Source organism: Cupressus sempervirens, chromosome 1 (genome assembly GCF_028749045.1).
Source record: "Cupressus sempervirens isolate cs-2001-9-10 chromosome 1, ASM2874904v1, whole genome shotgun sequence".
In the NCBI taxonomy this organism is placed as follows: Eukaryota; Viridiplantae; Streptophyta; class Pinopsida; order Cupressales; family Cupressaceae; genus Cupressus; species Cupressus sempervirens.
Genome location: NC_143118.1, coordinates 622,622,381 through 622,766,559, shown reverse-complemented (window position 1 = coordinate 622,766,559; position 144,179 = coordinate 622,622,381). Strand labels below are relative to the sequence as shown.

Sequence of the window (144,179 nt, the reverse complement as noted above, 5' to 3'; positions counted from 1 at the left end):
AATTACTTTATTTAACTTTCCACTTTACTTTACTTTAAATTAATTTATTAACTTTAATCTCATGCACACTGTAATAAAATATCCTTATTAAGTTCACATATTTATCTTTTAATTAATTCTTATATTTAAAACTCATTCATGCGAACTTAAATCTTTTCCATAAATTAATATCTTTTAACTTCTTAATTTATTTTTGAACGTTTTAAATTTGATAAATATTTATTAACTTAAATAACAATAATATTTAGCATTTATTTAAAAATGAACTCTGAATATATTATTCTTAAATTAAATAAATATTATCTCATTCTAAATTTATTCTTAAAACTTTTATCTTCAATTTAATTCTTTATATTTAATTAATTTCTCAATTAATTAAATATAATTAAATATTCAAAATATCATAATAATTTTCCATTAAATTAAATCATTAATTTAATCTTTTAATTAGACTTAATTAACAGAAAATACATCAAACACTCACAAAACAACATACGCACAAAATACTCACGGGTTTAAAAAGGGTAGACAGTCTGTTATGAGTTCTCCTTGCAAGACAAGTATTATAGGCTATGGCTAGGATTGGACCTGATCATTATCTTCTCATTCTCACCATTTGAGTATTTGTAATAGGGCACGCTCATCCTGGCAATTCAAGGAAGTCAATGCCCGGTACCTACATCCTGCATAAAAGACAAGCATGTACATGTATATAATCTATCTAAACTAAACAGACAATGGCAGGGAGTGGTTCATCGTGTAGATCCCGACTAGCAGGTGACTACGACTCCCTCCCTTAACCACATCAAACACGTCAGACAAAAAGATAAAATAAACACTCGCACCATACACATGCAAGTATGGGGTAAGTATAAAATCACAAATCTAAGATCAAATGCGTACATATAATAATGCATCTCTATCAATACAACCTAATCATCATTAAAGACATCATGTTAACATTTTTATGAAAGAAACCACATTTACTAATTAGGAATCATTAAGATATCATTAACAACACATGAATGAAATGAAATCAACAAGTATATATGTAATCCAAAACATGAAATAATATCATAATATTGTAAATCCAGTATCTCTAAAACTAATCAATGCATAAAATCAGCCTAAGGAAATTGACAATGATAACAGAAATGCGATCTAGGGGCAGGCACCACAAAAATATAGAAAGATTATTTTCATATCAATTACAATTTTTAATGATATACATGCAAAAGTTCATTAAATAAAATAGAAATATTTCTTACATTTTTAGAAAAAATATAAAAGTTTACATTTAAGTCTAGATTTTAGTTTTTTAGTTTTCAGTTTATGTTGATTCATTTTGAAAAATTAGAAATACAATTTTGTATGATTTTAAAATTTGAAATAATTCACAAGGAAAAAGAAAAATACATATTTATTTCTATTTTTTAATTTTATTTCTATTTTTTAAATTTAGTAATTATTAAGATAAAAATGAAATGCATACAAAAAAACTAATTGTTTACATGTCTTTAATAAATATAGAAATAATTTATTTGTATCTAGATTTTAGTTTTAAAATTATAGTTTAATTTTAAAATTTGATTTTTTTTACATAAAAAATATTTAAAATTTAGAAATGTTTGTCATATATGTAAATTAATTTCTACCTTTTTTATTTTCATAATTATAACAGTTGTTTATTCATTTAAAATAAATTAATTTATTCTAATGCCAACATAATACATAATATAAGCATTTATTTACCTATATTATAATAATGTCTTCTAGGACCATTATATTCTCACAACTCTTAGAGCTATCCATCTTGTAAATCCTAACTATAACCATAATCTCAATTCTAACCTTAATATCATTTTTTCGGACCCTTAACCCTAGGCTAAACCCTAATCCAAACTTTAATCATGATGTAACTACAATGTGACCTTAATTATGACTTAAGCATAATGTGAAACCTAACTTAATTCAATTTTATGTTTGGATTGAAAATTATATTCACCTACTAAAAATATGAATCCATCTATCTTAATAAATTAACCATTAACCTAACAGTAAGCTTTATTAAATCATAAGTAGAAATTGAGCCCTTATCCTAAAACAATTGAGTTTTCAATACCTTCCAAAATCTTCTCAAAAAGTTAAACTTTGAACCTAACTCTAATACTTACACAAAACCAAAATGAAGCCTAATCTATTTAAAATATAAATAAGTTAACCCTAATCCCACACAATATAATTTAATTTAAGAAATTTTTGTGTATCATAGCCTTAATCGTAAATGATATTAAAAATTTAAGATATATTTGAATCATAATCATAAAACCAATCTTATCCAGTTCTTGAAACCTAACCTCAAACTTAAGTCTAACCTTGGTTAACCATAATGTTAAATTGAAAACATAATTCAATTATAATTCTTAAATTAACCATAATACTTCTTCTTTGTCTTTCATTCAATTACACAAATTATTCCTATTGGCTAATTGTTGCACATACATAAACGTACAACTGCTAGTAGGTTGTTTCATTGTTGTCACTAGGCGAATGTGAAATCAGTTCGAGTTTTTACCATTGCGGACGCCTCGCACCCATAGTGTATTTCAACATTTCTTTTACTACATTGGATTTCATTGCATGTAGTATGATTATCATGCATCTATGTTTCTAATATCTTGAACAACATGACTACAAATTTTCATTGTTTATACACTATGTATCATTGTTCATCATCTTTATTTGTTGACACAATAGCTTGCAATTTTATGATTCTCATAGTTGAATTGCTTGTTGCGTAATGATCTTCTTATAAACACCTTTTCTAAACATATGTCGTTGATTGCTTTCAATCCAACTAAGCATCTCAAAATATGATATTTCTATTAGCCTCTTACATGCATCTTTTCTTTTAATGACATTTGAGCTAGAGTAGTATAGGGATGGATAACCTCTCGAGAAGTCCCAATACTTCACTTCTATGAGTGTCACTTAGATGCAATGAGCGTTAGGTGTTCCATTCATCGTCATGATATTTGGGTTCTTGTGCGCTGGTGCTCAGGAAACATGGGTGAATGAGTTTGACTAAAAAACTACAAATTTGAATCCTTGTAGCAATATCACAATTTGACTTGGTGTGGAAAATATATAATCATTCCTTTTACTAAACCAATGTATTCCTATATTAGAAATGATGTATAATTCCTTAAACATCCAACTTAATTTAACATATATTACTAATTCGTAATTATTTTTTAAATTTTTTATTACTTTATAAAATATATTAATTTAAGAAGTTGTGAATTAGATTTTCACAAATTTATATTATATTGATAAAATATTTCCATTTTAGAAATTTGTGAATTAGATTTTCACATATTTAAATCATATTTATAAAATATTTCTATTAATAAAATATATGAATTTAGAAACTTTTAAATTAGTTTTTTTGACATATTTATATTATATTAGTAAAATATTTAAATTTAAAAGAATTATCAAATTAATTTACAAATTAAGAAAATATGACACCTAATATTTATCATAAAATGTAAAACGAAAAGACTAGACCGTCATAAAGAAAATCCATAAATAGACCATCATCATAAGGAATCTCGTATAGAAAATCCATAAATAGACCATCATAAGAAATCTCATATGACAGGCAGGGGTGACCGTCAAATTCCGCGCCAAACGGAGGGTGTATAATTGCTGCAACAGAAACCTGATAATACTTTTTTGAAATGTGAGGACTTGGCATAATCCGCACCACAAATTGATCTGATAACATTCTGCAGAAGCGAGTGGGGACACACCTTCCCATAAATGATATCTTCTCACCCGGCTCTGGTTTCTAGCAATCCAATCCAGTGGCCAGAAAACGGTATTCCAGGTGATCTCCTCACCACCATTACAAAGATCACAACATTTTCAGGAGAAGTAAGAACAAGTAGAAAATGGGCGAAGAGCGTCCTCATCTGGTTCTCCTACCATCACTGGGATTCGGGCATCTGATGCCCCTTCTAGGCCTCGCCCACACACTGGCCGCAAAAGGCTTCACAATCTCCCTAGTCCTCTCATCACACCAATCCCCCATTGCCCAAAACAGATTACATTCCTCCCCCAAAAACATCCGAATCCATGAACTCCACACCAAATTGGAGCCCATCCCCAACAGCAACAGCAATCCAAACGTCCTGTCCCCTTCCGTCGCGCAGAGCCAGAGTCTTCTACGACTCCCCTTAGAGAATCTCCTCCAACGGATGTTCATTCATGGCGGCCTGGACGGATTACCCCCTCCTCTCTGCATGATCACCGACTTTTTCCTCCCCTGGACGGTCGAAACCGCTGCCAAATTTGGCATACCCAGAATCAACATCGAATGTTCTCCCCCATTCGCCATGAATCTCGTCGAATCCCTCTGGAAAATCCTCCCCCGCAATTTGGCCCGCTCTGGTTCAGGCCGATACATTGTGCCAGAACAGGGGAAAAATCCCACACTTCTCTCTGCCTCTGAAATGACTCCGGGGCTTCCCGATGCGGGCGCCTCGCACCCAAAGTACATCTTTTTCAAAAATTTGTTCCCCATAAACCAGAAGGGCAGCTGGGCGACAATCTTGAACACATTCGAGGAGCTCGAATCAGATCATATACATCAATTTCAGAGCCGCTACGCCGGGCCCGTTAGGGCACTGGGGCCATTGATCCCTCTTTCCGGCTGGGGCCGTTCTTCCAATTGTCCCGAATTGGATTGGCTGGACGGCCGGCCGATGGGCTCGGTAGTTTATGTGTCCTTCGGCTCTGAGAATTCCATCACCTGTGAAGAAATGAATGAGCTCGCCTTGGGGTTGGAGTGGAGCATGAAGCCCTTTTTGTGGGTTCTTCGTCCTCCGGTCGATGTGGGTTTTGATGGTGAGTATTTGCCCCATGGATTTAGGGCCAGAACAGAGAATCAGGGACGGATTGTAATGGGTTGGACGGATCAATTCGGCATCCTTTCTCATCCTGCAATTGGGGCTTTTCTCACTCATTGCGGATGGAATTCGCTGCTGGAGGGCATTTCCTGCGGGGTGCCCTTCATCTGCTGGCCGATCTGTGCTGAGCAGCCGTTTAATGCTAAATTTATAGAGGAAGAGGCGAAATGTGGGCTGAGGATTTGGAAGGGGGTGGGCAGAGATGAAATTCGGAGAGTTGTTTGTAGCGTTTTGGATGGCGAGGGAGAAATTGGGAGGGAAATCAAGAGAAATGCAGTGAAATGGAAAGAATTGGCTGTGCAGGCCGTGTCTGAGGGAGGATCTTCGGCAAAGAATTTGGATTGTTTGGTTGAGGATATTTTGGCTCTGCAACAACACAGGGAGAAACCAATTCTCTCTGGTCAAGAGTGTACTAGTTAGCTTGCGCCAGGGGTACTTTTATCATATAATTTGTAGGATTGCTGCTGTATCTAGAATTTTTTTTTAACTGCCTGTTGTTAATTCGAGGTTTTGAACTTGTCCAGTAGTCCCACATATGTTGATTCAGATTAAATGGTGCGGTAAAGGATATTAATAGAATCTTATTTGAAGTTTCTATATTTAATAATAATAATAATCTCTGGAGAATCCAGAAAAAATTTCAAGCGCATGTGCTACCGTGAATAATAGATTTCAGTTTCATATGTGAATTTAAGAAGATTTTTCAACAATTTCATAGTGCTTACAATTTATTAGGCTTCAATTGTTGTGTTGAGCATATGCTGTGCATACATGAGATTATTGGCAGAGGCTAGCCAAAATATGAAATCCAACTTCTGAAAAATTCAATTTTTCATAACTATCACAGCCACCGCTGCCATCTGTTTCTTTGAAACTCTTCCCATATATGCATGTATGAAAAATGTCCAACAACAGAGGATACACTAGCGTCTTTGTGCATTCTATGGTGACAAACAACTGATGACGGTCTCTTGTATTGCCAAATTAGGAGCTAGCAAGTGCGTCAAATGAAATAATCAAATATTTAATCTTTAATAAGCAATTTAAAGAATAAGAATACACTAAATGTTTAATAAGCAATTTCAAGAATAAGAATATTGTGATATGATCAATATTGAGAACAAGCACCTTGAATTTGATGAGACGTAAAGGTGTCGTTCGGTTGTAAGAATTGGGTGGGAATAGGAAAATCTAAATAACTGCATTCGTCTGGAATTAGAATTTGTCTATCTTAATTTGACCATAAAATGAGTATAGTGGAATTTCTAAAAAAATGTGGAATACAAATACCTTATTCTTATTCTTGTTTTTAATAAACTCAATTTGATTGATTGTCACGTTCGTGACTATTTTGCCACTCAAACGCACTTTTGGACTATTTTCTCAGTTCATCATAAGATATAAACTAGGTCAACATTATTTAACGTTTAATAAAATTTTTTTTAAATGACAAAAATGACTAATATCAGATTTGATATCTTTTCTAAACTTTCATAAAATTATCTTTACAAATAAATCTTGTGTTTAGTCTTATAATTAAAACTATGTTGAAAGACCATTTAAATATCATATTAATGATCTTGACTTATTTATATTTTTTATTTTCTTTACTATATTTAAAAATAAAATAATTTTAGTTTTGATCTTATACTCATTAAAATAATTTGATTTAATTTAGAATTAAATTTATAATATACAAATATAATATGTCCTTTGAATTTCGATGAATTTCAAAGGTTGTGGTATATTTTTCACTTATAAAGTCAATTTGAAAAATAAAATAAAGGTTAATTAAAATAATTTGGCTTTTAAATAATTAATAAAAAATCAGTTTTTATAAATAAAAAATCTTACTTATTTAAAATATTACCAAATTAAAAAATAATTTAATTATTAAATTTTAAAACAAAACTTATTCCAATTCCTATTTCAATTGTTACAACTAAACAGAATATGCATCTTTTGACTCCTCTTCCAAGTCAACCAAACAAGTCCAAATGATATTCCAAAACTTATTTTAAGAATGCGCATACCAGAAAAAAGCTTATTCCAACATAGATAAATGTCGCATTCGACAATTTTTACAGCCAAACAGGCCCAAAAAAGCTCAAATTGATGGCTTAATATAATTGTAAAATAATAAATATTTAAAGGGTATATTTTATCTCTCAATATGTCTACATGATATTTTTTGAACTTTTATAAATTTAATATTTTATATATAATAAAATTTAATGGCATAATTTTTAAATTATAATTTCAATAAAACGTAAGTTTATATAGATATTAGGTCTCTAATTTATTTTAAATAAAATTGATAAATTTAATTCTTAATTTTTTTGGTATTTGATATAATTAGTTCATAAATATCTTAGACGTGATAAATTTTCTTTATGATATTCTCTATTCTTATTAAATATTACGTATTCCTTATAAATATACTCAATAGTTTTATATTTTCATATAATATTATTAAGTATAATTTAGTATACTAATTAGATTATCAATTTTGATTCAAAAGAGTACTATAATGTTTTATACATTCTTTAAAAACTTTCACTTATATACTATGATACATTTATATTTGGCTTCTGACTGTAACTCGGCTCTTGAATGCAACTCGGCATCCATTGTACGTGACTCGACAGTCACCGATTCTTGTTGATTAGCAACTTGGTTCTTTGAATCATCACCATTAATAGACATGCCTTCATAGTAGTACATAAGGGTTTTGTAATCTTCAGGTTCCTTCTTTTCTTCATCTTCATGTATTTCTTTCTTTATTTGTACTTGGTTCAAGATATAGACAACTATATTGATAGCTTCTCTTCAGTATTGCAAAGCAACATTCTTCTCCATCATTAGTGTTCTTGCACAATCCATCACATATCTGTTTCTCCTTTCAACTATCCCATTTTGTGGAGGTGTCCTTAGTGAAGATGTTTGTCTTTTGATTCCTGTGTCAATGCAAAAATTGTAAATTTCATTTGATATTAATTCTCTACCTCTGTATACCAATTTAAAATATTAGTATACACTATATAAACTAATAAACTTACTTAATTTAACATATATTACTAATTCATAATTACTTTTTAAAATTGTATATTACTTTATAAACTCTATGAATTTAAAAACTTATGAATTTAATCTTCACATATTTATCTTATATTCATAGAATATTTCAATTTAAAAGAATTATTAAATTATTTATAAATTAAAAAAAACGGCTACTACTATTTATCTTAAAATGTAAAATGAAAGGCATTAAAATGACTAGACCAATCCAATGATAGAAGGGGTGACCATCAAATTCTGACAATGTCTACAAAGCAACCTATTTGCACCTTAGTAAAAAACATATTGCCTAATTGTATTAATATGTCTTAGTAATTTGCAAACACTTACAATTAACTAACATACAATATGTGTTAGTAATTTGCAAACACTTGCAATTAACTAACATACAATATGTTTTTAATTAAGGTGCAAATAATTTAGAGAATGCACTGAACTAAAGGAGTAAAGGAACACAACAATTCAAGATTATAACAGTTTTTACTGCTAAATCATTGGCACAACTAAGACATGTTTGCGAAAAATATGAAATTATTAATGTTAGATACGTGAGGTGCCCATTGGTCAATTAGGTTAAGAGTACATTAATCTTCATTACAAGAGTATACTAGTCACCAATCACTCCATAAATTTAAACATGAGGATATTCTTTTGAAGTATTTCTTAATGAGCAAAAAGTAAAATTAAGGTACAATACTAATCAAAGAGTTAAAACTAAGTAATTTGTTCTCTCAGTTTAAACTAAGTTCTAGAGTTTCTCTTATATTCCACTCACAAGTGCCAGATTTATTATTTTCATCAAAGATTCATAAAATGAACAATAATAACTAGATTTGAAGTTTAGCAACATTCCAAAGCATGGTGGAAATATAGCAAGCATGCCAAGCTACTATCATGCATTCATCACCCCAACTTATTATTATTATTATTCCAACTTGAAGGAAAGGACAACATAACTACAATTACTTCCAAGCTTATAAGAGCACGATTTTGCTATAGAAAGCATTGCAAGCTATAGAGTTTTACACAAATATACATTAAGTTTGTTAAGTATATAAATAGAATAACAATTTACTATAGAAAAGTAGTTTCAGTTATTCCCGCATAAGAATTTTGGTGTAGTGTATGGTCTCAAGGACAGCCCCATTCCTTGGGAACATCTAAATCTAGATTATGGTTAACTTCCACAACCAAGGTATCTAAAATCAATGTTTGTATAGTGGAGACAATTGAATTAAGGTATGGGAGGAGTAATCGCTACTAATTATTTTTTGCAACTTTGTTCTCAACACCATTCAATTTATGCTCAAAACCTCATAAATGGCAAGGTGAAATAGCAATCTAGGCATTCGTAGTTTTAAACAGTAAAGTAGACCTTGTTAGTTCCTAGTTTAGCATTGGATCATAGCTTTAGTCTCAAACAACAAAAGGGACATGTTATTTTAGCTAAAAAAATTCTACTGTCCTCCCTCACAAGGAAATGTTCAACACAATATTGGATTGGGTATTCGAGAGACCATTCCTTCATGAGTGGTAAGGGTGTCGGTTCCACAACCAGCCTTTGATATGAAAAGTTAATAAGCATAGTTTCTGGAAACACTCGACACAAATTAGTTTATATAAGTTTGGATTTCCTAGTTCCTATGACATTGATTTGTCCTTATTTTCAAACAATGTCATCGTTTGCAAGGATAAATATCAGTTTCTCTCAATTCATTTGAACATTAACACCTACTATGGATACTTTTTCATATTGATTCCATAGAATAACATAAGTGGTGCACTACAGAGGGTACTCTCAATGCCATAAAAATATGATGAAGGGTGCTTCCCTTAATACCATAAACTCATAACAAAAGCAAAGAAACAACAACACATGTGAGGACAAAATATGGACTTCTTATTTGTTCTGCAAATGCGGTGTTACATAATTGACAAGTACAATATGCTAACCCACATGGGTGCCTTCATTATAATAAATATGCAAGACAAGCTACAAACTATCACCCATAGCTATCCTAGACAATGTTCAAGCCTTTCTTAAATAGGCAATTTTATGCCACCCAAGAAGGTTCTAGATGCTCAAACTTAATACCTAGGGCCGACAAACCCTAACAATACATATAAAGTCGGCTAAATACATCTTTGACAAATCATTTTAGAAATTTCAGTAGCCCAACTTCGAAAGGCCATAACTCTTTAATTATTGCTCTGATTGGCTATTATAACCACTTTTCAAAAATGCCAGTTGTTGATCTATAGGCTTGGAATCGCACTAGTGCCCTTCTGTCACATTTTCAGACCTCATTTGGGCACTCTAAGGCCTCCAATGATGAGCTTGAAGATTTTTTTACAAATGTTTCCATCAAAAATCCGCAATAACTTCTCTGATACTTAAGCTAGAGCAATGAGATTTTTATGGTAAGCTTATAATTCCAAAATGAACCTTCATGTAGAAAATGATTAACATTCTGAGCTCATATGACAAACTTACTAAAAATAGAAAATTCTCATAAATAGTAACCACCGTGTCTACTAGTCCTTATTAAAATAGAAAAGACTAAAAATAAAATATGTTTGGGTAATGCAAGATTGCTCTTACACCTAGGATGCTCCTGCATCAAAATATATACAGAAAGGAATAAAGGCACTTCCAAGGCTATTCATGTCTTCATTAAGGATACATCAACACACACACACACACACACACACACACACACACACACACACACACACAAAATAAATAAAAATCCTAAAAGTAATGTTGGATCCCATCTGGTAATGAGTATAACAAGGATAATCATGCACTCCTTATAGGCATCAAGTTGACACAACATTTACTACCAATTTCCACATTCAACTAAGATCGTGTTTGTCCTTTCTTTGTAGACAATTACCATATTAACAGGGAGACGTAATAGCATACACATTATAGATTTAGAGGGAAATAAATGATTTTCTTTAGATGTTAACTCATTGAGATTTGTTTATTGAAAAGCCTTCAATGAAAAGGAAAAAAAAAAGATGCTCCGACCATAAGTACTATCATTTACAAAGGTTTGGTTTACATTCAAAGTAACTCTGACATTCTAGATAGAGCAATCAAAATTGCATAAACAAAAAAAGAACAAAAGAACCTGATGCCTATCACTTAATTCTTTTGCTAGAGCTCCAATCCTAAGCTCCCCTTTTTCCTTTATTGCCTCCTCCTAGTTGTCTCCAGTTCTTTCATTGTAAAAGACTGATTGAATACCAAACAAACAAAGTCCTCCTTCCTTCATAGAGCTCAAATGGAGTAGATCAGAGCCTAAGAACGCATCTCTACTTAAAACAATTTACCTACAAAGGGATGCCTCTGCTTCTTTAGCAACTTGTGTTTGAGTTCATTCAAATATATGCAAAATCCAATTATGTCGCACTTAGTTAAGGCCATGTGTACTCTGTTCTTCATGTGGAGTGGCTTTAATGTTGAAGCATCAAAGTCTTCTATATAAGACAATACAAAACTTTTCTATGAGATGCATGTGCTATTTTTAGAAGGTGGAGATAGAAAACTGGAGATTGATGTCATGTTTCTAGAACAAACCAGTAATTGACACATATTTTTTTTAATCTCATAAATAAATATAACTGACCCAATATCCTCCTTTATAGCCGATCAAACTAAAGTAATAGTTGATCTTAACTAACTATTTTACTAATGAAAGCAATAAAGTTATTAACTTAATCAATTTCCCCAATGATATCTACATGGTAGTAAGTTTTTTCACTTTACTCGGGTTATGCAAATACGAGTTGTGACATCCTTCCCCCCTTAGAAAATGCATTGTTCCGATGCATTGATATATATATAAGAATTGAAGTCATTTCTAAAGGTAGATAAGAAAATCATAAGACATATGCTACATTCATTTCTTTAAAGAATAGATTTTTAATTGAATGCATTCTAATATAATATACATCAATTGTACATACACTACTAAGTTAAGGAAATGAAATTTATCAATCACCATATATCACAATACATAAAATAAAGTGATTTAGTATGTACCATTTTATGTTTCCATCAAAAGAGCTTTAAGTAGAAACAAAACTCAAAGTTGACTTGAGATAAAGAAGAAACAAAGGTTAGTAAACCAAAAACAATAATAACTATGTGGTGTGTGTAGGCTACTAGACAATCCAACCATCTCCTTCCGAGGAGTTATCCTTCTCTACCTCAACCACACTCTCACCTTCACCCTGCAACCCACTCAAATACACTCAAAACCACATCGATAGATCAGTGCACATAGAAACATGATCAAATATACCCGTCCATCATGTATCATAAATCAAATCAAACACTTCCTTGTCTCAAGGATTCTCAAAGGTAAGTAACATATTACCTTGAAATTGCATGATATCAAAACACATACCTATGTTTACTTGCCATACCTTGGCATTACATGGATTTGACCCTACTAGTAGATACTTCATATCCACTTCCTATCATACTCATACATACAGACTCACAATACCTTTAGTTCATTTACAATGTCAATAGCTCAATGATAAGTATTCAACTATAAATATCAAGAGTCAATGTTTCCTTTAAACTCCTCTTGAATCACACCTTGATCACAAGTAACAAAAATAATAAATTATACATACCATCCAACATATCGTGCTCGGTAGTGAGTAAGCATCTACAACATTACGTCAATATCCATGAAACAAAATCAAGTAATATAATCACATTACATCTAAATATAATGACATCTACATATACCATCATTTAAATCATCATAAAATATAATGACATCCGCATATAACATCATCAATGTACTCATTAACATTAATCATCATTATGCATCTAAATGTTTGCAAAAGCTGACATCAAAATTCATCATTTTAGCTCAAAATTAGTAGTATATATTACCAATATAATAAGAAGATGAATGATAGAAAACCACACAGTCAAATGTATCAAGCAACATTGACCCAGAGTTCTACATCCAATAGAAAATTAAACCAAATCCCAACCACGCCCATTGATCAATTGTCTAAGTCGAATACATAATGACAAAGCCTATGTTGAACAACATATCGGCTAGGAGTCTAAAATAGACAACTCAACATGACCAACTCATTCGCCAATGTTCATTGACTGAGTTGACTAAGTCAATGGTGCCAAAAACTTCCTATAAACTAGGAGTCACAATATCAACTTCTCTTGAGAGTATAACTATGGCAAAAACCATATTTCCATACACATGCCACCTAGGCCAAAAGTCAAGTCAAGTCAAATCTTGACTACAAATAGTCAACTCGACTAGTAGTTAAAATATCTTCCAATTAAATATGTATCTTTATACTAATTTTTGACCTACATGTCAAAATTATAAATACCACAATGATTACGTTTCATATGTTGAGTATTGACCAAACTATCGAACATAACATGTCATCTCAAGACTATGACAAATGAATACACTTAAGAAGTTGACCTACATGTCAAACTTCATTCCATCATATGCTTACATCAAGTAAAATCTTAAAGTGTCATACCTTAATGAGCATCATATAAAATGTCAACCTAAACGTCAAACATGGAACCATAAGTACATCATACAAGTACAATATGTAATGTGATTTTCTCAAATTTAGTAAATCATCTAGGTATGCGCACCAATCATGAGTAAATATTAGTAGAACCACTTTCTTATTTGTGTGACCTTGGCCCTCAAACCCGTCTCGTCACCACAATATTCCAAGGAAATTCTAAGTCAAAATGTTACAAATTAACATTAATATTCATTGTTTCATTAAGTATGCTTAACCAACATATAAGCACATGTTGTGATGTATGACCTACTCGCCATGCAATCATCACATGAAGTATGATTGAGGTACTTTCCTACCCAACCATGAAGCCTTACACTTCCTTGAGATTCTACCTAACACATAGAATTCCCAATCCTACAATGCCCAAATAATACAAAATGTACTTCCTTGGGATCCTACCTTAACACGTAGAATTCCTAACCTGGCAATGCCCACATAGTTCAAAAAGTCCTTTCATTGGGATCCTACCTAGCATGTAGAATTCCCAACCTAGCAATGCCCACATAATGCAAATAGTAGGAGGTATCTGGTGCAACCATGAAACATACTACTTCCCACATATGTCCAAGTAGCCCTAATCATAGATGTGACAAGGAGATGAAACATGGGCAAGCAAATCAAATAAACATATGCACATAGATTTGACCAAAACATTTTTTAGTACCAGTGTTACATTGGTAGGTAGAGTGAAAAAGGAAAGCATCACTTCTACCCCTCCCTTTCTATCCACATTCGACACCCACACTAGAAGGTAAGCTTTCCAAATCTCATATGTAAAATGATAAAATTTTAATATAAAAAGAAGAATGGCATGTTCTTCACAATCTACTCCCTTAAACATCCTATCAATGTTTCATACTAAACATGATAGATGACATCACCTCAAAACATAGGACTAGCATCATAAAACACACACACCCTAGCCATCTCAAGATCAAAGAAACCTTAAATAAATTTTGACAATTCTCAAATCAAAGTCCAAAAAGGAGAAAAAAAATTAATTAATTTAAAGAGAATAGGAGTCAGAGAAGACAAATCATCGAGAAAATAAGTGGCTATGTGGTCACAAGAAAGATTTTAAACTTTTATTTTTCAAGCTAGCCCTTCATTACTTTAAAATTCATAAAAACTAAAAGATCACATGATCAAACAAAAACCAATTCACATAAAGCACAATGACTCTCACCAGTCACCATAGGGAGTAGAATTGTCATGACATCTTGCGTCCAAGGAGCGCTAATAATATGACCAAACTTCAAAACATGCAATATCTTTACAAACAAAATCCCTTATTTCTCCTCCATGTCATACTAGATTACCCCAATTATTTCATGAGTCTAATATCATATTTCTTGCACTACCTCTGCAAAATGTGTCACTTACACCATGTAAGACATATTTCCTTGCTATCACAAACTGAGTTTATAGAAATTCATAACCATCAATTATCTACCTCAATGGATATTGGGAATTTACATCCTTCTTGCTTCTCACATGTAAGAATCAAGTACATTATTTTTAAATCTACAATTAAGTAAGCACCTTGTCAGAGGATTTCAATACAGCTTGTTAGGACTACTATGTTAAGAGATTTAACTGATTCACCAGTTAGAATGTCTCAACAATGATTCTACGGTTAGCACTTTGTTGCTTGATGATAGATCACCTCTAAACTGATGTATACTTGATCCTTCTTGATCAGATGTCTCTCTGTTGTTCACTTTTTCCTTCCTTTGTTCTCCTTTAACTGATTTTGCAATGCAATTCAGATCATAATACCTTGGTCACCATGAATGTCCTAGTTTATGCATGCAAAAAATCTCCTTGATCCTTCATTCATTCCCTTTCATGCTCTTAGAAATTTTAGGGTTTGTTCTCCTTAAGAAAACCTAGGTGACTTAGGGTTAGGTATGAATCAACGATTATGATTCACCCATTTTGCCACTTAAACTTTCCATTCATCTGATTGGGTGCATGTAATGCATACGGATTCCAATTTAAGATTCGTCCTTATCACCAAATATCACAATTCAATCTTTAAGTCGGCTCAAAATAGTTTACATAGTATTTTGTGCCAATACAAACAACAATGACAAAACGGTTTTACACAGCAATTGAAGTCCTTAGTGTTTGACATTTGAATGACTCGGCATGCACTACTTGCTTGGTTCCCAAATCACTTAGCATATACTATTTTCTCAGTACTTGAGTGACTCAACATATGAATGACTCAAGACTCATTGTTTACTTAGCATACTCTAACTTATATGTTGTGCTCGACATATGTTACCTGTTCGATATGAACAAAGTAAATGACTTAAGTGTATAGACGCTCACTGGTCAAAAGAAATCTGAGATTGTAACAATCTCCCCTTTCACATGAGTGTCAAAAACACTTGGTCATACATTAATACTCTTATTATTATGAGCATAACATAACTGACTATTCAACTTCTATACAAATTTTCAAATTTTCAAAACTTTGCAACAACTTATACCTCAAAATCTTATAACTCCCCTTAGTTGTTTGATCTATTCTATAATCAAAATCTTACTCCTACTAAGTAGATTTGCTTCAACTGATACTCTTTCACTTGCTTGTTGTTCTTAATCCCCCTTTACTCTTGCTCTCCCATGCTCTCCCATGCTTTCTCCCCCATGCTCTTACTCCCCCTTTTTGACATTGAAGTCAAAGGGTCATACACTGATAGTGTATTTGTCCAAAAAGGATTTATGGACCTCAAGAATAATTTTAAGAGCGACATCCCAATTGTCACAAGCTACCTTCAAAGACTTAATTTGGATGGCCAGTTTGGCAACAATGTGTACTAGACCATCTAATGTAGAAATATTGGGGTCTTTCTTCATAAGAGTTTCTACATAGCCCAAATCCTTCTGTAGAATGTCCATATGAGGAGTCAATGTAGTCTAGATGCTTATCAGTTTAGCCTTTATGTTGGCTTCTTCTGCAGATAGTGTTGCTAATTGACTTTGGGTTTGCAATAGTGTCTTGAAATGTTTCTCACTTTGAACTGGATTCATGGGCAATCTTGCACCAAATGAGTTCATTTGACTTTCCAAGCTCAGGATGTGATTCCTTATCTCTTGTGTGAAGAGTATAGGATTACACAATTTGGTATACAGAGAGAAAATATTCTTTAGTATCTTCTTCACATTGTCTATCTTAGTTGCCAATGCAACTTGTGTAAGTGCTATTTCACTAGATATCTTCTCATTTACTTTACTTTGAAATTTCTTCGTAGACCATTCTAATAATTTGGCATTACTATCCAGGTTTGTATCACTTACTCTTTCCACTATGTTGGTCAATTGTTCAATAATTGGCTTTGTTTCATCTGGAGTAGGCAAACTGAATGCATTTAAGAAGATGTCTTTGATATCAAGCAAAGCTTGCTTTTGCCTATGCTCCCTTCTGAGAAGTTCTTGATTTTTATTTCTTGCTAGGGCTTCTTGAAGTATACCCATTTGCTCAATTGTTATTGATGCATAATCATACTTAGGCAAAACATTTTCTTCATCTAGGCTAACATCTCCATAGGTTATTACCTCTTCTACCTTTGATGAACTAGGACTCGGTACTAAGTATTGTAAAAGTGTTGCATCTGTGCCTAGCCTATGAAGAGTTTGAATGGAAGGAGTTCCAAATACTAGTAATGTTACCAATGCTTGAATTACCACTAGTTCCTTTGGCTTGGTTATCAAATGTGTCTCTTCAGGCTTGTCCTTTTCTACCTTGTTTATTTGAATTGCACCTTGTTCTTTTACTGTAGGTGCAAGTACATTTACCTAACCTATTTGACTCTGTGTCACATTAGTGACTAGTGTTTCCACCTTATCTTCTCCAATTGTCTCAACCTTATCTTTTGCAACTTCTAGTACATTTTCTGAGATTGGAGTGCCATATGTGTGTGCACTAGCAGTGCATTTTATTGTCTCCTTCCTTTGATATAGAATTGAGGGTTGTGAAGGTTGTACACTAGTGACTTGAGGAGTGATTATAGGTAGTTCTTATGTTTTCACCTCCTCCCTTGCAGTTATAGTCACTGATTTCTGAATTTCATCTACACTTACCAATACAAGGCTATCACATAATTTTTCTTGTAGTGTAGATTGGTCAAGTATCTTTTTCAAGTCTTCCTTTGTTAGGGGATTGATGTTTTGATCAGTAGGATCAGAAACATCCTTTACTGTAACAATCTCAGTACTTACACTTATTATTTGTGGAGGGTTGGCACTCAACATTTGTGTATCTTATACACTTTGTTCTTGTTGCTGCTCTACCTTAGTTGTTGCTTGATCATCTATATTCATATCAATGCCTCCTTCAACTATGCCTTCTTCATTGTCATCATCTTCATCATCTTTGACCTCAATAGGTTCCTATTCTCCTTCTTTGACTATGGTTAGTCTGTATGTGATCTTCCATATTTTTTTAGACTTTATTACAACATCCTCTATGTTGTTTTTTAGTATGCTAAATACCCTATATTTAGGAACAAATCTAAGAACATATTTCTTTATGGCTTTGGATATTTGTACCTTGCCGAGTTCTGGCATAACTTGGGCGAGGGATGTCTCCCTTATTTGTCTTTCTAAGTTCAAACAATAATGCCATTTTTGCTCAACTCTTTCATATAGACTTTTAGGTATGGAGTTGGTAATCTCTAGAGGAGCCTTCTTGAAAGTAGCCATCATGGCATATATTGCCTCCTCCACTTGATGCTTTTCAACTTTTCCAAGATTTTCAAAGTCAATGTGAGAGAAACTTGATAAATCAACATTGTTTCTAACATTATCACATATGTTATCTAGATCTAAGGATGGATTATGACTCACCACTTGGAATTGGTTGTTGTCATCAGATTCAGTCCTTTCCTCATCAGTTTCAACTTGAGCAACATATTTTCTTCTAGGCATTTTCTGTGCTTTTACCTTCCTACTCTGTAGAATTGGCTACCTCTTTAGCCTTTTATGCAATTACTCGTGTTCTGGCCCTTCTGGTAGGTGTTGTTGGTTTGGGTTGGCTTGGTTTAGCAACCTTTTTAGGTCATGTCACTACTTGTGCCTTGGCCTTTCTCTTCTTTTGATTAGTAGGAATTGGTGCTTCCTCCGCACCTTCTATAGTCTCTATTTCTTCCTCTTGTTGATCCTCACCCTGACCTTGTGTCAATGCCAGAGGTACTTGAATCTGAGTGTCTTCTTCCTCTTCATCCTCTTCCTCTTCTTCTTCCTCCTTGTCACCTTCACCAAATTTTTCTTTTAGTTTCTTCACCAATTTATCCTTCTTCTTAATCACTGAGGTAATCTTCAACTCCATAGTAATCTTTGATTTGGCCAACTCATAGTTACCAAAAGCTTTGATATTCTTGTCCACTTCTTCTACAAGTAATGTTATAATTGTTGCAAAGGCCTCATCAATGTTAATCTCATAACCTAATGGCCTTAGCCATCTCACTCTAGGAATTGTTTCTTTTACAAATGTGTGATCAACATCAACTAGGAAACAAACATCATCATAATATTTTTCCCCTAATGATACTAGAATCCTTAATCTCTTCTTCATGGATTGTTTGAAATCCTAAAAATAGCTAGTCATTACTGACTCAAAGTTATCACCTAATTGTTCAATGAACTCTCCTATTTGAACTACAATAGACCTATTTGTCTTCCATGCAACATTGCCAAATGTAGGAAATGTGTTTTGTACATAAAAGAAGATACATGGCAAAATAGATCCAAATTTACATTGAGCACTCTTTGATTTCCTTATTGCTCCCAAATTTTCAATCAATTGTTGTAGCTACAACTCATAAAGATCATATGTATGATCCTTCTTCACAATCTTGTAGCCCATATCCACTGCAATGCAGGGTACACTATTCAATCTACTTGATTGATAAAACTTATGTGTGATTACCCTTACTACAAAAGCTACTAGAGGATTGGTGATTGTGTCTATGGTCATTCCCCTCTTGTTCCACACAACCGCTATATTCTTTTCAATAAATTCTTTGGAATCACTTCTCATAGACTTTGGCCAATCTAGGGTTGGATACCCTGTTACCCTATGAATTATCCTCTTTGTGATTTTGATTGGCCCATTATTTAACCACACTAAGCTATCATGAATTCTACCCAAAATAATCTTGATCCACTCAGTTTTGAAAATGTTAGGGAAATCTAGGGCACGAGTTAGCCCTTTCTTTTCTACAATCTTGAATTCTTCCCTAAACACACTATTTCCACATAATCTTCCATACTCCTCTCTTATTTCCATGTCACCAATACTCCCAATCTTACAATTATAACAGTTTTTGACATCTTGAATCATTAAAACTTGCAGTGGTATCATAGATAACACACCAGAGGGATATTGTTTGTATGCTATCTCTAGAATGGCCTTGAAAATAGGTGGTTTTATCTCATTTCTAACTAACTGAACATTTAAAACCTCTTTTCCTTCTACACCTTTTTCTTTTGAAGAACTAGATGAAATTATATAAATCTAGGGTTTACAAAATTTAAAATAGCATATCTTGGCACACGATAAATACCTTGTAAATCTTGATAAAATGATGTCGAACAATTGCTCAAATCTCTTGCAAACACTTTGGATGAAATTTCCAGATCATCTTTAGACTTTCTTGCTCTCTTTCGAATTCAAATGATGTTGAATGAGCAGAAATTGATCAAATATCTTTTTAAAATATTGCAATTAATGCTAATTGCTTACACAGCTGTAAGCTCAACATCAACTAATTTCTAACTCACTCAGCATCCACTTTTCTTCTCATTTGCTCAGCAACCATTACGAGCTCAACATCAACTAGCCAATCTATTAGCTTGGCATCCACTAGTATTTCACTCGGCAACCATAGGAAACTTTTCATGTTTGCAATAACATGAAAAACTTAAAGATTTTTTTTATCGTTGATTCCTAATAACACTTTTGCATCTTTATTCATGCTTATATAATCTTTTCAGGACTAAATCCTTGGAACTATTGTATGATGCATCCTTTTTAAATATCAGTCCCACATACCTCTTGATTGCTTAGTTTGATGAGGTGTGATTACTTGACCCATTGGGTGAAGTGATCCCTTCTCCACTTGATGTGCTACAATCCTCCTTTCCCTTACATGTCTTATTCGTCTCATCTCTAACATTTTCAATATCTACCTTGCCTTTGCCTTTGTTGAACTCACAACTTGGTGCCTTTGACCTAGTTGGACAATATCGACTAATGTGATGAGTCTTCAAATAGCTAAAACATGTGGTTTGACTCAACCATCTTTTGTAGTCACTCCTGAAGTGTGTTCTAATATAGTTCTTAGTACACATGTCCATACTATTGATAGTAATGACAACTATAACTTGTATTATAATCCCAATTATAAAAGTTACCATTGTTCTTTACCTTTGTTTGCTTGTTTGACGACCACATTGGGTTGGATTTGCACTCAAAAGCTCTATGTCCATACTTTTGATAGTTATAACAGTATCCTTCAAATCTTTGAGTGTACATGGTCTTAGTTCTACATTCATGTGCTTGATGACCCTATGTGTTGCACTTAAGATAGTGACCCATGCTCTTCTGCTTAATATTATGATTTACAGTCTTGCTCCTACACACATTAGAAGTATGTCCTTTCTTACCACAATTATGAAAAGTAGGTTTAGAATTCTTACCTTTTACTCCTTTCTTCAGCACTTTTGGATGATTCTCCTTCTTCAGTACTTGTGTATCCTAGTCCAAATGTATCATTGTTAGATCTAGGGGATCTCATCAATGGTTCAAAGTACTTGATAGTTTCATTTGGTTTATTGAAACTTTTAGAAAATTCCTTTTCCCTTTTTAGGTCATTGCTCAACTATTCATTTTGCAACTTCAGTGTTGTTATCTCAATGTCCTTGGCATTCAATTCATGGTTGGCATTCATCATTTGACCCAAAGTTTCCAATTGCATGTTAGCAATCCTAGTTACCTCTAATGATTTCTCTTCCACTCTGCTAGTCAAAACTCTTTTGTCATCTTCGATCATGAATTTGTCTTCCATAGCTTTCTTTTTCAGTTCAATCACCTCACATAGTAGTATGGCTTGTGATTCTTGCTCTAACTTAAGATTTCTGATTTCTTTAGCTTGGATTCTATTCTTTTTCATTAGATCTACAACTGCCATATCAAATTCACTTGAGTTTCTATTTGCAAAAACCTTAGTAGTGTCTATCTCTTTGTATTGAGTATCATTCTCTTCAATAGCAATTTCCTTCCTTCTCTTTAAAGATTTCTTTAGATCTTCTCTTGCTTCATTCAACTGATGTAGAATAAGATGTATTTCAATCTCCTAGTTCTTAATAATCTTTTCCAACTTGTAGACTTTGATTTCCAAGATCTTTCCTCAAAGATGCAAAGCTCCTCTTTTAGAGAATAAGGCTATGATACCAATTGTTGGAATTACAATAGGAAAGGTAAACTTCTGGGGGGGAGGGGGGGTGTGTGAATCAGTGCTTTAAACTTCAACCCATAAAACATTCACCACACATCCATCTCATACATTCAAAAAATAAACTGAAATACCATATGAAGCATATACATCTAAAATATGTAAACAAGTAAGCATTCACACAGATATGACACTAGATATGATTACCCAAAAACCCTCCAATGAGAAGGTAAAAATGGGGTGGGGATGACACCCACAAATATTCACCATTGCAGTAATAAAGTGTATCTAATGAAAGTTACAATGTTTGATCATGAACCATGATCTACCCTTAAAAGGTTTGCTCTATTAAAGGCTTACAAAGACTATTAGGTTTCACCCTATTAAAGGATTTGAACACCCTGTTAGAAGTGTGCCTTTTAATAGGACTTTAACTCATAATTAAGTAAGCACCTTGTTAGAGGATTTCAATATAGCCTATTAGGACTACTTTGTTAAGAGATTTAACTGATTCACCTGTTAGAATGTCTCAGCAATGATCCTGCGGTTAGCACTTTGTTGCTTGATAAAAAATCACCTCTAAACTGATGTATAGTTGACCCTTCTTGATCTGATGTCTCTCTACTATTCACTATTCCCTTCCTCTATTCTCCTTTAACTGATTTTGCAATACAATTTAGGTCATAATACCTTGGTCACCATGATGTTTTGGTTTATGCATGCAAAACTCTCCTTGATCCTTCATTCATTCCCTTTCATGCTATTAGAAAGTTTAGGGTTTGTCCTCCTTAAGAAGATCTAGGTGACTTAGGGTTAGGTATGAATCAATGGCTATGATTCACCCATATTGGTGCTTAAACCTTCCCTTTATCTGATTGGGTGCATGTAATGCATAGGGATTCCAATTTAAGATTTGTCCTTATCACCAAAATATCATAATTCAATCTTTAAGTCAGCTCAAAACAATTTACTTAGTAGTTTGTGCCAATACAAACAACTATGAAAAAACTATTTTACTCTACAATTGATGACCCTGGTGCTCGGCATATACTGACTTCAATACTATCACTCGACATTTGAATGACTCAACATGCACTGCTTGCTTGGTTCTTGAATCACTCAACATATATTGTTTGCTCGGTACTTGAGTGACTTGGAACTCACTGTTTACTTGGCATACTCTAACTTATATGTTGTGCTCGGCATATGTTACCTATTTGGTATGAAGTATGTAAATGACTTAAGTGTATAGACACTTACTGGTCAAAACCAATCTAAGATTGTAACATCAAACATGTGTCCATCGGTGTGATCAAGTCTCCAAAGCCATCAGATGTTGTTCATCCACTATCTGAGACTAGAGTGTGGCCCAGGTACTTTTACCACACCAACCATAGAGTGTTTAGCTCCCCCGGGGTTCTTCATGACATGAAGAAGGCCCCAACCTTGGCATGAAAATCCTAGCAACTCAGAACAAGAGGATCAGATGGGTCTAGTACAACTGTGAAACCTACTACTTTCCACATATGTCTAGTTAGCATATTCACAAAGTGTTATAGGAAATATAAAACAACATATGTACTCAATATGCAGTGAAATAAATGAAAGCATATCTACTCATAATATCTACATATGAATTAAAATGAAATGGCTTGGTTAAACACTTAAAGAGCCATAATTAGTTGATAGAAGAAATGAAACATACCAAATCCATTCTAAAAATACTACCAGGTAGAGAGAAACAAAGCATAATGTATCCATCTCTAACCCTCCAATCTAGCCACATTTTTCTCATCTCGTAAAGGAGTAAAAAAATGCTCAATATGGTAACATGCAATCACATCTCAAAATCTCAAAATATGAACTCATCTACCTTTGCATATACAAATAATTTAGAGAATGCATGCACTCAACTAAACGAGTAAAGAAACACAACCATTCGGGATTATAATAGTTTTTACTACTAAATCATTGGCACAACTAAGACATGTTTGCTAAAAATATGAAATTATTAATGTTAGATACATGAGGTACCCATTTGTCAATTAGGTTAAGAGTACATTAATCTTTATTAAAGGAGTATTCTAGTCACCAATGACTCCATAAGTTTAAACATGAGAATATTCTTTTCAAGTAATTCTTAATGAGTGAAAAGTAAAATTAAGGTACAGTACTAATCAGAGAGTTAGAAACTAAGCAATTAATTCTCTCAGTTTAAACTAAGTTTCAAAATTTTGACTCTTTTATTCCACTCACAAGTGCTAGATTTATTATTTTCATCAAACATTCATAAAATGAACAATAATAACTAGATTTGAAGTTTAACAACATTGCAAGGCATGGTGGAAATACAACAAGCATGCCCAACTACTATCATGCATTCATCGCCCCAACTTATTATTATTATTATTCCAACTTGAAGGAAAGGACAACATAACTACGATTACTTCCAAGCTTATAAGAGCATGGATTTACTATAGCAAGAATTGCAAGCCGTAGAGTTTCACACAAATGTACATTTTGTTTGCTGAGTATATAAATGGAATAATAGTTTACTATGGAAAAGTGGTTTCAGTTATTCTCGCATAAGAATTTTGGTGTAGTGTATGGTCTCAAGGACAGTCCCATTCCTTGGGAACATCTAAATCTAGATTTCAATGGTTAACTTCTACAACCAAGGTATCCAAAATCAATGTTTGTATATTGGAGACAATTGAATTAAGGTATGGGAGGAGTAATCGCTACTAGTTATTTTTGCAGCTTTGTTCTCACCACCATTCAATTTATGCTCAAACCCTCAAAAATGGCAAGGTAAAATGGTAATCCAGGAAACAGTAGTTTTAAACAATAAAGTAGACCTTGTCTGTTCCCAGTTTAGTATTGGATCATATCTTTAGTCTCAAACAACAAAAGGGACATGCTATTTTAGCCGAATGAATTCTGCAGTCCTCCCTCACAAGGACATGTTCAACACAATATTGGATTGGGTATTTTCGTGTGTGGTAAGGGTGTTGGTTCCACAACCAGTACTCTTTGATATGAAAAGTTAATAAGCATAGTTTCTAGAAACACTCAACACAAATTAGTTTATATAAGTTCAGATTTCCTAGTTCCTATGACATTGATTTGTCCTTATGTTTAGACAATGTCATAGATTGGAGGGATAAATATTAGTTTTTGTCAATTCATTCGACCATTAACACCTACTATGGATACTAGGCCATATTGATTCCATAGAATAACATAAGTATTGCACTACAAAGGGTACTCTCAATGCCATAAAAATATATAGACAAAGGAATAAAGGCACTTCCAAGGCTATTCATGCCTTCGTTAAGGATACATCAACACACACACAAAAAAACAATCCTAAAAGCAATGTTAGATCCCATCTGGAAACATGTATAATAGGGATAATCATGCACTCCTTATAGGCATCAAGCTGCCATGTTATTTACTACCAATTTCCACATTCAACTAAGATCTTGTTTTTCCTTTCTTTGTAGACGGTTACCATATTAACAGGGAGACGTAATAACATACACATTATAGATTTAGAGGTAAAGAAAATGATTTTCTTTAGATGTCAACTCATTGAGATTTGTTTACTAACAAGCCTTCAATGAAAAGGAAAAAAAAGATGCTTAAACTACAAGTACTATCATTTACAAAGATTTGGTTCAAATTCAAAGGAAATCTGACATTCTAGACAGAGCAATCAAAATTTGCATAAACAACAAAAGAACAAAAGAACCTGATGCTTATCGCTTATTTTTTTTTGCTAGAACTCCAATCCTAAGCTCCCCCTTTTCCTTTCTTTCCTCCTCCTAGCTGTCTCCAGTTCTTTCATTGTAATGGACTGATTGAATTCCAAAGAAACAAAGTCCTCCTTCCTTCATAGAGCTTAAATAAAGCATATAAGAGCCTAAGAATGCATATCTGCTTAAAACAATTTACCTGCAAAGGGATGCATCTGCTTCTTTAGCAACTTGTGTTTGAATCCATTCAAATATATGTGAACTCCAATTATGTCACACTTAGTTAAGACCGTGTGTACTCTATTCTTCATGTGGAGCAGCTTTAATGTTGAAGCATCAAAGTCTTCCATTTAAGACAAAACAAAAGTTTTCTATGAGATGCATGTGCTATTTTTAGAAGGTGGAGATAAAAAATTGAAGATTGATGTCACATTTCCAGAACAAACCACAGGTTCATATGGGAAGCTTCCATCGTAATTGACACATTTTTTTTTAAATCTCAAAAATAAATGTTACTGACCCAATATCCTCCTTTCTAGCAGATCAAATTGAAGTAATAGTTGATCTTAACTAACTATGTTATTAATGAAAGCAATAAAGTTATTAACTTAATCAATTTCCTCAATGATATCTACATGGCAGGAAGTTTGTCCACTTTACTCAGGCTATGCAAATATGGGTTTTGACACTCAAAATTAACATCCAATGTTCTTCCCCCATCCTCCATGGGATAGGCCAATCTCTAGAAAAATTGCACTAAAGACAAAATAAAGTCAAACTTCTTTTTTTTTCCAGATTCACGAAAATATAGTAAGTTGTTTCCATTTTTTTTTGTTTTTGATTACAAACTATGCAGATCATGAAGATCAAATGCTAATTTTTTTGAAAAAATCAATGATGTTTTTTATTTTTGGAAAGTTGGCCAACAGTACAAGTTGTAGGGAGGATAGCCACGTCCATTTTCCATGAATCGTGTGGAATCCCTCCGAAAAATCCTCCCCCACAATTTGATTCAAGTTGATACATTGTCCCAGAATAGGGGAAAATCACACATTTCTCTCTACCTTTGAAATGACTCCCGAGCTTATTGATGCAAATGCCTCACACCCAAAGCACCTCTTTTTGAAAAATGTGCTCCCCATAAACCAAAAGGGAAGCTAGGGGACAATCTTGAACACATATGAGGAGATTGAATCATATCATATACACCAATTCCAAAGTTGTTGCACCGAGCCCGTTAGCAGAAAGTGTCATTCTTCTGATTGTCTTGAATTAGAATGGTTGGACTGCCAACTGATGGGTTTGGTAGTTTATGTGTCCTTCGGCTCTGATAATTCCATCACCTATGAAGAAATGAATGAGCTCACCTTGGGGTTGGAGTGGAGCATTAAGCCCTTTTTGTGGGTCCTTCATCCTCTAGTCAATGTGGGTTTTGATGGTGAGCAATTGCCCCATGGATTCAGGGCCAGAATAGAGCAATGGGGACAAATTGTAACGGGTTGGACGGATCAATTCGACCTGCTTTCTCATCCTGCAATTGGGGATTTTCTCAGACATTATGCATGTAATTCATTGCTAGAGGGCATTTCCTATAGAGAGCCCTTCATTTGCTGGCCGATCAGTGTTGAGCAGCTATTTAATGCTAAATTTATAGAGGAAGAGGTGAAATGTTGGCTAAGGATTTGGAAGGTGGTGGGCAGGGATGAAATTCAGAGAGTTCTCTATAGTGTTTTGGATGGTGAGGAAGAATTTGGTAGGGAAATCAAGAGAAACGCAATGAAGTGAAAAGAAATGGTAGTGTAGGCCGTGTCTAAAGGAGGATCTTCTGCAAAGAATTTGGATTGTTTGGTTGAGGATATTTTGTCTTTGCAACAACACAGGGAGAAACTAATTCTCTTTGGTCGAGATTGTACTAGTTAGCTTGCCTCAAGGAAACTTTTATCATAGAATTTGTAGGATTCCCATTGTATTCATAATTATTTTAATTGTTTGTTGATTCTATGGTTCTGAACTTGTCTAGTTTGAGTCCCACATATGTTAATTCAGATTAAATGGTGCTCACTTACAAGTTAACTTCCTTGTCCAAATTATGGTATCAAAAACCTACAACAATGGACTGACTATTTAGGATTGGACACTGTAATTGGTTTTTAAATGAATTATTCAATCTTATTTAATTATCGATCAGGGACGTAAACTTGGAATGGCATTCACAAAGTATATGCTTTAAACCCTCTCAATCTTAAGACTAACTTGTGGAATTCAAATGCTTGAGCTTTAGGAAAACTAAACTAAAACTAGCAAATGAAATTACTCTAACAAAGCATGTAATCACGAGTAGGAGTTACTCTAACTGCTTATGCTACATGAATAGTCTACCAATTCTGTTATTAGTGGTTATAGGAGCAATAAAGTTCTACCTTACTTAGAAATGAATAGGAAAATGAATTTTACTCTAAGAGAACAATTCACTCACCAAGTAGGACCCCTTGGATGAGTGAACATAAAATACAATGAAGATAAGAGATATAAACTTGATATGTGCATTCTATTCATTCATGGAGAAAGATTATGCTTGATTAAAAAACAATATCACAATAGTTCTGTTATGAAAAACCAACTCATTTGACTCTTTCAACTTCACTTTTAAAAAGTTACAACAATCATTTATTTGAAGGAAAACTTACAACTACCTCCTAAATCTAAGATCACTCCATAAATGAGGATTAGTTTCAAACTCATAAAGTTTCATAATAGAAACAACATTAAACATGAATAAATCCTCTAGAAATATATCATGTTGAGGGAACTACATCTGTATGCTACATGCAATAGAAATTGATTTGCCTTGCTTACGAAGGTCTTGCAATCCATGGTTGGCTTTAACTATTCCAATACTGCAATGTTGGTCCTTGAATGTCTGTGGAAATCACCTGCAAAATAATCAATGCGCACACAACCTTCCATATACATATATATTCTTATCATCATATTATGAAAAAGGTGTAAAGATCCAATTAACACTCTTGTAAGTCCTATGGCTACAGGAGGAAAACTATCCAAAACATAGCATAGATAGGGAAACATTTATCAACATGTATAGCTACTGCATTATACCATTCCTATTCATGAATTCAATAAAATATCATGTCTTTAAACTATCGATATTTCTACTTCATGTCTTCAAAGGTGTAAAGCTCCAATTAACACTCTTGTAAGTCCTATGGCTATAGTAGGAAAACTATCCAAAACATAACATAGGTAAGGAAACATTTATCAACATGTATAGCTACTGCATTATACCATTCATGTTCATGAATTCAATAAAATATCATGTTTTTAAACTATCGATATTTCTACTTCATATATATATATATATATATATATATATATATATATATATATATATATATATATATATATATATATATATATATATATATATATATATATAAACCATAAGTTCATAAGCTTGAAAACCATAAATTCATGTCTTCTTGCAAAATAATTATTTGAAAGTAGGATAAAAAGAACTAAGAAAGATGGCCTTTTGGAGGCCCATCATTCCTCTCAATTGAACTATTACTGGTCACCAACAACCATGAAATTCTAGATTCTGGCATGAAGTCTCCAATCACTAGTTGTCTTTTCCCCAGGCTCATCCTTAACATAATCAAAATACCCATGATTTTCTCTTAGCCTTTTCCATCGTCGGACTTCTGTAGACATATCACGATCTTCTGCATTGTCATTCATTACCAGCAATGGCTCAAGGAGTATAGGAGGTTGAAACCTTAATGAAAGCTAGTAATTGTTCAAACTCCTTCCCAAGTTGATGTACCATGGGACTCTTGTAGTGGCAAGAATTAGATTATGTAGAGAGTGAGGTTCCCTTGTCTTCAGATCATGTGATATTTGTATCCATATTTTTCTTGAGGCACAAATTACTTCTGCAATATCATGAGATGAATGTTGTTCCCAATTTGTAAAATCTTGCTCTCTTACTGGGTATACCTTGTTAAGTCCTCTTGGGTTTCCTGTAATAGAAATCTAGTCTAGAAATGTCCACTGGGAATGTTGAACTTCGAGCCTCATAAGGAAGGGATTTGTCATATCATTATCTTTGTATGGTGCAACTTGGTGCCCCCTGCTTATTTCATTCTGCATCTAGGACATTACTACCCTTAATTGCACATCTCCTACATAAATGAGTGAGTTCCATTCTATATCATTTGGCACTACCAAGTTATGCAAGTATATTTCACACAATAAAATTTTCAAGGTCATTGCAACGGACCAGAATGCATCATAGAATTCATGAGGAGTTGAAATAGAGGGACTAAGTCCTTTTACAACTCTTGTCAATTTAAAATTAACAAGTTGTTCCTTAAGGAAAAATGCATACACCAGAGAAGGTGATATGCATGCCATAAGCTCAGGAATAAACCTTGTGATTGTTGAATTCGTCCCTTCAAAACCTCAATTTGGTCTAATTTCTTCTCTAGTTGATGACCTTTCTCATTAATGACATGTTTCAATGTTTCTTTTTCTAATTTCCATTGTGCCCTTTCTCACAATAATTGTTTATATAAATTTATCCCTGTAGCTAGGGGTGTAGACAAATCAAGCGGTGGCAAGGGTTCTTGACTGAGAATATCTACCCAGTCAAGTGTCAGGTGAGGAGTTTTTACTATACTTTGTGGTGTGGAGGATTCTCCCTTCCATGGAGCAAGGGTTGTTACTACATTTCCCTTCTCACTAGACTCAGTTGATGCCTTAGCCAATGTCTCTAATCCATCCTAATTAGGTTTTTCTAACACTTCCTCAATAATCCCTTGTCTAAATTTTGGGTATTCTTTAGAAGGCGGGTCTTCTGAATCTCCAGAAATGTCCTGCATAACAGGTTTTTCTTCAAACTCTTGGGACTCCTTAGAATCCTCATCACTGTTAATAAGTATATAGTTAACACTAGGGTTAACTTCTATTTGTGGATTTTGGTTGTTGAATTCAGTGTCACTAGATACATTTTGTTGAAACTCGCCCTCCGAAGAGGACTTCTCCATAAATTTAGAAGATTCCAGGTTAACAATTAGAATAGAAGCCTCAACGTCCCTGTTACTTTCAAAAAGCCTTGCACTTCTTGTAATAGGGGGTATGGTCAAGCATGGAGGATTATTTCCTTTCCTGCTGCAAGTGGTCATTTCCTCCATAACTACTTCAGGAGGTTTCTCTGATGTTTCTTCCCCGTGCGATGTGAATGTAATTTTTCATCAACATTATCATTATTACTACCAGGTTACAGCTCTAATTTTTTCTCTTCTAGTTCCATATTTTTACCCTTGTCTCTCCTAGTGGTGGACTTGGTCTTTTACAAATAGTGGGGTTTTAGGGACATTAGCAATTTCTTTATTTTTCTTCCTTTTAGAAGTGGATGCACCAATTTTGCAAATTATTTTCCTAGGTGGTCTAGAATTGGAAGGAGAAGCTTTAGGAACATTTTTTATCCTTGGGTTGACTTTGTAAAATCCACTGGATGTTTTTTTCTCTATGCCCAACACCTTGGCCTCTAGGGTCAACCAATCTAGGTTCTACCTCATTCATTTGCATAAATTATTCCCATGTCCCAGTTGATTGTTTATTTAATTCTCTCTCTACAATTAACTTTATCAAACAATGATACAAAATAGACTGGTCTTTTCTTAACGAAGCTAAGGAAGCTTTCTTTTTCACAATATTGAATAGGAAGTTGGGAAGATCTACCAATCTATTTTGATATCGAAGATGACTCAGAATTTTGAAATGTAGGCCATACAAATACTTGTAGCACCCTTCATAGGTGAAAAACTAAATGATGAATGCAACTGACTGAATGAATTCCAAGGGGAAGGATACTCTGGAAGTGTCTTGCTTCTTATCTATGTCTAGTGGAGGGTCATCGTGCAAAGTGAACTGAGCCCTAGCCGAACATAAGTTGAGATCCTTCGCCCACTTTTTACCTTCCTGTGGCAAACCAATTACTTCAGCCACAATGTCCTCTATAAATTCAATTTTTAAGCCTTTGACCATTGCAAATCCATCCTTTAAAGTTCTTAGAAATTGTAGAGAAACTTCTTCATCAAACCCCTTAAGAATCAAGCTATAGTCCAACCATCCTTTTCTTCTGAATATTTCACAACTAGATGCATTGCCCAGCAAAACCTCGTAATCCACTGGCTCATGTTTGTGAAGGTCTCCTACCATTGTTGAACAGAAAAAATAATTTTTTGCAAAAACCTGGTATTTTCATGGAGCACAACAATGGTAGATCAAAAAAATTCGCATTGTTATGGCACAAGACATTGCAGACAAAAAAATGGTGTACAAAATGCTACTTGCTTCATGGAATTAAAATATTTTAGTGCACAAAATCTAATGATATCTTCACTTACATCAAACCTCATAATAGTTTGCTCATGTCAAGGCCTACCACCTCGAACATGTCACTAACATATCATTAAAAGTTAAACTTCAACTTTAATGTCTTTAATTTCCTTATAGAAATTATGATGCAATTACAGAAGGACAGATCAACAAGCACATGACAACAGTCATCTCACAAAAACAACAAACTTAATGTTTACATGTGAATTTGAAATTTTTGAAAATAGAATATTTCCCCCCCAAACTAAGTAAGAGCATGGGTTCCACCAGGCCAAGAAATGCAAGAGTAGAAAATTTAAACGACGTGAATTCCTAATAAAGAATGAATAAAATAAAATATGTATGAAGGTATGTGGCATGAACCTAGCAAGTGTTGCATGAAGAGTGCTCTAAAAAATATCACCTACGTTGATGGAGTGATGGGATGGTATGGAAGGATGGTTGAGAGAGAAGGTGAGGTGGAGTGTATTATGGAGAAATAATTTCACAATAGGTGAAATTTTTATTATGGAATCAAGAATTAGCAAAAGTTTGGGTAGGAGACCCAGACACTTTAGCAATAGGAACGAAAGTGTCTTCGTAGTGTTGGAACTCCTCACGACTAATTGGTTTATTGTAGAGTTTGATTCTATGTCTATTGAAAAGTAGCTTGAACCATATAGGATCATTGGTTGAAAGTTGAACTACACCATTATCAAATATTGATATATCTCATAGGGCCTAAGCCATCTGGTTTGAAATTTTTCTAGCATGTGCTAGTATCAAGAATCATACAACACTACCCAATCTCCCACAAAAAATTTATTTTCTCGGATGAATTTGTCATGCCATTTTTTTCTATGATGTTGGATCAATTTAGTGTTGAAGAGTGTGGATTTCCTGTATTCATCTAACCCATTCAGTTTTAATAACAAGTCTTCTTGAGTTCTAGTAAGATCAATGTCCAAGTCCCAGGCTATTCTGAGCATCTTATGTTGGAACTCAATAGACATTGATGTTGATTTGTCATACACCATCTGAAAAGGGGTAAACCCATTTGTCTTTTTCCACGTTGTACGATAAGCCCAAATGGCTTCAGGAAGATGGGTAGCCCAATCTTTTTTGTGAACAACAACTATCTTGGTTAAAATGGATTCTATCTCTCGGTTAGTTATCTCAACTTGACCATTGGCCTAAGGGTCATATGGTGAAGATTTATAATGATGCACCATGTATTCATTCATCAACTCTGAGATAAGATTTGTGATAAATTGTGCTCCTTGATCCATGACTATCTCTCGGGGTACTCCAAATATGGTGAATATACATGTTAGGATTAACCTTAGACAAAAATAATAGTTACATGCAAATATAACCAATATCAAAAAATAATAGATCGCACATAAGAGAATGCAAGACACCAAAATTTAACACGGTTCACCCAATCCCTGGGCTACGTCCACCAACATCAAGTCCACTATTATTATTATCCTAATATTCCTTTGATTAGGTCCATTTGAGGAGACTTCTAACAACTTGGAGTATTGGAAGCAAGGTCAGCAGGTAGTTGCTTTGGAAAACCACCCTATTTTATACTTAAAAAGGGTGCCTAGTTGGAGAATTTGTTTGTTGGTCCAAAACAACCTATACTAAGGTTTAGATATGTTAAAGAAGGTTGAAATTGGTATATGAAATCCTATATTATTTGAAAATTCCTTTGGATATTTTGGGATAAAACTCAACATCTTTCTCGCTGGAGACCTAGTTGGGGGCAATTAGGCCTACTAGGCAATTTTGAGGAATTTGGGTGCTTCCCCATGCTGAAAACCTTCTAACCTTCCAAAATATGCTTCCTCATGCTTAAATACCCAAGCATGGGTAGTTACAACTACCCAAACTATCATTTGCAACTTTTTGCAAAAATTGCAAAAGTTGCTCAAGCAACTTTGCAACTTTTGAGCAATTTTTGCTCTTTACATCTTTTGATCAAATGGGTTCATATATGACCATTATATGACCCTAGTTATGATTCCTAGGACCTATTAGGTAACTAATAGTTTCCCAACCCTAACAACATTTTACCTATTGAGCAACTTTTGACCAACTTAGGACCTAATGACCAATTTTGGCTCTTTTACAAACACATTGGGACTAGTTACATTTGAAGGACTCTTGGAACTTATTATACACACCCAACCTCTTAAATAACCCTTAAAAAACATCAAAAACCAAAAAGAAGGGAGGTCCCCTACACCAAAGAGTGGGAAAGTCCATTTGAAGCTACCTAGTTGTGCACTTTGTATTACAAAAAGCGAGAGAGGTCCATGTTTTTGTAATTATATTCAATATAATGAACCAACTGGATCTGCTCTACATTTTAATGTCTCAATTATTGCCTCATGGTTTGACTCGTGAACCTTCTCAAGAGTCTTATTATGTGGTTTTCCAACATATTTTATCAAGTGGACATTTGACATGACAACAAGGTTCGAATAATGAAGAATCTACCTCTCTATTTGCCAATCCTCAAATAACCACAAGTTAGGGTTCTTCATAGAATATCGTCTAAGCCATGTCTCAGTTACAACCACCACACCTATATGGTACTCTAAAGCTTCACCATCTATAACTGAGAGATTTGTGCGTGTGTGATTTATCTTCACATAAAAAGGTTTACCCATCTCAAAAACTCTTTAACTTATTCAAGTTTGAGAATACATACCAATAAATTTTGCAAAGAATTGTGTTTGAGTTGAGTCCAAATAAAGTTTTGCATGTGGATCGCAATTTTGGCTACCAATCCTCCCTCTTACAACATCTCTTTGATTAGGGGAAACACACGTGTTATTTGTCCAAAAATCTTCAATCAATGATTTCAAAGCTTTACTAATTTCTTTATCTTTTCACAATAGTCTACCACTAAATGTCCATAACTCTCTTTTTTTTTTTATCTTCCAATCTGTCACACCTTACCATAGCTCTCCTTAGAGTACCTCTGCCAATTTTCAATGTTTTGCTTGTCTTTCTCATGAGTTGAGATTTCTTCATTTGGGTACTTACTATTATCAATGTAAGTACATGTCTTCTAATATTACTATCTTTGGTACATGATTTAGAACCCACTTCATCATATGCACTCATTAGATTCTTTACAATACTTTTTTCATATGAATCATCCATCGTTCTTAGCCCAAGAATTTTCATGAAGGGCCTAAATTTCAAATTTCTCATCATTTCAACAAATAATTGGCATTGACCTATAATATTGAGTTCTTCAAAGAATAATCTCCACATACAATTAACTTTTTTTTGACAAGTATGCTTGCTAATCTTGTCAGGCTGATTTCAAAATGTTAGTATCAATATCAATCAAATATTTTGGTCTTCTAAAATGAATTCTAGAAGGTGTTATAATCTCTTTCATTCTCTCAATATTTTGAACATCAACATAAGGTTGAGTATTTTGTGTACCTTGAACTAAAGATGTTGTGTCTTGGCAATAAGATGCAAAAGATGGAATATCACCTACTTGATATGTTGATGTTGTGCCTTCAACATGACATGATGGAGTGTGTACATTGTGATATGTAGAAATTAGTGTCTCTTCAACATGAGATGATGATATGAATCCAACATTAGAAGATGGTGTAGCTTTACAATTCAATTGTCTTCTTGAGCGTAAGAGTCTCATTCGTTCTCTTTGTCTTTCCAATTCTTCCTCTTTGTTTCTTTGTATTGGTGGTTTGTTTTCCTCTTCAAAAGACAATTTTTCATTATTGCATTACAATTTTCTTTGTTCACATAGTAGTTTCATTTTATCTCTTTTAATTGCCAAATCTCTCTCCCTCTCTTCCGTTGTTTGAGTTTTTGGTTTCTTCCTTGGCATGATGATAATTTCTATATGTCAAATTATTCAAACATCTGAATTACTTACAATTTGTAAATAACAAATAATTCAAATACATATACAAATTACAATTATTTCAATGAATACACAATATATATTAAACAACCTTTCAAATTTCTAATCATTTCCAAATAACAATGAATTCAAACATACAAATTTCAATGAATTCATTATATATTAAACAACTTGTCAAATTATAATGAATTTTTTCTCTATAGTAACAAATAATATTTAAAAAGGATTGTTGTAACCTTTCCTATAGAAAGAATGTTCAAAAAGCTTTCAAATAGTGTATCCAATGATTGAATTTGATGTTTGCTAACTTCCAATAGCATGAAACCCATTTTTTTTGTCGGAATAGCAGAACAAACAATAGACAAAAAAGAGAATATGGGTCAGTAGGGACCCAAACTTTCATTATAACTATTTTTTAGTGTTTTCATATATGCACATACGTACTATAAAGCGTGCACACACTATGTGAAAAATCTCTCTCTCTCCCTATCCCACCTTCTCCCATCCCCTACTCTCTCTCTCTTTCCCTCCCATTCCCTACTCTCTCCCCCTATCCCACCCTTCTCTCTCTCTCTCTCTCTCTCTCTCTCTCTCTCTCTCTCTCTCTCCAGCCTCTCCCATCCCCTAGTCTCTCTCTCTCTCTCTCTCTCTCTCTCTCTCTCTCCAGCCTCTCCCATCCCCTAGTCTCTCTCTCTCTCTCTCTCTCTCTCTCTCTATATATATATATATATATATATCTCCCACCCTCTCACATCCCCTTCTCTCTCTCCCTCCTTCCCTCCCTCCCTCTCCCCCTCTCCCTCCCACTCTCCCACCCACCCTCTCTCTATATATCCCACCCTTTCCCATCTCTCTCTCCCTCTCTCTCTCTCTCTCTCTCTCTCTCTCCCATCCTCTCCCATACCCTACTATCTCTCTCTATTCCACCCTCTCTCACTCTCTCTATCTCATCCCTATCCCTCTCTCCCTATCCCACCCTCTCTCACTCTCTCCCTATCCCACCCTCTCCCATCTCTCTCTCTCTCTCTTTATATATATATATATATATATATATATATATATATATATATCACCCTCTCCCATCCCCCCCCCTCTCTCTCTTCCACCCTCTCTCTATATATATGCCACCCTCTCCCATCCCCTACTCTCTCTCTCTCTCTCCCTATCCCTCTCCCTATCCCACCCTCTCCCATCTCCTACTCTCTCCTCATCCTCTACTCTCTCTCTCTCTACCCTCTCTCCTTCTCTCCTTCCCTCTCTATTAAAATTCAGGCTTACAAAGTGCATGTGCACTATAGCTTGTACGCACTATGTAAGCCTAAATTTAAAAATGCTTTAAATGGCGTTTGCGCGCTATTTAAAGCTTTCGATTCTACCAATCCTAAGGCTTGGATTTTCCTTGGGGATCCAACCCAAAGGTTTGGAGCCCCTAAACTAGTTTGAGACGTGTTTTGCAGCAAGCATACAAAAAATAATTGATTTTTCTTGTGTGCTATCCTTCAAGTTTCTTCATGGTTGAGCATCGAAAAAGTCATGTTACATGACATTTTATATCTCTATGTTAGCTATATAACCATATAATTTATTTAGAATTTGAACTATTTCAAGCCTTTCAACCATAATTTCTTTTGAATGTATGTCCATTTTCTCTCAAAAACCAACATGTACTAATTGGGATGTAGATTTTAGCTCGTTCATCAAATTTTTCAACAACTTAATTTTCTAGAAACTAGACTCCATTCTACACACTTTGAGAAAAATAAGTTTTGATTTTAGATTAGTTTTCAATCATTTCTATGGGGAGCACATAAATATTTTACATTTTTGGGATGTGTCCAATTACAAAATTCATATAAAAAAATACACATTATAAAATTACCCAAAAAAATGGGATAAACTACACGGTGTTGGGTAAATTTTGACTAGAGCAATTAAAGAATTTCAAAAAACAAAGTTAAAACTTTAGAGGGGCCACACTTTGCACTATGTTATGTTTTTCTTCAAAAAATAGTACCACTTTCTATGGCCCCCTTTTTTGAGAACATAAAACTAAACCATTTTGGAAAAAAATTAGTAGTTTAGAAACTAGATTCAAAGGACTACTACTTTTGTTTTTTTCATATCTTGAAATTTTGAGCGTAATTGTCTTCAAATTCTTGTCAAAGTTCAGAAATTGTTGATTTCAGAAAGGAAAAAAAAAAGTGGCCACTTATACCCCCTTTTTGGCACCACAACTTGCTGTACTTACCCCGGGCCAAACCTTGATTTGAACTTGGATTACTTAATGGTTAACTATGGTATTATGATGTGTTAATTAGTATGATTTAATGGATAATTAATGCATTGGAAAGTCTTATTTCATCATTATCATGTTAAATTTGTTTATGTATAAAGTTAAATTATGATGATTGAACTTCATTTTAGATAATGATGTAATGTGTTAAGTTATGTAATGATGATGTAATTGTGGATTTGATGTTGTATATTACATTGTTGTTATGATGATCATGATGTTGACTCTGTTATTAAATTTGATGGTTGTTGACTTCTCTCTGGTTGTGAGTGTCTGAGTGGATGAAGGATCGACAAGACAAGAGTGTGTTTAAGGTAGAGAGGGTTAGCCTTTCGGGGGGGATGAATCGGATGACCCTTGCAGTCCACACGCCACATAGATGTTTATATGGAAATTAGGAATGCTTTGGTTGAATTTTCTAAGTAGTTCATGTAATTTGTCAAATAGAATAGAGGTTTTTTATCTGACTTAATTATATTCCAAGCTCTATTTACTATTCTTGATTTAATGAAATGACATGGAAATAAGGAGTAACGATGCACTAACTAGTCTTGGCCTTTTATGCTTAGTTAAAATTCTTGAATAAATGATGTTTTGTTTGATGAATTCACATTTAATGATTCTATTTTTTTACTATTTTTTTATGTTCGTACTCATAGTTGTTATGGGAGTAGACATGAAGGTAAGAAATAAAAATCTAGCCTTGTAAAAAATATATTTTTCTTATTTAGTTAGCATTCATGAAATGGTGTGCATGAAGTGTCAATTTTATTGCATTAAGGCAGAAAACCTTTGAATTGGGTTAGTTAGCATTCATGAAATGGTGTGCATGAAGTGTCAATTTTATTGCATTAAGGCAGAAAACCTTTGAATTGGGTTAGTTACAAGTGTGAAAACATTTTTAATGAATTCAGTTGGACAAGAAGAGCATTGAGTGGTTGGAAGAGGGAGAGAAGAAACTCAAAACCTCTAGCGAATTTTAAGAAAAACAATCTTGCTTGTTGAAAAACCACTCGTGTTGCCCCATGCTCCATCTGGAATGATATATTCCAAATTTGGTAGGAGATAGAGGAAGGGTACCATAATTCAGAGAGATCATTGGCAGTTTGAGATTCTTTGAGGGCAGTGTTGAAGTTACTGAAGAGAGCAGCAGACATAAATCGAAATCAGGTTTCTTTGTCTTTAAATACAGTTCAAGTTATTTTCAGTAATGTCACATTTTTAAAATAGCTTACTAGTAAGCCTGAATAATGATGAGGTGATAAAGTTAAATGGTGTGTTCACTATCATTTAAAATTTTATTTTTGTTTCTTTGCCTATTTTAGAAATCGACTGTACTTGGTTGTCAGTCAGGCATTTTTCTTTGTATTGAATGACGAGGCCAATATATTGATGGACTATCACGTGGGAGTCTTAGGGAATAGATTCAGGTTTTTATTTAGTTCATCCATTCAAACAAAGGCATAATGGTGTTTTCTAGTGTATTTCAAAATAGGACCAATTAAATCTAACGATAAAAGAGAGAATTATCATGGAGACTTTTCAATCTTATAGGCATAATACCGCTTGGGTTGAAATATGGTAAATCTCAAGCATTACCTTACCATCTGAGGAATGTTTTCGACGTTCATTGCTCTTCAATAACAGAGGCACTATGACTAAGGAGGTAGCGGCAGTATTGGAATTGATATCTCTTTCTTAAAGGTTCCTTAGCCTTTAGTGCCATCAAAACTAACTTAGGTTTTAGATTTATTTTGTCCTATGTCTGAGACCAACAATAGCTATGGATGAGCATTGTAATGGAGCAATTCCATATTTCTTTTGACTAGAAATAAAACTTGAATTGATACCCTCACACTAGTTATACTTTTGAACTCAACCAATACGTGTAGTAACAAGTTCTGGAAGAAGCATTATCCAGATTGAGCTTAATTAGATAAGAATTTTTTGTTGGAAGAATGTTTAAATATTTTATTGATTATGTAAACTATTGAACCTTACTTGAAAATAGCTAGTACACTTGTTGCACTAAATGTGCAATATAAAGAAAACATAGCTAGAAAAAATTTACTTCTTTGATTGAGAAAATTGATAAGTTGTATGTATATTTTGACACTGTCTGGAAACATTATAGAATTACCATGACTTAGGGGGAACTATAGGTTGTTTTAATTATTCAACTGAACTCATAAACTGTAGGAACCGCAAGGATTGTAGTATTGAAACTAATTCCAGCTAGACCTATTGTTGTATGAGAGTAGATGGATTAAGCTTATTCCAGCATTGGAACATTACCAATTTATGTTTTTAATGATTAATCCCTCCATTTCTTCACAAATATGTTCTATTCCAGCCAATACATTCAATGCCTGGGACTTACGTTGGTTCCTTTAGTTTACTCGGTATATATATATATATATATATATATATATATATATATATATATATATATATCATGATGAAATTGTTGAAACATAATTAGATTAAACTTTTATAGAAATTACTCTTGTGATATGATGAACTTTTTTTGTCTTTATGTTTCCCATGAGGGTATGGGTGTAGGTGTTTTCTTTTCTCTTATGAAAAGGTGTAATGTGGCATAAGGGAGGGTGAGGATGGATGCATTGTGATTTTCTTCTCTCAGCCTGTCAGAATCTGGAATGTAGGATTCATTATGTTTTGTATCTCTTTTCAATATTACTGACGAATTTAGTGCTTGGCCAAGCCATTATATATTTATTGCCATTTTAAGTATTTTGATCTAACATGCAGCATATGTGTGTGACTATGCTTACTTTCATTTTTGCATATGTGTGGATATGCATTTATTAAAAGAAATGTACATGTGGGTAGATATGTTACAGTTTTCTTTCACTGCATGTGGGTAGATGTGTAGTGTTCTTCTCTTTTCCTTGCCACATTTTGTGATTAGGTTGCTAGGCACATGGATGCATGTAGTATGTTTCACGGCTGCACCAGATCTATTTGATCTATCTTGTTCCCAGAAGTTAGGCTTCTTGTGCCAAGGTCAGGGCATTCTTCATGTCAAGAAAAATCCTGGGGGACTAAACACTATGTTGTTGGTGAGGTAAAAGTGCCTAGGCCACACTCCCATCTCAGATAGTAGATGGATGACGTCTGATGGCTTTGGAGACCGGATACACTTTTAGGACACCTGTCAAGTTTTAGAATCTATCTTATGATCTTGTATCTTTATCTTGACAATGATATACGGTATCAAACAATGGATATAATTTTGGTTATCATATGTTGTAAACTTAAAAGTTGGTAATGTGTTATTGCACATGCACATGATGGACATGTGATGTATATACATTGTATTTTATCCATAGTTCATATGATGTAATGTTCTTGCGATAAAATCGGAAATTTTATGTTATGTTGAATTTTTTAGTAAACTAATTGTATCATTTATTTAGTTAATGGATAATGAATGAGATTTGACTTTTCAATGGTGGTTGTGACTAGTCTCTTTTCCACATTTTTTGATCTCATGTGATGTGGCATCTTTGATTAGGACATGTTAAATACACAAGGGAAACTAATTCAAGCTCTAGCAAAGTTTTGTTTTATTTCTCAAGAAAATTCACACTAATTTGTAGTAGTTCTTAGATTCAAATTTGAAAGTCTCTTCAATGGACCCTTGGTCCATTGCTGAAGTTGAATGGTTTTCAACGACCAGAGATTAGGTTGTTGATTAGTTAGGAGATATGTTTTTCTAATGTTCAATTAAAAATGAAGTACTGTTCAACCAATTTATTTTATTTTTTTTCTTCATCCTAGCCTCATCCCTTATGATGTTAGAGCCTTGCACTCAGCAAGACTTCATCCCTAGTGATCACTTTTTGAGCCACTCAACTTCACCAACAAACCAAAGACCCCTTTGACAAAATAAATTATTTTAATTAAAATATTATTTCATATTTTAAAATATTAGCACAAGTTTTAGGCAAACACTAATTACAAATGATACTTAAAAACATTAGTCTCGAAGGGGCCTTGAACAAAAAATGATTTTAAATTAAAATTTTTTTAGGCATAACTATTGTACATAAACGTGATTAATGCACCGTTGGTGGTAAATCAAAAAAAAAAAAAAAAAAAAATTGTGTCCATTATAAAATTATGTGAAGAATATAAAATCAAAATTTAAAGTGTATGTCCATATTTGATGATGATTCATTGAAAGAAGATATAAAAGGCATTTCTTTGCCAAGTTTGAAGCTCAAAGTCACAGGTTTGAATCTCAATATAACTGAAGAATTCATGGAAGAAAAAACCAAGGTTTGAATCTCAATTTTTGTATAAACCACTTCTCAAAGGAGATGGAAAAATGGACTTCAAATAAAATTATAAAACAAAAATTAAAAATATTGTTAGAAGCTAGATAGAAAATGTTAAAAATCACTAGTTTACACCATCATCAAATTCTTTACAGTTTTTTTGTAATATGCATTTCAAAATGATTTTTTTGTTAAAATTATTTGTTTTAGTGTCAAACTTGGCCAAAAACTGGGAACCATTACCATGGCCTAACCCTAGAGTGCAAAATAGAACCCCTGAATTTGACTACATAAATAGATAACCAAACAACATCAAAATTCCAAATAACATGCACCATCATGATGAGCTCCAAAAGAGCTTTCTGACAATATAATATTTGTCAAAAAATACCTTTTTATGCCCAAGATATGACCAAAAAACCATCAATAACTTTTTATAAATAAAAAAACTCAAAAGGATGATGGTTTGAAGGCCGTCAAATTTCAGCCCCTAATTTGATGACATTAGCACCTATATGCATGTCAGTACCTTGTTGCAGCATCAATACTTGCTGACATAAGCATCCTTTGGCACTTTTTTAAACTTTTCGAAAAATACTTTTAAAACATGCCCTTTTAACAACAAAAAATGACATGCATTTTTCCTTTTAAAGTTTTTTTTAACATTGTGATTTTTTTTTTAAATTATCAAAAAGTAAATAACGTCACCTCAAAAAGCATGCTCAGATTGAGGGATAAATTATTTTTCCTTATCAGTCAACTATATCCAAATTGGAAAAAAATTTATGGAAATAGGGGTTTGGGGGTGCTATGAATCCAGTGGTGAGGTTCATTTGGGCTCAAAGTGCACCGGAAAAAACAAAAAAAAAGTAACCCCCCAGATCCAATACATAAAACCTCAGAAAAATAACATATCTAAAAACTAAAGCCAAACTTTTCATTAAGAGAATAAGGGCATGAAAGTCTAGAGCTCTGATACCATGTTGAAGTTGATGAAAATGCAACCTCACAACTCCCAAGAATTGCTACATGTAAATACCTGTTACAGAAATAAAAAAGCAAAAGCTATGGAGGCTCAAATTCAAAGATCAACAGAAGATAATACATTCTTGGTGTACAAAAAAGAATTGCAAATTGTATTGAATGAATAAATTATTACAAAGAGATCAATTCTTATAAAGGAGATCAAAACCATAAAAAGTAAAACCTAGGTTGCATGATAATAATTAATAAAAGAATTAATTATTATATGACCAAAGTTTAGCTTAAGTAAACTAGAGATAAGAAGTGACTTAACAATTAAATCAACAAGATTTAATTAGTAAGGAAATACTTTGTTACTCTAATAAGATCTATAGTTCTTGTAGTAATACAAGTTATTTAGTTCGTGTACTAAGACTAATAATAATAATAAAACATGACATACTAAGTTGGGACACATATAAAAATATGAAAATAGTGGTTGAATTGCACATATGGGGAGTAGTGTCTACCTTTTTTTAGCCCTAGGACCAAAATAGTCTCATAGAGGTCTTTTGAAATGTTGGCAATCCATACATATTTTAAATGTCAATTAGCCTTGACTCAAGGCTCATAATTTCCAAGATCAAGGGAAGTTGTCAAGTTTGGAAAGAATATAAGTTGTTCCCTTAGGATGAAGTGATCTACAATTAAAGACTAAGTATTGGACAACCTTTGGTATATCTAATCTCAAATGTGTAAACATGTTGAAAGAGAACTCACAAAAGAAATACATTAAATTCATTCTTCAAAGAAATAGTACAAGGTTATGATAAGTGATTTTGTATTATTTAGTTGTGGTATACGATTTTATTCTTCTTTGGCATAATTGTTTTGGTTTAATCTACAACAAATGAATATAGCACCCCCTATAAAATGCAAGTGCTAGGTAAATGTAACTAGTGATGTTGGCATGACAAATCCTCTCATGTCATGTTGGTTGGGGGAAGACTAGACCTTTCAACCTCGATCTCACCAATCCTTATGAGTTATCTATTATGAAGGTAACGGTGTAGTATCTTTTTTCTTGGTGATATGTATGGATATTAGTTAAGTTTTGAAACTCTTAATTTTTTAGATCTAAGGTATCTTTTGGAACATATGGAAAATTATTTTAATTGGATAAAAATGAAGAACACATAAGAGTGTTCAAATGTTTTTGGAAACTTATGAACTTCTAACAAGGTTCTTGGTCCGGAGGGAACTTTTGACCTTTAATAATTTCAATATTTCTTAGTAGATAAAATTTCAAATGAATTACAAAAAGAAGGCATCACAAATTTTTGAGGTTTTGGGAACCTTGGGAAATTTAGCAAGGTTTGTGGTTCCCAAGGAAATATTAACCTCTGATTGAAAGGAGAAGCATTAGAGAATATTGAATTAATAAGGAACCTCAAATACAAAAAGAATGTGTAAAGGGTTAATAAAGAGAAGATAATAGAAGCTTTTAGATATTTCACAAATTTTGAAAACCTTAGTAACCTTAAATGATCTTCCTTGTTGTTAAGGAAACCTTTGACAATCTAGAGAGTTAAGAGAAAAAGAGTAAAATAAAGATGAAGAGTTGATAAAGAAAGAAGTGGCTAAATATAAAGAACTATGTGAAAGAGAAGAATTTGACAAGGGGACATAAAAATGAAGCAGTGGTGAAAGAGAAAAGAAAGAAGACAATGAAGTGTTTAAGAGTTCCAATAACTTAAGCAACCTTTGATGAGGTTTTTTGTTCTCAAGGAACCCCTAGCCAATAACAAGTTCCAAGAGAATAAACCAATGATATGATAGAGATTACATTGTGCACTAACATATCAAATACAAAGTGAAGGACTTTTATATTTATAAGTTTTTGTAATCCATGAACAATCGCCAGTATGTATTGAAATTTTAAACAATCCTTTAACTATTGGAGAGGAAAAGTTGAATTCCAAAACTCTAGACCTGCAAATTCACTTCTAAAGAGTCAAGCAATGAAAGGAGGAAAGCATTGAAGGTTTTCTATTGGTCACACTGGCAAAATCAAGCCATGAGGGTAGTTACACGACAGTTAGAAATTTTTGTTAGGTGTCATTAAAGAGATTTAAGATATATTGAAGGAAGATCCATATCATATGCCTCAAGAAGACCTATTTAGTTAAAATTCATAAAAAATACCTTATGCTGTTAGTGGTAGTAGTAAGACACTTAAGAGAATTTTAGGGCCAAGAATTTTAGCAATAATTTCCAAGATCTCAGAAGAAACTAGGAGGTGAAGGTTATTAATTTTATTTTTAAGTAGCATGCAAAGGAAGTGGAGTTGAATAAGTCAAGATCATTTCCTTAAACATCTAATTAGAGCATTTGTAATAATTAAAAAAGTGTAGTCCCTAAACAAAGAACATTTCAAGGAAAGCTTCATCAATTATTAGGCACACATCACATTTTTCATCTTTTTATTATATGTGCAAGTTGGACATCTAGTAAAGGTAGATTAGATATATTATCACAGTGACAAAATATTAACTTATTGTTATGAATTATATTTAAAAAATTAACTCATTTTTTAGTAAGAAAATACTATTAAAAGACTTGCATGTATCTATAGAGTTTCTTCTTTTAGTTAGTGAAAAACTATTTTTTCCCTTCTCATAAGTTATAAGTGAGCAACATTAGTAAATGATTGACACTTTCTTATGGTACAAAATATGTATCCTTGATTTTTGCCTTATTCTCTTTGTCCTTTCAAGTCATAGCTTGTGTTCATCATATTTGTGTGAGTTTTAGCTATGAAAAACCTTCCTCTAAGTTAATGTTTATGTATCAAAACAGAAGGAGCATCACCTTAAGTTAAGTGCCTCTCCCAATTGACTTATGTAAGTCATCCTAATGGATGCTACCTTGTTGATCTCTCCTTGAGAAGGGATCATGATTGGGACCATGAGTGGTCTACACCCTTGAGGTGATTGGATTTATGTTATTATATCAGTTGCTTTGTTTATACTTATGGCTGATTTTCGAGATTATGATGTGATTTATGGTTCACTAAGGTTTGTGCCAGTGGTTACCAGGATCGATGTGGTATCATGATAATGTTCGGTAATTACCCTGAGATGTGTGCAGAGATTGCACTATGTACTATTACTGTGCTACACTGGAGTAGGTTCCTTAGCAGTGGTTAGTCATGTTTATGAGTGTGTTCACATATGTGTTTTAAGTGTCTTTTTGTTGTTGTTTAAACAACCATTATTAAATGCTTAAATAATTAGAAATGGATTGTCCATGTTGGATTCATTGGTATTGTGTTGTGGATATTTACCTTATATTTTTTATCCGAGAGATACTTGTTACTCATGTTATGTTTTACATTTGAGATGACCTGAGGGTCAAATGTTATACTTTGATTTCAATATCATAGATGTTAGATTACTATGTTGTTCAGTTTTTCATATTTGCATGATGATGCCATTTTGAGATGACAGTATGTTTTGTGATAATATTTGGTTATCTGGTATTTAGACATATCTCTGATTATGTTATGTGATGGATTTAATGCTATGGTTATTTACTTCATTCTTGCTTCATTATGTTATATGCGAACGTGAGTGATGTAAATGGATTGTTTCAATACAATTGAATAAATGGTTAAATTAGTCATTTAATACATTTATTGCTTTGGCTATGTTATTATATGCAATTGCACTTGATCGTGTTGTTTAATGTGTAGGATTTATATCTCTAGTAGTGGCACATGGAGTCAATGATTTATATTTTACCAATGTCATCCTTATATGGTCGATGTATCCTTATTTTAATTATTTAATTAATCATTTCAATGATTATTAAATCTAAACTCCTTTTCATTTTGTGATTTGACCAATGAGCATGTCTATGCATTTAGAGGTTCGCATTGTCGCGAAAGTTGTTAAGGAAATTTCTGTGATTTTGGGTTTTCGGACTTTTAATTTTATTAAATTTAATTTCTAGCAGCTTTGTCATAGATGAATTCATATTTCTAGGAATAGTTTGTTTTCATTTGGGTCAATTTGGGGTTTAACTATGTTGGCTAGTTATTTGCCCTAATTGATTAGTCACTCAAAAAGTGAATAAGCATTGAAAAAGGAATTTAATTCCTCACTTCTCACTTTTGAATTAGAAAGTTTGAGAGTAAAACCCAAAATCCTCTTCATGAGGATTTATTGTTTTGTTTGTTGTGGGAGCTCCAGGTGTGGGATCGTTGCGAGGTTGGTCTCTTTGGATCCAACTCGAGGAGACCTTGGATTGCCGCGATTTTTGGCTACTTCTGCAAGATTTTTATTTTATGGTTCAGATTCTCATTTTGTCCTTTTGGTTGTGAGGTAGGGCTCTCTCGTTTTATTGTTTATGCTATGTTTCAGCTTTTTTTTTTGGTAGCCGTTTGTTAGGAGGCTAAGAACTAGTGTTCCCCTCTGTTTCTGTTTACTAGTTCTACCCAATTGGTCGAGTATGAACATTTTCCCTATTTTTGGGATGGGGTTTTGAGGTTTCGTGCTGTTGGTTGTTTTTGCATACAATGTTCGAACACAAATTTTATTGAATTTTCGGAGTTTTGTGCCCAAAGACCAAATGGGTTTTAATTTCGAAGTTTTCTGGTTTTGGGGGTTTTCACCTCGATTTGCATACTACCCAATTTTCTCAAGTTTTCTTGGCATGATGTTGATCGTGGACATCGATCATTTGTAGGATGTTAGTCAGACCATTGTTGCACTTTTATGTTTGCATTGGGATGTGTGCCACATCCATACTCCTGACGTATTCGGTTGAGTGATTTTATATCTAGTGTTATTGTTTCTTTTGGACCTTTGCTATGGTTTTGTGGACACTAGGATTCGTGTAGAATCCATACTCCCGGATTAAGGCCAGTTGAGTGAGTTCATGATGTTTGGTCTTGTTGCATCATTGAGATTCATGTAGAATCCATACTCTCGAATTGAAGTCGGTTGAGTGAGTTCATGATGTATGGTTTTATTGATCTTGGGATTTGTATAGAATCTGTCCTCCCGAGCTTGTTTCAGTTGAGTGATATTTTGCTTGTGTTCTCATCCAATCCTTGTGTTATGATCTCCAAGATGGTAGTGCGCCACACACAAGTACGTGCCCATACACTTGTCGGATGACTTGTGAGGCCTGATCTTCCGTGGACTTGTCAGAAGTTATGATCATTTGGGGTTGGGTTGGGAATATGCATGCCTACAGGTACTCATCGTTGGATGAGCATGGCTAAGTTAGGGTAGCATATGGAGGGGGCTTCTATCTCCGCAGCCTAATGTCTATTTCCCTAGGGTTGGCGTGCCAGAGCTTTGTAATCAAGTGATAACTAAATAAAATGTATGAGTGATAGTAAAACTTAATAAAAAGGATTTGAGATGTGCTCCTTCCATTAGGAAGTGGAGAGCTGCTAGTACCAGCTTGGGCTTGTCAATGCCAAGTGACTCTCCATGATGTCAGCCCCTACTTAGTAGCCCATTGAGTGTCTGACCAAAACCTGTAGTTTATGCATCATCTATGTTCTTCGTTTTAGTCATCATACTATCTAGCTTGAGTGTTAGTGATGGACATTTGCTTTATGTGTGTGTTTCTAGTTGGATCATTATCTCCATCAGCACGGTGGAAGTGGACCTGCGAGTTCCACGTGGTTGGGAGGCATAGCTACTTATACCACTATTGGGGACCGGTGTACAAAGATGGTCTTTTGTCCTAGTGTGACCGTTGCTAGATGCTTTCACTTGATGCTTCGGGTTCCGAAGTATGCTTCCTTGTGATTTATGCTTTCATCGGAATGCTTGGATATCATGTTTAGATGATGCTAGTTTATTTGACACATTCCTATATTATGATGTTTAGCATATGACTAGATGATGTGAATTGCTTCGTTGTTGTATCTATTGCTTATTGGTTTAGCATGTTAGATTTCCTATTTGTATGATGTATAGCATATGATAGATGATGCAGTTGATTTGTAGGATTATCTTATGCTTTACTTCTAGCATGTTAGATTTCCTTATTCTTATGTTGTAGCACATTTTAGTAGTGGCGTCCTCATAAGATAGCTCTAACGATTTGGTCAGTCGTTTGGGATGTTACACGCGAGAGATGGCTAAGACCCATGATGATCTCATGACGCTATTAACGATTGGGAGGAACCGCGCACTTAGTTTGGTATTTTAGTACATTGTGATGTTGCTTCTATACACTACGATGTTGCTTTCAGTTATTTCCCTTCACTGTTATGTTAGATGGTTAGATGCAAATCCGTCTAGTAGCTATTGTTTTCGAGTGTTTATGCCTCAAAATGTGGATCGGGTACTCACCAATGTGGAGGGAATTTATTTCCTATCTTTTTACCTTTATGTTTTCTGGCTTACTGATTTGTATCCTCGCACGAAATTGTACTTTCTCATGCGAGAATGCAAATGTTCCCGTGGTGTGTTGGGTTTCCTCACGCGGCTTGTGGTGAATTCTCACGTGAAACCCCACACCAGTTTGGGTGTTTTGGTAGTTGGGCCAAGCATGTCCTCGCGCGAGATGGTGTTTCCTCGAGTGGCTCAGTATACTTTCTCGTGCGAAAAGGTACTTCCTCGCACGAGACTATCAATTGTTATTCTCTCGCATGAAAAATAGGGGGCCTCTCTGCCATTTTTCAAAGAATACAACTTGGACTTTTGAGTACCCTTTAGGAATGCTAGTGGTTCCATGATTCGACAGATCGAAGATTTTGTGTTCGGATGTCATCTGGGGTTTTCATTTTTTAGTTTGGTCATGTCAGTTAGATTGTAGTGTTTGGAGATCCGTTGGTTGCTAGGATTGCTGGTGAAGATTTCTGTTGCGATCTTTGTGATCCCTATATCATGTTGTCATGTGCATTCATACTTTTTATAAAAAAATCTTGGTTTGTATTGAATCTTTGTTCCAAGGATCTTCGGGCAAGGCACTACATTAAGGGAGACATTATCAGTGTGATGAGTGTCGTTAAAGGAAGAGTTAGTAACCAAGATAATCAAATGACATCATTTGCATCCTCCACCATGTGGCATCACCCTTACAACACTAAAGAGAATAGTTTGTGGCCAAATGACCAATATAGGAGCATTGATTACATTTGAAGGGGAGGCCATTAAAATTCGACAATTGGGTCCATGTCTTATCCCCAACCATGAGAACTACATGAACCAAAAGTAGATCAACTTGTTCCTATTGTATCCTCATCCACCTTTAAGAAAATGGCCAATAGAGTTGCTTTTGGCTTAAGGCAAACATTCTCTCAAAAATGACGAAGAAGATTAGGGAGATGAATTCATGTTGGATGCACATAGAGTTGTTTGGTAAGAAGGTTAAAAGAGATTGTCCAAGGTTTGGCTCAAAGAGTGATTCCCCCACATCCACAACTTCCTTAGTATCAAATCACATTTGTCTTCAAAAATAAGGATAGTAATAAAAAAAACCTTTTGCACAATGAAAGAGCTCATGTTACTAGATACTAACAATCTCTAAGACTCTGAAACCCAACATGCAAATCCAAAAGAGAGTGCCAAAGAAAATCTACAAACCAACCCATGCTAGTAGAAACCAACATTTTCCACCACAAGCCATTACAAGGGACGTCTTTGGCCAAGCAATGTGACAAGCTTTTGCCTTTGAAGGAGCAAATTTAGCAACCTAAGCATAGCTCTTTCCACCAACAATAGAGATGTGGGTAACCCCACTAGAAAACACAATAAGAGAATCATTACCTCAAAGATGATTGCAACGCAAAGACTTGGGTTGCAAGTTCAAATTATTGTCTAAATTAAAAATACTAACAACCTGACATGACACAACAGAGAACATGTTAGTAGTCCTAAAGCAACATTTGTTAAATGTTATTTTGAACCATAACTACAATTATATTGAGTTTGTGTATCTTATGCTTGTAAATTAAATCTTTAAACAAAGTTTGTTCAATATAAATTATTCTTAAAAATAAACATATTTCTTTACAAAATTAGAAAATTTTCTTTATTTATGTATATTAGAAACTCAAAGTAAAATTTAAAAAATAAATATTTTTCTTATTAGAAAAATAATTATTTTTAATTAATAAACTATCTCGTTCATTTCAACAATTTAGAAAGTGCAAGATTTCACTTAAAATGTGATTTAAGATTTCACTTTTATCATATTTTCCTAGTTTTATAACATTATTGTCACCTTTAGGTGAAACATCCAGTTAAATGGCATTCAATCTCAGAAGTCATTTGCTGCAATGGTCTATGTATTTCTCCATCATATATATATATAAAAGAGTGATTTATGTATTATTTATGAACAAATCTTAAAAATAAATTTAAAAATTATTTAGAAAAAAATGTTAAAGAAAATAATGTCAGTTATTTAAAAAATTATTATTACAAAAATTCATTTCAACTTATGAACATCATCAAAAAGTATAGATAGATACCAATATCTCGTATTAGTTTGTATCACTATAAATACTCTTTAAAAAATGTGAAAAAATTAAATGAATGAATGAAGATTTTAATAACCTCTAACTACAATTCCTGGTTTTAAACCAGCATCATATTCCTTTCCAGATCAGGTCTACTGTAAAATTTTAAAATTTTAAAAAATAATATAATATAATATAATTAATTACTTTAAGTAAAAAATATATCCTATTTTTTATTGTCTTTATAGTTTAAAATTTTTGGGATATAAATATTCAAACCCACTTCTTGAAAAACAAGGGAAATGGCATTGGAAGTGTAGCAGGTCATAGTTTAGGCAAGATTAATCTTAGCTTTGTCCAATGTAATGCTACTATGAATGTGACCATGCAGATTTCTTAATTATCCAAGAAAGAAGATGAGGTCAACTGGACTAAAGAAACCGTTGAGATTTTATGTTGGATATTAGGGTCCATTTGGTTCATGGAAGATGACGGGAATTGGCTTTTTCATGATCCACATTTGAAAATTTGTGCATTTGTTTCAAAATTGGCAAAATGGAATTAGAGTACCTAACTTCTAATTTTGTCTCAAACCCAGGGTATCAGACTTCCCACTACCAACTAGGAATTGAAAATCAATACCTAGTTATGCTTTTAGACGAGTGTTGAAAAATTAGATTGGACAAATGTATCTTTTCACTCATCTTCCGAGTGAAAAGAACAGTACAACTAAAATCCCAAAAATAGGAATAAAGATTTGCAAAATTTTATTTGACTATCAATTTGACTAAATCGAATTTTTTTTGAATAATTCTCACATTACTCAACTGGAATACTTTCATGAAACCGCACTGTAAATGAGTCTTTACCCTGTGAATGGGAATGTCTTCTGATTGGCCATTGAGAAATAGAACAACAATATGAGGAGAAATATATTTGCATCAACCTTCTCAAAAAGCATATCTGGATTCAAATGCCGGTCCATCAATGTTCACTGCATTTATTGAAGAACCATTCAAAGACTGCCAAACTTTTATTAACGAGCATAAGAACTGTGCCGGTGCTCATTCGACTCTGGTGATTGAGGATTTTACAACTTAATATGAATTCAAGAAGCTACTGCTTCAAAAACTTGTGAGGATGGATCCGGTCCTAATTCCTACAATGCAGGCACAAAATATAAAGACTGAATTAAAGATACTGCAGCATGACTAAAAATTCATTTGTAAGCCAACCTTACATATCTCACAGTGACCTTGCATCATCTACAGTGCATTGATTTGTCATAATAAATTCGTTATGCTTCCAAAACTTAAAAAAAGAGAATGGAAGGGCTGTCTATCTGATTTTCATTCTGTGAACCAAGATTTTTAGAGTAGATCACAACTGAATATTAAGCTTTTCCCATAACAATGTTCTCTATTTGATAGCATCAAGACTCATTCTCAAAGCAGGCATCACACTCACTCATGGGACTCATGTTTAGAACGTCTCACACATTTTAGAATTGAATATAGCAATACTGGGCATAAAAGATTGGCCCTAGCTATAAGAAACAAGCTTTATCTCATGCCCAGTTCATCATACATAACTCATGCGCATGCTCAGTAAACTCCTGGAAGGATTCTGTATGGAACTTGTTTGCAGTACATATCCCAGTATTTTCCATACCTGAAAAAAGAACCAAATTTAATCAAATCAGATGAAACTTCATCGTTTAATTTACATTTAACCCTGTCAGAAGGTTTATTACTATTCAAAAGAGTGACTTAAACATGTCATTCTGTTTTGAAGCTTACTTTGCCCGGCATCGTTGGTCATCTCTTTGGGCTCGATCAAATAGAAGGATGGTTACGAAGATAACATAGAAGTAGGGAAGAAACTGCAAAAACAGGAAATTTGTTCGTCGAACTGTTAATTTCAAGAAAACGAAGTCCCATGTTTTTAGGTCGGTTTGAAAATCAAATTCAAGCTAATTGCTTCTTGCTAAAATAAGTGCAGCAAATATTGGTCCTACATGATTAAAGAGTCCCGGCAATGTCCAGAAAAATGCTGCTAGGATTTCTGGCACATAATGAAAATGCCGAGAGATACCCCACCTACAAATTTCGAACAGAGAATTAATCAATTATCATTATAAAACAGAGCAAGTCACAGTGACTAAATATGTACGCTGGGAGTAGCTTAGATTAAATTTAGGAAAAGAAACAAAATTATTAATTGGTAAACAGATACCAATGTCAATATTACTCCATACTTTCACAAACATGAACCCAAAAAGAAAAAAAGAAAAAAAAAGTACAAGGGTTTGATTATAATCTACAACTTTGGACTTGGAACAAACCTATTGGTTTGAAATTAATAGTGATAAGGTATATACTCTCAAGAACAACTGCTAAGGATAGAGGCGAACAGACGGTAACAATTTTCCAGTAGAATACTTCCAGATTGAAAGAGAATATAATAATGACCTCTGCACTGTTGCAGTAGTAAATGACTGTGGGAAGCAGTGAAAAAATGCTTAACCCTGCAAGGTATCTATAGGGAGAGCAGATGCATACCAGCCAGTAATAGACTCAAAACTGGAGTATCTCAACTATCAACTTTGATGAAAGTCATATCATATGTTAATACCATTGTCATAGTTCCCCGACTTGGATTCGGCAAGGCTGTCTCAACTCAGGACTTCACATAAAATCTGCAAGACTTGGCAAAAACTACATTTCTGGGGAGGGGAATATTTCCCAGGCCGAGTTCCTGGAGATCAAGGGTCACTGGAACTCGGCTGGGGTGACTTGACTTGGAACTCCCCAGGACTTGGAGAGTCTTGGACAGTCTGGGAACTATGGTCAAAGTTACAGGAAAAAGGTACGAGTGTTGGCATAGGAGATGAAGAAGGTACCAGTAAGTCATTTTCAAAAAAAAATTGGAGACAAAATACTAAAAAGATGAAAATTAAGAATCAAAATAATATTTTAAGATATTGGGATAGATAGAAAACGAATTACTTAAAACCATACAAGATTTTATAATATTGAGATTGATTAATTATCTCGATATTTGATAATTGCCATCATGATAGAAAAAGAAATAAACCATAATCACCTTCCGATGGCAAAGAAACTAGGAGGGAAACACCATTAATTTTAGAAACATGGTGTGGACCCTCAGGGGCCTTGGCAATGAATATGTTTTGAATCAATCGATAAAACTTCAATTCATGTACAGATCTTAAGCTAAGTTACCATGACCTTCACAGGAACCCTCCAGGTCCCTGTCCAGTTTAAACTGGAACATTTGTACTTTATCCCTCATCAAGACCATAAAATTTTGTCCAAGCAAGTCAAAAGGTAAAGGCCTTCTTGGCAAAAAAACAAGTAATGGTATATACTCAAGCAGCAATCATAGATGAAGCAGCAACAAAAATAGCTATAGATCCACATCCTTTGTAAAAGACTTAAAAAGGATCAAAAAAGTCTCCATCAAATTCCAATCTTGAATCTATAAAGAGCCATCCATTCTTGTCTATACCTCAAGAACAAGCCATGACACAAAAGAGAGCAAAGGGACCCTTGGAAATATCATTTTGGAATGAGGGTAGATGTATCTATGCTATTGGATAGGCATCTAATGTTGTTTGCTCACCTTATTGGCACAAAATGGTGAGACCAATTAATGAGGCTCCTAAGGGGTTCAAGGACTCAATTCATGAGAAGGTGTACTTCCTTATTGGAGAAAAGATGAAACATGTAAAGGACTCCTTGAAGCCCATCAAGGATTCATGTGTCCATCGTATTTATGGATGGATCATGTAGAGATGCAAAAAAATGATCAATGTTAATGCAGTGTTCCTTAAAGGGGCAAACTTTTTGAGAGCAGTGGATTGCTAAGAGCAGGTGAAGGAAATCCATTTAGTAATAATATTATTTGTCAAGTCATTCAGGAAGTTGCCCTCAAAATGTTGTTTAAGTTGTAATAGACAATGCCAGAACTGTAGTTGGATTGTTGGTTGAGGAGTGATCTCCACTCACTCAACCTAATGCTACAAAAAATTTGCAATGAAGTGGAATGGATCAAACAAGTATTTTCTGATGTCAATCAGATCAATATGTCATAAGGCATAGTTAAGACAATTTCCAAAATTGGAGCTTCTGAAGGTAGGTTAAATAATAAATATGCTTTACTAAAAAAGTAATTTAATATTAAATTTTTATTATTTTTATTTTAAAATAGGTTGTTGAGACCCCATTTTGCTCATAAGGCACTATCTAACATGGTAATCAGTTGTATATGGCAGCAATCTAGCACTACATAGGCAACAAACATTAAAACAATGATACTAGATGACTCTTAGTGGGATTGTGCAAAGTACCTCCTCAATTCCTCTGAGCTAATATTGAGCATAATCCATTATGCTAACATGGATAGCCCTCCTTTGGGTGAGGTATACAATAGCATTGACTCAATGATTGAGAAGATGGAAATTGTTATAAACAAAAAAGAGAAAGATCTAGGTTAAATAATAAATATGTTTTACTTAAATAGTAATTTAATATTAAATTTTCATTATTTTTATTTTAAAATAGATTGTTGAGACCCCATTTGCTCCTAAGGCACTATCTAACATGGTAATCAGTTGTATATGGCAGCAATCTAGCAGTACACAGGCAACAAACATTAAAACAATGATACTAGATGACTCTTAGTGGGATTGTGCAGAGTACCTCTTGAATTCCTCTGAGCTAATATTGAGCATAATCCATTATGCTAACATGGATAGCCCTCCTTTGGGTGAGATATAGAATAACATTGACTCAATGATTGAGAAGATAGAAATTGTTATATACGAAAAAGAGAAAGATCTAGAAGAAATAATCTTCAAAAAACTACAACAAATCATTGTGGAAAGATGGTACAAAATGACCACTCCATTGCAACTCCTTGTCTTTGCATTGAGTCCCGAGTATTATAGTCGACAGTTCCTTTCTAGCAAAAGAAAGGCCTCATATAGAGATTCCGAAGTTGCTCAAGGGTACAAGTCATCCTTTCACAGATTCTTTCACCACGACATACGGCCTACACTAAGGGCTGAATTCATGAGTTTTGCAAGTACAAATTAATGTGATCTTGAAACTCTTTGCAACAAGCATTGGGTTGATACTCATCATTGGTTGTACTTCTATAAAGAATTTACCAGCACCTACAACCTCTTGCCATCAAGAATTTGTCACAAATTCTTTCTTAGTTTTATAAAAACAATCTTCTATCTCGCTTTTAAATTAACAAATCATTAATTTAATAGTTTTATATTCTAATTTTATTCATAAATCTTAACTCTAACTTTGAAATCTTGATAGGCTGCTAGTTCATCTTCATTTAAGAGGAGCTAGAGCACATACTCTATACACTCATTAAAGTGTAATAGACAACGCTTGGAAAAGGTTGGGGATTTGGTCTTTTTGGATTCGAACATGTGGCTCCTCACACACGAAGAAAATTCCTACAAATAAGGGGGGTCAAAGCAAACATACCGAGTTGGATGATTCAATTTTGCACCTTGCTATATGCTGTGAGATTTTCATACCATCGCTCCATTGCAAAGGGTGACCCCCCTCTTTTCACTTAGCAGTATGAGTAGTGATGAAACAAGTTAAAATCTTTTGAAAATCCTTGTTCTAATATCAAATTTATCTTGAAAAGTCAAGAAAATATGGGAGATAACACTCTGAAGGTGTGTCGATTCCCAAAATTTGGTTATGTCTAAATTTTTTTAGAAACTCCCAAATTCTACATTCTTTATTATAACTCCTATGAACCTGAAAGCACCCTCAAACATCCTGACAATATTATATAAAATAAAACTAAAATTTATATTTTATATTAAAAAATCAACTTGGTGAGAGTGCTTAATTAGTTTGGAACTAGGGCAAGGATGAATCAAGGTAATTACAAAGAGAGAAATCAACTCTATGTAACTATAAGTGAAATACGTGGGGCTTTGGGAGAGTTGGATGAACGTAAGACGAAGAAAAAATGAGATAATGATTGCCAAAATTGGGGAGAATTTATTCTAGGCCTTGGTGCTAAATTGAAACAGGGGAATGAGACAAGGTCAAATTCTGAACATCTCTCATTCCAGCTTGAACAAGAGCAGGTCGGATCATATTGGAGTTGAAATGAGATAACGAGTTGAAGTGAGAATTGTGAAGTTGATCATGAGTAATTCATTGATGAGTGAATGAGACAAAATCAGATTCCGATCCTCCCTCATTCTAGTGTGAAAAAGAGCAGGTCAGATTCCAACCTTCTCATGTTCCCAAAAGCAAATGAAAAGTCTAAACACCCGTCCTCACATTAAGGCAAAATCACCATTTTTGAATTTAAGGAGCAAAGAGATAAGTGAGATTAAGGAAAAAAATCAGTATCCTAAATATGATCACCTTCAAAGCAAATTAAAAAACCAATTCTTCAATGCAAAAAGAAAATCAGGCTTTAGAAGTTAACCATGAGCTAGATTGTCAAACTTAACCCACCAACTGAGTAAGTTTAGGTGCAAAAGTCAAGTGAAGCAATAGAGATGTCCAAAGTCAATGAAAGTAAGTTTACAAGGAAATGAGATGATGACAGATTTCGAACTTCCTCATTCCAGCCGGAACAAGAGGTAAGATTCCAACCCTTTCATGTTCCCATACGTGGAACATCAAACCAAAGAAAAATTCGACCCCTTTGCATTTAACTGATTTCAGACCGCTTGAGCATTTGATAATTAACAACAAGCTCTCCAAGATGAAATCAATTTCATTCTACTCCACAAAGGAAGTCTGATTTAGATTTGCAGTTGTGTAAATCTGAACGATGAAAATGGTGAATCAATGTTGCAAGTTTTTTTCTAGTGAAGGACAAAAATGAATGTGAAAGTGAAAAACTGGAAGAAAATTTATATGGGGATGAGACAAGGTCGGATTCTGACCATTGCTCATTCTAGTGGGAACAAAAGAGACTTGGATTCTGACCCTCTCATCTTCCCACTTACAAGTGATCTCCACCATGTTTGCAATGGAAAAAAAAGATGCACAATCTTACATAAGGTCGCCTCTTTAATCATGATTAATATTTTGCAGAAGTATAATTTCTTGTTAGTTTAATCACTGAAATTCAGATTCATACCCAGTTTGGCATGAATTCAGCATAAAAAATATCATTTTTTAAAATAAGGAGGATTGAATCCTCTCATTCAACCATCAAATCAAAGCAACTCACACAAAAGGAGGAGCAGAGAAGACTCCCTATAAGCAGTGATTTTAATGACAACATGGGCGGACCTTAAGAAATCTTAAGAGACAAATCTCTTTTTTATCAAATCAGAACTCAACATTTGCAAAGAAAGAGAAATCTGGCTTAAAAAAAGAAGAAAATCACAACCAAAGTGAACTAGAATAAAGAATCCTAGGTTGAAACAAGGAAAAAAATTAAAACCAGACCTTCAGAAGATCAAAATTCTCAATGGTCTAGTAAAGGAAAAAGCAAATCTAGATGCAATTTTGTATCGTGCAAGCTTTCAGTTTTCCTTAATATTTAAATTTTATACTTTGTCATTTTGTGAGCTTGATAAAATTCCTTTTAGAAATCTCAAAGCCGTTATTCGGGATTCCCCCCCAATGGATGGGAAGAGAGACGGGTCTCTAAGACCAAACGACGGTCCCGCCAGCAGTTGGACAAGAGGGAGACCCCCACTTGCTTCCTTCTTGTTAACTACTGGAATGGTGATGGCTCTTTATGATCATTACCCGGTCTTTTGCGTGATGTTGTGGGGTCTGTGATATACTTGTCATTACCGAGACTCACGAGAGTCCTACGCATCCTCTTCTCGGGTTTACAGGTTATCAGTGGTTATCTGTCTATAGAGAAGAAGTTTGTGCTTTTGGTGGGGTCTGTGGATCTGGTGGCGTGGCCTGCTTGGTTAGAGATGATATTTTCAGTCATACTTCTATTGTCCACTCTGATACATTTGTCAGGTTTCTATGGGTTCGCATTGATTGTAAGAGTCTCCGTCAAAAAGACTTCTTTATTATTGTTTGTTATTTCCCACCTGCTTCATCCCACTATGTTATACATGATACTGAGGACGGGGACCCTTTTATTGACCTTAGCGAGAGTGTTTCTCAGTGTGCCGCTTTGGGAGACATCATGATTCTCCAAGATTTCAATGCAAGGACCAGACAGCTCCAAACTCTGCTCTATGACCGTAGCTCAGATTCCACCTACTCCACAGAGATTGATCTGACTACTTTGGGGCTTCAGCGTACTTCTGATGATGCTTTTGGACCGGTTTATGGCTATAGTTGCCATCTTCTGCAGCTTTGTGAGTCATCTGAACTTGTGATCCTTAATGGTCTTCCTTGCCTTCCTAGTTCAGAGATCTTCACTTGCCGGCCTCATTGTGGTGCTGCTAGCGTGATTGATTATGCCCTCACCTCTCCCTCCTTCATCCCTCTCATCCACAACTTCACCATCTTGCGCCTTCCTCTTGTAGACCATGCTCTCCTCAGTATTCATACTCCCATCTCCTTTCCTGCTTTGCCTCGCCTCTAGTCACCTCACCCCTCTTTAGACGTTGTTTGTTCACCCATTCACTTTTGTTTCCTCAACAGTGATGGTGAGCTCTTTTCCTCTCATCTTTCGACTCCTTAATCCCGCATGCTTTTCTAGCTCTTGTGAGGCCTCCTCCATGTTTGACTTGATTCCAACAACTATTTGGAAGTCCATCATCCTTTCCATACCTCACCGCCCTCTGCTTCCCCTCCGTAGTAAACGTCGTAATACTTGCCCTATGAACCAATGGTTCAATGTTAACTGTAGAGCCTTTCATCGCTCAGTTCGTTCTGCTTTTGAGGCCCACTCCCTCGACTTTACTCACCTTCGCTCGTCCTATCTTTGTTTTCTTCGCCATAAGAAACAATCCTTTACCACTTTCCAGTGCAAATCTCTTTGCTCCACGCTGATCCTCAAACCCCAGCTTTTTTGGTGCACCCTTTTTCCCCGCTATTCCCCTCCACCCTCCACCCTTGACTTTCGCTGCCTTACCACTAATACCACGGCTCTTTATGATATCCCGAGGCAACCTTCTATTCACCCCATTCCGCCTCCTTTCGGCCAATTATTCACCCCCTCATACATTTACAAGGCCATCAGATCCATGAGATGTAGCAGAGCTGCAGATGATGAGGGGTTCCAGGCTGAACTCTTCAAGTTTGGTGCCTCAGTTCCAGTCCCCTATCTCTCTATACTATTTAATAGGGTGATGTGTACCACGTTCCCGACTTCTTGGTCCAAGAATCTGATTTACCCTATCCACAAGACCGGTCCTATCTCTGATCCTGGGAACTACATAACCATTATGATTGGGCACACGTTTGCCAAACTATATGCGACAGTTCGTAATGCTATGTTATCTAGTGAGCTTAATAGGAAACGTTGTAGAGCTAGAGGGCAAGTTGGTTTCCAAATCGACTATCAAACTATGGACCATATTTTCACTTTACAGGCTATTATTGAGGAGGCTAGACATAGATCGACGAAGGTTTACTGCTACTTTGTGGACTTCCGCAAGGCTTTTGATTTTGTTCCCAGGATGGCTCTTTTTGAGAGGCTTCAAAAGATTGGGATTTCAGAGATGCTATTTACTGCTATTATGAGACTTTATGACACTGTGGTGGGTAGATTCAAGACCCCAGAGGGTTTCTCTAATTTGATTCATAGCACCATCGAGGTCAAGCAGGGTTGTCCTCTCTCCCCTACTTTATTCGGTTTATATATTTAATGTTCCCAATTTTATTTTATTTGGGCCCAAGTTATTTAATGTTTTTATATAGGGGTTATGATTGATTTAGTATATCTTGAACCTATTTTTATTTAATTGTTCCGTAAGTGTTAGCCGTCAGCTATTTTTGTAAACCCTCAGGATGTTTATCCGAAGGGTATTTAAGCATGGCTTGTAAGTAGTCGTAGGTAGGCTTTTGGATTATTTTCTATTACTGCTCATTCCTGTTGGGATTCTCTATTGTTCGCCATTTCGGAAGTGAAAGATCTTCCCTATTTGGCTTAGTCCGATTTCGATGGGAATCAACCCTCACCCTATTCTGCCTATGTATTACTCAACTCAGATCTAGCAAATTGGAGTGCCATTATTGTTTGCAAATATTTACATCTCTATCAATCGGTAATTCTTATTCTATACGTGTACTGGTTTTATTGATATCTCTGGCAAAGGCGATCACTTGTATTTTGTTGTGTTTTGTGTATGAACAAGGGTGAATTCTATTTTGGCTTCCTGTCATTTCCGTACTACTTCTTGCCCATTGTCGTACATTGCCCTGTCACTCACCCACACCCAGTACGGCTTGCCATATAGACTCCTAGCCCCACCATACATCTACCGTACAGCATTCATACCCATCCGTACGGCCTCCAACTCTTCCTACTGTACGGCCATAACAATGATCCCTTTCTCACCGTACACCTTATATCATACAACCTTCTTAGTCTACCATACGGCCTAGGTATTTCCCACCATACGGCCTACTTTCACTTTAGTTCGTGCGGCCTCCTTGCAGTAATTCGTACGGCTCTCCACTCCAGTCTATACACCCTCTCTTGGCAAACTTATCCACACCCGTACAACTTCTGCAACTTGTTCAGTTAGTGATCAATCAGAACATTACAAAAACCATTCGGGAACATTACAGTGGTATCAGAGCAAAAACCCTTGGGAGCATCTCCGGAACCATTCGAGAAAGTGGTCGCTCGGCACAGGCAGTAGTCGCACAGCACGGGCTGTGACCGCACAACACGGGAGCATCTCTAAAACTATTCGAGAACATTACAAAAACTGTTCGAGAACATTACAGAGTATCAACATCTCCAAAACAATTCAGGAAAGTGGTTGCGCAGCACAGGCAGTAATCGCGTAGCACAGGCTGTGACCGCGCAACATGAGAGCATCTCTGAAACTATTCAAGAACATTACAAAAACTGTTCGAGAACATTACAGTGGTATCAGAGCAGAAATCGTCAAAAGCATCTACGGAACCGTTCGAGAAAGTGGTCGCGCAGCATGGGCAGTAGTCACACAACACGGCTTGTGACCGTGTAGCACGGGAGCATCTCCAAAACTGTTTAGAAATTTTCCATAACTTTCGGGAACATTACAGTGGTATCAAAGCTGGTGATTCTGCCAACCTATTGGGAGAATGGAGAACTTTGACTTGGATTACACTATGGCTCTGTTTCCATTTGATTGGAGGGCACATCTGATAGTCAAATACTCCAGGCATACTTTTGTGTGCCAACTGTTGGATGGTCAAGTGCAAGATGACAGATACAAGGTGGTTGGCGATGCCATTTACCACAAAGACAGAATCTATTTGGTACCCGAGTCGAAGATGAAGGAAATGATTATGGAAGAAGGTACTTGCACAAATAACATCAACCCAATGCTCGACGATCAACCTGATGGAACTTTGGGTTCTAGCAACAACACTCCGAATAAGCAAGCTCTATCAGTAGTTGTTCAGCCTCGTGGTGATGCGGATTCAATAGCTGATTATTTGCAAGAGCAATCTTTACAGTTGGCTAATTATGAAATCTATTCCCCAGTGACAATCATGATGGATTACAAAGATGAATTTCAACTCTGAGATCTTGGTGACTCAGGACGGAACAATATTTATATCAAAATGGCACAGCGGAGCTTGAATGGTGATCTGCTCGTGATCTACTCATCTCAATTGAATCCAATTATGCACATGTGATCCTGAAGAAGCATGGAGTTTTCAGCAATCTGCATCCGCACACAGTTTGGGATCTTGGAGTTGCGAATTGCTTGAGGACAAGCAATTTTTGGGCGGCGAGGATTTGTAATGTTCCCAATTTTAATTAATTTGGGCCCAAGTTATTTAATGTTTGTATATAGGGGTTTTGATTGATTTAGTATATCTCGGACATATTTTTATTTAATTGTTCCGTAGGTGTTGGCCGTCGACTATTTTTGTAAACCCTCAAGATGTTTATCCGAAGCGTATTTAAGCATGGCTTGTAGGTAGTCGTAGGTAGGCTTTTGGATTATTTCCTATTACTACAAATTCCTGTTGGGATTCTCTGTTGTTCGCCATTTCAAAAGTGAAAGATCTTCCTTATTTGGCTTAGTCCAATTTCGATGGGAATCAACCCTCACCCTATTTCGCCTATGTATTACTCGGCTCAGATTTAGCAAATTGGAGTGCCATTATTATTTGCAAATATTTACATCTATATCAATCGGTAATTCTTATTCTATATGTGTACTGATTTTATTGATATCTCTGGCAAAGGCAATCACTCGTATTCTGTTGTGTTTTGTGTATGAACAAGGGTGAATTAAGTTTTGGCTTCCTATCATTTCTGTACTACTTCTTGCCCATTGTCGTGCATTGCCCTGTAACTCACCCACACCCAATACGGCTTGCCATACAAACTCCTAGCCCCACCATACATCTTCCTCACTCTCCCCACCGTACTCCTACCACAACTACCGTACGACATTCATACCCATCCGTATGGCCTCCAATTCTTCCTACCGTACGGCCATAACAGTGATCCCTTTCTCACCGTACATCTTATACTGTACAACCTTCTCAGTCTACCGTATGGCCTGGGTATTTCCCATCGTATGGCCTACTTTCACTTTAGTTCGTACAGCCTCCTTGCAGCAATTCGTACAGCTCTCCACTCCAATCTGTACACCCTCTCTTGGCAAACTTATCCACACCCATATGACTTATGCAACTCGTTCAGTTAGAGATCAGTCAGAACATTACAGAAACCGTTCGGGAACATTACAGTGGTATTAGAGTAGAAACCGTCCAGAGCATTTCCAGAACCGTTCGGGAAAGTGGTCGCACAGCACGGGCAGTAGTCGCGCAGCATGGGCTGTGACCGCATAGCACGGGAGCATCTTCAAAACTATTCGAGAACATTACAGAAACCGTTCGAGAACATTACAGAGTATCAGCATCTCCGAAACCGTTCAGGAAAGTGGTCGCACAACATAGACAGTAGTCGCGTAGCATGGGTTGTGACCACGCAGCATGGGAGCATCTCCAAAACTATTCGAGAACATTACAAAAACCGTTTGGGAACATTACAGTGGTATCAAAGCAGAAACCGTCGAGAGCATCTACGAAACCGTTCGTGAAAGTGGTCACGCAACACGGGCAGTAGTCGCGCAGCACGGGCTGTGACTGCGCAGCACGGGAGCATCTTCGAAACTATTTGAGAACATTACCGAAACCGTTTGGGAACATTACAATATATTGATAAGCTTGAGGACTTCCTTTCGAAGTCATCACTCTAGATTGATGGTTGTTACTTACACTCCATTCTTCTTTTTGCGGATGATGTGGTTCTTCTCAGTTCTTCCCCAGAGAGTTTACAGAGGTTGCTAGATGGTTTAGCTTCCTTTTGTGATCAACGTCAGCTTGTGGTTAACTTGGGTAAGACTCGGATTATGATCTTTAATTGCTTAAAGACTTCTCATCTTCACTTTTTTTTTAGGGCCAAGAGATTGAGATCACTTCCTCTTAATGTATCTGGGTGTTAAGTTTTCTAAGCCTCGCTTCAATATGAGACTAGCGATTCAATCTAAAGTTAAGAAGGGTATGGGTTCTCTTGCCATGCTTGAGAAACAGTGCTTTAGACACCACTTTCAGGATAGCTCGTCCAAACTATCCCTCTTGGATTCCCTTGTTCCACCAACGATTCTTTATGGCTCTATGGTTTGGGGCCCGTCTCTTCTTGGTTTCAATTAGGCATCGATTGAATGGATTCAGACGTTGCTCTTACGGCGCATCATCAGATGCCATAAGTTCACTCCTCGTAGTATCATTCTTGTTGAGTTTGGCGCGCATCCCTTTAGTCTTGTAGCTATATTTGATCTGGTTTGGTTTCTTCATCGTCTGCGAGGTTTTGCAGATTTGGTTGGTGAGCAGGAACAATATTCCTACTTGGCATATTGTTCTTTTGTTGATATTGCGAGTTCTAATATGTGTTCTCGAGTTCATTGCTGGTATGCCCAGGCTTCTTCTTTGCTGAGATCAATTGGGATTGATATTGACCGCCTCCCCCCTTACCAGTTCTCATTGAATGCCCCTGATCACCTCCTCCCCTCTCGGCAAGAGCTGAATGAACATGTCAGACTAGATATCTACAGACAATATATCATCACTACCTGGACTAACCTACCTGGTGGGTTGCGTCCGAGGATGACTTTTTATGCAGAGCACTTTTTGGAGATTTGTGATAGGATTATTATTCGTCCTAGTGACTTATCTCGGCAGTGGTCTCATGCCCTGCGTATCTCCCTAGGATACTTCAGGGTGGGTTAGTTCTCACCATCTTCGGGCTCAAACCGACCATCATATTGACACTGAAGAGCGGATTTGTAAGTTGTGTACTTTACAGGAGGTCGAGACTGAGACTCACTTTACTTTCCATTGCCCTGTATATTATGAGATCAGAGGGAGATTTTACTACGTGTTTTGGGATTGTTCTTCTCTTTCAGATTTCTTTAGCTACTGTGATCAGAGATGTCTTGCACTTTATCTTCAAGAGGCTACCTTACTTTGTGATAGTACTTTACAATCATTACTTCCTCACCGACATTCATCTACTCAGCTCATTACTGCCTTTTTCACACCCTTATCTCCTTTACGTGGTGTGAAGAGGTCGTCTAGTTCTACCGGATCCTGTGGTCACTCCAAAGTTGTCAGATCTCGAACACAGTCTTCCACGAAATCACAGATACAAACTAGAGGTTCTATATATCCACAACTTTTCCTTCGGTGGCTGACTTCTTTTTGCCTAGAAAGGACTCCTAGTCCTTGTTGACGCGCTCTATAGCTTTCTTCTTCTTCTTGTTTTTGTTGCTTGCTTTTCTCAGACACCATTTGGTGGTCCTATTGTTGTCAAATATCTTGCTGTAATCTTTCAGTCCCATAGACCTTTTGGTGGTCTTTTGTTGGACATTGATATATTTATCTTATCTTTTGTTTTTGCAAGGAAACTATGAAGGGAAGGTTGAATTGAAGATTCGCTCATTAGATCAACTTAGAGAATCAGAGCATTGGTTGTATGCAAACCCTCAATCATCACGCCAACAAAAATCGATGCTACAAGATCAAGTTCAAAACTTCAAGCCAAAAGATTGTTCGAGGTCAATGATCAGAGGGCTGAATCAAAGGTTCACTCATTGGAGCAACTTAGAAAATTAGAGCATTATTGGTATGCAAACCTTCAATCGTCACTAAAAAAATCGATGCTACAAGATCAAAGTTCAAAACTTCAAGTGATAGTTCGAGGTCAAGGAACAAATTGAAGATGTAAATTCAAAGAACAAGATCAAGATGGAATTAAAAATACATAAGAACAAATTTGCAAGCCCATAAGTGAAATCATAGATTAAAATATCACCGTTTTATCACCGATAAGTAAACTTCTCGTGAGAAGTATCAGGGGGCAAGAAAACTCTAGTTTTTATTGGCAAATTAGGGTGCCGACATTTTCAACTTATCGCTGCAAGAAGTTGGCAAGAAGTCAGTGATATATCACCAATTTCTCACAATAACTTGGACTTTTCTCGCAGGCGGCGTCCAATATAAACCTGCGTTTACAAAAAACAACTTTTCATTGTTTCATTAGTTGTGTTTGGCGTCTTGGGTGGAGGAGAAGGGTTTTGGAGCAGCACCTAAGTGTTTGGCATTGATTTGTAGTGATTTCCAACGGATTAGGAGCAGATTCGAAGCTCTTTCCAAGCAAATCCGGATCCACTAGTAAGTTTCTCAATTTTTTGTTCTTTTGAGTTAAACTTATTTTTTTCTTCCCATACTTGCATATCTTGCATCTAACTTAATTAAGACTCTAAGAATACCATTTCTAATGTTCTCTAATACGTTTTACAGTTTTAGAGTGTAATGACAAAGACCTAACAACATCTTTTTGTAATTTTTCCAAAAATAATCAAGTTTTTCTTAATAATTTCAGAACCTAAAGGCTAATACATTTTTTTGTTTTATTCTCTGATTTTCCAACAAATATGGCTTTCTCTACATCTAGGTCAGCTACAACATCTCCCAATGGTCCCATAGCATGTCCATCTGGATTCATAGGCGCATGCCCTAAAGGGCCTAGAGACTTTGCATGAAAATATGCCTTTGAAGGAACAAAGTATAATAGTGTTATATGCATGAAATGTGAAAAACAGGCATATCTCGTTTGAAGTACCACCTTGCTGGTATAGAAAAGCATGACACAAGGATTTGTGATGCGACTACAAAAGAAATAAAAAGGGAGATGATTGCTTTGCTTAGTGCCCAAGAAGAGAAGTTGAAAAGGGAAAGGGCAAAATTAGCCATGACGGCAGCCATTTATGAATCACAAGGTATGTTTCCTTTTAAGAATCATTTATTATTTTCTAATCTCGACTAATGATTGTGCTAAAACAATTATCATGATTCATAATGAAATCATGTGGGTCGTGGCATGTGACTAGGTATCCCAACCACCCTTGATGAAGAAGCAGTTGAGGGGATAGTGGGCTCTTTTCGTAGCCAACGGATCCGCATACGGAACACACCTACCCGTGATAGGTCCTTGGGCTCAACTTCCACATCTGCTGGTTCCAGTAGACCACAAAACTCTTCTATTGATGGTTATTTTGTGCATAGAAACACACCTGGAGCACAACCATCATTGGAGGGCACTGGATGGAACCGTGATGTGCATGAGCAACCTGACATTCAATGTGCTGATTTTTAGTTTTTTAACAAGCTCTCCTTCAATGTTGCAGCAAGTCCATATTTTCTGAATTTTGTGACTGGTAACAGAAAGGGTTACAAGCCACCTACTCTTGCAGCCTTGAGTGGGAGGTACTTAATACTTTTAAAGTTTTACAGCTTTAAATTTACTTGTTTTTGTTGAAAGTAATTTTTCTTAATCAAAGTTGTGTACTTAAAGTTAATCTCATTTTTTTATTGTGTGCTTGTAGATTGTTGCAAGATGTTGTTTCTAGGGGTAAAGATGTGGTTGAAGAGCAAAGGTTAGAATGGAAACAGTATGGCTGCACCATACTTTCAGATGGATGGACAGACGGAAGAAACCATACCATCATACCATCATCAACTTTTTAATTTCTTGCAATGATCAAGTAGTCTTTCTTAAATCCTTGGATGCCTCGGACAAGATAAAGACGGCTAAGACTTTGGCTCGAATGCTAGAGAATGTAGTGATGGAGGTTGGGGCCGAAATGTGGTGCAAATCATAACCAACAATGCAGCAGCATATGTGGCAGCAAGTAGGATCTTACAAGAAAAGCATAACACACTCTTTTGGTCTCCTTGTGCAGCGCATGTTATTGACCTTCTTTTGGAGGATGGGAAATTGGATTGGGTGAAACTAGTTGTAGAGGAAGCAAAGACGATAACAAAATATATCTACAATCACTCTCCGGTCCTATGCTTGATGAGAGACTACACCAAAGACAAGGAGTTGGTTAGACCCGCGATCACAAGATTTGCAACGATTTTTTTAACTTTGCAAAGTGTTCTTCATCATATGAATCCTTTGAGGCAAATGTTTGTGTGTCCAAAATGGCTACAATCAAGTTATTCAAAGAAGGTTGATGGGCAGAGTGTTGCACGCATTGTGTTTGACATCCAATTTTTTGATCGAGCTACAAAAATTGTGAATGTAAGTTGGAAACTTCAAAATTTGATTCTTTTTGTACTTATTAATCAAATCTTTCATTATTAATTTATAACCCTACTCTCTGATTAATAATTGTTTTCTACTTTTCAATTGTAGGTGGTGAAGCCCTTGGTTAGAGTTCTCCGCTTGGTAGATAGGGCACAAACCCCAATGGGGTCCCTTTATGAGGCCATGGATAAGGTGAAAGAGGCTGTAAGAAATAAGTACAGGGGAGAGAGCCTAAAATTTCAGCCCTTATGGGATATTATTGATAGGAGATGGAGCAATCACCTCCACCAACCCATTCATGCAGCGAGGTATTTCCTCAACCCTTGTCACCACTTCTCTCCATCATATGTGGATCCCAATGGAGAGGTCGTGGAGGGCTTTAGTGAATGCATGCAGAGGATGGTACCTGACATTGCAGTGAGAGACCTCATTCTAGCCGAGACGGAAATGTATCAAAACGGGCAAACTATTCTCCTCAGCCTTGGCAAAGAGAGGCAGACACACTCAGACCCCAGGTACAATATTTGGAATTTGGAGTCTCTCAAATGCATGTTAAGTAGATAAATAAGCGACAAAAACTTGTCCTCATCTTGTTTTCTAACTCTTTAATATTTATCTTGTAGATGCTTGGTGGCGAAATTGGAGTGATAATGTCCCAAATCTGCAAAAGCTTGCTCTTCGCATCTTATGTCAGCCTTGTAGCTCATCTAGTTGTGAGCGTAATTGGAGCTTGTTCGAATCTATTCACACAAAGAAGAGGAACAAGTTGGCACAAAAACACCTAAATGACCTTGTCTTTGTGCATTATAACCTCAAATTGCGCATATGAAAGGTAATGGCAGTAGCAACTGAGCCACTTGATCTGGATGACATAGATCCTTTTGGCGATTGGACAGCACAAGAGCAGTCTTCATTGTTCATTGAGGATGAAATATATAAGTTGGAGAGGGAGGCTATGGAGGAGGGTGGTTTTGAAGTGGGACTAGACAACATTCAAGAGGAGGGCAGTGACAGTGAGCACAGTGATAATGAGGATGAGGATGATGAGGAGTCATTGCCAAGGCCAACACAAACACCACCACAGACGACTACTACGGCTAGAGCTACTAGACCCCTCCCTCTCCCATAGTTTTACTAGAACTACTGGGATGGGGAAGAGGAAGATGTAGAGTCAGACTAGTTTCATATTGAACTTGACATTTGTATTTGCTTATATTTTGACAAAGACAATTTGGTATTTACTATTTGTAGCTTGTTTCAGAGTTCAGAGTCTATGACTACATCGGCATTCCACATGAGGATGCGATATTGTTACTTATTGCATTTATATATATCTAGATCAGCTTGTTTGGTTTGTTTACTCATTTACTAACTCAATACATGCATATAATTATTGAATTTTGTGAAAAAAATGCATTTTTAATTAAAGTCATTTTTTAAATTCCCGAGAAGTTGTCGATTTCTCTCTGATATTTGCCGAGAAATATTTTTTTGCCCTCACCGAGAAGTGGTAGAGAACGAGAAGTTGAACTATGAGTGAAATCATCACCAACTTAAATTTCTTCAGGAAATCCAAGTTCACTTTGAAAGATCCAACTACATAAAGGCTTCATCACTTTAAGCCTATTGAGGTTTTCCAAGTACATACAAATTTGAAGTCAAGTGCAATGAGAAGATTTCCAAATGAAGAGGCAGGAAATTCATAAAGATAAAGCGAATTGGGAATATGCCCTCACAATTGAAGAATTAAAAAATTTGAGTATCAAGAGATGTTTTCGCTTCACCAAATAATTGATCACAAGTCTACAAGATAAGAATGCTAAGGTGGCACCTCCAACCAATCAAAAGGCTCTAGTTACACATGTTCAAGCACATCCAGCCATATTATGCCAAGTGTACAAGTGGTAGAAATCTAGTAACTCTATCTTATATATTTTCTCATTGGCTCTTAAAAGAAATGTAATTTTCTTACTGGCCCATAGGGTGGTGCCTTCATGTAACTGGATAATAACAGTGGCAACCATAATTAGAGTTTGCATAAGTAAATCTTGGCCCTTGATCTTGATTTGATCTTGGACCTTTATTGTAATTAAACATCTATAATAGGCCAAGGCCTCCTCGTTTTGTAACTCATTAAGATTAAAAGTTAGATTAGATTAGCTAAGGGAGAGACATGTTGGAATTGTTGTTATAATGCTATCAAAGTAATTGTTGATTCATTGTTGGTCTTCGTGGTTGATTACTCATGTTGATTGGTAGTAGTGTTTAGTTGAATTGAAGATATTTTGGATGAATTTTGGTGAACTCACTTAAAACAAACCACTAGCTATCTGTTAATTGTAAGTTTTCCATTGTGTGGTCGAATGGCATATTTATGAGAATAACTTTGATTACTGTTTGCACATTGATATGCGTCGATAGATGAAGTTAATGGATTGGTTATAGTTTGAACATCTTACATTAAACTTAGGAGATTGCACTAACTTGACTGATGTTGATAGCTAAACTAAGTCTAGTAAAGTCACAAAGACATCCACAGTTTCTATCATTCTAGCTGTAGATTAGCTTTCTAAACCCTTATCTCTTTGCAAGTTGTTTGGTTGAAGATGTTTAAGTCATTTGATATCCATTGAATGAACAACATAAGTCCCTTTGTGATAACCAGCTTATCACATCATAAAACTGAATGAAATCTCACGATTAAGAAGGAACCTTGGGGCTGTCTCATTTGATCACACAATCAGTATATTTTGTTTAGCATATGAGCATCCTTATTCAAGCGACAGTTCAAGATTTGGTGTTTTGTTTGGAATACTAAGCATTCAATTCTGCATGTTGTAGTGGAACAAAACTCACATCAAAACTATACTTGGAGTTGATGAACATGATCTTCCTAGTGATCATGAGGCTGAAAATGATAGTACCATATTCCATGCTAGTGGTACTATTTGTGGGTTTTCTAATTTATCATAGCATATGAAGGAGGATGGCATTTTTGATGACCTATATGATATTTGGTCTATTATGGTTGACTGTTAACACTTGACATTATTATTTTGAGATACAACATTCATATGGTGGTGTATATTGGTGTTTTTCTATGTTACTTAAGTTATGTAGCTATGAGAGAGACCAATTACCTGTTACGTCTTGTCATGAGCTTCTCAGAAATATAATTGTTCATATAATATGGATGCTTCTCTATGGTTTTGGGTTTCCGTATTGTTTGGGAGGCGCTTCTTCTGTGTATATGATTTTATCTTCTCCACTTGTTTCATCTAAGCCTCTGTGTTCAGGAGTTGTTGTTACTCACCATATTATCATGAGTTGCATGGGCAATGTGTTGGTCCATGCTAGCATCATGAGTCATCCTCTATTCTGTTCTCTCATTCATTCTATCATGTTTTGTAACTGCTGCATTTACAATGCCATGACATCATGGACTACTTGCATTCTATTGCCTGTTCCATATGATGGAGGAATCGTTGGGCCTTATGCACTATTTAACATTGATGGTTAGTATTTGTAACTGTGGACTATTCAGCTTCTACAAGCATCACTCCTGTCGATTTAGGAAAAAGAATATATGATCTCTCTTGGTGGCGGTACTATAGTGGATGTTGATTATCATTCACGGTGATGTATCAAGTGATTTTGGAGAGCTTACTATGTGTCTATGTTCTGAAAGCTGCCTGTGTAGTTGGGTATCGAGAACTGACTGTATAGTTGTGTGCCAAGTTTTCGAGATATCACTCATGAGCAAGATATATTGTATTTGTTTTAATCACTCAATAAAAGATCTATCTTTTGTGAGCTTGGGTTTTTCACCCTCAAGTGGAGGTTTTTCCTAGGATGAATAGTTATATATTATTATGCTTTCCTGAGATTCTGTTTATTGCATGCTATGCTATTCTGGTTCAAACATTAACTTGAACTAAAAATTTAATACATATCATGATAGTTGAGTTTTGACTACTATATTTTGTTGTAGTTAATGCACAACCAACACTGCACTAAGAGTTTATAAAAAAATTTAAAACAAAAAATGCAGCTTGTAAATATGGGTGCATTAAAATGGTCCTTAGCACGGAACAAATACAAGAAAGGCCATTTTACCAAAATCTAAATGGTTAATGTTGCCACTTATAGTAACAAAACCTAGATTAGAATGAAAGCAACAGTGCTAACACAGCTTTGCAGGCACAAAGCTTACAGAACACCTTACCTTCCAGCTTGTCTAGCTGAGTAAAAAAATCAATTTTTCTCCTTTCCCCTTTCTTGGATGATGTCAAGGTTAATTGATGTTGAGGATGTTGTTTCATCCTCTTTACTTCTGTCCATCCAAAATCTTTTGGATGAAAACTCTCAACTTTTAGACCAAAATTTCAAAGTCTGTCATGACAGAAATTGCCAATGGTTCTAAACAGCAAGCCGAGGTAGAATCTGTTAATATGGGTGTCTTTTGTAAGATCTGAGATTCCATAGTGGGCTTATTCTTATGGTGGACAACAGGATGAGATGGAGGACAACCCTTTGATGGGGAAGGAGAATAAGCCTTTATAACTTTAGCAGAAGCTTGAGTTTGGTTTGAAGCTTGAGAGGTAAGAAGAATGACATAATGCTTAGGTCCAACCCCAAACCACCACGAGTGTTTGCCGAGAGACACTGAATTCTCCACAAGTTTTTGACATTGGGGTGTGAGTTGATCCATTGACAACCATCTTCTGCATTTGAAGGACATTTTTTCATAGTCCACCAGTTGCCCCTATCCTCTACTACACATTTTCAATAGTATTTCAATAGGAAGACCATTGTACAGCTCCCTTTCAACACTTATTCGAGCATAGGTGGAATTATGGAAATCAATAGTTTCCTTAAAAGTGCTATTATATCTCCCCAAGCCATTCTTAATGGCTCCAAGGCAATCCAATCCCCAAAATTGTAGAGGAAGATTTGGTAGCTGCACCCAAAAATAAGTTGTAGTAAAGATTTATGTACATGGATCGAAGGCGAGGAATAATGGTTTCATACACAAGAAATTGTCTTGGAAGATCCAGGAACTGTTCTCCTGCTCCTACTTCCTATCCTCTTGAGTCGAATTCCAGTATAAATACTCTCAATCCTTAGCCAAACCATCCAAACAAACCTTAGGAATTGAGGATGAAGGGCAGATAGGAAGAGAGAGGCATGACTGAGAAACATCTCAAGAGTTTGACAAGGCCAAACCACCTTAGTTACCGGTTGAAGTTCGTTTCAAAGTTCCAATTCAAAGAAACGGTTCACTGGAACAGGAAAATTTTAGAAAGGGGTTTGGGTTTATTTGTACAAAAACATGTAAATATGAAATATATATATATATATATAATATATATATATATATATTTACGTATTTATGAAGCCTAAAAGCATAAGTTAAAATTCGAATGTCAAATAATATCAGAAAATCATATGATTTGAACAACCAAACACCATAAACTTTAAACTTGTAATCATAGCATCATGAATCGTGATCATACCATCATATATTTCAAGTTCAACATCAAAGATTCAAAACATTAAAATTAAATCATGATTCATAACAGCAAGTTCAAGTATCATCATTTCAAGTTCAACTAATGGATTTAAATTTTTAATATTTATTAATACTCATCTTCTTTGTCTTCTTCTTCTTCTCCTCCTCCTAGTTCTTCGGCATTAATTAACTCAGCAGCTGAGCTAAGGCCAATGGGATCAGCAGAAGCAGCAATAACAGAGATAAGTTCAACTCTTGCTTAACTGCCTATTTGCTATTGCTCAAGACAAAATAACCTACTTGCGCACCACAAATGAGAGTTAGAAGCCAACATAAGCCTTTCAATTATACATTTTGCAGTTAAGGATGTGAAAACATTATAAAATTTGTAAAAAAAAATACATTTTTTGGCTGTCTGCAGGACCCAATTCGACAAAGTTTGGCCTTGGTTTGATCTGGGCAAGTCAAATTTGCCCAGGTTCGAACATCAGAGACACAAGTTCGAACTACGGGGACCATTTTGGAACCCTGACTGAGCAACTGGTGAACTGTACCCGAACCAGATACAGGTTTTTGAATCCAGGCCTGGTTTGGAGGGAGTTTAGGCAAACCAGGGCAACTAAGCAAACCGCTGATATAGAGTTTTCAAAAACCACAACCCTCAGAACACAATGCAGCCTTGAAGTTCCTATTTGTTGTAGTAGCAATTGGCAGGCTTGTTGGAGGCTTTTAGGGGCAAGAGATGTACCTAGCTTCCATATTCACTAGAAAGCATTGATGCATGAACACCTCAAACTCCCCAAGCCAACACTTCCAGCAGCTACAGACAGCATTTCCTGACTGGTGGAAGAATCGGCTTTCTTGTTTCTACTACCTCCAAAAGGGATGCCCCATCTACGGTGTGAAGAAACAAAGATTTTACTGCTTCAAGAAGGATACCTAGATACTATGCAGCCCACACAGTCAATGCCTATCCATTATCTGCAACTTTTAGAGTCCCGAGTAATATCTAAAATGCACTACTACTCAATGCCTCCAAAACCAGTGCAACCAACCAACTTGGGACTTGGAAAGAAATTTGAACCCTTGGGCTTCCTCAAATCCTACAAAGAAAAACATTTACACCTATTTCTTCAAACTTAGGCTTCAAATTCAAAACTTCCTCCACTAAAACTCCATTTTACCCCAATCAAATATAACAAGCTTTGCTACTGCTCAAGGAATTTGCCAGAACCCTTGGGCTTCCTCAAACCCTACAAGGAAAAAGTTTTACAACTATTTCCTCAAACTTAGGCTTCAAATACCAAACTTCCTCTGCCAAAACTCCATTTTACCCTGATTGAATATAACATGCTTTACTTCTGCTCATGATCAAGGTCATATGTAGAATGATTCTTGCCTTCAACAACCAAACTGTAATCTTCAAATATTGTTTTTGCAGCAGCCAAGTAGGCGTGAACTTCATCAATCTCACCAGTAAAAAGCAGAAACAAAATCTCTGGAATTTTTTGTAAGTGTCAACTATAATATGGTGTAATTTGCTATATTATTTGACTATAACCATAGTGGTGTATTTTGACCTCAATTATGCCACATATATGTATATATTCTTTGTTTTTATATGCAATTGTGTGGATGAAACCAAAACGAACCCAACCACCCAAAAACAGAATGACCGGACGCACAAACCTGAACCTGAGCCCAAATTGGAAATAGCAACTTAGATCTTAAACCTTATTATTGTCTTGTTTCATATCCTTAGCTCTGTGGGGTTTAATAAGAAAAAAATTTCCAGCAAAGAAACTTGTAAATGTTTATGAAAAGAACTCAAAATTATTTCTGTTAGTGTATTTTATAATTCTTTTAATTCTGTCAACCACGAATCAGTACTTTAAAAGAAAATCCACTGTAATTGATGTGATATATCTGACAACAGCAGAAGTAACAGAACAAAACTAGAAATCTAAATCTTAAGAGCATTGTATAACAATATAAACATTACAACAAATAAAAATTTAACAGAGGCAACTACAAGGATAGAAAAACCAGTCTATCTAAAGTTGCAAATCACAAAGAAAGTCAAATATCTTCAAATAATGGAAAAAATAGCATGTTTCATAGAAACAGCCTTCAACTTGTTACTGTTAAAAAAATGCCATATTTAATTCAAACATCTAAGCCTTCTGTGATAAAATCATGAAAGACAAGGGAAAAAACTTGATTAGGAAGGGCATTGACCAGGGTTTGGTTCCTGGCAAAAGCTGTTCAACTAACCAGAACTCTCAAGTGATAATATTACTTCACCATCATCAGTGGGAGATATAGGATATGGGAAAGAAATGATAGCATTTTTAAGTATGATAAGTTCATGAATAAGAGTACAGCTACATAAAATAAAAAATTTATAAATGATCACCACGAGACAGGAGTACTTATATGGGAATGACATCCAGAGCCTTAACCAGAGTTTCACAAACAACATATCTTTTACGGAGGTCAATATCTGTTGGAGAAGTAAATGAATATAAAGTATACTTCTAATGCAACCTTGAATCAATAAACATGAATAGAATTGACTCACCAGCCAGATGTCAGGAGAAGGCTAAGCTTTTTCTCACCACTAGTAGTTTCGTATTGAGCCTCTATCTACAAAACACCAATAATAAAAATGAATCTTCCATCATCAATATGATAATAATAAAATATACGTCAGAGACAGAGAATATTTAAAATTTAAAATATTTAATGATTCAGCACAAAGAAAAAGTAACATGAAAAAATAAATTGAATCCCAGGCACTCAATATTAGAAGGATGACTTCATAATGAAGAACAATAATATATTGTGAATTTTGTTACCTTTGATGGTGGCTGACCCCAGATTAAGCAGTTACCATTTGTTTTGCGAAATAGCTGCCTTTGCCTATCACAGTCATAGTTGATGTATATGCATACAATGCCAGCAATAAGTATGGTGAGGGACAGCTGCCATATTAAAAACAAAAGAGTTAGAATATAATGGTATTTTAACAGACCATCTAGTTAAAGACTAGGATGCAAATTTGTCATTATACTAATTCAAAAAGTTGAATCATTTCATGTGATTACCTCTTGTTTTATAGTTCAACTATGCAGGTCATGTAAAGATGAAAACAATTAAACTTCTAAAAGAAGTGTTTGTATTCACTGATATTGTAGATTACCTGAAGACCCAAATTGATGGGATGACGTACAAGATACATTGCTGGAGATGTATAAACAGATGGAACCCAAACCAGACAACCCCAACAAATGTAAAAGCCAGCTGTCAATTCAGACCAGAAGGTCATAAAGATGAGTTTCTTTGAACGTTCAACCATTTTACCATTTGACACAGTAGTTAATGTAGAACAAGCTTGAAAAAAATCATCAAATACAGCAAACTGAACTTTTTTGCCACATAAAAAAAACTTAAATGAATGTTGTCGAAAAGTAAAATTCTGTAAAAGAATATGAAATGAATAAAGAGCTGGCCAACAGCATAATTTTTGAAATGGTGACTGGATAAAAACTTCTAACCATATAACAAACAATTCAAAAGAGAAAATGGTAAATAGTGGTGTCTCATATGAGATTTCGTGATGGCCAGTCTAAAAAACTGGATGAACTTACAAGCATGTGAACCAAGAATCACTGGATCCAAATTTTAAAAAACCAGCACAAAACTATAGTCATAGATATACATATCCACCTTCAAGTAATATAATATTATACAGTAAACCATGATTATTTGATGCTAAAAAGCCAAAAAGCCCCAAAAAAATACTCAAAATATTTTTACAAAGTAAAAAGATGTCCCCTTTTTCTGGAACATTCTAATTTTGCGTTGCGGCTCACTTCGCCTAGGTTTCGGGGCCAAAAAAGTTCTCTACAGGGTTCAGTTCGAGATTCGGCCTAGACATTTTTAGTTTCAGACCCATCAGAGTAATTTTGGCAGGTTGTCCAGATGCTTACTATTTTTAGTAAGTAAACAGAGCTCAAAATTCTTAGTATCTCAGTGTTGGTTTGGAAGCATCTCGCCGAGAGCTTTCCAACAAGCTATTGCACGTGCTTATCCGAGTTCATTTGGTCAATTATTTTGATGCCTAATAATTATATGGTTTACTGACTAAGTGACTTTTAAAGTTCATTTAACTTGTCACTTTATTTAAAAAGGTACTATGTTCACTCAAGTGACTAAGGAACAAAAAAAGGTAATTTATCCCACATTGCCTAAAAGGGCATGCATCACATTGGGAAAAGTGATAAAGGTACAACAGGCTCCACATGGGGAGGAATGAAGATTGTAATATTTAAAAACAAATATTAATTTGAAAGCTGGAAACAGTGACCGGTTATCTCTTTGAGGACGCAAACCCTTGAAGAACATTTGGAGGTTAGACGCAAACCTAGCCTTCTTACAGATTTTATCTACATTTGTCAATCTGACTGTTATTATTGTTTATAAGATTAGATTTATTGGATTGTTGTGTTATTGTATTGCTATTGTATAATACAGTAACGTATTTGGCGGCTATTTGTGTTAACTACTAGTTTAAATATGTACTTCTGAATATTGGAGTAATCAAACAAACTTTTCTGAGTTTTCTTGGATGCATATCTGTTGGTTACAAATCGATTAAAGTTCTGGAATTTATATCAAATATTGGTTTATTGTTTGGTTTTAAATTTGTAAGTTTTATATCAAAGGTTTTTAGTAAATATCCGGAAAGGGATATTACAATGGTATCAGAGCCATGCATCCTGTCAGACTGTGAAATTATATCAGCAATTAAATTGCAGAAGGAATTGACACAACGAATATATGCATCTTTAAAAATATTAAATTGGTTGCTTTAATGTGACTGGACATTGTTTCCAAAGGACGAGACCCCTGAGGAAAGTGGTGAGACTGGACAAAAACCTAGTTTCTCACATTGTAATTACAGAGCTAAGGATTCAAAGTTAATGGACTGGGAGATTGATATGAAAGTTTATGATAACATACAAATATAAAGTGACTGGCCGCCCAGAATATCAGTTGGCTTAGCAGTGGATGGTAAGCAAAAAATACACTTTAAGGGCAATCAAACCATTCTTATCCAAATGTAAGTACTGTTCTTAAATTCAGTATATAGCAATCGTGTTTATTGGCGTCAGGATCACATTCTCTGCAATGCAATTTTGACTTATATACCCGTCGTGGTAGCAAGGAGTTGGAAGGGAGTCTAGACGCGGAAGGGCAGTGAATACCACAAGCGGTGGTCTGTGAGCAATGCATTCCATACACAGCATTCTCCTCGACTCCAAATGACATTTAGTGGGGGTAGCAGTCAACCGTAAAGACATTGTTCAAAGTATTGGTGACTACGTAAGTTCAAAATCGGGTGGGAAAGGACTTGAGTATAGTTGGGTATCACTGCTGACAATTTCTGCCATTCTTGGGCGCTAACGTTGGCATCATAAACAAAACCAAGGCAGAATAACTCACAACAAACCAACACTGCCGCTAGCTCTGCAATAACAATCAGAAGAAAGAAGAGAGTATAAGTTATGCCACATAACCAACCAAGCTTCTTTTTGCACTTGCGGACTGTGATATAACAACAAGCATGGCCAGTTAAGAGTATTAGCTATTCAAGCATCTACAGCAACTTCACCAAAAAACCACGAGTTGCAAAGAGGCACGAATTTATGCAATGAACCGATACAGATTAGACTCTCCTCACACCAACTGTTGTAGCTGCAAACAGATAACACCAGTCATTACAATCTCGAGTTACCAGAGTTTAGCACACGATTAATGTATGCCGCAGAGGAAGGCCATTATCATCTAACGACCTTGGGGTATATGAAGTTCTGAGCATTTGAGGATTAAGGCTACACGTCTATATCAGTTTACTTGCTGATATTGAATAAGTAGAACGTCTGGACGCTAACGAGTAGAACTGAAGGTCATTGAGAGCAATCTCAAATAACCGACTATCTGCGTTTCATTGCTAGCAAGGAAACCAGTCGGGTGGGTAGCAGAGTGTCTGGTATTAGCGACCTCCAGCAAAATCAGTACTGACAATGGAGTTTTGAAGCTGATGTTTCTAAAGGAACAAGGGAAGGGAGGGTACTCACAGTCAAATACTATTGACGTGAACTTCTGCAAAATCAGGTTCCACGTCTTCTGGAATACTACAGTGATTGGCATTGAGTTGGAAGCAGATTCAGGAAGTGGGATAGTGCCATCTATATTTCTCAGGGTCTTATATCAATGCAAGTTATCCGCAAATGATAGTTCAGTAGCTATTTAATACATAGCAGTGCATAAACATTGTGCTGGCAGAACGCATATGCAATGGTGTAACTCAGAGAGTTAGTGTGAACCAACAGATTATAGAGAATCTTTCAAGTGGACCTCCAACTAACAATGCAAAATTGAGCCTAATGATAGAAATAGCTGAGAAAGCAGGGTTTCATTGGGAGCGTTTAAATTTCAAGGATGGTTTTGAAAGGCCTTTTCAAAGAATGAATCCAAAACCATCTACGTCCTCATGAAGAAATGTGCAAAATGCTACTAACTATGGAAGGACTTCATACAAGCAGCAACACAAAGCAGATCTTTATCAGTTTTTCAATACAAGTATAGAAAGAGGGGAAGTTGTTGAAGACACAAAACGTGGCTACAACAGACCTCCAAAAAATAAGAATTCAAGGTACACTCGTGATGGGCAAATCAAAGATCCCTATGAATGTAAAACTAAAGTAAGGAGACTGTACGATGATTATAACAAATTTTCGTCAAAGCTTCGAAAAGAATTTTCTTTCATTGATTATGTGGACTTTCAACTAGAGTTGCAAAACAAGACGAATATGATAAAAAACAAATGCTATGATTTGGCTCGAGATCTCCTTGCAAAGGACAGTTACAGAAAAGTGCATACGGAAGAGATATCAATCAACTTGATAGTAGTACTAAAAAAGAAGAGCAACCTTCGCATGATAATATGCAAAATACTAATTATGGCACAAGTATACTAATAGGTAATTGGGAGACAGAAGTATCTTATGGAGCTGTTTACACTAGTCCTTCTAATGAGCATGTTGATGGCCCATGTAGAAGAGTTGACCAGAGCACCAACGTTGGCAACTCCCCATCTTATTTAGACATGGAAAACACCAGCATCTTCTTTGGTGACATGGAAATTCACTTGGATAAATTTTATGGTGATACTAGGCTGGAAATTATGCCAAATTTTGAGGAGCAAATGGACCGCAATGTTGGCAGGATAGATGATCTAGCACATGTTGAGTTAGAGGACATATCTGAAAATGTTGTCTTCCTGCGTAATGAAAAATCAGAAGATTCTATGGAGAACAGCCCGCTTGTGTAAGGAGATGGTCAAAAACCATTATCACTCCCTGACTTATTGGATATGCTTTTGGTCAAAGAGGACAAGCTTGCCCAAGTGTTGACGAGGCTGGATGATTCTTCCAAATTGATTGAGGATCTCATGCGGAATATTGTGATAGAAGAGAGACATGGGAATGTATGTGGTGTCACAAGTCCTCTTTTACATACTATTTTTGAAACTTTGAAAATGATAAAATATGATAACTTGCAACTATTAATGGATAGAGATCTAGCAATAAAATTTGGAAAGGACAAGGAGAGTGAAGTAGATGAGCTATGCCTTCAATTGAGCTTAACACATTACTCCATCCACAAAGCTGAAAATCAAACAAGTGGGGCAGCCATTCATAAAAAAGATAACCGTGGTTCAAGGGCACAAGAAATCACGCAAATCATTGAAGGAATTCATAAAGTGGGTAGATGTGAAAGCAAACAATGTAATTCAATCACATGTGCCCCGTCTAAGACTTTCTATGATGAGGAAAATTCTATGGATCAGCAAGTTGATGAGTCTGGAAATTCTGATTTTTATGACAACAGTTGTACATCTTCACATGAGCACATGGTTAGTGATACAACAAGTGAAGATAATTCAGAGATTTCAATTAATGGTGAACATTCCTTTTATGAAGACTTTGACATAAGCGAGAGTACTTATGGTGGAGTAGGAAGTTCAGATATATCCTTAGCATGCTCTGAGGGAATTTTCAGCTTACCCAAAGTTTTATCACCCAACTCTTATGAGATGGCCACAGCCTACTTGTTGATTGGTGATTTTACTTGTTGGAATATTCCAACTATCAATGATTTTCCTGTGTATGTTAGTAGTATTTTTGTTGATTCTATTGGGCCTTCAAGGGTCAATGAGTTATTTGCAAATGAGTGGGGAGAACATACATTACCCTACGTTCCACATGAGGTGTCTACATTTTTTATTCAACAGTATATTGAAGACAGTGTTAGCATTCATGATGTTGGTGATTCGCCAACCACTCTTTCCTTTACCCAGGATCATGTTGATTAGGTGATTAGGGATCCAAGTGTTAATAGTATCTTACATCTGGTGGATTATGTTGTGTTGTTACACAGTCACAGGATTGTGATCTCTGTATTTCAGCCTTCTGACACATCAGAGTTCCAAAGATTAGGATTACTCCTTTTTCACCAGGGTGATATGGTGGAGTCAAATTGGTCAAATCTGTCATTGTCATCGGTACAGATATTACAGGAGTGGTACAGTGGTACAAGAGTTGGTCAGTGGTATCTCAGACAACGTGCGAGTTCTCATTAGGGATCCAGGTGGAGCATCCCTATGTATTGTCTTTTAGTGGGGAGCTAGGTGAAGAGTTTGGTTGCTATCATCTTCAGGTGGATATTGGTAATTGTTGAGCTCCCATCTTCACTTGACAGTAGAGACTCCTAAGGTCAATCATGGAGTGAGGCATTCATTATGACTGAGGGTATTGGCACACATGGCAGTTGGTGTCCCTTTATGGTGGGACTTGGGATCCTGGCATTCAGTTATTTGGCACATTGATCCCTATTGTACTGTTTCACCATTCTGAGTTTGGGAAGATGCAAGCCGGGGTACATCGGCTGAGGAGTAGAACCTCTTTCTCGAGGCGAGTATGGGATCCTGGCATTTGGTTTCTGCAGGTATGAGCGGATTGCTTGAGGGCAAGCAATCTTTGAGAAGGGAGGCTTTGTAATGTCCCCTTTTTTTGGGTCATTATAATTTTGTGTTGTCGGCTCACTTCCCCTAGGTTTCGCGGGCGAAAAAGTTCTCTACGGGGTTCAATTCGAGATTTGGCTTAGACATTTCTAGTTTCAAACCCATTTGAGCAATTTTGGCAGGTTGTCCGGATGCTTACTAATTTTAGTAAGTAAACAAAGCTCAAAATTCTTGGTATCTCAACGTTGGTTTGGAAGAGTCTCACCAAGAGCTTTCCAACGAGCTATTGCACGTGCTTATCCGAGTTCATTTGGTCAGTTATTTTGATGTCTGATGATTATATGGTTTACTCACTAAGTGACTTTTAAAGTTCATTTAACTTGTCATTTTATTTAAAAAGGTACTACGTTCACTTATGTGACTAAAGGACCAAAAAAGGTGCTTTATCCCACATTACCTAAAAGTGCGTACATCACATTGGGAAAAGTGATAAAAGTACAATAGGCTCCACACGGGGAGGAATGAAGATTATAATATTTAAAAACAAATATTAGTCTGGGAGCTGGAAACAATGATTGGTTATCTCTTTGAGAATGCAAACCCTTGAAGAACATTTGGAGGTTGGATGCAAACCTAGCGTTCTTACAGGTTCTATCTACATTTGCCAATCTGACTGCTATTGCTGTTTATAACTTTATAAGATTGGATTTTTGGATTGTTGTGTTACTGTATTGCTGTTGTATAATACAGTAACGTATTTAGCTGCTATTTGTGTTAACTGCTGGTTTATATATGTACTTCTGAATATTGGAGTAATCAAACAAAGTTTTCTGAGTTTTCTTGGATGCATATCTGCTGGTTACAAATCGATTAAAGTTCTGAAATTTATATCAAATATTGGTTTACTATTCGGTTTTAAATTTGTAAGTTTTATATCAAGGCTTTTTAGTAAATATCCAGAAAGGGATATTACACATAGATATACATATCCACCTTCAAGAAATATAATATTATACAGTAAACCACGATTATTTGATGCTAAAAAGCCAAAAAGCCCCAAAAAAATACTCAAGATCTTTTTACAAAGTAGCAATCATAACCCTCAGTGTCCAATCAGCAAATATTCATATGACATCATAATTCCCTATGTTATTAGGATATAGTTTAGAGAAACTCTGTAACCTAAAACTTATGTCTTAGGAGCTCTCTTTCACATAATGAAGGTAAATCCATCAAACTCAATCCCCCAGTATCTTGTTTAATTCCAATCTAGAGGCATTCTAAGCAGTTCTGTAATATTAGCTTTTGCACATGCTCTTATTCTCCTTCCAACTTGTTTAACAATAAAAAAATCCACTACATCAGAATATTATAATTTTTATATCAACCATCCTAATTCAAATGATTCTTATTCCCTGCTCCAGGTCAAGAAACACATTTTGATGATCCTTATCTCTTAAACGAATAGAATTATTTACACCAATGAACTTGTGACAATGTGCTATCAAAATAATGAATTATAATGCACATACTACAAAATAAGCCAAGGCCCTTCAACCAGAAGAGCTTTTTGTATTTACTATCAGCCACCCTCAACCTTAGGCCTTCAATATAAATTATATGTCAGATCCCTGTTAACCTTGATGGACTTGCAATAGTTTTCCAACATGCAAGAGAGCTTACTCAGAAACAAACATTAGTATGATCATCTTTCAAACAAGAATTAAATTAATTTTTTGAAGTTGCTTCCTTATCTAACATAAGTTAGTTCCTCAATGACCACTCTGGAATATGAATATTTACCAGTCTACCTTATTTTATTAAAATAGGTTTTTCATAAAGGTTTTTAATGTTAACATACCAATGATACAGAAGATGAATTCATTCCAAGCCAACAGAAATTATGGAGGAGTTAATCTCTTGTCTCTTCTTTACCATGCTCAAATCCGTTCCCTTCTACTATAACTAGCCCTATTTCTATTGGTCCAAATATTGATTTAAGGAACATATTATCTGTTTTTATTCAAAAAATACTACCCCATGGCATTGCAATTACAAGATTCAAATGTAGCTTATCACGGAGGAGTCAGTATTGATTTTTGAATATCAAGCATAAAGTCCACAGAGGATGCACTTTGCAAACCATGGATTTGGGAAACATCTATAAGGAATAACCTAGTTTGTTGAACCAATATGGTAAGAACCAAACATATTTGTGTTTCATGTTCATAGAGTGTTTTTTCAAATGTTCCATGTTAATCATTAGTCCCTGAGCATAAAAAACATTATCACGTCTTACCATAGAAAATCATCCCTTCAGCTTTGCTTTCCACATTGTTTGATATCCTGTGTTCAATTTTTTGTGGCCACTCATACTTCTAGTTATTTCATATTATGCAAACTAGCATATTCTATTCAATAAACACATCTAACAACATCAGTCTCACTAGGGAGCAGAATGACATCCTTGAAGTAAGGACTACTTCAGGAGGTTAACTTGAGATGTCTTGGTCAAATTCTACAAAATTAATAATACCAATTAAGAATTTCATAATAACATTCAATATAAAAACAATATACAGCAAGTCTTCACCTACCAATATCCCAACATAAGAGCATAGAATAATGCATAGTTAAAACTAAAATGAATAATTATATAATACAAAAATGGAAATTGATAATAAAGAATATCCTGAAGAAAGAATAGAAAGTCTAAACATTATATCTTCAATCCAAATATGTAAACAAACAAATAATTCAGCTTTTGGATTCTGCCAGTCATCTAACAAACTTACACTTTATTTAAAAAGTTAATGGAAAACGATGTGCAATTAGCATTTTCTGAACAAGAGGAATATCGAAGTGCACCTCGGTCATGAGCGATATCCATGGTACTCCAGTACCCAGACTCCCACCAAAAGAACTTTGTTATGTATACTAACATCAATATGCTGCTGACTAACATAGAATCAGCTATTCTGCCGTACTCTTCATACTGCATCCAACATATTGTTTAGTCATTGTACATGTAGAGTAACATGACCATGCCACATCATGTTGTTGAACCACTACAATAAAATGTCCAATTAATACAGCCTCCTAAGTTTACTCAAAGCTTGTACAATTAATTTACCTGTTTTATGCTGTATGTTACAACAAGAACTGCCCAAGCCATCATTCCAAACCGGCAATTTGTAAAGACTTTGATGTCAAAGCTTTTACCAATTCGAGGATACAGCTCCATTCCCTGCAGTTAGGAGAAGGAAGTTATGTGAATAGAAATTTATATATATGCATTGTTGGTTTTAGTAATAAAAAAATAGAAATTACAATAAATTATATTGTCAATGCTTGAATCTTGTAAAACAACACACAATATCCACAGGAATTCATGATATAATGGCAATTGAGTAAATTTGTAAACAAAATGATTCCAGTTCAATACCCCTTGGGTAGCACATACACTCACACACAAGGATTAAGCCCCTATTGTGTTCCAGTGGATATGAAATTCATTACATACCCCTCATATACCAAGCAAAAAAGGACACATAAAATGTCACTCAAAAGAAAGGTCTAATTTAGATGCAAAGAAACATAGAACAGCATTTTTTATACTCTCAAAGCTATTCCTGGGGAATTTTTCAAACTGCAAAAGGGACATCACCATGAAGGTCCTTCACAGATATAATTATATTAGAAAAATCTTCTGGCTCATTATAGGAGGGAAAACTGAATCTACACCTTGCTATGTTGAGAAAAGGTCTCAAAATGGCTTTACTAAATATCCATTTTTTGTACATCATTACAGATCTTAATTGTTCTTATACCTGCCTTATAACAGCTCAACGCATGCCAGAATGAAATGTTTCCAAACACAAACAATTTCAACTGTAAATGTTGTATATCTTTAATTGAAAATTCATTTGAACTATCAGCATGCAATATTTTAGTTACTCTCAAAATATTTCACAAATATCATTTCGCCTTTTGCAGCTCCTTTTTCCCTTTCACATGCAAATTTGTTCCAACCACAAAAGTATCCCGTTTTTATTCAGCAATAAGAAATCTTTAAAAGCTTCAATTAACTATATGGTTAGTTAAGAGAAGAGAGTGTATTCGATTAACTTCTCTCTCATTAAATTGTCATTGCAGCTTCTCTGCTTACCCATAATACTTCCTTTTGCCCACTTCTCAAAATGCTAATGTAAATCATGAACTTCCAAGGTCACAAACACAAGTTTCAGTGTTTCGGGAACAGGAACAGAGGAGGGTAGGGAACAAATTCCGGAGATGGTAATCCGAGGGCCATGTTTAGGGGACAGCAACGGGATGGCAACACACACACATACACATATATATTTGTGTGTGTGTGTGTGTGTGTGTGAGAGAGAGAGAGAGGGAGCAAGGGGGAGAGAGAGAGGGAGAGAGAGAGAGATGTCAATAACCAATAACAGCAATATCAATATACAAATAAATCATGATAGCAGCAGTATAAACTCTAGAACGACGATAAACTAAATCATGATATCAATAACAGGGACTTTGGTGTGGAGACCAAAAGTGGTTTAAGGGACAGCAATAATAAGCTGCACAAGGTATTAGATGTGAGACAAACCCCAACAATAAAGGGGATACATGGGACATTTCAGCTGTTTACTGGGAATTGTCAAGTAGGGGGGATGATGCAGGTTCCAGAGTCGGGGAAACATCTCCAAGTAAGCCTGAAAAATTATGATCATATTGTCTCAGGACTCATTCCCAATGTCTCGATGCAGATAACAAGCAATTTTAAACACATTGAAATAATTGGAATTCTTAGATATTTACATGAACAAAACATAGTTATTGAAAGGAAATAAACATTTGATTAATTGTATAGTGCAATCAATGATCGCCATATTGAAGCCATTCCTTGTAAATGAAGATAATAGAAAGTAAAATTTTGTTCTTAAATGTATAGGTAGTAACAGAAGCTGACAAAAATAATGAAAAAGGTGTTAGTCTGAATGCCAATAAAACTTTGGCATCAAATCACGACTCAGAAGAGAAAGCTACAAGGTTTTGTCAAAGCTTGCCTCCTACACTGGATGAGACAGACCAGCGATCCTAGAAAAAGAATTAAAGCACAAGTCCAAACTAACCTGTTCTACTGGATTAACTGGACAATATAGTATAACTAACAAGGGGAGACCAAATTAGATTGGCCAATTGCTGAAAGTTTAAAAGGAAAGATTGACACCAATCTTCAACCAACAACAGTTGTGTGAGTTCACAATAATTTGTAATCAACTTGGATTTATATACACTTAAATGTCAATTCAACATTTTTAACTACTAAATCCAATGTACAAATGACTGCAAAAACAACGTTTGCTACATCAGTTTGTCATCTACATCTGATATTTCATTATGCGATGTGTGGATGCTCACATAAATGCATATAAGCTTATAGATGAGATTGCAACTGCTTCCAATACATAACCTTTGAATCTATAGCAAAGTACACTGATTCTTTAGATATTGTATGATTATGTATCATGATTGTAATCAAGTGAAAATGTTAAATATATATTTTTTAAGTGCTCAACTATGTTAAGTAAAATTAATCAGAGTAAGTAAACTAATGAAGCTCACATTGGAAAAGGACAGTAACACAACAATTTAGTTTACCCTACAGAAACTTTGGTAAATTGTTATTGCTCATCCATTTTTGTCTTGTTCAATTTTCATTTCCAAATGCATTTTGGTTTTTCTCTATACAATGGCCATGAGGTTGTGTGGACATCTGTATCACTCAAAATATTGACTGCTAAGTTTCCACTAATCAAACACACATGGAAAAAGGCAGCCCACTTTAAAACCATAATTTACCACAGTGAAGTCCAATACAGGAAATCTCCATAATTGTGGGGTCGTGCTTCATCTCCATTATCAACTTGCACAATCTACAAAACCATTTTTTGAGTTTGCATCTTGAAGTGCATTTCAGACTTTCGCATACAATGTTTACAGGGCATTATGAGCATCCTTAGCATTTCTATGAAAACTTACCAGCTTCAATTGCGGTAGATTATTTGATTATGTAACATGTTGTTGATCTCCACTATAGCTGCCCCAGCACAAAACGAATGGAGATTGCTAGGTGTTTGACTGCTGCTCTCAGCTTACAGTCCAATATAGAACTCTCCAAAAAAATGTGATCACTTACAAGCAAAGTGCACTAAACAGGTTCGATGATCCAATTGAATTGTTTTTTCCTCGACACTTGGGCATGAGTTCCAAGGCACCCAAAAAAAACCAATTGCAAATTGAATTTAATGTCAATTACACATGAAGCTAAAAACATTTTTTCTATACTCTTATTTCTTTCAAAATTCTGTGTTAAATTCCAATTAATTCCAAAAATCTCTATCATTGGTTTGCCCGTCAATCCCAACAAAGATTTTTACTACTATGATACAATCATCTTCTACCTCAATCAATTTGAATAGCCCCATGTGCTAATATTCTTAAAAGCTTTGTTGCGGGTTTTGGAGAAACCTGAGCCAAGTCCAAACTTTAATGGCATGCAATATTAAGGATCGTGATTTATGAATCCAGCACAAGAGTGCTTGACATTGTACACAAAAAAAACCCAAAATAAAAACAATAAGATTCATGTGCAAAATAATTATACTGTGTAATGTAAAAACCTTGGATACCAATTTGTGCCTGTAAAGCTTGGAGGCGGAGGCAGATACTGGTGTGGATGAGCCCGGCCAGCAGCCAGCCAGATGCACACGGAAGCAACTACCAGCCTCCAAACGCCTCCACCAGCCTCAGCAAGACCAGAGGGCAGAAAAAGACATTTTTATGCTTCTGTTCCACTTAAAACACCTTTAGAGCTTATGGAGAATTAGAATTTTCAACCTAATTTTGGTTAGCATGAATGCTAAGACTATTCCTTTGAGGGTATTTGTTGACATGTTTGGAAAGATGATTGAGTGCTTATGTATTGCATTCATGACTTGGTTTGTCATTGATGTCAACATATATTGGCTTTCTGGATGGAATGGTTAGAGTTGCAGAGAAACTTCTGGTCAGCACAATCAGAAGTTGCATTGTTGTGTTCCATGGGGTTAGTAGAGTGTTGTTGGATATGTCTTTATGATGTATCTAAGTGCACAGAAATAGATATGAAGATTCGAGTCAGTTAAAGTAGTTTTACAGAAGGCTGGTTGCAGGCCAGTGTGTAGGAAACAATATGCTGATATTTGAATTGTATCTATTCGGCCAAGTTGAAGCTTGTTCAACAGGCTTGGATTTTGGTTGGAGACATGTTTGTGGTGATGCGTTCAAAGTGGCAGAATTGGCTGATCATTTTGTGATGGTCACTAAAGTGTAACGTGTCATATGTTCACTGTCAGGCCGACTGTTGTTATGAATTGATGTATTATGTATTGTAGCGTGTGGACTTATTTGTAATATCTTGTGATGGTCCTATACTATTCATTGTACATTGGGGAAGCCTCAAGTCTGACTCAATTAGTTGTTTTAAAACTTGGTATAAAGGAAACATGTTTTCCTTGGTTGTAATTGTCTCATTATGACACTCTATGACCTTTTGTTTGGACAGACACCTATTGTGAAATATTTTAGAATCTTTGGAAGCATATGTTATATCAAAGAGAAGATAATATTGGCAAGTTTGATCCTAGAAGTGATGAAGGTATGTTTCTTGGATATTCTTTATAAGGCAAGGCATATAGATGTTTTAAATTGAGATTGGCAACTATTGTTGAAAGTACTAATGTGAAAGTTGATGAAAAGCTCGGTATTCAGAAAATGATACTTGATTATGATTCAGATGTGGATACAAATTATAGGATTGACAATTAGAACGTCAAGCAAGAACTATCTAATGAAACTGAAAATGGTTTGCAGGTAGAGGAACCAAGAGAACCTAGAACATAACCTAGATCAAAACCAAGAGCAGAAGTCAAAATAGAACAATGAACACCAAAGTATGTTGCAAGGAATCACCCTCTGAATCAGATCAGTAGAAGTGCAAACAAGGGAGTGACAATGTTACATCCCAAAATTTTGACCTAATTTTAAACTTGTTCATAACCGTTGGATTTAATGGATTATTCTTTCATGATCATGTGAAATAGGTAGTTATTTATATACATTCTATTAACTGTTAATGAAGATGGTCGTTAACCATTAACTGTTATTAGATGATTAGCAGTTGCTTGATTTGAAATTATGATTAATAATTTAAAGTCTTTTAAGATGCTTATATGAAATTATTATAGAATTGTTATTATGGCGAAAGTGTTGTCATGGGTGATTGCAGGAGAAGATGAAGAAGGGGGAAGCATTGCTAAACAAGATCATCAAAATGGGATGCTCGCTTAGTTTAGTCATTAGGATCAGCAGGTATGACCTTAAACTTCTTTGGAAAGGACACAACGACTTAAACACAGGATACATTTGTGGGACCTGCATGAGCTATTAAGAAAATAATCTAAACATAAAATAATCTAATTAAAATATAAAATGTACCTCAAGGGATTTTAATTGATCTTTCATCATATTATTATAATATATATATGTACATATAAATATTAAAATGAAATGGCACCATTATATTATAATAACTTAATAAAATGATGTCACCCCATTGATATATTCACATGTACGTACGTACATACATATTATAAAAATAAACCGAATTATAATTTTTCCAACTCTTTCTTCCAACCTTTTTATTTTTCCTTTCTTTTCCAATCGATTTAACACTTAGCAAATTTGAAATGACAAATAATCTTTTATGTTACAGAAGCCAAGAAGTCACGGCTAGTTCTTTAAAATGGAAGTCGTGAGAGGAGTCGAGCACTATATTCCATATTCCCAATTTCTTTCTACTGCTACAGTTTCAAACCTCATTGCCTCCACAACACCCAACTTCTTCTCATTTACCAATTTATTACTTCTGCCAATACCCTGCTGTTACATCCCAAATTTTGCCCTAATTTTAATTTTGATTATGATTGTTGGTTTAACAAATTATTTTTCTTTTCCTGATCATGTGAAACAAGTTAGTTAATTATATACGTTGCATCAATTGATTATTTCTTTTCCTAGTCATGTGAAGCAAGTTAGTTAAATTATATACGTTGTACCAACTGATAACGAATTATTCCTTCATGATCGTGCGAAATGAGTTCGTTAATATAGATGTTGAAAAAAATGATTACGCAACTTATAATTGTCATTCGATGATGGAATGACATGTGATTGGAACTGACGACCAATACGTATATTTATATTTTTGAATTAATGTATTGGCAAGAATGTTTTGCTTGAGTGGTTGCAAGAAGAAGACTGAGGAGAGGGGAAGCATTGCTAAACGAGATCATTAGAAGGGGATGGTTGAAATGGCCCAGTCATCAGGATCGACAGGTATGACCTAAACTGCCTTGGAAAGGATACGAAGACTTGACCTTAGGTTTCGTTAAGGGACTGCATGAGCTATTAAGAAAACAATATAATAACTTAAAATAATCAAAACTAAATATAATTCATACCTTTTAAGAATTATTGAATCTCTTTATTTAATCATTATTATAAACTCGTAAATACAAACTTATATATATTAAAATGAAGTGGCACCAATAAATTATAAATAAATAATCTAATGATGCCACCTCATCAATATACATACGAGAATGTATATAAGAGCTTATAATAATAATAATAATAAAAGATTTGATCTTTTCATTTTCTCATTTAAATTCCTGCTTTTATACTTTTCTTTTCAAAATTGAAATTCTTGAAGCACCCGAACAGACTTCTTGGAAACGTATGGAAATCAAGGAGTCTCGGCTTAACTTTTAAAGGAGTCGTGAATGGGTTTGAGAATATGTGTCTCTCACATTTTCGTTTATTCCATGAGAAATCATTGCTTTGAACACTCTTTCCTTACTGTCGAACATCATTTTATTTATGCAACCGAATCCTTGCAATTACAATCATAGTCATCTACTATGAACCCGATACATCCTCTGCTGCAGAAGTGAAGCCGGAAGCCCAACCTATGATTGCGGGAGAACAGGTTACACCCGAACTCAAGAGTTATACTTTTGTTTGGTAATCCTTGCGAACTGATTGTGTAGTATTGCAATGACAAGTTTATTGTTTAGAAATAGTGATAATATGGAACGAATCTTATTTGAACTTAGCTGAATGCAACTATAATGCATACATACTTCCATTCTAAATTTTTATTTCTCCTCTTCCATTCTGTATCTACATATTCTCCTCAGCTGGTTAGGAATGATTTGTGGAAATAATCTAATATGCAATCTGTAAATGTCTAAGGTGTTTATGATACCAATTTCCAAACAGTCTTGAGCTTACATCAATTATGTAGCCTATTAAAGACTAAGATAAATATGAATGTTGAACAAATCCATATGATTGCAATACTCATAACATATATAATTCCAAGCTTGAAATCAAAATACATTGACACCAAGGAATTCACCTAGCATTGAAGCCATAGTATGGGTGAAGAGGTGTAAAATCAAGTTGGAATCATGAGGACACCGAGGAATTCACCCGACAGAGAGGCCAATGAATGGTGAAGAGTTGTAAACTTAACCTGCAAATAAAATCAAAAAATCAGATTGGAATAAATAATTAAATAGCTCATGCATGTCCTGATAAAAGAACCTATTGTCAAGTCGAGTGGTGGAGATCGGCTTTGTGAACCCAATTTGTAATCCTTGGCCAAGGTAAATATAGGCAAATGTGCCGATCATGAGATTTTTTTGTTTGTCCAGAAGCTTCAGTTATTTAGGAATAACTAATGGGACACTCAAACCACCAGATAGCGCGGATGGCTGGACTCAAGAACATCCCAAGCCCGATCTCGAGGTAGGGAGGGTCATTCTATTAAGTTAGGATGTGTGGGGATAAGTATGGTCTACGGTTGGGAGTTTAAGCCTAAGTCAATACTTCTCCTCTCACCAATGTCGAGGCTTGTACAACATTGCAAAAGGATTTCTCCATTGTTTCTGTATGTTTTTTCTTTGCACTTTTACCTCTAGATTCATAGCAGAATAAATAAATAGTTGTCACTTTACTTTCAGCTGAACATGTTATCAGTTAGAATGAATATATTAGTTGATAAAGAAGATAGTTGTTACTTTACTTTCAACTGAACATGTTATCAGTTAGAATGATTTAAATGTTAGCAACGTACTCAATTATTTATTTCATTACAACAATCAAATATATTATGCAAAATAGGAAGCAGTTATTTCTTTCTAGTTATACTTAGTTAATGGAAGTCTTTGTCATGTGAAATGAAATCAATTATTTGTTAATTTTGTGTTTTAAAATGGTTAGGAAAATTCATTTGTTACACCTGCAATACTGAATATTAAGCTTTGTTCAAGCAGTTCGATTTCTACTCTTTGTCGTGCAAGTATTCCGGCTAAGAATCAGAGATTATATGCACTGAAGGTGACATCTCAAGCAACTGGAGGGAACCGATCAGATTGCAAGTTCTTCAAAACAAAACCGAATTCTTATTAGGTCATGAGTTACCATTCCAATGTTTTTAAATACAATTTCTATAGCAGTCGGCTAGGCACAGGAACCTCTTTTTCTTTATGCCTATGATCACGTTATTTAACTTGCTGAATAATCCCTGTGATTTATAATGAATTTTCTTCTTACTTTCATAGTTTCTTGAATCATCATAAAAGAAGTTGAATAGTATCTCTTAAAGAAGAGTTTCTAAGTGTAATAAGAACCTAGATGAATGGTATTGATCTCAAGAACAAGTTCTATTTTGTCACAATTCTTGATAAAAGATATCAAGGGCAAAATGCTCATAATCTTTCAAAACACCTGGGATTCACCAGCAGTGTAGCCATGAAATGGTGAAGAGGTGCAAAGGGCAAAATGCTCATAATCTTTCAAAACACATAGGAATCACGGGCTGTGTAGCCATGAATGGTGAAGAGGTGGAATAGATCTGCAAGAAAACATAAGAGAAATCAGAAATGAATAACTTAAATGAAATATACTTAATAGCTCATGCTCATCCCTGTAATGAAACATGTTATCAAGTCGATCAGTGGTGATTGAATCGTTAAACCCATAGGAAATCCTTGACCAAGGTAGTTTATAGGCATGTTTGCCATCTAATGATCACTTGATGTCAAAGGCGTCAGTTATGCAAGCATGTCCCTTTCGTAACTGTGCGGACATTCTAAACACCAGGATGCTTAGGTGGCTAGACTAAGAACATCCCAAGCCCGATCCCGAGGTAGGGAGGGCCTTTCTAATTTAATAGATTGTGGGGGATAAGTATGGTCCAAGGTTGGGAGATTAAGCCTATGACAATGCTTCTCCTCTCACCAAAGCTGAGGCTTGCACAACCAGCTAAAGATCCTCCAGATGATACTTGTATGTTTCTTTCCTTCATTTCTTGATACGTATTTACTTTACTTGTATGTAGAAAGGATAGTTCAGTTATTTCAGTTGATCGCTAATTTAGTTATTTTAGTTGATCATAAATATAGTTATTTTCAGTTGATCTTAAATTAGTTATGTCAGTTGATCATAGATACAGTTATTTTCAATTGATCGTTAAATTAGTTTTCCAATTGATCATAAATACAATTATGTTTAGTTGATCGTTGAATTAGATTATTCCCGAATGAATGTTGATATAATTATGGTTATTTCAGTTAATTGTTAAATCAGTTAATGTCATAGGAAATTCTTATTTAAACTGTCTTTGTTTTCGATATGAAAATCCGTTTGTTACAGACAACAAAAAACAAGATAATTGAAGAATTATATTTGATATCACAACTTGAACTTAAGATTGCAAATCAAGCTTGTAAGGATGAATTTTGAATAACCATGAAAGAACTTGAGCAAATTGAAAAGAACAAGACATGGGAATTAATCCCTAGACCTAAAGAGAAGAACATTATTGGCACAAAGTGGGTATTTAGAAATAAGATGAATAAACAAGGAGAAATGGTAAGAAACAAAACAAGGTTAGTATGCAAAGGTTATTCACAACAAGAAGGAAATAATTTTCAGAAAATTTTTGCCCCTATTGCTAGACTTGAAGCAATAAGAATGTTTTTAGCTTATGCATCTACAAGAATTTCAAGGTATTTCAAATGGATGTCAAGTCAGTTTTTCTTAATGGAGAACTTGAGGAAGAGGTTTACATTGAACAACCTGAAGGTTTTCTACTAACTGAAGATGAAGACATGGTTTGTAGATTGGGGAAAGCATTGTATGGATTAATGCAAGCACCTAGAGCTTGGTATGCAAGATAGGATAAGCATTTGCAAAATTTGGGATTTAAGAAAGGTAATGCAAATAGTAACATGTAGTTAAGAACAAATGCAAAAGGATTGTTGATTATTGTAGTATTTGTTGATGACATTATCTCTAGGGGAAAAGATGAAGCTAGTGAGAAATTTTCAAAAGAAAAGAATCTACTTGAGATGAGTATGATTGGTGAGATGAAATATTTTTTGGGATTGCAAATAACTCAGAATAATGATGGCATTTTCAAATCACAAACTAAATATATTAAGGACTTGTTGACAATATTTGGATTAGAGAACTGTAAAACAATTGGAACACCTATGGTTACATGATGTAATTTATCAAGTAAAGATGAGCCTCCTAGTGCAATACAAACAAGATATAAATTTATGATGGGAGGATTGCAATACTTGACACACACAAAACCAGACATAGCTAATGATGTTGGAATTGTGGCAAGATTCCAAGCAGATCCTAAAGAGGCACACTTAGTAGCAGTGAATAGGACATTCAGATACCTAAAGAAAACATCAGATTATGGATTATGGTATGACAGATCATATGACTTTACCTTATGTGCATACATTGATGCAAATTGGGAAAGAAATGTAGATGATAGGAAAACTACAAGTTTTGGAGCATTCTTCTTGGGAGGAAGATTGGTTTCATGGCTAAGTAAGAAATAAAATTGCATATCACAATCTACAGCAAAAGCAGAGTATGTCGCAGCAGCAAACAACTGTAATTAGATTATTTGGATGAAGAAGATGTTGCAAGACATAGGTATTGAGTTTCCAAAACCTATTATCATTCATTGTGATAACAATGGTACAATTAGTATGTCAAAGAATCCAATGTTACATTCAAAGACTAAACACATTGCAATAAAGAATCACTTTTTGAGAGAGAAGGTAGCAAAGAAGGAAATCAAATTGGAGTATGTTAGCTTAAAGGAAAAGATAGCACACATATTTACTAATCCTTTAGCTAAGGACACTTTTGATTACTTAACAAGCATACCTGGGGTTATGCCCCAACCTTCTTCAAAATAGTTGATGCAGAATTGCCTCGGTCCAATATATTCAGAGCTCATTTTTACATCTAAATTGTATGCTTAGTGATGCTTCCTTTGGGGGAGTAGTCACTTTTTGGGTAGAGTTATTGAGAACTCTTTATGTATTGTTCAATAGTGTCTTTTGGCACTTGGCGAGTTTTTTAAGATTGTTTTGGAAATGACTGAACTTCGACAATTGGCATAATGGCACCTTTGCCATTGGTGTCAATGGGGGACAAGGGAGATTAATACATGAAAAACCTTATACATGAATGGGGGAGAATAACACATGAAGAATCTTATATACTTATGGGGGAAAGTAATGTATGTTTTTGTATGTGGGAGAATTTTTGAATTTGATGTGTATTCAGTTTTTGTTGATGTCAGTAAACACTTATTGATGACAGATAAGGAGTTTGATATATTTGACACTTATTGACATTTTTCATCATATGTTGTCATCAATGCCAAAGGGGGAGATTGTTAGCATGAATGCTGAGAGCCTGAGACTATTCCTTCGGGAAAGTCTATTAACATGTTTGGAGAGATGATTGAGTGCTTATGTGTTGCATTCATAACTTGGTTTGTCATTAATGTCAACATATATTGGCTTTCTGGATGGAACAATCAAAGTTGCACAGAGAGTTTTGGCCAGCACAGTCGAAAGTTGCAGAATTGTGTATCACAAAGTTAGAGTGTTGTTGGATGTCTTTACGATGTGTCTAAGTGCATGGAAAGATAGATGAAGATTTGAGTCAATTACGACATTTTTACAGAAGACTAGTTGCAGACCAGAGTGCAGGAAACAGTATGTTGATATTTGAATTGTATCTATTCGGTGAGGTTGAAGCTTGTTCAGCAGGCTTGGATTTTGGTTTGAGACATGTTCGTGGAGATGTGTTCAAGGTAGCAAAATTGGTTGATCATTTTGCGATGGTTGCTGAGGTGTAACGTGTCATATGTTCACTATCAGGCCAATTGTTGTTATGAATTGATGTATTATGTATTATAGCGTGTGGAACTTAATTATGATATTTTACAATGGTCCTATACTATTCATTGTACATTAGGGAAATCTCAAAGCCAACTCAATTATTTGTTTTAGGAGTTGGTATAAAGGAAAGATATTTTCCTTGGTTGTAATTGTCTCATTATGTACTTGTCAAAGAATGTGATCTTTGTATGTGAATTTGATGAGATCGAAGAAAAGGATGACATTAATGATGTATTGAGAACTTTATAGGAACTGTATTGGCAAGATATGTTGTTGTATCATCCAATTCACCCTTGGATATGTTATCCTAAGAATTGTTTAGTGAAGATAGTTCTAAAGTAATTTGGACAGTGTGTTCAATTGACTTCCTATCAGCTCCTAACAGGGTTGGAATCTTCTAGTAGGGATTCAAAACCTCCTAAGAGAGACTACATATACTGATTGTACGTAATTGGCTCCTAACAAAGTCTTATCCTTTCACAAGGAATTTTTATATTAGTACATCATCTTGTGGGCATAATTCCCACCAGGTTTTCACTATGATCAAGGGTTTCCCTAGTTAACATATCTTGTGTCATTGTGCATGGTTATCATCTTGTGGTTGTTGCATCTATTGATTATATGTTTCAGATTTGATAAAGTTAATTTAAGTTGTTTAAAGTGCATAACTGATTCAAACCCCCCCCCAATTATGTTGGTGGACTTTACTTTCTAAAAAAATTGCTTTTAAACCCTAAAATGGCTATAAAAAAGGTCATTCAACCCCTCTTCATCACATTTTGTTTGCAGCTAGACTATTTTCTCATTTACTCTCGATTTTGGCATTTTTAAGGCAATGTGATTATTTTCAAAGAGGATTGCTCGTATCGCAGGAGATAGCTTCCACAAACAAGTTTTAAACATCTAAGGGAAGCATTTGATCCCATTATTGAGTTCTTGAATGAATTTTTTGAGACTTGGATGATTGTTTTAAGTTTGTGAAGAAATTTTTCAAGTTATTTTCTTCTTCTTTTTTGAAAAAAGAAATAAAACGAAACATGTTTATCTATCTATTTTAATAGTTTTGTATCATTTATTTGCACTTGTATGTTTGATGTTCACAATTTTTTTCTAAAGAAAAAATTAATAGTTTTGTATCATTTATTTGCACTTGTATGTTTGATGTTCATAGTTTTTTTCTTGAGAAAAAATTATTTGCTTTCTTATTATAGGCATATCAAGAAATAATATTGTACTGAGAATTACTATCATCAGTGGTCAAAGATCACTGTGAGGGCAAGGAGCCGATAGTTTTAAAATTGATGTAGGATCTCCTTTGTGGAGACATAGAACAAGAATGTCACAGGTTTCAACAGGTGGCTCATATATTTGGAAGCATAATTACTATCAAAGTAACAAAGGCAAGCTATTCAATAGCTCATATTTTCATGTCAAACTTCATTTTATGGGCCTTGTTGGTAAAGGATTTTCAACATGCAAAGGCACAAATGGGAGGGAGTTGTCTAATGCACAAATAGCTTCATTTGTAAAAGAACAAGAAGTTGTTGATAAATTGATAAAAGGATTAAAACAAAGTTTTTATCAACCTTCATCCTCAAAAAAACACAATACAGTTACCCATGGAACCAATTGTATCCTCCGAACACCCATTCTTGCAAGTACCCATACCAATATTGAAGAAGTAAATACTATTGCCCACAAAAGAGGTTCATTGGACACCGCATTTAAAATGGAGGTAAAAGAGCTTGTTCATCAAGCCATTGTCGTTGCCTCTATGCTAACGGTCTTCCTTTCAATTTGGTGAGATCACCATATTGGAAGGAAATGGTTGCAATCATAAATAAAGCACCGGCTGATTACACAAGTCTCGGCTATGAAAAGGTGCGTACTACTTTATTACAAAAAGAGAAGGCTTGTCTAGAGAGATTTATTCAAAAAACAAGATTTGCATAGAAAACTTTGGGTGATCCTATTGTTTCAGATGAATGGAAAGATACGAAAAACCGATCATTGATTAATGTGATTGTAGTGTCAATTGATTATGAAGGATAAGTAAAAGATTCACAATTCAATTCCAAACTTCTCATTGACGCCATAGAGATGGTGGGTTGTGAGAATGTAGTACAAATGATTACAAATAATGCAAAAAATGGCAAGGATGTGGATCCTTTTGTTCAAGGTCAGTATGACCATATGTTTTGGACACCATGCACTGTACCCTCCCTAAACTTGGTCATGCAACAAATTAGTACCCAAATAGATTCAAATGTTTGTGACAAATCACCACATGTCACAGTCCATATTCAAATCATTCTCCAATTTAAAGTTGCTGGAGGTAAATTGTAATAAGTAAATTTCATTTATTTATTTAATTTAAATATATTTTATGCCATGTTCAATTATCAAATTGTATATAACTCTTCTTAATATTTACTGGCATATTGTCATGATAAACTTACTTAGGTGGCTGAAACCCAATTTGCATCTCATACTATTGATATGAGACAACTTTGTCAAGGTGCAAGGGGCATTAAACCAAATGGTTATTGCTAGCCAGTGGGACATACGGAGGGCTTTGAATTCGGAGAGTGTACAAAAGGTCAAGGCATTGATCTTGGATGACAGTTGGTGGGCTCGTGTGCAATTTGTATTAGACTTCACAGACCCTATCATGACTATACTCTACATTGCTAATTCGCATCAGCTTTGTTTGGGGGATGTCAATGATGGTATGGATACAATGGTAGAGAAGGTAAAACTTTCTATACAAACCCATGAGGATGACCCCACAAAGTGTGAACCCTTATGCAGTCAACTTGAATTAATCATTCATCATCGTCGGGAAAATATGACTACCCCATTGCACCTCCTTGCATATGCCTCATCTCCAATGTACTATAGCGAGGAAGTACTTGGTATGCCTGATAGAGTAGCACCATATGCGAATGAAGAAGTTGCTAGTGGGTGCTACAAAGCTTTTGCAAGACTCTTCCTAGATGATGACACAAAGTGAGGACTGAATTTGGGTTATGTCTTCAAGAGCAAGATTTATTCCTCTTACAATAAAAGACCAATGTGACGTGGGAGACATGACATGATGGTACCTCTATGGTCAACCACTCAAGCAACTACAACCTCTCGCAATCAAAATCCTCTCACAAGTAAGTTTTATTTATTTATTGTTTATCACATGTATTCTACAATTCTTTAAATTGCTTTTCATTTTTATGTTTTATGTTTTACTTTAATAATTAATTTTGTGATTGTGAACATTGTCTAGGTTGCAAGTTCTGCTGCTGAATGGAATTGGAGTACATACTCCCTTGTCCACTCAGTGAAGCCTAAACAGTTGGGCTCTAAAAAAGCTGAAGACTTGGTCTACATTCATACCGATTTGTGTTTCTTGTCACATACGGGGGATTACTACAAGAAAGGGGTAGCCAAACTTTGGGATGTAGAACCCGAGTGTGCAAACTTGGATACAACAATTCAAGATCTTACTACAATCATGGACGATGATGTTGATAACATCATGACAGATGGTGTATCTAGCGCAAGTGGAACTGTTTTCAGTTCAAATGATCTTGAACTTGCAGCAGTTGGAGAACTTTGAGATGATGAGGATTTTTTTGCAGATCCATATGATTCGGATTCAGATTGATAAACATTGAATGATAAACTCTATTTTGACTTTGTAGTTGTGATGATTTGCTGATTTGCACTAGAATCATAAACATAGACGTAGATGATATTATTGATATAGTTTACAATCTTATTGAATATATGAATATGTATTGGTGAAGTTACAAGCTATCAAATGTTTTAATTTTGTATGTTTCTTTCATACATTTGCATATATATATATATATATATATATATATATATATATATATATATATGTTGATTTGCAGTGGAATCGTGAACATAGATGTATATGATATCATTGATATAATTTATAATCTTATTATTTGAATATGTATTGGTGAAATTACAAGCTATCAAATGTTTTAATTTCGTATGTTTCTTTCATTTCTTTGCATGTGCATAGTATAAATGAAAAAAAATATATATATATATAATAAGGTAAAAACTCATAAAGTGAAAATTTTAGAGAAAATAAAACTTCTAATAACTACAAAATCATTTTAGCACTGATATGTATTGATTACAGAAATTTTAAACATTTAAATATGAAGGGGAAAAAAAGATGTAAATATAGCTAAATAATGAGAGATCACACCAAGTGACTCATAAAGTGAAATTTTAGAGAAAATAAAACTTTTAATAACTACAAAATCATTAATACACTGATATGTATTATTACAGAAATTTTAAACATTTAAATATAAAGGGGAAAAAAGATGTAAATATAGCTAAATAATGAGAGATCACACCAAGTGACTCACCCAGTAGAAATCAATAATAACATTCCCTGAAGAGCCTGAATCAGTTGAAGATGGTGCAACGTGTCCCTAGAAAATGGAAAGCATAAGAAATCTGTAAAAATGGTGGGCATGACATTCACATGCAATATATAGGTAAAGGGCACAAAAGATGTTACAGGAAAATCTCTCTAGAACTATTGTAATTAAAAGACAGCTTTCTTACTTTAATATAAAGAAGGATACAAAATATAAAACTGCCTATGATAAGCGACGAAAATATCTCCCCCAAGTGATCATAGACAATAGCAGGATTGAACAATCCCAGCCTACAGTGGACAGAAAAAATTCAAATCAGATAATAAGAAAGATTATCTAGAAGTGGTCATGCATAATCCAAACCTGCAAAATAAAGAAAATGAGCAAAAATCAGACAATGAAGAAATATAGACGTCATGATATACTCAGTGCATGACACCAAATTGAAAATATCAATCGCAACCCCGTAATGAAATTTATTTTCACAGATTGGTAACCTGTCCAAGGTTACCTGAGAATTAGGTCACTGGTCAGTCAATTACAATATATTCTTCCCATAGGTAATACATTTACAATTTTTTTAACTCATAATAGATTTTTCTCAATATATTCTGCTAAAGAATATTAAGATAACATTTAACATTTAAACCCCAATGGAAGCACTTCACCAGACATACATGACATATTGAGGTTTTACTTAGGTGGCAACACTTCTTTACAGCCTAAGTCCTTACTTATTTGGAAGAATTTTTCTGAGAAAGACCAGCAGTCTTTAGTGTTATATACTTCAAGAGAACAAAGAGAACTAGGGTAAAATCTAAACTCATTTTTAGCACCTTTGCCCATGATTTTAGCCACTTCTTGGAGGCAGACGGCCATACATGTGAATCATGAGACTAAGACGATGGACAGAAAAAGCCTACTAGTCACCAGCAACCCAAAAACCACTACCTTTTTTCTTCACAAAAGACTACCTTTCGGAGAAAAAGAAGAACCATGTGGCTTCCATTCCCTATCATTTTCACATGACTCACCCAAAATTAGCTAAGTTGTTTCTCACATGCACCCCTGCTACTTAAACTAATCACTATGCTTACTTTCACTCCCAAATTCCATTCAAGATTTCCCAAATTTTTAGAGGAAGTGGATTTGAGCCTGTTATTAAGTTTTTATTTTAATTATAAATTTTAGAATCAGTTTTTTTTAAATAGTTTTATTTCTTCTTTTCTGCAAATACATAATGTTGCTTTAAAGTGAGAGCTTTGTTATTTAAAATTTTAACTCTAAAAACTCTATAGACTAGATTTTCAAAATATTTTAAGTGACAAGTCTCAACATTTCCAAACAAAATGGATCTGAGCCTATTATTAGGTTTTTATTTTAATTATTTTTTTTAATTAGTTAATTTTAAAGTAGTTTTAACTTTTATTTCACCTTTTATGCAGATAGGAAAAGGTTTTTTAAAAGTAGAGCTTTACTGACAATATTCAATTATTATTTTATCCCTAAAAGCTTCCTCTAAACAGCTTATTAATGAGTTTCTTGTACCTAAAATTTGCAATAAGAATTGATGTCAACCCTGTGCTGCAAAAATTGTCAATCAAATTATCATATTTAATTGGAAGTTGATGAATGTTGTTGCAAGCAGTGTCAGTTACACGAAAAAAAGACATTGTTAACAAAAGTGAGTGCACGACTATGATTTAATATTTGTAATTCTATGAACAAACCTAACAAAAGATCATGTTTATTTGAGCTTGAAATTGGTAAATACTAAATTCAATCTTTCCAAAGAGTGGCTCTGTATAAATTTTACCTATTTCCTTCATGAAAACTTGTGGTTTTGGCTTGTTTAATCGTTTCTTGTTGTGTAAAATTATTGGTCTCTAATTTAGCCAATAGTTAATATTTATCATAGTTCCGAAAATCGCCCGAAAATCGCCAGAATTGCCAATTCGGCGAGTCAATTCGACCAAGCCAATTTTTTTTGCCTCTTGAATCGGAATCGGCGATTTTTTTTGCATGAATCACCAATTCAAGCAATTCATGCCAAAAATCGCCTGAATCTGCCCTAAAAATCACCTATAAGTTAGTAACTTACAAGTTTATTATCTGCCTGTCAGTGATTTGTTTTTTTTGTCAGAAGAAGAGAGTAACAAGGGTATTTACAATCGAAAACCTCTGTACTACAGTTGTGACAAACCACATGATCAGATACACACAATAATGATACACAAAATGACCCTCTGCTAATAGTTATCAGTATCACCATAACATCAACAACACTCTGCTACAGTATCAAAGCTAGCCACCAGCAGTTCAAATTCCTCACCAAAGAAAATACATCCCACTGAGATATCAAAACGTCGCTACAGGAAGTCTCGTCTATTACATAGCAGTGACACTTCATTGTATTAGCCACATACACAGCTGTTACAATATTGTTGCCTTTCTGATGACCAAAAGTAAGGCAGACATAAGACTCTTGGCATAAGACAGCCACACATGCACATGCCATTATGATAACTGATGATGCCCAAGAATAAGACACTTCAACCATCCAAACATCCAAGGTCTTCATAAAATAACAGGACTGATTGAATGAGGTCTTTCAGCCACTGAGCATATGTAACATCAATGATCAAACACTGATGGAGATGACAATTTAAGATATAAATAATCATCACAGGTATATATAGGGACAATCTAAAGGCTTTCTTTAATGTAACCCACAACAAACACATTGCCTTGGCAAGATTACTGGGTGTTTTAAATACTACTACTATATTGATGAAAATTTGATTGTTAATAAATGCCATATTTCGTCTTCAGCAAACCTGGAAGTTACAGTTTGTTAAGTTTTTTGTGCAGCACAGTATATTGGTTTCATAAATATGGGAAGGGTAATGTTTAATAAACGAAGTCTGGTTTAAACTTGAATATTTTATCTTCTTTGGTAGGATCTTTTGGGATGATCTGATTCCTTCGCCTGAATCTGCCCTAAAAATCCGATTTATTTATTTATTTTGTTTACAGATATTGATACTGAATCACTGATAGACATATGTTTCAAACTTTCATGGATCTTCATCTTAGATTCTTACATACATTTATGATTTGATGTCTTCCTACATACATTCTACGATTTGAATCATTATGATCATTTGATTTCTATTTACTTTAGCTGGCCTAAAATTTACATTTTACATAACATAGTTACATATGTGATGGATTTTATGTTCCATGTTTATGTATGTTAAGTAACTTCTATTTGATGATGTTATAGTGTGTTTAAGTTATATTCAATAAAGGGTGCATGAAATAAGTTTTCAATTGTTAAAATCTCTAAATTTAAAGAGTTTTTTCAAATTTGCCGATTCATGGCTGATTCACGATTCGATTCGGCCTTGCCGATTCCGATCAGATTTCAATTCTCGTTACTTTGATATTTATTATGATATTCCTTCAAATCTATATTGCAGCCAAATTTTGCTCTCTAAAATAACCAGTGAGAAGTTGTACTAGCTTGTGCTTGAATTGATCACACTCCTCTATATCTAAAAATATCACAGCAAAGCTCGACCATTTACAATCTAGCACTTGCATCCAAGACAAAAACATAGCCGATTGGATATTTATAATTATGCAAAACCCAAAACAAAATCTAATATAGTGTGCACCCTTGTAGATTTTGTTAGCTTTAGATTTAATTAAATCCAATGCTACACAAGGATGTGTCCCAACTCTAAACCCTAGCATACCTAGACCAAGGACTTTCTCGGGACGTGGGAACTTCCCTGGAACATGGGGACATTGTTCCCAAGTCCCCAGTTGTGTTGACTGACAACTGCCAATCACCTTGAGGCCCAACCTCTGAAAGGATGATTAGAGGCCTCCCTGCACTATATTTTGAGATTTTGTAATTGATTTGATATCATACTACTCATTGTAATCATCTATGTGATATTTTTTATATAATAGAAGTCTCCCTTTTCTCGATTCAACAATTTAAAATTTTATTTTGTATTAAGTATTCTAATTTCTAATAGGTAATTCAGTATTCAAAACTTTAATGTTCATTTTTCAATGTCCAAATATTTACTATTTAGTATTTGGCATTTGCAATTTTGTTAATTTACTTCTTCATAGTCTCAAATCTATTCATAACTAGAAATTAAGTACCATATGTATAGCATTTTTAGTAACATAAATACATATCCAATAACTTTTTTTTGGCGAATATATGTGTCAATGTGTGTGTGTGTGTGTATCCAATATCGTTTAATATGGTTCTGAGACTTCAACCAAGGTTTATCTTGCAAGGCAATTTTAAACGGTAAAGTTATAACTCTTACGTTTTTTATTTGAGTGGAATTTGTGATTTTACAAACCCAAAGAGAGGACATTACATTAGACTCTCTATGACACAACTTTCACCAATTCACAATCACAAATAGAACAAGAAGCAATATTAACCACAATATTGTAAGAGCCTCTTACCACCAAATAGCCATATAAGTTACCAATGTGACAACATAAGCAAGCACTCCATTTGCCTGCAATAAATAGCAAAACAAGTAAGATAACATATTTCAAAAATGAATTTTTTACCCAGCGCCTTAATTGAAGCAAAGCCAACAATTAATGATGTATAGCATTCCTTGATACTACACAAATAAATGTTAACAAAGAAAATAAAGTCAAACAAGCCCATATACATATCTGTGTCCAAGAACAATTGGATAATTTTGTTACATTAAAACATGAGACATAAGCGAGAATTTAGCCCTACATTTCCAAACTTCCATGTTATAAAAAAGCTTATGTTTACTGCATCTTTTAATGACCTTTCAATTCCATGCTTGCATGGCATTCAACCTTTAAAACAAATTTAGCCAGTTGTCATGCATTACTATACACTCATAAATTATATCAAGTGATACCTGACCATGACTCAATACTTACCCACTTATAATGACTCAACACCATCTCATAAATCTTACTCACCCAATTAACTTCTATATTTGCTCTTAACTATTATGGTAAAATAATGAATGTGTTATCAAACATAGATCATAAATGATCTATATATACAAGTATACACAAGAATGTTTCTATAATGAACAAAGAGAAATAGAGACATTCCGAAGTGAAAAAAAGAAAGTTTCCATATTGAACAGAGAGAGAATATTGAAACATAGAAGAAGAATGACCATTAGAAATTCAAATATAAGTAAATCTACGGGTGCGGGAGAGAGAGAGAGAGAGAGGTTTAGCTTTTGCAACCATGACAGCCCCAGTGCCACTCTCAACGTGCATAATCCCCATCAGGTAAAGCTTTGATGTAACAGCATTACAGCTCCAAATCTTTTGGGGCAACTGATTTAATCAAAGGATGAGGCATGTTATGCTCCTCAAAATGGCATAATTAGCAAAGTCTTCTGAAACCTTGATAATGTATAGTTCGGATTCTTTTTGTCACCACCCTCCTTGATTTCTGCCCTAATTCTGTCTGGTTTTTCTTTTCATTTAGTCTATTTCAATACTCAGTACAGAAATGTAACTACATAGGTGAAGATACCTGGTTATAATTGGCTGAAAATAGATGAAACCAAAACAATGCTAGATTTCAAGGGCAAAGCCCTGTATGATGATCCAAAAGCCCAAAGAACAAGTCACATAGTAGGTTAATATAGACAGAACGTAGCATAAATGTCCAATCTGACACAGAACTATAAGCAAAGGAGAATGAGTTATCAAAACAAATCCATGCTATTCAGAGAAAAATATCACAATGCATGCTTGTAGAACCCATAAAGCACAGGCTAACTCTAAGCAATCTAGTAAAAGCACCAGAGGATGAACCAGATTGAAAGTACATCTATGGCACGATACAGATATTGAGTAAAGTTAATGCTTTGTACAATCATGAACAGGACATACTAAAAGCTTTTATCCAAGAGATAAAATAAAAAATGGTAAAAGGAGGTCACGCAGAAAAGCAGAGGCATCTGGGATTCACATCAAATGAATACAGAAGTTGATACGAATTGAAGGAAGCAACATCTATCATACTTGCTCAGATTGTTTAACTGTCTTACATGCCAAACAAGATGCCTGAAGACTGGTTGGAGGATAAAGCATAATCTATGGTGCACTAAAGTTATTCACCCAGTGGTTGATGACGGGCTGCTATGAAAAATTCTGTGTTCTTGGAAGGTGATACTATTTTCATAATATCATGGTATAGGATATACTGATGGCAGTATACACCTAAACAGTGCAACCTTGATGTAGCACAATACACCCAGTCAATTTTAGTTTTGCTTGTGGGAAAAGAGTCTTCCCCCATGGTTGTTATTACAAGTAGAACCAAAAGAGGTTTTATTGATATTGGTGGGCTGCCCAGAGTGAAGAGAGTTGTACAGAACATTGTCCATCAAAAATCAGATCAAGCAATAAAACTTGTGAATGTTTTTCCAATGTTGACATTTCTTGTACTGACATGTACTGATGTTTGGAAGGTTCATTCAAGTACAACTTGAGAATATACAGAATGTGATGAATAGATAGCATTCCACTCTTAAGCCCTTAAAAAATACCCAAAACAGGCTTGTGCAGACTGTTCCTGACCTTTTCTGCAAATTGTACAACTCTAAGCAACAGAGTCTTTGATGGACTTGAAAGCAAAGTTCACAAAATCCTTTACCATTGACTGCAACCTACATACATATCAGCTGTAGAACAACACAACTATAACCTCTGCAAAATATATTATTTCTGCACTTGACACAGCAGACATGCAAGGAAAAAAGAAATGGTTCGAATGGCCAAATAGTTTGCCTTTACCCAAGAGCTTAGTTACCAATTCAGATGTGAATCCCGAAGTGGGTGCAGGCAGGATGCGTGACTTCTTTTTTTGGAAGCGGGGGGGGGGAGAGAGGAGGGGGGGATGCAGATGCATATGGATGCATTATATATATATATACCTCTCTCTCTCTCTGTCGACAGTTATTATTACAATCAGTTTGATAAAATTAATTATTAATATTTTAAGTTTAATATATAGCTTAATAAACAAAAACAAAAGAGTTAAATTTTATTATAATATTAATCATACATTTAATATATATTACATATCAATATAATTAAATAAGAACACTATAAACTATATTAAAAAAATATGTTCATATCAATATACAATATAACAGCAGCTGAAGTATATTAACAAGATTGTGAAGGGCAAAATGGAGACATGGTTTTTAGATATAAACATTAGACGCATCAAAAGGTTGTTGGAAAGTTTTGAAGACTATGTTATTTCTCATACACTACGCAAAGGGAACTCTATTGCTGACAAATTGGCTAATGTGGGAGTTAAGATGAAAGAAAAAACCAAGATGGTGGATGATTTTTTTCATTTGCCCATGTAATACTACAAATTTTGGGGATGATTTAGCAATGATGGAGCAGCATATGTGATGCTCATTATATGGAGAAGGCTGAGGCAGGGCACGTGAGACACTCAGCCAGCAGAGTATGACAGAGAAAAAAGGACTAACGCATTCATGATATGGGATGATGTACCTATGGAACATTCTAGACCCAGATGGTTCTTTAAAAGAAACACAGTTCGCAATTCCTGGCAAAGGTTGTGTGTTGCTTTGTTGTAAAGTGAGTCATGGAAGCGAATTTCTACTTGGAGACTCCCAAGAAGAAGCGGTTGCCTAGTTTCAAAACTGAGATCACGTCACGCAGGTTGGGGGAGATCTTTAGCCTAGAGGAGGATGAGTTTATTCACATTTTGAATAAACTGTCTGGAGAGGAATTTATCACTGGAGATTTCTGTCCACACACTAACGTGGACATTTCGTTCCTGTTTTGCACGTGGGCATTTATGTTAGCCCAAAACAAGGAAGAGGCTTTGCATATGGTGGAGCTATGTGTTGAGCTTGTTTGGCATCATGGAATCATGCAGTGGCTGAATATGGCAGAGATTGGGGTGGGTTTTCACACAACAGAGGGACAGTGGCGCCGTGTTAAAGGAGCAAGAAAAGGCTTCCAACCCTTCTTGGTGTTTGGCACCTCGACACCAATAGTGCAACATGTGGGAGAAGCCAGGATGGCTTGGATGAATTTATTGGTTTACATGGATCAATGGGAGGTCAACCAATGGCAGCTGGGAGAGGACCAAAAGCACAAATGCAAACGCACGCCAAATTAGGTCCGCGAACGAGATGCATGGAGATTCCTCGGGATGTGCTTTGGCCAGTGCTGGGAAGGAAGAAGCCCAACGTGGAAACCACTGGAGGGATTATGGTAAATGAAACTAAAGAGGAGATGCTGGCAAAGTGGAGGTTCAAGGAGTAAGCATGCAGTGGTAGATATGTCTGGCCTGCATCCCCTTTTGTTAGTAATTTTTGCTTTTGTCTGTGTAGTGGCGGGATGGCTTGTTTAATCCTTTCTTGTTGTAAGGAATATGTCATGGAAGGAATATGTAACCAACAGATGGAATATTTTATTAGGAATGAGGAAAATAGGTCACTTAAAATGTCAATTCAGTAGAATAGCTCGTGAAGATTACAAACCTTGTAAATTGGAACATTTCCTTCAGGAGAGACAGGACCCTCTACTCTTTCACCAGGTAAAAGCAACTGAAGTGCTGCTTCAAAACCTGCATATGATGCAATAAGTTTCCATGCTACAAGTGTTGGCCTTGGCCAAATCCTTAATAAACCTTGAAATCCGTTTTGCTTGCAGAAGTCCCAAAATTCAGCTACTGAACCATCCTTGTGAACCATGGTATACCATCTGCAAAGAAATGCGAAAACTGCAAGATCAGAAACTGAAATCCCATAATTGTAATTATTCACAGTTTAGAATACTACTCTTGCTCTGCTTCACCAACTCGCGTGTGAATATGATAAGTGTTTTTTCATAATCATTTAGTTTACAAATTGCAATATGATAGAACTTCTGAACCCAGAGCCCCTTAATCTAACTTGTCACCCAAAGCACAACAACCAATCCATCGAATCTAGTTACTATTTTCTTTGTTAGTGTTTTTAATTTGACCCTTTCAGGACAACACAAAGTGGAACAGTGTGTAAAGTAAAAGTTCACATTAGAAGAGGAAGCTCCCTTATGATAAATATAAAACCCTCAAACTCTAAACAATTGGTTAAGCAACTCATATTTTTAGTTTTCAGACAAGAACAAAAGGTGCACTTCTACCAAAGTGGAGAGATTTTTATATCTTTAAAAAAAACCTAAACAGCTAAAAAACATCCACTCTTCCTATATAAAATTAGACAGCATGAGTACAGCACAAAGGTTGAATTTGATTATACACAAAGATACTATTGATCAAATACAAAGATTTGTTACAAAGTCAGAAAGCCCACATCAATAAGTACTGCAATATCAAGCCTATAAAATTGCACAAGAAAACATAAGCAAACTTGAACAGCGATTTCAGCAGCAACTAGGCATAAATGTAAAGATTAGTAGATCGTGTTTGGTGTAGACTGATCAAAGTATTTATTATGTATTCTGATATGTGACATATTCTGTATTCTGATATATATATATATATATATATATATATATATATATATATATATATATATATATATATATATATATATATATATATATATATATATATATATATATATATATATATATATGTTGACAACTTTAATATACTTGCTGTAACTGCAATAACCTTCTTCAGATCAGTATGCACATTGTTATTGATATGATCTGAAGAATGGAAATAAGACAAATATAAATATATGTTGAAACATAACATGATAGTGTCATGACTCTACATGTACATGTCTCAACACATACCGATCCATTAACTAACACCAAACGGTGTGTTAAGATCACACATAACTAAACATAGCAATTATTACATCCGATATTAATGATTGCATAGAGATTTGAAGCCGCCCGATAATAATAGAGATGGCGCTTAGAATGACTAGCGATAACCATAATAGGTAAAACAATAAACAGACTTAGTAATGCTACCACCCGTCTGATACTGTTTAGGCATATAAACAGAATTTAACTAGTGTTTAAGGCATATGTTTAACATACGTTTTCTGCTGCATTATTATTAGTATAAATTAATTAATAGTCTCAATGCAGATGTTTCACTATTCAAATGCTAACTTTCTTAACAGTCCCTCTTTAACAATGAGGGATTGAAACTTTTGTATATAATTGAGTAGGCTTAATTATATCAGATGTATTTTCATGGTGTCCGGACTAAATCCGGCCTATAACCATGATAGGTATCAATGTGTCTAGCAGAATCCGGCATATAACAATGACACCAACAATTTTCATGATGTCCAAACAAGATCCGGCCTATAATCACGATGGATATCAATGTGTCCGACAGAATCCGGCCTATAATCATGATGGATATCAATGTGTCCGACAAAATCCGGCATATAACAATGACACCAACAATTTTCATGATGTCCAGACAAATTCCAGCCTATAATCATGATGGATATAAATGTGTCCGACAGAATCCGGCATATAACAATGACACCAACAACCTTCAATACTTTTGATATTAAAGGTTGGTCATCTATTGATAAGATCGTCACCTTATAATAGAGACCCTTAAACAATATGAAAGATCGTCACCTTTCATTTAACAAGTTTGCAAACAAAAATTTAATATAATATTCATGAATAAAATTTACAAAAAATAATTACATATTTGTCATACCTAGTTTAGATCTAAAATACTCTATTTTCACTCTTGCAAGAGGTTTTAGTGAAAATGTCAACATTTTGATCATTTGTGTTAACATAAATCAGCTTGATCACATTCCTGTCAACCATGTCTCTGATGTAGTGGTAAGGAGTCTCAATGTGCTTTGACCGATTGTGGAACATTGGATTTGCTGAAAGTTTGATGTAACTCTGATTGTCACAATGGATCACAATGGAATCTAATTTCTTCCCAAATAATCCAAATAATAGCTTCCTTAACCAAACTGCTTCACGTGCTCCCATGGAGGCTGCCATATATTTTGCTTCAATAGCACTCAAGGCAACCGTAGGTTGCTTTCTATTGAACCATGACACCATTGTTGAACCAATACTGAAGCAACATCCGGTGGTACTCTTTCGATTTAAGGAACAACTAGCCCAATCAGAATCTGTGTAGCCTTCAAGTTTGATTTCAACATTTCTGTACTTTAGTCCAAGACCAATAGTGCCACGTAGATATCTCAAAACATGTTTAGCCGCCATCATATGTATTTTCTTAGGTTCACACATAAAGTGACTTAAAACATTCGTAGCGTAGCAGATGTCAAGTTTGGTGTTAACCAAACACATGAGAGATCCAATAATCTGTCTAAAGAGGGTAGGATCAATAGATTCTGAATGTGTTGCTTCCTCTTTTAGCTTGTGTAGATTAGTTTCCATTGGAATCGCAAGTGGCTTGTTGTCCATCATCCCAAATCTATTCAAAATATCCTAATTATATTTTCCTTGGTTTAAGAATATGTAATCCTCCTTTTGACATACTTCTAGGCCCAAAAAATAATGTAGTAAACCTAGGTCTTTCATGTCAAATTCAACAGCAAGGTCTTGTTTGCATTTAGCAATCAAATAATCTTCACCTATTATTAAGAGATCATCAACATAAAGAACCAATATAATCATGTCTCCATTAGATATCTTGAAATAGATGTTAGGATCAGCTTCATTTTTAGAGTATCCTAATTTGATGAGATAACTGTCAATTCTTTCATACCAAGCTCGAGGGGCTTGTTTCAGGCCGTACAATGTTTTCTTTAATTTACATACATAGAGATTTTCATTTTTTATTACGAAACCTTCTGGTTGTTCAATATAAACTTCTTCATTTATGACTCCATTTAAGAATGCAATTTTCACATCCATTTGATTTACCTTCCATCCTTTTGCTACTACTAAGGCAAGAATAGTTCTAACTGAAGTAAAATGAGCAACAAGGGCAAAAGTTTCTTCATAATCAATACTTACTTTTTGTGAAAAAACTCAGGCAACAAACCTCGCTTTATGTTTCTCAATGCTTCCATTTGCTGCATATTTGATTTTATATAACCATTTAGAAGAAACAACAGATTTGGCTTTAGGTCTAGGTACAATGTCCCAGACATCATTTTGAAGTATTGATTGATATTCTTCAACCATAGCATCTTTCGATGCTTGACAAGTTAGAGCTTCTTCAACAGATGTAGGTTCAAATTTAGTGAGCTTAGTCACTAGTGCAGTATAACATGATTTTTTCTAGTTTTCTTCACTTCCTTAGTGATTTCATCTGGTTCAATATTATTTTCTTCAATCATTTTCCTTGCCCATAATGGTCTCTTTTTGGTATTAGAGATGTTTCTATGTTCTGTATCTAGTATTGAACTCGTATCTTCTAATATATTCTCCCTCTGAATTTCAGATTGAGGATTTTCATCCAAGTCTGTTGAAATCTCATCATTTGTGCTTATGGATAGTTTTAAAGCAGTGTTTTCCTCAAATATGACATCTCTGCTTACTTCTCCTGATCTTTGTCTGAGAACATAGACTTTGTATCCTTTTGAGTTTTCACTATACCCAACAAAAATTTCTTTCTTTTCTAAAGGTTCTAACTTAGTTCTTCTTTCTTTAGGTATATGTATATATACAGGACAACCAAAAATCCTAAGATGACTTAAGTTAGGTTTATTCCCTATGAAGACTTCTTCAAGTGTTATATTTTCTAGGATAGAGTGTAGACATCTATTTTGAATGTATACAGCAATATTAGTAGCTTCTGCTCAGAATGAAAAATGTAAGTTTTGATCATGAAGCATAGCTTTAACTGCCTTGACAATAGTTCTATTTTTTCTTTCTGCTACACCATTCTGTTGAGGATTATAAGGTACTGTATACTCCCTCTTAATCCCAACAAACATACAAAAGGCTTTGAAATTTTCAGAAGTATATTCTCCCCCATTGTCAGATCTTAGAGCCTTAACTTGATTCTCTACCAATTCTTTGAATTCTTTGAATTTTGATAACACTTCATTTGATTCCTTAACTTTTAGAAAGAAAATCCAAGTCCTCCTAGAGTAATCATCTATGAAGATTATGTAGTAGGAGTAACCTCCTAAGGAGAGAGTTTACACGGGCCCACATAGATCAGACTGAATTAGTTCAAAAATTGATTTGGACTTGTGTTCACTAGTTGGGAAAGGTTTTTTTAATGTTCTTTCCTAAAGCACAACCTTTACATATAGTTGTATGGGTAGAATTTAAGTTAGGAATTCCAGAAGTGATTTTGCCTATCTTAGGTAGTGAACTGAACCCAATATGTACAAGTCTCCTATGCCATATTTCATTAGAATTTGTTATTTCATGATTAAGAGCTTGGTTTTGAATATTACATAGTTTATATATAAGGTCCCATCTCTAGTCCCGATAGTGATAGCATTTTTAAAACTTGTGTTTTAAGGCTAATACAAAACTTTGTCTTCGTTGAAAGTAACTTGAAAACCTTCATCCGTTAATCCAAAGATTGAGATTAGGTTTCTTTTTATTCCAGGTACAAATAGGACATCTTTCAACTTTAGTGTAACTCTAGTCCTTAATTGAATAGAACAAGTCCCAATGCCTCTAACTAGATGAGTGGAGTTGTCTCCAATAGTAACTCCTTCAAATTTGTAATTTTCAAGTGTTTCAAATTTGTCTCTAAATCCTGTTATATGTCAAGAAAGCACCACTATCTATTATCCACACACTTTCATTAGAATTTATCTCACTTGACAAAGCAGAGTAGAAAACTAGACTTTCATCTTTCTTACTTTCGGCTAATGAGGCTAAAATTCTTTCTCTTTCAGGACATTTGCTGAAGATATGTCTGAATTTTTCACATTTAAAACATTTAACTTTAGAGTGATTAGTATTGTTGACCTTATTATACTTTTTCTTATAGTCATGTTTCTTCCCTTTAAATTTCCTTTTCTTTCCTTGATGATTGGGAGTTGAGAAAAGAGCTTGATTTTCACCCTCTTGATTTGATACAATGCCTCTGGAGATTAATCTTGACTCTTTTGATGTACAATCAGTTTTCAGTTGATCAAATGAAGGGATTGAAGGTCTACTGACAACTTGAATGAATGCTTCCCATGATAGTGGTAATCCTTTGAGTGCTAATATAGAGAGTTCTTGATCTTCTACTTTATTTCCAATGGAATTTAAGTGATTCTTAATTTCAAAGATCCTTCCAAAATAAGATGAGATTGATTCTCCCTTATTCATTTTAGTATTCATCAATTGATTCTTCAAAGTGATCAATCTGCTTGAGTTGTTTATTTCAAAAGCATTTTTTATTGTAGTGAATACTTCAAAGGCTTTCTTCAGATTTGAAATGAAAGGAAGAATGTGATCCTTTACAGAGTCTATTATGATTTTCTTGGCTTTATTGTTTTGCCTTCTCCGAGTGATTTTTTCAGTTTCATCTTCAAGAATTGGATTATCAAATTCAATGAATGATTATAGTTCTAGTTCTTCAAGAATCGTGGTAATCCAGATTTTCCACGAAAAGAAATTTACAGCACCTTCGAGTCTGTCCTCTACTCTCACATTATTTGACATATTTGCAGTACCTTCGATAGTCTCTCTACAAACCTAGCTCTGATACCATGTAAAGATTAGTAGATCGTGTTTGGTGTAGACTAATCAAAGTATTTATTATGTATTCTGATATATATATATATATATATATATATATATATGTTGACAACTTTAATATACTTGCTGCAACTGCAATAACCTTCTTTACATCAGTATGCACGTTGTTATTGATATGCTCTGAAGAATGGAAATAAGACAAATATAAATATATGTTGAAACATAACATGATAGAGTCATGACTCTACACGTACATGTCTCAACACATACCGATCCATTAACTAACACCAAATGGTGTGTTAAGATCAAACATAACTAAACATAGCAATTATTACATCCGATATTAATGATTGCATAGAGATTTGAAGCTGCCCGATAATAATAGAGATGGCGCTTAGAATGACTAGCGATAACCATAATAGGTAGAACAATAAACAGACTTAGTAATGCTACCACCCGTCTGATAATGTTTAGGCATATAAACAGAATTTAACTAATGTTTAAGGCATATGTTTAACATACGTTTTCTGCTGCATTATTATTAGTATATATTACTTAATAGTCTCAATGCAGATGTTTCACTACTCAAATGCTAAGTTTCTTAACAATAAAAACCAACTCCTAAAAATCTAGGTGCAATAAACAGACTTATTTCTATGTATTTGCAGTACTTTGCGTGAAAAAATAAATAAAAAGCAATTACAGTTCCATTGCAAAGAACAGTTTGCTTGCACATAAGCAAGCCTTATATCAAAAAAAATCCCTTCAATGCATCGACAAAATTCGAAATCATTAAATAGATTTCTGAAAAGAACAGATATCTCTATGAGAAGACTTTCTAAAAGATCATCTAAAAATAGGATGTCTCCAAATAGATCCTCTAGTGAATAATCTTGAAAGAGTTACCCCCAGAAAATAGCATGGGCAAAAATAACTAGTTTAGTATTTGGCTCCTCCCATTAATTCCCTGTTTTAAATTTTGCAGATCCTCTGCATTCACATAAAGAAGAGATATAAGTTGACCCGTAAGAGCCTCAATAGCTTTGTCTTCATTCTATACATTTTTTTCTTTTAAACCAAAGAAGTGAAGCATCCCTCTCATGATGCCTCTTACTTGAATGGCATTGATCCTTTTGCTGTGAACTGTCAAATAACATACTGCTGTCCTACTTACTGATAAACAGCTTCCTGAAATGGAGAGGGGAGCATAGAAGTAACATAGTGGAATGCAACAGAGGAAAATGAAGACAATTTTGAGGGAAACAATCAATCATCATTTTGGGACCAAATGGCCTTCTAGTTCAAGGCCCAAAAATTAAGTTATTGTAAAGAGGGGAAGAGGAATGGATGGATTGTATTTGGTTGATATCATCATATGTGCACAGCTATGGTACTGCTTTATGTTTATTATTTATTATTTTATTGTGATAGAGTGCATTGCTCAACTCCGAAACGTTCAAATTTCTATTTTGAGAGTTTGAAGGTCAGATAAAATATGTAACGTTTGAAATATAGTAAACTAATAATCAAATTGAACTTTTGTGTTATCTAAATACATTAATTTAGTTTTTGTGCATCATTACAAGGTTTTTTTTGCTGCATTTTGATAGGTTTTTTTTGTAACCCACGTCTGTATAAACATTTTAGACTATTGTGTCCATCTATGTCTTAGTCCACTCTCAATTCCTTTACTGTCAAATTCTTAATCTTGACCTCAATTGATGCAATCCATAACTCTTTTAGTTGGCCCTACAAAGGTGTTGCCAAAAACAATAGCTATAACATTGGCAATCATTTCAAACCAGTATTCAAGCGTGAAATACAAATCAGAAACAACAAAATCTTGTCTTACAACTTGACAAAATACCAAATAATTGTATTAGTATTGTTGACCTTCAAAGTTGTGAGGCTTACTCTTGTAAATGTAAATAGGATCTTCTGATAGAGAGATATATATGAGTTTTGATATCATTTATTAATAATTCTGATATGACAGAATGATGCTTCAGATTATACTTATATATATGATGACTGTGATATAATTCTGAAGTAGACGATTGCTGCTGTAGATACTTAGATATTTCCTTAGTGATTGATATCATTTCCTGAGCAGCATCGTCCTTTATATATTTATATGGACTTGGAGTCAAGTCCCTGTAGGAACATGACTCTGTGTGGCCAAAGGGCCGCATAGGGTCATGTCCCTACGTGGACTTATCTGAAGTATGCTTCCCTTAACAAATACTTCTGTCAGCTATTTCTACCAAGATAAATGCAGCCCAATCTTTCAAGGAAACGCACGATAAGAGATTATTATTATATGTATGTGTATTATCATGTGAGGTATATAAGAATGATTAAGGATATAATTAATATCAGAGATAAAAATGATTATGTATGTATGTGTGTGTGTGTATTACAAATTCATGTACTAAATAATATATATACTTCACTTCTATTGAAGCTACAATTTAACACTCCCTCTTAGCGAGGGAGAAGTGAGTCATCAAGGTTTCTCATATTCTCTTGATATGTACACTAGTATCAACTTCATTGATACCTATCAGGAGAATAGGTTATCTGATTTCCGACTCTTTGGATCAGTAATTTAAAGTAGTCTATCAGATGACAAAAATCACAATATCATGAACTCTATCATGACAAGTACTATGATCTCCGACACTCTAGGACAACAACTTAATGAAGTCTGATCATAATAAGTTCATTATCATGACTTCCAGCACTCCGTAACAACAACTTAATGAAGTATGTCATGATAACAAGTCTACCATTTCTATGATCGTCAACTTACAATGGTTACCTTCTGTTTATATATGTCAATGAAAGATCGTCACCTTTCATTACATATCACATGCAACTATAAGATAGTAACATTTTAATCAAGAATTTATATGAATACACATATATATTTCAAAACTGAGATCTGATTTCAGTATTTACAATCATAATTGAATCATTACAAGTTTACCTCTGAAATACTCCAATTTGGGCTTGGATAGATAGAGGTTCACTGAGTACATTAGTTGTCTGTTCATTTGTGCTTATGTATTCTAGCTTGAGAACATCTTGATCTACCATATCTCTAACATAATGATAAGGGATTTCAATATGCTTAGACCGATTGTGGAAAACTAGATTCACAGACAACTTGATGCAGCTTTGATTGTCACAATGGATCACTGTTGGTTTCAAGGGTTTCCCGAACAATCCAACTAGCAATTTTCTTAACCATACTACATCTTTGGCTCCCATGGAAGAAGCTATGTATTCTACCCCAATGGAACTTAAGGCGACTGATGATTGTTTTCTGCTAAACCAAGATATCAGTGCTGAACCAAGACTAAAACAACATCCTGTAGTACTTTTACGATTAGTAGAGCTGCTGGCCCAATCAGAATCAAAATATCCATGAGGGTTAATCTCAACTTGGTCATGCTTCCTAGTCCAATTGTACCGAGTAAGTATCGTAAGATGTGCTTGGCTGCCATGAGATGGATCTTTTTCGGCTCACACATGAATTGACTAAAGGCATTGGTTGTGTTACAGATATCAGGATGAGTGTTCACCAAGTACATTAGTGATCTAATAATTTGCCGATAGTAAGTGGGATCAGTGGGTTCTGATTCAAATCCATCATTCTTCAGTTTGTGTAAATTTGTTTCTCTAGGAATAGTTAAGGCTTTGTAGTCCATCATCCCAAACTTAGTCAGAATGTCAACAGTGTATTTTCCTTGATTTAGAAATATGTAGTTCTTCTTTTGCCATACTTCTAGACCTAGGAAGTAGTGAAAAAGTCCTAGATCTTTCATGTCGAATTCTGCTACCAGATCCTATTTGCATTTTGCTATAAGACGCTTTTCACCAGTTACTAGTAAGTCATCAACATACAATACAAAAATAATCATATCACCATCAACTATTTTAAAATATATATTGGGATCAGCTTCATTTTTAGAGTATCCTAATTTTGAAAGATAGTTGTTTGAGCATATAGTGCTTTCTTCAGTTTACATATATAAGAATTTTTGTCACGAGTGACAAATCCTTCTGGTTGTTTGATGTACACTTCTTCGATTACACCATTTTGAAATGCAGTTTTAATATCCATTGGATGTATCTTCACATCCTTTGGATGTTGCAATGGCTATGATGGTTCTGAATGAAGTGTAATGAGCAATCGAAGCAAAGGTTTCTTCATAATCTATTCCTTTCTTTTGTAAAAATCCGCGAGCTACAAATCTGGCTTTGTATTTTTCAATACTACCATCTAGTGCATGCTTAATTTTGAATAACCACTTGAAAGAGACAACTCATTTATCTTTTTAAGTCTGGGTACAACATCCCATACATCATTTTTTAGCATGGATTGATATCCTTCAATCATCACATCTTTCCACGGTTGACATGATAATGCTTCTTCAACACTTGCAGGTTTTGTTTTGATGAGTTCGGATATTTGTACAACATAACATGAATGACTCCTGATTCTCTTGTTTTCTCTTAATACTTCATCAGGTCCTACTTGATTTTCTTCTATCATTTTTCTTGCCCAAACTAGCCTCTTTTTATTGATAAGGTTTTCAATATTTTATGTATTTGAACTTGGAGGTGCAAGACTTCCAGAATCACTCTCCCTCTGATTCTCCACTATGGGATTCTCATCTAATGGTAGTTGGTTTTGTGTATGATTCATCAATGTTCTTTGAGAGATTAAAAGCAATGTTTTCTTCAAATTTTACATCTCTACTGATTTCAATAGTTCTTTGTCCAGGGACGTAAATCCTATAGTCTTTTGACGATTCACTATATCCTATAAATATGTCTTTCTTTCCTAATGGTTCTAGTTTAGTTCTCTTTTCCTTGGGAATTGAATGTATACAGGACATCCAAAGATTCTTAGATGACTTAAGTCTTGCTTATTTCCTGTGAATACTTCTTCAAGAGTTATGTTTTCTAATATTGAATGAGGGCATCTATTTTGGATGTAAACTGCAGTGGTAGAAGCTTTAACCCAGAATGAAATGTGGAGATTTTGATCATGCATCATGGCTTTGGCAGATTCTATAATGGATCTGTTTTTCCTTTTTGCAACTCCATTTTGTTGAGGATTATATGGTACAGAAAACTCCCTCTTATTCCCAATAGAGATGTAGAATTCTTTGAACTTTTCCGAAATTTATTCACCCCCATTGTCGGATCTTAGAGTTTTGATTTTCTTCCCAGTTTGGTTTTCAACTAGATCTTTAAACTCTTTGAATTTCGATAACACTTCATTTGATTCCTTAAGTTTAAGGAAGTAAATCCAAGTTTTCCTAGAGAAGTAATCTATAAAAATTACATACTAGAGACATCCACTTAGAAAAGGCATTGATATTGGACCACACAGGTCAATGTGAATAAGTTCAAGTATTGCTTTGGATTTATGTTCACTTTTGGGAAAGGACCCTTTTGTGTTTTTACCTAATGCACACCCTTTGCAAGTTTCAAAATGATCAGGTTTTAAACTAGGTAACCCGATTAGTATTTTTTCTATGGATGGTAAGGCACGAAAATGAAGATGTCCAAGTCTTCTATGCTAGATTTCATTGGTATTTGAGATTTCATGCTTTAGGGTTGGATTTTGAAGTACAAACTTTCATCTCTAAAAGCGATGGTTATTGCACTCTTAATGTTAGAGTTCTTGGGCCAGGATAGTACTTTATCCTCTTGGAATGTGATTCAATACACTTAATCTTCAAGGTCAGAGATTAAGACCAAATTTCTTTTTATACCGGGTAAAAGCAATACATTCTTTAGTTGAGGAGTGATTCATGTTTTTAGATGTATTGAACATGATGCAATCCCTTTTACCAGATATGTAGAATTATCCCCAATAGTTACTCCTTCAGAGGAGTATCCTTCAAAAGTTTCAAATTTGTCTCTAAAGCCTGTTATATGACGAGATGCTCCACTATCTATTATCCATGTATTTTTGTTAGAGTTGAGTTCACTTGAGAGGGCTAAATAGAATGCTAAATTTTTATCCTTAACTTCTGCTAGGGCTACTTGAATTTGCTTTCGTTCCGGACAGACTTTATGAGTGTGACCAAATTTGTCACATTTGAAGCATTGTACTTTGGACCAAACCCTTTTCTTTTATGTTTTGTTGAATTCCTTGTTGTTTTGTTGAATTCCCTTTCCTCTTTTTCGTTTGAATTGACCCTTCTTTCCTTTATTGTTTGCATTAGTTTGTACAGCTTGAATTTCTCCGTCTTGATGTGGACTGATTCCTCTTGAGATTAGTCTCGACTCCTCTTGAGTGGATTCATTTTTGAGTTGCTCAAAATTTGGTAGTTCAGGTCAAGAGCTTAATCCACAGATAAAGGTTTCCCAAGATAAAGGTAAACCTTTTAGAGCAATTAAACATAGTTCTTTATTATCTATTTGATTTCCGATGATAGTCAGTTGATCTTTTAATTCTGCAATTCTTTAAAAATATGATATAATCATATAATATACTCTCCATTGTTCATTTTGATGTATAGTAGTTGTTGCTTCAATGTCAGCAGTCTGCTAGTATTATTAATTTCGAATGTATTCTTAATAGTGGTGAACATCTCATATGCTGTTTTGAGGCTCGATATTGATGGGAGTATATGATCTTTGACAGAATCTATAATGATTTTCATAGCTTTATTATTATTTCTTTTCTAGGTTCTTTTGTTTCGATCATTCTCAAGCATAGACTTATTTTCCTCTATGTATCCTTCTAATTCCATTTCTCATATATGATCATTACTCATATCTTCCATGATGCAAAGTTGGAGGCCACTTCAAATCTGTCTTCTAATATTACTTGATTCGCCATTGTTTCAGATTAAAGATAATTTAATAGATTTAAATCTAAATAAAGCTGACTGTGATGCTCTATCAGTTAGGCTCTGATACCATGTGAATGTAAATAGGATCTTCTGATGGAAAGGTATATATGAGTTCTAATATCACTTATTAATAATTCTGATATGACAGAATGATGCTTCAGATTATATTTATCTTTATGACGACTATGATATAATTCTGAAGTAGACAATTGTTGCTGTAGATATTTAGATATTTCCTTAGTGATTGATATGATTTCCTAAGCAGCATCATCCTCTATATATTTATAAAGAACTTGGAGTCAAGTCCCCATAGGGACATGACTCTACATGGCCAAAGGGCCACGTAGGGTCATGTCCCTATGTGGACTTAACTAAAGTATGCTTCCCTTAACAAATGCTTCTGTCAGCTATTTCTGCCAAGATAAATAAAGGCTGATCTTTCAAGGAAATGCACGATATGAGATTATTATTATATGTATATGTATTACCATGTGAGGTATATAAGAATGATTAAGGATATAATTAATATCAGAGATAAGAATGATTATATGTATGTATGTATGTATGTGTGTGGGTGTGTGTGTGTGAATATATATACTTCACTTTTATTGAAGCTACAATTTAACAACTCTAAAGGTAGTTTAAGCTTGGAAGACACCAAGCTTCACCCCCAAGCTAAGAAATCACAACAAAGCACCCAAATGTCAAAAATCTTGCCACCTACAAAACAAAAAGTAGTGAATTACTAAGGGTTTTGTAAAACGAAAAATAGTTCCGCAAATCCACCTCCCATAGTTACTACACATTAAACCAACATTAGTTTGAAAGATGGAAAATTGAGAACTACCAACAAATACCTCTAAAAACTACTATGAAAAGAAAGGTCATAACAAATCCTCCACAGCTACAAGCAAGGCTTTAGCAAAACGCAGCAAGGATAGAAAAGCGCTAAAAGGGGTTTGAATACTTAGCAAAGGCTAGCATGCATAAAGCAAGAGGCATAAACTTCAACAATTCAACAGAGAAAATCCAAGCCCAATCTCCAACAAAACAATAAGCGAATCAACCCGAATGACACGATGAATCGCACTAACTCAGTGATCTCTCAAAAAAGCAAATTCCCAAAAAAGCTATCAAGATATTCTTTGCTTTGTTAAGACGTCTACACTCAATAGGTTGCCACGCTACCTCATGTAGAGCTTACACTGACATGTGTATTTAGCCTTGTTAGGAGCTTACAATAAAGAACTGTTATGATCTGCGTGGTTAAGGGATTTAGAACTCATTCTAAGAGTCACCTTGTTAGAGGATTCGATCTTTAGACCTGTTAGGATCCTGCACACCATGTTAGGGGATTTAACTTGTCAACCTGCTTAAATCAACAAGTGATAGGTGATCTGAATATTGTGCTTAATGCATGACAGATCTAATAAGTTCCCAACCAATGCTCCGCTCTTGATTGCTTCTAACACACTGTACTACTGTCACAATAACAAAAATTGTACTAACTGTCACTGCCTGTTGATCTTTCAGTCCCTTTTAGATTGTTCTTAAGGTGGTGAAAACACCCTAAACATGTTATTTTTAGTCAGCTCGAAAAGCAATTTAAATTTCATAAGCACTAAATTATTGAATTATGTGCCTTGATATCAGCCCACTCATAACTAACGACTTTGACTTTTCAAATAACAATATAATCTTTACCAAATTGTCAGATCCAGAGGAGTATACTATGTCGGTTACATGTTCTTCATATTTTGACTTGTAGACTTCATCAAATCTTCACTTCTTCTGAAGTTTGGGTAAATACTCTTTTAGAAATCAATACATATACCTATGATAAACATATCCTATCAACTACTCATCATAACTCATCAAGCACATTACCACGCATCCAATTTACTACATCTAACTATGTACCTGCTACACTCTATACTTAACAATTTTGGCTATTTGATCAATCTGTCCACCAGTATAAGTTATCTATGACATGTAGATCATCTTGTTTTCAGCAATAACAAAATAAGTATGATGATTCAACCAATTTAATACTTCTAACCATCTCAATCATCATCATCACCATGCCAACATCTCTATTGGAGATGCCTGAGGCCAAGCCTAAAGACTGACACAAACTAGGTTTAGGGAGGACTACCTCGGAAGGCTCAATGAATTTCTCAATGTGGCTCAGTACGACAATGGGCTTCCAAATAGCACTAAGGACTAATCTAAGGACATTCATGGATTCACATGTGGCCGTGCCTCTCTTACCCTTCCCCTCAAATTTCAAAACTACTACAGTAGAGGCATGCCGTGAACGTTTTGTGCCAGCAACAACATTCCTAATGAAGGTGATGGGTGTGGAGCACATCTACTATGTTGCCTCGTGGAACAAATCGCAGTGCTTGGTGTACCCCCAGCCTCCTTTGAGAGTAGTTTTAAAATTAAAGAGGGAGAGTAGGATTTGTCTTCAAACAACTAAAAGTCATGCTCTTATTGTGCCCCCTTGTTACTGCAAAAACCTTAGTTTTGAACCCCTCTTTTCTAAAGCAATAATTGTTTGGCTTCCCCCTCTCATAAAACCCATTTGCAAGCAGTATGAGGTGAATTTTGCATACATATATACAATTTCAATAGCTGATGTAAACCGCCAGCCTCCTTTGAGAGTGGTTTTAAATTAAAAGAGCCAGAGGAAGATTAGTATGTGTGTGTTTTTATTCGTGTCACTTTAATGAGGGAGAATATCTGTCCAACATATTATTATTTTTCAATTTTAGAGACAAAAACAGACTATATGAGAGGACTGATGGAGAGTACGTAAGCCAAGATCTTCACTACGACTCTGAGTACCAGAGCCAAGGACTGTGCTGTCCGGGATGCATACTAGCCAGAGAACAGCTGTCAAGAAGCATTTCAATTCAATTATCAATCTGCACTGTAATTGAAGAGTGGTATATGTAAACAAAAGTGAGAATAAATAAATTAAATCGATATTTAATGTGTGTCACTTGAGTGATCATGAATGATTGACATTATGAAAAGAATCCAATTTTCTACCTGCCTTTCTTTCAACAGAACAAGATGATCAACAGAAAAAAAAATACTCAAAATGCAAATTTTGCCTCAAGCAGCGCGCTCTAGAATATCCAGGGTTACAAAGGGAACTCTGATACTGTGCAATATCTTACAAACCGTATAGAAAAATATTAAACTTCAATAAAACAGATGAATGTGTCCAATGAACGACCTCACACACTAAAAACATTAGAGATTCCATAGCAGATCCTCAGCAGACATGATTAAAAAAGCTAAATAAGATTAAATATCAAATCTAACAAACAGGGTGCAACCTTATCCTAACAGAGGAGGTCACCCAATATAATACTACAGCGATTAACGCATTGAGGCTTCCATAAATGACTCCCGTATTTGATCTCGAGATATTAAAATTTAAGCAAAATGTCACATAGAAATCGGAGGGTAAAATATAAACTCAACAAATGGAATGTTAATATTAGCTGTCTGTAATGACATCCAAGGCAACAAGTACCCCACAAAGGTAAATTCTAGAAATAAACAACAACAAATAAATAAGCTGGGATAAAATTACCCAACAAGGGAAACTTAGGAAACCAAAAAAAATAAAAAATAGATAACAACAGATGAACCAACCTGATAACATGCCCAAGTGGTAAAGTCATCTAAGGCTTTCATAGTGAAGCCCTGGGTTAATTCCTCAAGAAATTTGTGGAAGTTTTAAAATTAGTGTGAAACATACTATCCAACTCGCTAGGTGACGTCTAGGACTACCAGCAAAGGTAATTTATCAGGAAAACAGAAAAGGCAACTGTAAAATACTGTCCGACTGGGTAGATGCAAACTAAGATTACCTCGCCAGGCAGTTACCAATAAAAAATGTAAGTAAACGTAAAATATCCCATACAACTAGCTAGATGAGATCTGAAATTACCACGCAGTGCAATTCACCTTGAAAAAGGGAAAAAGCAACTGTAAATTATCCCATCTAACTCACTGCGTACGATCTAAGATGGCAGCGCAAACCAGTTTACCAAAAAAAGGATAACCGTAAAATAGGCCATCCGACTCCCTATACGCGATCTAGGGTTTCAATGCAAGACAATTCACCAATTAACATAAACCAACTTCTGAAAACAAATAAAACAATAAAAACCAAATGCAGGAGAGGTTTATCACATCAGAAACCGAGAAATAACTTGAAAAAACAGTAGCATACAAATACAAACCGGATTTATGATGCAGATGAAAGGGGAACTTACCAAAAAAAACAGAAATTAAGAAGCCAAAGAAAGCGAAAACTTACAGGAAAATAACAAATGGAGGGCAGAACATGAGCAAGCTCAGCATAGATGAATATGCAACCAAAGGGGAATGGATGTTCCCATCGTCCTTCTTTTTCTTTTCATTTCCACTGCTACTTCTATTCACACTGTCATTGCCATTGTTGTTGGATTTTGTTGCTTGCTTCTTCGCCATTTTCCCGCTCAGTGTTACTCCGGCCTGCGATCCGAGAAATTGTTTGGTGATAGGATCCTCCACGAAAACTTCGGCTTTAAGTCAAGGAGGAGTGAGAAAATTCTGTATCTGTCGTCAACGTGCAAGCAAGACTAAAATATGATCCCTACACGTGAGCGGGGCAGACTTATCTAGCTCCGTTTTTCAAAAATGATTCGTTTCCCTGCTACCTAGTTTGTTTGTTTTCTTTTCTTCTTCTTTTTTAATGCATATTTTTATTTAATGAACATACAATGTAACCTGCTGGTTTGTGTGTGGACAACTCTCTGATTGATATTCCATTTGAAGGGGGTATTTTTAAAATTAGCATCTTAGTTTAAATTTATTGGGGACTTCTTGGAAGGGAAAATAACGCCCTTCATCTAGCTAAAATAATCATGCTTACTGTGAACATAGATAAAAATAGGAAAAGAAATAAGTAAAATCATGTTTATCAAAAATATAGGAAAAAATTGTAATGTATGTTTTAGTGATTTTTAAAGTTTTGGATAATAGTATTAAATTGGCTTTTACATTTGTAGATATTAATTGTGTTTATATATGTTTGTTGAAATGTTCTATAAAGAAACAGTTGCTAAGAATATGTTCATCTTGATGCTTATAATGTGTATGGGAAAAATGTTTTGTTAACAAATATCAAGAAGTTTGCTAAGCATGCATTTGTTCTCTTTTTGTCAAACCAAACCTCTATTGTTGATTTGACAATTTGGTGAAGATGATTAAAGAAAATTAATCATGTAATGGTGACTAAGATATTGATATAAGCTTATAATGCATTATTTATGGTCTATGTTACTCTTTGCATTATAATACAGATTAGAAAAAGAGATCATATATGGATCCTCAATGTGTTTCGACTTAGTTATGATTTGACCTTAAATAAAACATGTAACACAGGTTAATGGAGGTTACATTCAAGTTAGCAAAATGAGATAATGAATGTTAAAGTGAGAAGCAAGATAAATCCCTATGAATGTGCATGAAGATACTCGAGTTAGATTAAAGTTGTCTACCAAATTTTATGCTAAAATGTTTTGCTTGTATAGTAGTTGTTACATTTAGGATAACTCAGCCAATTTGAGTTATAAAATGCTAAAATGTTCTACTTGTACATTAGTCATTACATTAAGGACAACTCACCCAAATTGAGTTCAAAACAAAAGTGAGAAGAATAAGATGTCCATGATTATTATTTATGTTTAACTTCACTTTGAACTACAATTAGATTACTATGGAGGTGCACGTTTGGGTAAAAGAATCTTTCAACATGAAAGTGACCATTCAAATACTCATAAAAAATGATAGAAATGGGGATACCAATTTAGTACATGTACTCCTTGCAATGAATGCTCTCAAATAAAATCAAAAAATAAAATTTGGCTTGTCTTGAAATGAAATGAGATTTGCCATTAGATCTAGAAAAAACCTTAACTAATGCTCATTAGTTTCCAAATTCTATGCAACTATGGAAAAAACAAAAGCAATTAGAGCTGCATAGACATTTAGGTGATTTGTGCTTTATTATATTCATAGGTTTCAAATAAACCAGCTCTAGTTTTTTTTTTTTCCTTAGAAATTGTTAAAAAGTAAACTTCGAGTTTTGTTTCCAAAAAACAAAGTAAAAAAGAAGGCAATTATCCTTGTGCAAGATATGAATTATACCCTTGATAGACCTAGCAAGCATGTCATATTGTCATAAGGATCAAATTCAATTAGGCTAGTTACTTCTTTCTTTCTTAGCATTTTTTTCCATTATTGCTTGTTTCTCCTAATTGAGAGACTTTCTCCACCCGCATTAATGACCCAAAAATTTCTATATTGATCAATGTAAAAGTGCTTTTGAACAACACCTTTGCCTTGCTCTCCAACCACTAAACCATCGTGTGAGAAATATTTTGGGTAAAAACAAGCATGATTTGACAATCTACACTTCTTATTGAATTGTATGTCTTTTAACAATGGGATTTTTTTTGTTTATGTTACCATGAAATTTATGGTACAATTGATCTCTTACTTCTTATAGTCATAGTTTAGAGGCAAGGGAGCTTTTTTCTCTTTTCATAATAACTTAGGGCCTGTTTGGTTATAGGCGAAGGAATTGAGAATAGGAATGGCTATTCCAATAACAACTATTTTTTGAAATGGACATAAGCTCATTTTAGGGGAAAATGGGAATATGTATTCATATTCCCTATTCCTTATTCCAATTGGTGCACCAAATAGAAAATAGAATACATATTCCTAATTTCTTATTCATATTCCAGCATCAAACGAGCCCTTAGGACATAGAAAATCAAGAATTGTGCATACAAGATGTCATCAAAAATATGGTTCTAAGAACTTTCTTATGGTTTGGTTTCATCGTTAAATTATATTTTTGGCTCATGTTATTCTTCGCCAAAATTTGATCATTATTTTATGGCTATAAGCTCACATATATTTGCCAATGTCTCTAATTCTTGTGATTATTGTGATGTTGGAAAGTTATTTTGGAGATCCTCAATTCCATTTTAACACTTTCTCTAAAATATACCTATATCTTTTATTTGGCTTTTCATGAATTCACATTCTAGTCAATTAATTAGACATTTTAGCATTTGGAAAGAAATAATGTGCGAGATAAATCCATTTGATATTCTTGACATACATTAAGGTTATTGGTATTTGATTATTTATGTAAAGAGAAATAATGAATTTTTTGTTCATCCCTTTGTTATTATGTTAGAATATGATAATTACAAGTCCTGGTGGAATGGTTTCGTGACACATCTCATGTGGCTTAATTATTTTCCCTATATTTATGGACTTGTATCTAAACTAGCTACACAAGGGAGTGAATAAACTTTGGGTTTAATACCATTGACCACATTGTAGGTTTGATTTTTTGAGTATTAATCTTAACATTACAAATATTGTATCAAACATTGATTGTTCCCACACACTTTGGATTAGAATGTGGTAGATCCATTGAGACCCTAGTATCTCTTTAGTCTAAAAGGATCATTTTGTGTGTTATCTCATTCCACTTTCAAATGAAATTTTGGATACCCTTAGTTGATGATACTTTAGAGGAGCTTTAGTAAATCATATCTCTCTCATGTTCTCATGGATAAAAGACTTGTCTCTTGATTCCTACTCCTCATATTAAGATCTAATCTTTAGTTTTTTATTGTTCTTAGTCACCTCGGTATTGGAACATGCATCTTCACCATTGATTAAATAAGTGGGATATACATATATTACAATTACTTGGTATTCATATCTCATAGATTATCAATCTTATTTATAAAGTCTCAAGTAAAAAATTTGAAGGGTTAGTTTGTGGACATCCATTTATTACTTATTTTTTTAATATTTATTTTTGTCATCCTGCTATCATCATTATATTTACAATTTATCATTCATCATTCTTCATAGGTTTCTAGATCAACATCGTATTCTTTTTGGCATGTTGACATTTGTGGGATTTTTTAAGGAATGCATCATTTAAGTTTGGATTCTGGATTCTTCCAATTTATGGGAATGAATTCTCTTATCGCAAATATAAATATATATTACTAGGGGGAGAAATGTTGTTTATAGATAATGGAATGTGTTACATCGTTAAGAATTCATTATCAACACAATTCTACTTTTTTATTGGATTTACATCTTCATCTTGTTTCTCCTATACATAGGACATATATGGTACTTTTGTGATATAATTCATTCTAAGTGGGTCATATCAAGTCCTTTGTATATATTTTTTTATTAATGTAACTATCTCTCTTTCTAAGAGGAGTTTTTTTTTTTTTTCCATATGATTTTTTTTGTTTTTTAGTGATGTTGTTTTCCATGTGGTTTTCTCTCTTTCTCTTGTTATGAGATACTCATTTATTTGTCCATGGCTACCTCACCATGCATTGCACTTAGGACTCATTTATGCATCCATCGTAAAATTTGTCATTAGTTTTTTTAGCTTCTTTGTAAGTTGATCTTAAGGGGGGTGTTGGAGCAATTAGGTAATCACCTTATCAATTAGATAACTAATCATTGATTAATTTAGTCCTTATTACTTTAGTATCTTATATATTTAAATTGATATGATTAAAATTCATGTTGTCTCATAGGATAGGATGATGAAACTTGACATATTCTAACTTAATCCTCACCTAGGGTTGCATTTAGCATTTTATCTTTATGCTTTCACAAGTATTCTTTGGAACCTATCCATGCTTATATATTGTAACATGAATAAACGAGAGATAGGAAAACAAAAAGAGGGCTTAGAATGGTTCCCTATACAACAACTACCCAATTCTTTGTTACACTCAAAGGGAAATGACACACTAGGATCATGTAAGACTTAAGCGCTAGACAGGTACAATGATCATTTATATTTGTGAGGGGTAATTGATTAGAGAAATGTGATTCAATAATGTGAGATAGAACACGAAATAGACAAAAAGGGACAAGTGCAAAATATGCGGTCCATTAAAAAATAAACAACCCTATAAATGCTCAAGATAGGAACCAAAGGATATCTCTAACCTATGATTTCAATTTGGTGTTGTTTTGTAGGGAAGAGGCCACCTAGGACAACCTATTTACTATATTTTTTGTTGAACGCAATTGCAGACCATCCAAAAGGTCATGAACTTCCCAAAGCCAAGTTGATGCAAATCTCACCTATACCTGCACAAAAAATGAGGAAAATGTTGTGTACAATGAAAATGCCACCTACACATGTACTAACATTCATCTTAAATTAATAAATATCATTTTTTATTTATTTAATTCTTGTCCTTCTACAATATTCTAACTTTGAATGCATAAATTTTCCCTAATTCCATAACTAAACAAATTTATTTGATCATTAAGGTTGGGGACCTGGCTCGATTAGCGAGAGATTATTGTTATGAAGCATGAGGTCATGAGGTCCAGTCTCACCTAACACATATGGTACCAGAGGATGTATTGCACCATCATCACCAATCACATTAAAAAAATTACCAAGTGCAGTGCAATTTATAGGGCACGCTATACACAATTCATGTTGTCTAAAAATAAAAATATCAATTATTTAATTATTAACAATCTAATTAATGGTCATCACATATTCTTCTAAAAAGAAATTAAAATAATTACCATTATTTATTTTGCCAGGAACTCCTGCCACCTGGCATACTTCAGTGTTAACTTAGCTTGAGTCTTGAAATAAGTTGAGGAGATGTTATCCATCTTCACGATGAACTATGTCCCCAAGAGATAATGCATCCAAGTCTTGAGACAATATATGATCACTATCATTTCCTTCTCATGGGGAGGATAATTATTTTCCTTTTCCTTCAACTTCCTTGACTCGTATGTAATTGAATGTCCATCTTGCATCAACACCCCTCTGACTGCATAATCTAAAGCATCTCTTTAGACTTCAAATAACCTTGTGAAATCAGGAAATGCCAACACAAGCAATGATGGCGTGCTTCTTCACTTTAGAGCTTTCTTCCTCTTCCAAGGCTACTCCTATCCTACTTAGGGTTACTATCCCAAACTCCAATCTATAGGACTCCTTCTTTCACCATGAAACTCACCCAACAATTCAAGTTTCCATCCTCTACCTTTAGTTCACCAACTATGCACTATTTGACCTAGAGTGTGGAAACTTCACCAAATGCACCTAAAGGGCCAAAATCAAGTTTAAACCAACCTTGTGAGGTTCTTGACACATTTCCTACCATTTTGCATCATTCTTTTGAGTTCCACACACCCACAACCTCAAATTGCCCTATTTCCCCTTGTAGCCCTTAGAGCCCCTATTAACCCTCCTAAAAACAAGGAACAAGGTATAACTCCCAAAAATTCTTAACAAGGCCACTTGGTGTCTTCATGAATTTTCTTTCTAATGACCTAGGCTTGAGATTTTCTAGGTCTTAGGTCTCTGGGGTAACCATACAATATGGTTCTAGAAAACCCTTATTTCAAGGGTTTCAAAGGCAATGGCAATGAATCTTTCACCAATGGTTTCAAAATCCACTTCCAACCTCCTCCTCTAAGTTATAAAACCTTAACATCCTACTCCTTCATTTCCTAAACAATATTGGCATGTTCCAATCCATTGTTCTCACCAAAACTTTAATTCAAGTTTTCATTGCACCTTACTAAGCCTTCACTGCTTGCCTAGGGCTCACTTGAAAAATTAACTACTTGACTCGTGCAAACCCCAAAAATAATTATGTATAGTATTTAAAGGGGCTATTGCTTGATTTCCAAGATCCATGATGTTTTGACCAAGGAAAGTCAAGAAACAACCATTTGAATGCTGGTAACACAAAACTGGACAACAGGAACACAAAACTTAAGTAATTTTTAAAACCTTATCAAATGAATGCTTGCGACAAAAAAAAACTATGCATGGATTCAAAGCATGATCCCATGACACTTTTCCATTCCAAATAATAGGTTATTCAATCCACTTTCTTTATTCAATCTGTCAAACTACGTTTATTATCACACAAAACTCTCCTTAAGAATGTATCGTATGTACAACTTAGTATCCAACCCATGGAAATGAGTTGGAAGGTGTTTGAGTAGGATCCATCCTTCATCTTGGCCTTTAGTTCAAGCCATAACTACCTGTAGTTTGTTCTTCAAAACTGTGCAAAAAGTTGCTATGCAAATTTGCTAAAATTGCAAAGTTGTCAATAAGCAACTTTTTGACAACTTTTGCAATTTTGCAAGTTGAGCCTTCAAAATCGACCTGTTTGTTATCAAACCATATAAAATGAACCTAAAACACCTAAGTGCCATTTTTTGAGCAAATATTTCCCCCTTTTATATCTTTTTGCCACATTTTTCCCTATTGAGCAATTCTAAGCAATTTTTGCCTATCAGGACCTAATTGACAAAACTCGACTAACATTCCAAATCCTACCTATTCAAACCTCCTAAACTTACCTTGGGACTTTTTTTCCTAATCCTTATTACCTCAATGGTTGGTTAGACCATTTACAAACCAAAAATGAATTAGGGTTTCACCTTTACCCCTAGGTGTTCCTGCACCATTCTCCCCCCTGCAAGAAGAAGTCTAAGGTACTGTTGAGAAAGGAACTCCTTGTTGATGCCATGCTTCTTGAAATCACTCTCAGCAATCCAAGTTTCCTCAGATTCATGTGTATCCAACCATTTCACTAGATGATCCTTATAAAGCTTATTCCTTGTACTCTTCTTCGCTCTAGAATCCAAAATCCTCTCCACTTGTGGTTGGTTCCTTTCAGGTCCTTGTAGGTTTGAGATATCCTTGCACAGCTCTTCCTGATACTCTATTTCATCCACCTTAGGACCCTTATAAGGTATCAAGCCTTTAACATTAAAGATGGGAGAGATAGCCATGTCCTTGGGTAAGTCTACCTTGTAGGCATTGAGTCCATACTTCTCAAGTACCTTGCATGACCCAACCCTCTTCATCTGCAACTTACTCGGGATGCACTTTTGTAACCTGGCCTTGTTCAGATAAACCAACACCAAGTCTCCCACTTGAAACTGCAACTCTCTTCTCCCCTCATCCTTCTTTTCTCTCAATTTTTTATTTGCCTCCATTAAGGTCTACTTAACCTGATCATGCACTTCTTCCATGGACTGAACAGTCATCAACATACCCACTGATGTTGTCATGTGATGGTAAGTCTCTTGGCTTCATGATGCCCCCCCTTGGATGAGTCCCAAACACTATTTGAAAAGGGCTTAACCCTGTTGGTCCGTTCTTACTGTCATTGTAGGAAAATTCAACTTGAGGGATGACTTGTTCCCAACTTTTCCCATACTCCTTGGTAAGGCACCTTAATAGGTTGCCTAGGACCCTATTGATAACCTCTATCTACCCATATATTTGGGGATGGTAGGTAGAACTATGTGCTAGGTTTCTCTCAAGCCTCTTCCATAGGGTCTTCAAAAAGTGCCCTATAAACTTGACATCTCTGTCAGCAACTATGCTCCTTGGTAAGCCATGTATTCTAACCACCTCCTTGAAGAATAGGTTGGAAATATTGCTTGCATCATCTGTTGTCTTGCATGGAATGAAATGGCTCATCTTGTTGAACCTATCCACCACCACAAACATGCTTTTTAACCCTGTCCTAGTCCTTGGAAATCCCATTATGAAATCCATGCTGATGCATTCCCAAGGCCTATTAGGAATACGTAGAGGTTGGTAGAGTCTTGCATTTGATGAAGTTCCCTTTGCCTTCTGACATATGCTACACTACTCCACATACCTCCTTGCATCCCTTTGCATCTTGGGCTAATAACAGAACCTCTCCATAGGGTCTAAATTCTTGCTAAGACCAAAGTGCCCACTCATGCTCCCATTGTGCTTCTCTTGTATGAGATTTTGCCTCATAGATCCCCTTGGGATGCACAACTATTGACCTTTGAACAATAGCCCATTATGCAAGGTGTATTTAGAAAAATCACTATGGAAATGATTCTCAAAATTTGTACATACCTTATAGGCCTCTAAAAAATCAGTGTCCTCCTCATATAGGTTTTTGAATCCATCCAATCCTATGCTTTGCAACTTGACCTCTTGTACTGTCAACAACCTCCTACTTAGAGCATCTGCCACCTTGTTGTTTGTCCCCTTTTTGTGTTTGATGGTGAAAGCGTGGGACTACAAGAACTCCATCCATTTGATGTGCCTCAAACTTAGTTTGTCTTGTGAGTTGACAAAGCTTAGGGCTTGGTTATCTGTAAAGACAACAAACTCCTTACACAATAGGTAATGCCTCCCCTTCTCAAGGGCTTGGACAAGTGCATAGAGCTCTAGATCATTTGTTGAATACCTTGTCTTAGCTTCATTAAGCCTCTCACTAAAAAACGCTACTAGGCTATCCTCTTGGCTTAAAACTGCCCCAACTGCTATGTTGTTTGCATCACATTACACCATAAATGGCTTCTCAAAACTAGGCAAAACCAATATTGGTTGTGTTGCCACTTATTTCTTCAACCTTTCAAAACTTGCATCTATTACCTTGGTCCATGTGAACTTGGTCTTCATGCCTCCTTTAATGGTGTCATTCATGGGTGCACAAATCTCACTAAATTTCCTCACAAACTTCCTATAGAACTATGCTAGGCCATGAAAACTTCTGATCTCAGTAACAAATCTAGGGGTAGGCCAACTCAATATTGCCTCCACCTTGTTCTTTTCCATCTTGAGATTCTCTTGGGATACTACAAACCCCAAATACTAGCTCCTCCTTTGTCTTGTTGAAGATGAGGATGTCATCTAGGTACACAAGATGTAGTGCCTACTCCTAGTTTATTTTTCTATTATTATTGTCAAACACTTTTAGGCCAGCTTTATGATTATGCTTGATGATCAGTGACATTATTTTCTAGATTATTGGATATTGTTTCATATTCGGTTTATATATATATAGTTAGTTAGTTAGTTAGTTATTTCAGTTATCTCATGATTGTTCGATGATGATATATATGTTCATGTAGTGACTTTTAGTTTTTTAATAATGTTAGTTAGATAAATGATTGATATGTATTTGCTATGGATACTTACCCCATACTTGCATGTGTATGGTGTACCTATATGTTTTATTTTATGTATGTTGTTTCTAATATGGTTGAGGGAGGGAGTTGTAGTCACCTGCTAGTCAAGATCTACACAATGTACCACTTCCTGTCATTGCCTATTTAGTTTAGAACATATGTGTATGTACATGAGTGGATTTTATGTAGATTGCAGGTACTGGGTATCAACTTCCCTGAATTGCCAGGATAAGCGTACTCTATCGCAATATCTCAATGGTAAGAAAGGGGAGATAACTCTTGAGTCTGAATCCTATCTTTAAAACCATTTGTCCTAAAAAGTAGGACAAGTATCTGAGATGTTTACCCTTCTGAATTCGTCATATGATGTAAATTTGTGATTATAACCCTTGAGTTTGATCTAGTATGTTGTATTTTATGATGGGTTTTCATAGTTCATCTTGTGGGTCTATGGTGATTTTTCTGTTAATTAAATCAAATAAAAAAAATAGTTAATGATTTCATTTAATGAAAAATTATTAAGATAATTTCAATATTCAGTTATATTTAATTAATTAAGAAATTAATTAAATAAAAGAATTAAATTTAAAGATAAAGTTATAGTTCTAATTTTAGAGCGTAATAATATTTATTTAATTTTATAATAATATGTTTAGGAGATCATTTTAAATAAATGCTAAATATTATTATTACTTAAGTTAATAAATATTTTTATCAAAAACGCTTCAAAAATTAATTAAAGAGAGAAAGAGAAATTAATTTAATAAAGATATTTTAAATTGCAAAAAGTGTGCATGAATATTTAAAAATTAATAAAATATTAAAAAGAATTTGATCAACGAGTTCCCTCTCGTGGTTGCACAATCAGAGCCCCAAATTTAGGGGATAACTCTATCAGAGATCTAGAGCTCATTTCGCAAGGACCGAAGTTTAGAGAAGGAATTTTCATAGAAGGAAGGGGTTTTCTCACTTGCTTCATGCATTTGCGTGTTTGCATATTAGCATCACATTCAAGTAGAATCTTGTGATTAATTTATGCAAAAGATTTCCATTTTCCAATCTTCTGTCTGCTTCGTGTCTTGATAAATCCGTTCTCAGAAATTTGTAGATTTGTTTGATATTATTGATAAATACCTGTTGTGAATCTTGGTCTAATTTTGTTTCAAAGGTATCCGTGTTTGAGGAATTACGTTCTTTTGAAACCCTCATTCTTTTAAATTTTATTTAGATGGGTTTTGGTTTAAAAATTAAATTATAGAATGTAAATTTGAATGCTTTTTTTGGGTTTCCCTATCAAAGTATTGTTCACATTTTTTAAAAATGTATATATTTAAACTGGTAAATGAGGGAGAGACGTACTATTTTTTAAAATTGTGTGTGTGTGTGTGTGTGTGTGTTTTGGTGGGCACGGCCACCAACCCCCCCACCCACCCCTTTTTCCTAACCCCTTCCCCCTGCACGGCAACAAAGCTGTCAGCGACCATTTATGGCTGTGTACAACAACCCTGATGTCATGACAATAGAGGTACCGTCGTAGGTAGTACTCTCTTGTTGCAATAGCAGAGCTACTACGGCAGAGACCTAGCCTACGAGCTTTAAAAGTTTAAATGGTGTGTCTTTTTTTAAGTTTTTTTAAATTTAATTTAAATTTATTAAATTAAAGTAATTTAATCATATATGTATTAAATGCTAATTTTAATAAATGTTAAGTTAATAAATGTTAGATTTAAATCTTATAAATGTTTATAGTTATTAAATTTTATAATATAATAATATTATTATTATTTTCTTTCATTAATAATAATTATTATTGGATCAATAATTACTTATTAATAATTTAATATATATGTTATTTTGTTAATAAATTAGTGATTATTATTATCTTTAATAATATAATGATTATTGAATTAAATATTATTAATATTTAATTAAAATTGGAATTAATTGAATTATGATATTATATGTGAAAAGTAAATTCAGAAATTGTAAACTTTAGCAAACTGAAAACTAGCAACAAAATGAAAACTTAAACCTTACTGTAAACTTGAAACTATGTGTTTTCAAAATCAAACAAAACTATGAAACTACATTGTTAGTTGCATGCTTTCTTGCGTGATTGGGTTTAGGGTTGACTTAGAGTGTTGACCAGTTTAGGATGTCTACCAGAGGCTAGGATTTATTATTTTGGTGATTACATGTGATGTCATGATTGGTTTATGTGTGCTTTCTTGGATTAGTCCTATTAGGATGATCGTATTAGTGATGCTTGTATTTTGACTAGTGATTTCGACACTTGTCAGTTACTTGTTTAAAGAACTGATGTATGGTATGTAGTCTTTTGAGATCTTTTTGCTTTACTGAGCTTAGGGTAGGTTATATGTATGTCATGTTGGGAAGTGGCTTGCAATGGAGGCTGAGGCCCTAAAGAGGCTGACGGGTAACCCATTGCAGGTTATTTTTATAAGTGATAACACTAAATTAAATGAGAGTAAAATGAATTAATAAGAGTCATTATTTTCCTCACCCATGCCTTGAGTGCTAGTACAGGCTAGGATGGGAGTAGAGAGGACGCTTGGTTGCGACCATCCATCGTTAGTATGCCTTGTCAATACAAAAGGATACTAGTGCCGAATAGAGTCACTAGGGGGCGAAAGGATTAAAAGACTAGCAGGGTAACCTTAGAGTTTAATCATGCCATGACACTTGTCCACTAGCATAATAGATTCCCTGCATGTCATTGTAGCCTTTGGGTTTAGATGTCATTTATATCTTGGTACCATTGAGTTAGATTGCTTTTAGGTTTTCCTTGACTTAGATGTTGGATTTGACTTTTGAGTTCGTTATCTTGCTTGGGACTTGAGACTATCTCCTTAGCGCGGTGGGAGTGGACCTTTTTGGGTTACCACAAGGTTGGGTGGTAGTGCTTTTTACTTTTACCATTGAGATCTGACAGTTTTATGCCGTAGCTGGAGTTTCTTGTTCTGCATTTCCTTTCATTTTATCTTTGTGTACTATGATGGATGGTTATACCTATTGTATGTATTTTAATTTCATGGATCTTAAAGAGATGATGTAATATATTTTATGATGTATATTCTTTCAGCCTTTCATACCCTGTGACATGTACAATGGATGATTGTGCATTCCGATTATTGCCAAGTGGCATTCGGAACAATTGTATATTGTTTAAATGGATTTGAACTTGTAGTTAATCATATATATATATATATATATATATATATATATATATATATATATATACATATATATATACAGATATACATATGGATATACATATATACATATATGTATATCTATGTATATGTATATATGTACATATATACATATACATATATACATATATACATATACATAGATATACATATACATATACATATATATATATATGTATATGTATATGTATATGTATATACATATACATATACATATACATATACATATACATATACATATACATATATATATATATGTATATGTATATGTATATCTATGTATATGTATATATGTATATATGTACATATATACATATATACATATACATATACATATACATGTACATGTATATGTATATGTATATATGTATATATGTACATATATATATATATATGTACATATATACATATATACATATACATATACATGTACATGTATATGTACATGTATATGTATATGTATATTTATATATGTATATATGTATATATGTACATATATATATATATACATATACATATATATATATACATATATACATATACATATACATATACATATATACATATATACATATACATATACATATATACATATACATATATACATATACATATACATATACATGTACATGTATATGTATATGTATATGTATATGTATATGTATATATGTATATATGTATGTATTGGTTTTAGTATTAACTACACTTAAATGGCATTCATCATCATGCGATCCTTAAGGAATATAATATGTTTATGTGTTGCTTATGTATGAATGTATGTTATTGCTTCCGTTGTTTTATAACTATTGTTATATGTT

General features: G+C 34.7%; 3 protein-coding genes across 3 annotated transcripts; 2 read left to right on the top strand and 1 right to left on the bottom strand.

Moving 5' to 3' along the window:
* Nucleotides 1-3,956: 3,956 nt before the first annotated feature.
* Nucleotides 3,957-5,393, top strand: LOC149579464 (scopoletin glucosyltransferase-like). Its single transcript, XM_089801788.1, has one exon. The coding sequence runs from the start codon at nucleotides 3,957-3,959 to the stop codon at nucleotides 5,391-5,393; it is 1,437 nt and encodes a 478-aa protein (XP_089657914.1).
* A 21,784-nt stretch (nucleotides 5,394-27,177) lies between these two features.
* Nucleotides 27,178-27,666, top strand: LOC149579463 (UDP-glycosyltransferase 72B1-like). Its single transcript, XM_089801775.1, has one exon. The coding sequence runs from the start codon at nucleotides 27,178-27,180 to the stop codon at nucleotides 27,664-27,666; it is 489 nt and encodes a 162-aa protein (XP_089657901.1).
* A 25,778-nt stretch (nucleotides 27,667-53,444) lies between these two features.
* DWF5 (Ergosterol biosynthesis ERG4/ERG24 family) lies at nucleotides 53,445-130,597 on the bottom strand. The gene is made up of 13 exons (XM_089832981.1): nucleotides 130,374-130,597; nucleotides 113,054-113,276; nucleotides 108,966-109,021; nucleotides 104,653-104,755; nucleotides 104,451-104,516; nucleotides 87,774-87,887; nucleotides 87,509-87,635; nucleotides 78,752-78,852; nucleotides 78,408-78,533; nucleotides 78,131-78,195; nucleotides 54,271-54,352; nucleotides 54,053-54,135; nucleotides 53,445-53,924 (listed from the first exon to the last, which is right to left on the bottom strand). Exons 1-13 carry the CDS (start codon nucleotides 130,544-130,546, stop codon nucleotides 53,858-53,860), a joined length of 1,386 nt encoding a protein of 461 aa, XP_089689107.1. The 5' UTR covers nucleotides 130,547-130,597; the 3' UTR covers nucleotides 53,445-53,857.
* Nucleotides 130,598-144,179: the final 13,582 nt, after the last annotated feature.

Coding starts and splice junctions, on each gene's coding strand:
- LOC149579463 (XM_089801775.1), top strand. CDS start 27,178: ATGGGTTTGGTAGTTTATGTGTCCTTCGGCTCTGATAATTCCATCACC.
- DWF5 (XM_089832981.1), bottom strand. CDS start 130,546: ATGGCGAAGAAGCAAGCAACAAAATCCAACAACAATGGCAATGACAGT. Junction 104,517..104,652: donor GTATCCTTCTTTATATTAAA/GTAAGAAAGCTG, acceptor TCCATTTTCTAG/GGACACGTTGCACCATCTTC. Junction 78,853..87,508: donor GGATATCGCTCATGACCGAG/GTGCACTTCGAT, acceptor CTGAATTGACAG/CTGGCTTTTACATTTGTTGG.
- LOC149579464 (XM_089801788.1), top strand. CDS start 3,957: ATGGGCGAAGAGCGTCCTCATCTGGTTCTCCTACCATCACTGGGATTC.